The sequence below is a fragment of the Lathamus discolor genome, chromosome 6 (assembly GCF_037157495.1).
Source record: "Lathamus discolor isolate bLatDis1 chromosome 6, bLatDis1.hap1, whole genome shotgun sequence".
NCBI classification, from domain to species: domain Eukaryota; kingdom Metazoa; phylum Chordata; class Aves; order Psittaciformes; family Psittacidae; genus Lathamus; species Lathamus discolor.
In genome coordinates this window covers 62,780,566-62,924,744 of record NC_088889.1, presented here as the reverse complement: position 1 = coordinate 62,924,744, position 144,179 = coordinate 62,780,566, and the positions used below count along the sequence as shown (strand labels likewise).

Sequence of the window (144,179 nt, the reverse complement as noted above, 5' to 3'; positions counted from 1 at the left end):
ATTTAGTATTGTTAAAATGAACAATTCTAATTACAGAATATTTATTGAGGATGTGATGACTCAGCCACTGGTGCAATAAACAGAAGAACAGAAACTCTGTCCTTCCCTGCTTGGAAAATGTTCCTCCTGTGATTTTGTAGCATGAATAACTAGAGTTAGCATCATGAATACAGCTGTGGTTTTAGCTGCCCCTGATATATCAAACATCCTAGTGCATCAAAAGCTTGCATCAGCCATTTTTGAAAGCCTGTTAATATGCAGTAAAGATTAAGTAGTATTTAGCTTTATGTCTACTTTGCAAATGCCTAGTTCATCACCTGCAATGCTTGCAGTGGTGACCAGAGCATCTGTTCAGCTGCAGGACAGGCTATAGAGCAGTGTGCAATTTGCAGACATTATGTAGCCATTATTTCATTTAGTTTTGAGGTTTGGCATGACCAGTAGATGAACACCGCTCTTGACCTGGATTTTGGCTATAACAAACCTACATGGAATAGGCCTGTGGGATTTTAGAAGGGTGAAATCATTGAGTTTTACAGAAATTAAACTTTTCAAAAACCTCTGCAGCTCACTGGAGAGCATTCTGTGGATTCCTAGAGGGTCATTGAAGAGTTCTATAGAAAACAGATCATTCTTTGTTGATTTTCACAGTATCTTACTGTGAAAGAATAGCTTACAACCTCAGTTTTTTCATTGTGTCAGAGCATCTCTTTGGCAGAAGAACCGGTTTTACTGTAAGGGTGGTCAAACTCTTCTACCTTGCCCATGGAAGCCATGGAGTCTCCATCCTTGGACATGTTTAAAGCCCAGCTGGACGTGGTTCTGAGTAACATGCTCTAGTTGGCACTGCTTTAGCGGATAGTGCTGAACTCGGTGACCTCCAGAGGTGCCTGCCAGACTCATCTGTTCTGTATGACTTTCTCTCAGGTGTTACCCTTCCAGTTTCCCTACAGATACAGAACTGGAACCATAGTAAGGGAATAAAGTGTGAGGGTTTGTTCCATGCAATGCGCAGAGACCTGTGGTTACTCTCAGACCCAAACACCTTCATGATAACTCTGTGTCTATCAGGATACATGTGGTCCATGACCTTTCCCTCCCAAACAACTATCCCCTCTCAAGGGCTTCAAAGAATGAATATTAGTAGATAAATAGTAACTGAAGACAACCTATGGAGTCCTTGCATTGATTCCAGGTCTTCCCCATGCAGAACCAAGGACAGTGGCATGCTGTGTGTGTGTGTGTGTGTGACTTCAGAGGAGCCCTTCACTATGCTAATAATGAGCTTTTAACACTTCTTTTTTCAAAAGGAACTAAACCAGAAATGAGTAGTACTCTTTCCTATTTCATTCTCTTTGCCAAAGATAACAAGCCTGCACTATAACTCTGTGCTGCAACATTGCACAGAGTCTGAGGCAATTATTTACAAAACCCCTTCAGGAAGGAGAAACTTCACCATACAATCAATCAGTGATGGTCTCAGCAGCCATGAACATCCTGTGGGATACCAAGACCTCTTTTCAGACACAGTAGCCGTGGCTTCTGCTGTCCTGCTTGGAAGAAAGCAGTAGTGAAGAAATAGCTGCAAAAAGGCTTGGGAAAACAGTAGCTAGCAGAAGACGGCTGGAAAAAACAGTTAGCACATTAATAACAGAAGCTTTTGCCGAAGATGGTGTCCTCTACAGAAGGTTACATCTGCCAGGAAGAAAGAATTGAACTAAAGATTGTTCAGAAGCATATGGTCCACCTACTCCTTTCTTCTTCCCCTGCTAGGAACTAGCCCCTGTGCTACACAAGTCAATGTTCTGCCTTCTTCAACGGGTGCACCAGCAACACAGGTGCTGCTCTGCAGCAAAGCCAAGTCCAGCATTTTGTGTATACCTGAGATGGCCAAATACATTTTTCCCCCCTATAGCGTAGGGAGAGAGACTGAAGAATTTCCAGGAAGATATCAGGAAAATAAAAAAGCAAGGTTTCCACTAAATGAATGGAACAGTGGGTTCTATAGATGTGGCCAAATTTTGCAGAAGTGTTTTTTTAAGAGCATTATAAATTGCAAAATGAGTTTAGATGTCTCTGGTTTAGCTGTGAGAAATTGGGGTCCTTTGGCAGGAAAAAAAAAAACCCTGAAGCACTAAATTTTTTCAGTAAATGCTATAGACATCCTAATTAAGCAGGTCAGCTTATTCCAGACTTAAATTTATAACAACACACCTAAAAGCCTTTGCAGAATTGGAGGTCACCTGCAAAATAAAATGACACAGTAATATGAAACTTCAAGTTGCAGGATTGCTGCAAAGGCAAGAATCCCTTCACAGCAGTTTGGGAAATTACTGGCAGGATTATATATGACAGATCTGTTTATGGGTTGCTCCAGCTGTGCCAGCCGTTTTGTGGCATACCATTCTCGTGGTGACTTTTGCCAGGTGGCATGGGCAGGGACAGTAGACTGTGGCCAAATGGAGAGCATGCTTTTTCCCAAAGGTTTATTCCATTTTCATGACTCCCTGAGGCCAACTGTCTTCCTGCTCAGTGTATAAATAGGCACCTGAACATCTAGCAATTTGCCTCTTGGGCAAACTGTTTGACCACCTTGACAGTAAAAAAGGTCTTGTCTTATGTTTAAATGGAATTTCCTGTATTTCAGTTTGTGCCCACAGCCTCTTGTTGTTTGGCACCACTGGGAAGAGTCTGGCTCCCTCTTCTTCACTCTTCCATCAGGTACCACAGAAGAGAAGAATCACCTACCTCAACCTGCCAGCAGTGCACTGCCTAACACAGCCCTGGAAGCTGTTGGCTTTTTCTTCTGTTTCGTTCTGGAAAGGATAGCACTGTTTATTGTCACTAGTGTGGTTCCTGTGAGTGCTTGACCCAGTCCTGCCACCAGCACCCTTCGTCACATGTCTGGACAAAGGGAAGAGTACAGGATCTGAGCTTGAAACGCAAGGTGCCCTGATGGGTATTTTGAACGAGGAGCAGGTTGAAGGTATGCTATTGGGACTGCTCGAGTGAAACAGAGTTCTGAGGCTATATTATTACAGACTCAGCTGTTATATGTGATTAGCCCAAAGAAAGTAGCACTTTATTAGAACAATTCTAAAAATAATGAGTGCATTTAAATTCAGCCCTTCAACACTATTCCTAGTGGTTTATATCAAGTTGCCTAGCATCTTATACAGGGACATGGAGGTAAAATTTTGCCTTTTAGCATTATTTTCACCATCCATATGCGTGCCAGAATTATTCCACAGAATAATTAAGTACATTTGTAGTTCACTCTGTGGAATTATTCCCATGTGATTTGGCTAAGGCCATTAGAAATAGAGGTAGTGGAAAATAAAGGCAGCTCTGAGAAGTTGTGTTTATAAGCTCTGACAATTGAGTGGTTAAATAAGGCACAGTTTATTGTGTCAGTCATTAATATAGAAAAACCTGAACTGTTTCCTAATGATTTCAGCATGGTTCATTACATAGCGTGATCCAGTAGCACATAAAAAACTATCAGCAAAACGAGCAGAGGAAGGTAGAAGTTATTGCTGCCTTGAAGCAAAATGCTTTGCAGTAAATTGGCTCTGCACAGCTCAGGTGTTTTGTGTTGCTGCTCACAGGATTCAGCCTACAAGTGCTTCCAGGCTTGCACTCTGAAAGGTCTCCAAAGTTTTGGGCTTAAGTACAATGCGGAATTGTATTGCTAATGTGAGTGATCTTCTCAGGAGATAAAGCATCTGTGATTATTTGGTTTGAGGTTTTTGGTGTATTGCAGCTTCCCGAACCCATTATTTCCAGTGGCAGTAGCAAGTGATATCTTCCATGATTTGTCAGTGCTGCAGACTCTTATGCCTGCTGTGGTAGCTTAACTCTCTGCTGCAGAGCAGTGGTCCTATTCTTTACTGACATGGCACACTTGACTTGATTGATGGTCTACATTTTCATTGGCATTTTTTCCAGCTCCCCAGTCTTTTTCTTTCCTGCTGTTGTCCTTAGGATGTCAAGTGATATCAAGGGTTTTGCAACTTACAGGCCTCCCTGCTCCGTGAGCACTGGGGTAATCTCCCTCTGGTAACTTGCTTCTAGTTTTGTCTTTTCTCAGGAGGCAGGTGCTCTTTGACAAGATAAAATATGTGTTGCAATTCTTAAATCAATGGAAGTAGTGGGTCATTTGGAATACAGGAACAAAGTTACACAAATTATCAGAACTCCAGTAGACAACAGAGAAAACATGAGACGATACTGATCATGCACATGCAATACTGGAGCCTAATCAGGATGTCCTTCGCAAGCTGCACCAAGAATTTCTCCAGCTAGACTTATTTTGAAAGGACAACATAATACTGTGAACTCCATTAATACTTCAAATTCATCAGGGGTTTTCATGGCATACACCTGAAAGGTTCCAATTTCACACTGGAAATAAAATCCAGCTATTTGCCAGTGACAGCTGATGGGTTTATAACTGTCCAGAGCTGATTATGCTGCAGTCGGCCACAGTGCAATAATCCTGACATAGCACTGTCATTCTCCTTCTCTTGCAAACACATTTCTTTGCTGCTATGGTCTTCCTATGAATTAGACGTGACGGTATCAGTCAATCTGCTGACTGTGTACATATCCCTAGGACTCTTAAGACCATCACTGTAACTCTGCTTTCTCCCATTTTCCATCTCAGTCTGTTCATAGCTACTGTAGAAGTTCAGTTTTAGTTCGAGCTGGCTGAGTCACACCTGTCACTTGTTATTTACTTGTTTCAAAACAGCGTGTTCTTAGATTAACTGCTAGTAGCAGGAAAATTCAGCTAACATGATTGTGGGGAGAAACACTGAAACTTCTAATACGCTTAAAAAAAAAGTTCTCTGAAATGACTGATGGAACTTGTTTCACTCAACTCAAAAATTACATTTTGCTAAGAAAATTACTTTTCCACAATATTTGCTGATTGTTTAGTTGGAGTTGAGGGGCACACATTTTATAGCTTACTTAAAGCTTTAGTAATCCTTAATTGTACTCGTATGCCCTTCCCTAGTGGTGGAAAATCTTTTTTAACTAAAGCTGTATGTCAGTTGGAGTCTTCTGGGGATGAATCAGTACATAATCTCAAAACTCCTTCTCCAGGGTATGCAAGAAGAGGTAACTGATTTCCAGTTTGTTTGTTTTTGTGAAATGTTCTGTAGATCTTGCAGTCTGTTACAGTATCAGTTGCTATCAGAACATTGTAGGGGATGTAGTAGAAACTACTGGAAAATGCTTACTGACAAACAAAATCCTAGTTAGATCATTTGACATCACTCATAACATCTATTGAGAATCCTTTCCTGTTAGTATAGGTACATTTAAACTCTAATATGTCAAATGTTTTCAGATTTTGTTATAAATAGAATTAATTGCAAGAAAATCTGATGCATTTAAATGAGATATGGAACAATATGGCACATAATTTATGGCAAGGAATTCTGTGTTGCAAACGCTTTATGCAAAATTTATAAAATCCAGTGCTGGAAACGGGACAGGAAAAATGTATAAAACTTGGACCTCCACAATGAAGCTGAATTGTGTTTAGTAATCCCATTAAACCAGACTATGAGAATAGCCTGCTATAATCTTAGCATAGGCTTTTTGTTCTATTTAAATACTCATTGTATTATGGAATAGCTTAGCTGTTACATTTTTGGCCTAATTCTGTACTTCATTTTAAACATACTTGTATTTGTTTCCAGTGCCATCAAGCTCAGGGTGTTGAGTCAGTGCAAACATTGAGTGCGTCCATGCGAAGCACTTGCTGAGTCCTGAGCTTTGTCTAGGTAGGAAAAAATGTTATTGTGTCCTGTCTACTGCTTTTGGGGGGTGGGAGGGTTAGCTTTAGTAAAAATCATTTACCATCTGAAGTACTGTCTCCTAGGCTAGCTGTTCGCATACCTCATGAACTGACAGAAGCAGTGCATCTTCTGAAAGCTAACTCAGAAGTTATCTGGAAAGCACATCTGATTGTTATAGGCACAGCCCATGAAATCAGTCCTGCAAGCACTTCACAACAGGATAAGAGTAAAGACTTTGTTTGTGGGGAAACGATGAAGTAAAAAAAAATATATATTATTTGAATGTAATGGAAAGGAAGCTGAAGAGACAGGTGTAAGAGAGCTGGGTTGTAAAGAAAAACATGGAGTTGCTGATACATTTCTGTTTGGATAGTCTGACAAATTCACTGCTCCAGACAAAAAACCTTAGGTCTCCTGCCACCAACTTATGACGAGAAAGCTACATTATTATAGTGCCCGAGAAGGTGTTACCTAGGGCTTCTTCTGAATTTGTTGCGTGTAATAATCATTTTGATAATGTTGAGAGGTTAGAAAAATGAGTGTTTAGTATCAGAATGACCACTTTATTGCTCCTAACTCATGACTGCTTTCACAATTTACTTTGGTCTCACAGAGGCATTTTCTGTGGTATGACTAACACAGGTTTCTCCATCCTACTGTGGATACATGCCAGTGCACCACATACTGCAGATGTTCTGACTGAATGATGATTATGTACTAGCCTGGGGACAGAAAAGGAGCTGTAAGGCCTTTGGGAAATACTGTCAAAATGTAACCAATATCTAATCTTTTAATTGTAGAATCGCTGATGTAGCTTTAGCCATTGCCTGTTTGTTAGGCAACTTCCCACTCACCAGCTATGTATGTTGTTAATCTGTGCTCACAGGAAATTGTGAAGTGTATTAGCACACCTTTTTGTCTTTAATGTCTTTTATTGCTTTAGATGTTTTTTTCCTCCATAGAATAGATAAACACAAAATTCATCTATTACCATACATAGTATTGTTTTGTGAAGTCCTGCTATGTCTTCCAATACTAAATTATTGGGGCTTTTTTATTATTCAGAGCAATAAATACTTTTGCCTTAGTCACTGCATCAAGGGTCCAACTAAACACAGATTTCCTGATCTCTGTGCATAGCAGTTTCTATACCCTTTGGTTAAAAAACAGTGAGGTTCATTATAGGAAGACCCAATTTACAAATGTTCTGAGCAACAAATCTGAGAGAAAGGACCCAGGTTGTTAATCCCGTCATGATAGATCTTCTATAGCCACCTGCAAATTCCAGATGCTTTGGGCAGATTCTGTTTGGCTGATGGGAGCTTTGACTGTTTGCAGTGGATTTCTAGTAGCAGCTCTAAAACTGTGTGTGATATGAGTGAATTTCCTACAAGATATGTTTATTTTGTGCCTTATTTATTACTGTGAGCTGTTTTTCAGAGAACTGCATGGAAATGTTTGCTATGCTAGCCGATCATCAGGGCCATTCTGGTAAATGGAAACCCTCCACAATAACTGAACCATGATCTGTGCTTAATTAAAGACTGTAATTTGTAGAAAAAATATCAGAATTTTGATTTATGAGTCTTGGGTTTGTAGTAGCTGATACAACAACATGGCAAGGTTGTGTGTTTTCAGAAGCTATTGCAGTACCGAAGCATTATGTGGCTTGGATGCAGGTGAGTTTCTAAGGCACCCATTTAAAAAAATGCATTTCTAAGTGGAATATAATTGCAGCACATGCTTTTTTAGCTGGTTACATGGAGGTGAATATCTGCTTGCTCTGATTGTTAAAATGTAACCCAAGCTACTGCTCTGAAAATCTTTATCTTACAGCCTTGTTTTTAGAGGAAATGCTGTCTCTTCACATCCTGATTTAGCTTATATTTCTATGATCAACATTTTCATAGTTTTATATTTTTCTGCATTATGTCTATATATTTCATGAAAATACCTGCTTCCCTTTGAGACAGCCTTAAACGCACATTCTCGTCTGTCCCTCGTGCTCTACATGCAGCTCTTGTCCCTTCCAGACGGTGGCGCTGGCAGTGCAGGGGCAGGAAGCAGGCCCTGAGCCCATAGGGTATGTGAACACAGCTGATCACAGGTCAGACTGACCTAGGGTGTGAAGGAGCCCCCAGGGCAGCCATTCTGAGCCGCTGCTCCCCAGAGCAGAGCTCCTGCAGCTGGGGGCTCTCCCTGGGGTCAGGAGCTGGTCGAGGGGAGAGCCCTCCCTGTGGAGGTGAGTGATGGCACACGCTGGGTCGCTGGACATCAGCTGTGAGAGCAGCAGGGTAGTGGTGAGTCCATGTGACACCCTGAACCTGTAACTGATGTTGGTGGAGCTTTAGTTGAGCTCGAAGCATTTAAATCTGTTCCAAAGAGAAATCACAAATCCTCTGTTAAAAAGAACACTTTCCAATCAGCTGATCACAACTAGCAAAATCATTGAAATACTAAATAATTGCAGGAGAACATTATGGGTGTGCCTCCATTAAAAGTATGTACTTCCTCAAGTGCTTATGAAACAATATGAAAGTGGACAGATCTTTCCAGATCTTTCCTTGGCATGAGGTGACCGTAACATCAGCGGGTTTACTTTGATTTATAACAAATCTGACCAATTTGCCTTAGTGTAAAGGATTACTACAGCAGCACTGACTCTGTTCTTAATGCTCTTGGTTTCAGTGTGTGAATCAGAGGTAACTCTGCATTTTACTTAAAGGTACCAAACACTGCATTATAAGCAAACTTGTGTGATAAACACTTTGTAGTGTTATTTAAATCAAAGTATTGCTTGGACATGTGAAAGCATTTTGAAAACAAGGATAAATATTGTGCCTCCTGATTTAATGCTGAATGGCATAAAGAATGGAATGTGGGTATCAAGTCAGTCTCCTTTAGAAAGGCACTGATCTCTTTGTAACTAGGGGCAAGCCAGAAATACAGAAAATCAGAGGCACATCCTAACCAGTTCTGTAAATTAAAAGCATTTGTTAGGAAAATGCCATTTGTCTCATTTTCTTATGCAGAGAAATCATGTCTTAACCATGAATATTTCTGCTAAATGAGGTATTTGTTGCATTCAACAGGAACAAAGGAATATAAAAATCCCAATGATTTTGTAATGACTTGATTCAGCTATTTTTAAACCCTTGCAATCAGTAGCTGATTTTTTTCTAATTCAGCACAAATGATTGCACCTTCCCATCTAGCACCAGCTCCACTGGAAACAGTGGTAGAGCAGATTGTTCTCCACCCTGACAATTTTAAGACTTCTTTTAAAGAATGCAAACCCTAGGATTATTTGCAATAGGACCTTGATGTTTTGTAATTTACAGACCCAGTGTGAAAAGTCTTTGGTCTTGCTGTCTATACAGATCTGGATAAACTAAGTGACTTAAGATACCACCCTCTCTGTCTTTGACTTATTAAGGTTTAGTATTCGTATATGTTCTGCTTATGCTTTGGTACATACCACATATACAAAACCCCTGATGGAGATGGATGAGAAAAGATCACCTTGCAGAGACCAGCAGCTGAAAAGTGAATTCAAGATTCATATTTTTTCCATGTAATGAGCTTTGTACTTTTTCTTCTCCCCTTGTTTATGGCATTACTGTTAGTGGGATGGTCTAGAGATAAACAGGACAAGGTTAATAGGAGGAGATGAGATGTTTTACTCTGAATCACCTGCAGAGCTGGCAAAATTGCATGTTCTAGGTGAGCAAGCCTTTTTTCATCTTTCGAATCTGAAAGGAAAACAGCAGCTTTCAAAGCAAAATACAGGAATACAGGTGCTCAGAGTTAAACTTAGTGAGGTATGTGTTAAAATATCTCTGAAGATGTTACCAAAGAAGAGAAAGAGGCAGATTGCTTTGTCAGCATGTGAAAAATGTCTGACTAGGCACAAACTGGCTCCTTTTAGTTTCCTGATACCACATGCTTACAGATATGTCAATTACCATCCTATTATGTTTTTTCTGTCTATCAGAATGTATTTGCTTCCCTCAAAAGACAGTGTATAGAAGATTAAGTAATCAGTATCTGTTTTGGACTCTGATATCCCAAGTGTGATATACTCGGAAAAAATTTCTGGGATTTCAAGTTTATATCCAAAGACAGTGAGGTGTTGAGAAAGTTTGGCATTAATTTTCCTGTACCTGAATTCTGATGTGAAAACTCTCTTTCAAATTTTTTATCTGAGGGAATGGATGAGACAATTTTATTAGGGATAGTATCCTCAGTGATAAACACGAAACAAGAACTCATGAGTAAAGACTGGTGCACACAGCAAATATGGCAAATACATGGTACAAAGATGATGATTAAAACAAAAAAGTGAACAGCCTTTGCATTCTGCAAAGCTGTTGTGAAGAGGTGGTGTCTTGGGAGTCAGACCTGCTTGACCTCTGTGTTTGGTAGGAAGGGGCAACCAGCCCTTATTAACCCCACAGATCTTCAGTTTCTTTGTCCTGCTCAGAAAGTCCTTTGTGTCTTTCCTTTCTCTCTCCAACCATTAAATGGAAACATGAGACCCAGCCTCTGAGAGATTTCTGGTTTCTTCAGGGTGGAAGGAGTGGGCTGGAGTCCATGCGAAGAGCTGACGTGATCCATATGTCTCTTGTGCCTCTTTTTGAAGGGAGAGGAATAAGGGTGAATTCTAAGATTTTACCATCATAGAGATTTTATGACTCCTAGTCCTCTCCTCTCTGGATGAAGGGAAAGAGACCTGTTCTGTATGACTTACAGTTAAGGAATAGAAGGGAACACATGGTTGTCCTGCAAGCTAAATCACCATCCCATCTTGGATGTTATTTCTGAAGTTTTTATATATGGATATAACTACTAATTAAAAAGGTAAAGAAATGATACCTGAAAGAATAAAACATGGTTTTGCATATTTAGTTAATCAAGCATTAAATACACCATCTCTGTACCAAGGTTTATTTAATGCCTTGACTAAGGGCTTCAGGTTGTCTGCCTAAAATGTGGGTGATGCTACTAGTTTCAGAACTAATGACATGAGAGCATCTCTAGGTCTTTTATCTAAGCATAGAAAAGACTCAAATTTCCCATTATTTGTTTGAACTGGTAGTACAGTGAAAACTGTACCTGGCATTGTAAAAAAACTGTAAAATGCACTGGTTTAATGAATTGCACTGATGAACTGATACTAAGGGAAAAAGGCAGAAGGGATGGTCTTGTGATGCTCACAGTTCAGATTTGTGTAGCCACTTCACATCAGAGTTCTACAGATTACTTTGTCCTTAGGTTTTTGCAGATTTTAAGGTGGGGGGGTTGGGGGGGGAAGTAAAACATTGTGAACATGTATTTGTGCTTCACAGAGGAATGTGCTTAGGCTTTTGCATATGCACAACAGTCAATCAGTGTATCCAGATGAAACTACTTCCTTCTAGAAAAACTGTTTCTAAAGTATTTGCTACTTTCTTGTATTGTTTTGCCAATACAAGTGGCAGGTAATTTTTTTAATCACTTTTAATTTGCCATGGAATCATGCAGATGTATTAATGATAATGGGGAAACCAGCCTACTTCTGTATAATGAACTGGCATGCATTATGCCTGCTGAATTGAAAAGAAAGAACAAAATTTTAATAATTTGTTTAGATTTTAATTTGTCATATGCTTTACTCTTCTTCCTTTTTTTGAGGAATTTCAGGTGTTTTTCTCAGGACCTCTCAATCTGCAATTGTATGTGGATTCATAGTAATGATACATGCAAGAAATGTTGCATTATATATTCCTTTTAAGTAAGTCACAAAAAATTGTACTGTCATTTAGAAGAAAATACAGTATGCATTTAGTGTATTACTTTCCTTTTTGATCAATGAAAGCAACACCTATCTTTCATTGAGTAAACAGGGGATGGGAGGTGATAAACATAAATGTACTTGACCTTCTAAGTGCCTGGAGGTTTGAAATGCAAATTTTCTTTGTCTTGCGTCAGAGAAAAATTGGGCTTCTGACTCTTAAAGTTCCCTTTCATGTCATTTTGGTGTATTTGTTCTGTAGGACTTTGCTGTGGGATGTTCTGTGATGACATCTGTGAAATGTGACATAAATGAATTCTTTCATGCGTATTTCTATCATCCAGTTTGAAAAATAGAGTGATGGTTATTAACTAATGGGAAAAATGTGTTTTCTGTGTACCCTGGGACTTTGAATTAGAAAGAAAATGCCTCATATAGAAAATATTTTTAATAATAATCTACTAAACCTATTAATAATCTTCATCAAGGCAAGAAGGTCAGTTGCCCCCTGAGGATGATTTGTCTCCTTTTTGACCACTCCCATAATTAGCTTCCTTGTTATAAATGCTTACCACTGAGTAGCTGAAGTTAGGGCTATTATTAATCAGGAGAAGCTGGTGCTGTGCTCTGCAAATGCTTGGGTCAAGGGTACAGCAACGTTGCCTGTGGCTGTCTACTCTGAAAAGAAACTCCTTCCTGTGTAGTTACCTGGTGCCACACTCTACACTTGCCTCCAAAAGAAATAACCTTTTTTTTTTTTTTTTCCCAAGAAAGGCTGAGTTTTCCGCTAGATTGAAGACAGCAGGTTGTATAGACCAGATCTGAAATAAAGGTAAGTACTGGCATAGGTTGCTCAGAGAGGTGGTAGATGCCCCATCCCTGGAGACATTAAAGGTCAGGTTGGGTAGGGCTCTGAGCATGATGAAAATGTCCATGCTCATTGCAGAGGGGTTGGACTAGATGACCTTTAAAGGTCCCTTCCAACCCAAATGATTCTATGATTGGTTTTATTGATGTGACCTGATTCTTCTCCCTTTTTTCACTTCAGGCCTCTCCAGGCAGTTTTATGCCTGCTGGAGGTGTTGGACCCATAGATTTTGGCCAACCCGACAGCTCACTAAAGGGCTTCTGCTGGTACTTTGGGAACATATGTAGCATTTCAGGCTGGAAAAGTGTCTGTCCTAGAGGAGAAATTTGTTTTTCAGCATGAACTAGCAGGAGAAAAATGGTCATCGCAGTGTGAAGCAGATGCTGTGAGGAGGCTGGATTGCTTAGCTAGGGACCGAGGAAAAGAATACCAAACATTTCTCTACAGAGCCATGCAAATCATCTGGCAGTGACTTCAGTTATGGCTCAGTGTGGAATTTAGCGTTAATCAAAGTCTGCACTGGAGAACAGACAAATGAGAGCACACCACAGAAACCCAACACAAACTCTGTTAAACCCCAGGCAGAATTTACAGAGGTGGTTAGTAGAGGGTTGGAGTGCTGTGTAAAGGTGCATGTATTGGGTCTCTCCTGTGTTTTTCATGGGAACATTTCAAGGACTGTCCATGCAGGGAGGACTTTTGTTGCCGTATAAAGAAGATACTATTTTGTTTTTCCCTAAGGGTCTGGGTAAAATAGTTATCTTGTTAAAACAGACAAAAAATGAAGTATGTGCTGGAATAGAGAAGAAGTGATATCATCCCCCTTCCCGTGCTGCAGGGTCAGCAGGCTTTTCCATATGACTGCTGAACTCAGCACAGTCACCAAATTCAAACTAAAGAACAAGGATGCTGCAAACTTGTATGGGCTCAGCAATTTGAAAAGAAGGCCTGTCCCGTTTGTCTTCTAGTTGTAACTCTTGAGTGATATACTGAGAGGCATTTCTTCATCTGCTGGCTTTTGAAGAGTTTGGGAAAATGTGTATTTTATGCCCTGTCTTTTAATGCTGTGATATTTTAATGAGCAGCCACTGGGAATTAGTGAATACTTTGTAAAATTTTGCCCCTCTGTGTGCAGGAAAGATTGTTGTTGGTCTCATTGGAAATTCAGTGACTTTGTTCCATTACTGTCAGAAGAAAATATTTGTTTTCTTGCAGCCTAACCCGTTTCTAAGAAGGATCTGCTTTTATTCCTGGTGTACAAACACATCTGTTCTGATAGTTTGTGGGTTTTTTAATAAATTGTATCTGAAATGAGCATCCAAGTCAGAGAGATTATATATAGAAATGTGTAATTGCACTTCTGTGAGTCTATTTAGGTGTCAACAAGCTGCCTATAAACTCTGTTTATACCAGTTTGGTGATTTGCACATGGTTTGCTAGAAGCTGTCACCATAAAAGGATATTTAGTACTTTTTCCTATCACTGTTGCAAATTCACTACCATGTTTAGCATCTGGCCCTGCAGTTAAAATTTGTGTAGGACATGGTGTGGTTTCTTCTTGCTGGCTCCGTGGACTGACTTGAGACACCACTCACAAGCCCTCATCTTCCCTCGCTGTGGGAGACAAATATTCTGAAAAATCAAACCTACTTCATGAGGTGTAAGAGTGCTTTAAGGGCCAGGCTTTAGGCAAGCCCTGCATCCCCTTGGCTGAGGACAGAAGTGAGAAGTCTTCCAGAAGATGTTGCTGTGCAGGTCTGTGGACCACAAGGAAAGTGCTGGGGTCTGAGCCAAGGGCAGAATCAAGGCTTTGGTTCCAAATGCTGAGTGTTTTTAAGCTAGAACGTTCTGAAAGCATGGCTGAAGGTCTAGCTGGTGCTTCTTTTCCATATTCCTGATGCTACAGATAATTGCCTGCAGCAATGACAGCCCAATGTTCAACCTTTTCATTAAATACTAGTTACAGCAAAATATGGTTCTCCACTTGAGATGGGTTATTTTAATTGCCTTTATCTGACAATTACAGAACATTTTGTAAGACAGCTAACAGGCTAATCAGTGACTTGGAGGAATCCTGGGTTCTTCTAGTTTTACTCTGGCCAAACTAGACAAACATACTTTGCTTCAGACTAACTCAAACCAGAGATGTTGAGGAAGTTAATCAGTCCTCTCACAAGTATTTCCTATTGACAGGCAACAAAATATTTGACAAATTTTCATATTATTTACCTTCAGATTACTTAATCTGGAAGCATTTCTAAAAGAGTAATGTTTTATTTAAAAATGATAATTTATAATAGTTTATTATTAGAAATATTTCCTTGTGAGTTGCTTTTTCATGTTAAAATGCTTCAATAGATTAAATGATTCAAATCTGCATTTAATGGAACTGTATAAAATAAATTCCTCCCCATTGTCTTCAGCTGGTTTGTAATCATACCCTTATGTTTTCTGCCCTTATTTTCATTCTAGCACCATTTAGACCAACATATGCTTGGAAAGCCAGTGCATTTCTTTCTACAAACAAGTGTTATTTCACCTTTTGCAAAAATACTCGGTTATCTGCTCAAAGTAGCAATGTACTCGGGACTTTCTTTTCTTTTAGAGGGGAAAACCCCCAGCCTTGAAATGCCTAGCACAATAAGTAAATTTTGATTTTAAAAATGTATTTTTAATTTAATATTCTTGTTTTTGAAAGGGCAGATGAGGAGGGCAGGTGTCCAGACTCTGCATGACAACCTTGATCGCTGCGTGCCTGGCACCATAAATGCCAAGTACTTATTAGATGTTTATAAAATTATTTTCAGGCACTCCAGCTGATGAGTAGCTTGCAAACTGAGCCTCTTTTGAGGAATATATGATGTATATATGCAAACTGCTCTTTTTGCTCTTTCAAAATCAGTGATCCAGGTTTCAAGACGCCAAGATTGACTTAAGTGAGCTGAAGTAGTCTGAAATAATTAGCAAAGCTTTCTAGGTTGTTCTTTCTTTTGGTGGTCTTATTCTGTCAGAAGCCCTCCCAGGCAGTTTGCGTTTGCCATCAGCACATTTCTCATTGTCTTCCCGCTATTGTCTTCTCAGTCCTTTTGTGTGGCACCTGTTATTTCTTGCCTGGCCTTTAACCGTGGCGTGGTATTGTTTTCCCTGAGTTTAGCTGCACTCTCCCTCTGAAGTACCAGGGGGCGTCAGCCCCCTTGATAAGTAACTGGGATTTGCAGCTGTTTGTCTGGGCTTCGTGAAGCTGGTGGGAGAAGGAAAAACCAAAGCCCCTAGAATTATGATAAATCTCTGAGAATCTTTTATATCGTGTTAATGTATTTATGCATTTCAGAAGCTGGAGACCAAGCTACTCTATAAATCTCTAATGTTATGTACGTGCATAAAGTTTCAAATTACTGTTTACTGACTTCACTGTAAAGGGATAGTGAGAAGAAATCCCACAGGAATGCAATATTCTTAATTCTGGGTTCCTCTGTTTACGTTTTTATTTTTGTAAAAATTAAAGTGCCTGTGCTCAGCAATAAATATACTTTAGGCTAAATAGCTAAAGCACTTACACTGGGGTCTTAATTTTGGCACAGGAATTCCACATTTGGCTATCTTTGTAGATACAGCTTGTCTCTAAACTGCTGAGTATCCCTAGGCCACTGTGTAACCCACTGTGTGAATGTTACTAGGGGTAAGCAGCTCAGGAAACTAGGTTGCTGCTTTGGTGACTGAGTTTGGAATTTAGTCCACAAAGTCTGTGAGTGCTGCCATAAGTAAGTAATATTGCTGACTTGGCAGGCTTTGAGCAGTTTCAGTTTGACATGTCACACAACGCTGTCATTCCAGGTTGGTCCCTATGTGCATTGGAAGCGTAGTGGGAAGGCTGGTTGAGTAAGGAGTTCTGTAATGCTTTTGTATAACCTTTCCACAGAGGGGATAAATGTCTTCATGGAAAACGCTGCACAGATCTACGTGTCTGTGCTCAGCATGTCCTTTGTAAGCGAATGTGACTCACCTAGATGTTGCAGCGGTTGTTGTATTTCAGTTCACCTAAGCAATTACATATATAATTCATTATAAAATATGGAAAGAAACATTATCAATTATCTACTTGCAAATGAGGTGGTAGGTTTTATTTCTTTTTTTATTTTTCTAAGGGAATGGCTTGTTGAATTGTGAACTAGCTGGTAGCCAAGCAGCTGGTCACTGATCACTGAACACCTATTCCTCCTCTGCTCATTCTTCTAAGGGAACAGTATTATGTCTTCAGGATATTTGTCTAAATGGTGTGAGCAATGTTATTCTCAGCATGGGTGAGAACTTTATCCCACCATTTATTTGTCTTTGACCACATCTTCCTGAAGGAACCATAGGCCAGCAAGGACTAATTTTACTGGAGTGTGGGGAATGTTGAAGTTGAACCACCAGTGACTGTTCTTCTAAATCCCCACAGCAAACATGGTCTGAAGTGTAGATTGGCTCAGAGCTTGAATCAGTGCAAAATGCTTGAACTCATACAGAAGACTGAATATACTGATTTATTTTTAATCTTAGATCCATTCACCACACTGAGGGGACCCAGTGAATTATATTTGTTGTCTCCCAAATGCTGTTTTCACTCAGCTTGCTCTGCCGTCTCCTGAATAACTGAGATGCATACCTCTAGGCATGTTGTGTGATAGCAGGTGCAGTGTGACAGCATGACTAATGTGCATCTACAATTAAATAGTTCCTAAAGATTTCTTTTTTCATATCATAGTGCCAGGAGATTCCAAAGACTTTGATATTGCCAGTTATAGTAATTACACTATACCCATTATGTTGCTCTTGGTAAATTAGATTTCCTGAGTTGGTCTGAGCAGAGGTGCAGTCTCCCGTTTTAATCTGCTGTCTGTAACATACTCAATACTTTTTCTACATACTGCATTTACTGAATATCAAATTAAAATCTAAAATAGTATACTTTGTTACTGATTCTCAACATATCTCTTTCCATATGATGGCAGTGACTGGAGAATGAGGGTGATCAGCACAATAGCTTACAGGGGAAAAAAAAGCTACAGCCAGAAGCTTTAAATAAATAAATAATAATCAATATATTTCTCATCGGAATCCAGAGCATATAACTTGCCTGTAGTAGTATCCCTATGCTATTGTCTATTGCTTTTACACCTGGCCTGACTGGGTGTACTGCTGGCTGATTTCTCAGAGGTCTCATTCAGATTTTCCATTTCTCATTAGCCTCCAGTTGCTGGGAAAGCTGGTGACAATAATAATAATAACAATAATCAAAAAGTAATGGTAGAAAATAAAATAAGTATAAATGCTTGATGATTTCTGGGGTATTTTTATGTGGTTTAAAAAATAAACCCACAAATTTTCAAGAGCACATCCTGCCATTCGATTGCTGGATTTGAGATGCAGTGAATTGTTGAAGCATGTATAGTTGCAGTGAATCTGATACATCCTTGCCCTCCGGCTCTTGCAGCTGTTTGCAGCTCTGCAAAACAAGTCCAAAATGCTGTTTGATCAAAAGAGAATTATTTATTCTTATTTGCATCAAGGCCAATTTGAACAACTCATAGAAAGGATGGGCTTTAAAACAGGAATCAAGATATAATGCTAGCACTTTCAACCCCCTGTGACACAATGGTTTTAAGTGACTAGAGTCTAGATGAGCTTTATGCTTACTTTTAAAAAATGCAAGTGATAACAGTAGGTTCAGGGAAGTGGGGATTAGATTTTCTATGCTTACAGTAGGTTGGAATCTATGTAATTAAATAAAAAAAAGTAAGATAAAAGCAGGCCATATTTCAGTTGAAATAGTTCTCATAAACAAAGCTAAACTTTGCACTGCCAGCACACCCTCTTACTTCATAGAGATGCAGCGTTGTAGTGATAGTTACAAATGGAGATCCTGTGATTGATGCTGTTGTGATGTAATACACCATGTTCTGTTGTCAACATTTATTTTTGTTATCATCAGTGTTTTAATATGTCTAGGACAAGTTTTAAATAATTGCTTTAGTAAGAGAAGCTTTTGGATGAGAAGCATGGTGCCTGGTGCTGTGCAGCAAGGGAATGTGACTGAGGCATATTTATCACTTTGAAATGACAATTTCTGAGATGACAGAGCTTTGATTTGTGCAGAAAATTGTTATCATTTAGTTTTTAATTGGAATTCTGGATACATCCCTTATACTATTTTAAGTATTACCTGTTAATGTAAAAGCAGTAGTCAGTGAAGAATGAAATGACTTATTAGTCTTTATTTAAGATTCAAATTAGTTTTAGTAAAACCATGCAAAAGAAATTAATGTGAAAGTCAACAAGACAAACCTTTAGGCTGTGAGCAGAATTTACAATCTCATTTCTGCACTTTGCTGCAAATAAAGCATTTGTCTTCTGTTTAAGGTAATTCAAACTCACACCTGAGAGACCAGACACCAAAGTAGGGGGTCTCTCACATGTTCTTCTCTTTGTGGGGCAGAGGAGTCTCCAGCAGGTTGAGGGACTGTCTTGAGAGTAGTGTTTGCTTCATCCTGCACCTTTGCACAGGTGCAAAGGAGCATTTTGAGCACTCCTTGATGATCCATTGCTTCTGCTTGTGTCTGAACTGGTGCTGGGCATAGATAGTTGTGGAGCCAGAACTCGTCTCGAGTTTTATTTTTATTTTTAATATTCCCCAGATACTTTTCTTTGCACTTTCAAGGTAGCCTGTTTGGCATTGTGCAAAAAAGACTTTCTCCTTGGCTAACTTTTGGCCAATGAAGCTGGAATTCTGTATTAACTGTCTTCTGGCTTGCCTTTATTTTGCAGCTGGCCCAGGCTACTACATGGGACTCTTGGAGCATAGCAAAAGGGCAGGAAAGTAGACAGAGCTGCAGTAAATGTAGTGAGAGAGCCGTTGGTGAGCAGTATAGGTCCCACACCTTGTGCTAGTGCTCCTCCTGGGGCTTCCAGAGAAGGGCAGGTGCTGGAGTAGAAAGTGGCAAAGAAGCACCATGCATGAAAAGAATTTTAAAAATCCCAGGGTACATGTGTCTGAGTTAAATGGATACTTGAAAGCATATTTTACAGACTTTTTCTGCTTGTGCAAGTGTCATGAGCATCTTCTTTTCATGTGTTCAGCAGCCACTGTCTTTACTCACAATTTTAGTTCATTGACCATCCATGAAGTCACCAGTTTAACAGAAACCTGATCTATGAAAGAAGAGCAGCAGTCATTGAACGAAAATTATTTCTTATGAGTGTGACATGTCACCTCTGTGAGTGTTTGTGTGCACGCTTTCCACCTTTTCCTGGCATCCAGGCCAGTAAATCTCAACAGTGAGGAAAAGCCTGTGTTGAAAAAGTACCTGGAAGTGGCATACATCTGACTTAAGGAATTTGCTTAAGCACTGCCCTGATCTTTCAGGAAGATCTATCTAACCTGTCAGGAAGGTTATGGGAAGAAACTTTCACCTTACGCTTCTGATCTTACTTGGAGCAAAGCCTCAGATGTCAGGATTTTTTTTGGTAGCATCAGGCACTTGTATCTTAATGTTGACACTGGAAAAACTCTTAATTGCTAACAGATGAATACTGCATGATCTGCCAGTCTTAGCACATTCTTGCTTCATGCCTTTCCTCTTCACATACCTTTCCCCCAGTTACCCTATCTTATTTGAATTGCCTCATTTCAACAGCAATACCTGCATAGAGCAGGTTAATGGAAAACCTTCTTAAATGCTACACAATGCATGTGTTTAACAGTGTAGCAGCAATGCCTTTAAAATCCCGGTTAGCCTGAGAGCTTTTAAATCCAGATAGTCAGTTATAACTACATAAATGCAAAATGTTTTCATAGTGTATGTACAAAGGAAAAGCCTGTCTGAGTAAGGCATTGTCTTTCTCTCTTTGCTAAAGGTGACCACACATGTCTGTAAAGATTCACTGAGTGGTTGGAAAGAAATTAGGGTCTGGTTAGGTTGGAGGCTGGTTCGGGAAATGGCTTGCAGGAATTTTTAGAGAACAAAATTTGATGAAACTTTTGCAAAAAGAGCAGCAATCAAACGACAAGAAGTATTGTGGCAGCACTCAAAGTGGGTCAGAGAGCCAGGCTTTTTCAGGGTTTAGTTCTAAATTAAATTAGAAGTTAAAAAGACAGATTTTTGTTGGGGATCCAAGGGAGAAGCATTATCAATTGCTTTCTTACCAGAGCCATTTTTACTAATCGGTAAAGTGCAATGTGATGGAGCATGTGAGTTCCATGAACTAAAGCACAGAAGACAGCCAAGCAAACCATACTGCTATGGAACAGGAAATGTATCTTATCTTAAACTTTTCAGATGGAGGACTTTAATGATTTTCTACCACTAGCCATAAGCCTTTCTACAGGAGATTTGGATTAGAAGGTCCACCAACTTGTGCAGTGCTGTTAAGGCACCATCTGGAAACAGCAGCATCTTTTCTTTCTAATAATGCCCTCTGTTCCAGGCAGTGCATCTTTTTTTTTTTTTTTTTTTTTGAGAAACCAGCTGCTTGCTTTGGTAACTGATAACTATTTACTCATTTTATAGTTAAAATGCACTTCAACTATTACAGAAAATGACTATGCCTGTATCACTGATCCTTCTTTTTTTTTGTATGATTTATATTTTTAGGACTCCTGTCATTTCATAGGGAAAATGTTATTTCATCAGGGGCTGTGGTGGTAGGACAAGAGGTAACGGCTTCAAATGTAAACAGGGGAGGTTCAGGTTAGATATAAGGAAGAAATTCTTCTCCTGTGAGGCTGGTGAGGCACTGGCACAGGTTGCCCAGAGAAGCTGTGGCTGCCATCCCTGGCAGCTTTCAAGGACAGGTTGGATGGGGCCTTAGGCAACATGATCTAGTGGGAGGAATCCCTGCCCATGACAGGGGGTTGCAATTAGATGATCATAAAGTTCTTTCCAACCCAAACTATTCTGTAATTCTATGTTGTTGTCTAAGTACTTGACAAAAAATGCCTATACCTTTATCTTAGGGAAAAGGGTCAACTTTTGAATACCTCATCACTGGTTAGTACTAGCATTTTTCATGTTTGGGCAGCCAATGCAAGAAGAGGGCTACAGTCTGTAAGTACATCTACCTGCTTTATCCCTGTGTTTGGGTCTTTGTGAGCTTTGGGTTTGCTACATCTGTTGCTTGTACTTGTATGTTGATGCCTGTAAATTAAATACTGAGCCACTGAAAAATATATAACTGGCATCTGAATGTGAGTAGTGTAGGGTTACAGCCTGCACAGTACCGAGCTCTCTGTGCGAGGAATTGGACATCCTGAATGATGCAGAAAGGTCCACTGCTTTTGCAGACAAACCCTACAGTCTGCCAATGTTATTGTTTTTTTTTTCAGATGTCATATTTACATTTTTATAACACTTCTTCTGGATTTTAATTCATGACTGAAAAGTTGGACTTGACTGGGCAGTTATTTAACCTTTTTACTGTCAGGGACTGAGCTCTCCCTTTGTGCTTTTAGTCTTTTGTACTCTGTCAATGGGGGTGGCAGATTTTTTTATTACTGATAGTAATGGTGTCCTGTCAGACAACTATTTGCAGCAATTTCCCAGAGGTGAGGAAGTGAAATGAGGCAACATAATGCTATAAACTTGAGGTATTGCCACTTTTATGCAGCAAAGAAAAGATCCTAAAAATAAAAGCTAATGATCTGTGGAAAGCACAGTGAAAGTCATAGAAAATGGAAATAATTTTTAAACAGTTGCAAGATAGTTTCTAGCCTGAGCCAAGTCCTCATCTACTGTAGAGCAGACAAGGTGCTTAAGAATTAATTACTCAGTTGATATGCATAGTTTATTAAGACGTGATTTTTAATTGCAACGTATATTGCACTTCATGTCGAATATCCACTGTAGGTCATAGCAAAGTTGCAGGTTGGTTTGTTGTTCAGAAGAATTTAGTTACTGCTCTGTCATCCTGACTTGACCTCAGGAAGCTCTCTGACAACTCTCTGAAAGCTGACAGTTTCCTTCATAGGAAAGTGATTTCTTTCCTCCTGAGACAGACATTTGTGTAAGGTAGGACTCAAAGAGCAATATTGAATAAAAAAAAAGTCAGATTTTTTTTTAAAGGAATTGCCTTTAAATTGATAGTTTCTGAAAGGTCATTATATAAGAAATAACAAATAAAGATGATGTGTTTAAGACTTTCTTCCTAGTTTCTGCCCTTTTCTAAGTGGAGAGAGGGAGGGAAAAAAACCAAAGCCTAAAAAGCAGCTCTGCTGTCCCTTACCTTCAGTACTGTCAAGGGTGCTCAGGAAATGAGTTATCCTAATCTAAGAAAAAACCCATCTATTTTATGTGGACTCCTTCTCAGTGAGAGCTTATTTTTTTAGTCTCATTCATTAACGTAAAGAGGAGTCCCCTTCAAAGAAGGATGTGCTGCAGTTTGTTAGCTTTTCTTGTTAGTGGATCTTATAAATTCACTGATTTAACTTTTGTGCATTCTTAACATAATCTTGTGCCAAGTAATAGACACTGCTTTCCTGGATTCAGAGATTGCATTGTAGATAAACCAGGATGGATAAACACTGCTGATTTGGTCCAAGTCTCAAAAGAGAGAATAGAATTTGGACTTGATTATTGTTTCATCGTGTTTATTTTAAAGGCATGTTTTTTACTTTAGTGTATTTTGCAGACACTCCTCAGTGTGACCAGATTATTTTTCTAATCTAAAAATAGATAACATACTGCTTTTTACTTTCATACTTGGAAAGCATCATCAGTGGGACAGTACTGACTGCTGTGAAGACAGGGAAAGCAGGATGCTTCTCTGTATGACCTACATTTCTTTCCTGGTCTTCACCTCTTTATCTTTCATTACAGTCAGAGGCCACAGGCAGTGAAAAGAGCTTGAAAGCAGCAAAAAGGACTTTGTGGAAACCTCTGTTCTTGTGCTGATCCTGTATATGTGTTAACTCTGAGACCATGTCCTGAGAGCATCAACTGGTTATCTTGCTGGGATGGACCTGAAAGAGGGTCTGCCTCCATGTCCTATGAGGCAAGCATGGCAGTGCCCAGGGCAGAGCCTCCCTGTCTGCCCTACATGTCTTGGCTTGAAATAGTCACTGGAAAACACAGACAGCTGGTCCTCCCCCCACCTTGGCCCTTTCACGTGTGCTCTCTCTAGTAACTGTAATTTCAAAGCTCTGAAAACATAGAATCATAGAATAGTTAGGGTTGGAAAGGACCTGAAGATCATCTAGTTCCAACCCCCCTGCCATGGACAGGGACACCTCACACTAAACCATGTCACCCAAGGCTCTGTCCAACCTGGCCTTGAACACCACCAGGGATGGAGCATTCACAGCTTCCCTGGGCAACCCATTCCAGTGCCTCACCACCCTTACAGTAAAGAACTTCCTCCTTAAATCCAATCTGAACTTCCCCTGTTTAAGTTTTAACCCGTTACCCCTTGTCCTGTCACTACAGTCCCTAATTAAGAGTCTTTCCCAATATACTTGTAGGCCCTGTTCAGATATTGGAAGGCTGCTATGAGGTCTCCACACAGCCTTCTCTTCTCCAGGCTGAACAGCCCCAACTTTCTCAGCCTGTCTTCATACAGAAGGTGCCTCAGTCCCCTGATCATCCCTGTGGCCCTCCTCTGGACTTGTTCCAGCAGTTCCATGTCCTTTTTATGCTGAGGACACCAGAACTGCACACAGTACTCCAGGTGAGGTCTCACAAGAGCAGAGTAGAGGGGCAGGATCACCTCCTTCAACCTGCTGGTCACGCTCCTTTTGATGCGGCCCAGGATACGGTTGGCTTTCTGGGCTGTGAGTGCACACTGAATCCGGCTCATGTTCATTTTCTCATCGACCAGCACCCCCAAGTCCTTCTCCACAGGGCCGCTCTGAATCTTTTCTTTGCCCAACCTGTAGCTGTGGGTGGTATTGCTCCGACCCAGGTGTAGGACCTTGCACTTGTCGTGGTTGAACTTCATAAGGTTGGCATCAGCCCACCTCACAAGCATCTCAAGGTCCCTCTGGATGACATCTCTTCCCTCCAGCATATCAACCGGACCACACAGCTTGGTGTCATCGGCAAACTTGCTGAGAGCGCACTCAATCCCACTGTCCATGTCACCAACAAAGATGTTGAACAAGACCGGTCCCAACACCAATCCCTGAGGGACACCACTCGTTACTGGTCTCCAGCTGGACATTGAGCCATTGACCACAACTCTTTGTGTGCAGCCATCCAGCCAGTTCTTTATCCACCAAGTGGTCCATCCATCAAATTGATATCTCTCCAATTTAGAGACAAGGATGTCATGCAGGAAAAATGGATGAAATAAGTTGAAATTAAGAAGCTTTAGGGTTGCCTTGACATGGTGTCAGGCATTTGGTTTGCATGCTGCTTTACTACAGCCCCATAATATAGCCTTTCACAGATGATGCCTTTAGTACATATGCATATCAAGTAGAGTTAATGCTGTAGTGATCAGCAGTTCTTGGATTTCATTTTATTCTCTGAAACTGTTTTGGTGTATAACATAGACTCATAAAATCACAGACTGGTTTGGGTTGGGTTGCAAGGGATCTTTAAGCTCATCTAGTTCCAACCACCTGCCACAGGCAGGAACACTTTCCCCAAGACCTGGCTGCTCCAAGCCCTGTGCAACCTGGCCTTGAACACTGCCAGGGATGGGGCAGCCGCATGCAGTAATCCGAGCGCTCTCTGCTTCTGGGTTTGCCTGTCAAGTAAACAGTACTTGGAGTAACACTGAATAACAACTTGGCTAACAGGAGCAGTGGCTGAAGATGCTCCTGCCCCCAACCTGGAATTCCAGGCAGGGTGGGAGAAGCTGCTGCTGCTGCAGTACATTGAGTCCCTGTCCTAGTGCTGCAGAGCATAGTCCAGAGAGTTACAGCCTCAAATGTTATGTGCAAAAATGTTTCCTTTGAAGATGTGCTTGGTTTGGTGAGCAGAAAGCTTTTTTGGCTCAGGGGAACGTTCACAATTACACAACCAGCATGTCAAAATACATTTTATTAGGTAATCTGGTGCACCTCTCAACCTTTTGAAAGCACTAGTGTTCTTTAAAAAATACATATATTCATTTTAGCAGGGATTCTCTTCAGTCTTCTCTTGTATTTGATTTTGCATGGGGGATTTAAACTCTGAAAGCTTTATTGAAGGAGTAGCTTGTAGTGAAGAAAATACATTTTTGTTGTGCATAGTAAGAAAGCTGTACTATTGTTGACTTGTAACTGCTGAGGGAAAAACTGAGTCCACAAGTCTTGCACTTTGTTGTCTAACTCCCAAAGCAGATTAATGTTGAGACCCAACACTCTTTGCATGCTCATTCAGGATTTGGTACCACCGGTACAGTCTGTTCTGGCTCTGGAAAATAAAACTTTAAAAGGTCAGTTCTTAAGAAATGTGATTTGCTTAAAAATCGTGGGATTTAAAAAAGTTTTAGCTTTGTTTTATCCCTTGGCCACAAGAAATCAGAATTTTCATGTCCCTTTCACTTAAGGGAATTTTTGTTCTGTTTTTTTCTTTCCTGTAAAAAAGCTCCTCAAATATTGTAGTACTCAAGGGAAAAGCATGAGACCTGACAGATACTCTATTGCGTGTTCCCAGATGACCTTGAATTTTTTTTGCTACTTTTTCCATCAGATCATTTATGCTGGTGTTAGCAGTGCCTGTAGAAACTTCCCTGAATAAACAGAATTCCTTTACAAAAGCTTGTATAAATGTGTGTTTACGTGTAAACGGAGAACCAGTGTTCTAAAGCAGACTTTCAGGCTCACAAAGCATTGATCCTGAAAGTGTTGTTGAATAAAAACAAAAATTAAAATAAAAAATAACTTTATATGTGTCATTCACTAAAATTCTGTGAATAATGTGATAAACACAAGCAGAAACGGTACAGGAGCAAGGACAAGGGCTCCTGTAGCAAGTTCTGGTTTCTCTATGATGATGTGCAATCATCCTGCAGCACAGCACGGTCGTGAAATCCTCCTCTGCCATGCTCCTCTTTCCTAATGATTGGCCTGAACATCTGCTCTGGGAATACAATGTGCAGCTGGAATTGTGGGTGGCAGAATGGTTTCCTCAAGCCCAGGACTACGTTGTTTCACTGTAGCTCATATCTTGCCTCTTACTCGTCTCCTCACCTCCGTCCCTGCTTGCCGGGTGCGATTAAAGCATCCTGGCAGAGCTGCCTCATGGTGGAGGAGACACGTTTCACCTCCAGGCAAGGCTGGCACTTGGTACAAATCATCACACCAGTCTGTGGGCTCCTGAAGCAATACTGCTGACAGCCGGGAAGCATTTGCAGGCTTAGCTCAGCTCTGCTTTCCCAGATCTCTGCCAGCTCACACTGGGGCTGGGCAAGCAGTGAAGGCAGGACATGTTGGAAGCAGGAGAGACGTAAGTTTTCGTTGCAGCCTGATATTTTCATTTCGTAGCTAAAAGCTTGCCCTTGATGGAAAGCTTTGCTGCTGGTGCATTTCTCTTGGTACCAAATAGGAATTCTGTCTGTGAAAGAAGGGAAGGTGCACAAACATTCCTACAGAAGAGATTTTCTGCTTTGATTTTCACATGAGCAAAAATATGCCTGTGCAATTGCTATGACTGAGTATTGTGTCCAAACTTTGTTCTCTTATTTCTTAAAAAACCCATGCTTTTTACTGAGAACAAATCTTTGTGCAGTATGGTATCATCTCATACAGTTTTTCACACTGAATACTGTTTTGTTTAAACAGACTACTAGAAGTATGGGGACAAAGTATTGTTTGTGGTTGTCAAAAACAAATTAATAGCAGTTTTCAGATACTGTTTTCTAAAATCACTGAGAAGAGGGCATTTTTTTTTTTTTGACGGGAGATGGTGCTTGTTTATAATGACTGGTAGTTGTAGCTGTTGACTGCTACAGGTGAATAGGGGCTAGGATGTGAACAACCTCAGGTGCTGGTAAGGAGATTTGTGTTTTAACACTCCAAGGTCAGAATTTTGGTTTAGAAGGACAATATTTAATTTGGGAAAAGTTACAACTGAAGCAAATACAAGGATTGGTCTATTGAGTTATTGTAAACTTTTCCCAGAATTGGTGCAAGAAAGGTGATATTAAAGGGGTCATAGACCAGGGTTTATTTTGCAGATTTATTTACCGTTGCTCTTTTGGAAAAGTGCAATCCCAAGGAAATTTTTGTAAGAGCAAGTAGTGACAGGATAAGGGGGAATGGCTTTAAACTGAGAGAGGGGAGATTTAGATTAGACATCAGGAAGAAGTTCTTCCCTGTGAGGGTGGTGAAGGCCTGGCACAGGTTGCCCAGGAAGCTGTGGCTGCCCCATCCCTGGCAGTGTTCAAACCATTCTATGGTTCTCCAGCTGTCCACCATCTACACCTCCTGCAGTAGCTGTGGGTTGGTCACTGCCAAAAATGCATGTATTTAGCATGATGTTACTGCTAAATGGGTTTTAGGATTGTTGGAGAGGGCAGTTAGTCGATAGCCTGAAGTATGAAAGAATAACAGGTGATCCTGAGGCATGAGAATCAGCTACTGTGAAAGAAGGGAAGGTGCATATACAATGCTTGTACAAGCAACGGCCCAGCCCACAACGCATGTGAGGTAGAGTTTTCATTGTGACTTTCTTGATTTGAATTGTCTTATTTTTTCATCAGATGTGTTCACCTGTTGATAGATGCAGAAGTGAAAATATTTTCCCATGACCACTCTTTTTCCATATACAGTCTTGGTTTGCACAGTGTTTGATAAAGACCTGTTGATATCACCCTACCAGTTCTCAACCAAAGTGTATGTACTTCAGTTTAAACTCCACAGGAAGATAATTTTGCCTTTTGCATGCTGCATCCAGTTGTGTGTGCATGCTTCATACAGGATGTCGAATTTATGACAGAAGTTTGAAATAGATACTGATAGTCAGTATCTTTTCATAAGTGCGGAATCAAAGACAATTTCCTGCAGTGGAATGTCAGCATTGTATATTGCTTGCAGAACATTTTGTGTATATTTATTTATTTATTTATTTTTCTTAAAAAAAAAAAAAAAAAAAAATCTTCTGTAACTCAAGAGCTTTACTTCATTAATGGCCAAAACCAGAAAATTTCTTGTTGGTATAGAATGGAAGGCAGTAGAACAGAAGGACTAGAATTAAGCAGTGGCTCAAGGACATTTTTTTCAGTGTTTTATCTTCTTTGCATTTTTTGAGCTTTCCTTTACTTTTTGTCAAAATGCGGTAACATCAATCCAGTGTTGTTTTCACGTTTATATTGTCTCTTTGCTTGTAATCATTCTCGTTAAACCAAAGTGTGAAGAAATAGATGAGAATGGTGCAGACTGTGTGTGACTGCTGTTGACAGATTTTGCTGATTTAGAAAGCAAGAAAACATTGACTTGATTAATTCCCCTTGAGGACTTGCTTTCACTAGGTGCTAGAAGAAATCCCATGTGAAGGCTTTGCAGTAGGGCTTTTCAGTTAAGAAGTGAAACAAGGCAGTTTGAGGTGTAACAGATTGGGTAATGATGACTTCACAGAAGCTTAAACTTCAGGCTGCCTAAGGCCTGATTTTGCAAGGTACATCATCTAGTTCTTAATTTCAAGCATATGTTTGCATTCGTTCTAGTTGAGCAAAATACATGTCTTCATCTTTCCTACCTTCTGTTGAAGAGCTGCCTAACTGTAGCAGGGAAGGAAAGGCAACCAAAACATAGTCTGAATCACAGTGTGCCTCACAACATATGGCAGAATACATAGAATATCAGAAAACAGTCATTTAGGTCTCTGGTACCCCAGTGACACATCAGCAGCCATGGTGCTGCTGGTCCAAAAGCATTTTGTGCTGCAAACCTTTCCTGGTGGGTCAGGTTCCCTGGACTCTGCAGCCTCCTGCCCAGTCTGACCTTCTGGTGCAGCTTCATAAAGGCTGATCGGGATTCCCTTTAGCCTGCTTGTATCTCATTGCTGTAGGGAGCCCTGTGTCTGCCTACCTGTGCTTGTCTCCAAAATGCGAGTGTGCAAGTTAGCCTGTGTTAGGTGAAAGGTATGGGGACTTTTTGGTTGCTAGGAGGGCAGGGCTCTGTTCTTTTATCCATCCTAGAGCTGCTCCTCTAAACCAAATTGCTTCTGGATTCTATATTATTTCTTGCATTTCAGTGGAGGAAAGATAATACTGGTCATTCTTCACTGTGGTTTGATAAAGCTTTTAAAGAAAGGAAAGATCTGTGGTTTGTTTGGGGGATTTTTGGTGGGGTTTCGTTTGTTTCTTGTTTTGTTTGGTAGAGTGAAAATGCTATGCTGAACATAATTCCAGCATGATCCTGTTGAAGGCACACAGAAGCCTGAAGGAGCTGGTCTAATCATCTGCTTTGGCCTGCACATATGGATGATGGGTGGTGTGCCACAGGGGTATCACCAGAAAGAAACTTGTCTTTAAATAGGTGCAGTGCGACCCACTTTCCTCTCTTGTGCTATGTGGTGTTCTGCTGCCGGCTCCTCTTTGTGAGGGCTGGTCGCCTCTGGTGCTGTTGGCTCTGACCCTTGGGTTCATTGGTAACTGGAACTGATGTCCAGCCCATTTTATAACCATGTATCTCAAGGGTCTGCCCTTGCTTACTCTTCATTGTCATTACACTGGAGTTATTCATAAGGGCATGGAGGAGGTTGGCATCTTCTGTGCCTGATGCAGATGCACTGCAGTTGGAGGGCAGGGACCAGCTCTGGGTTGTCCCTCTGTTTAGCAATGCAAGGGGACATAGCTTGGCGTGGTAGCAAGTGCCAGGACTGATTTTTGACGGGTTATCTTGGCCAGGGGGAGAGAAAAAGAGTCCCTTAAATTTTACTCTTGAGTGAATCTTAATCTTTAAATTTGTAAGAATGTGAGATTTCCCATGCTACAATTTTAGAATAACTGTAATCACTTTAAGAAAACAAAGCCTAGGAACATTATGGTGTTGAATGTAAACTGGTGTTTGAAATGATGCGTTGTACATCTGCACACATCAAAAAAGGACTTTAATTTCCTAATTGGTTTTGGATCTTGCCCCCCTTTCCTCATGTTCATCCCTGTTTTATTTTCTTCCTTTTGTGTTTATAATTGCATGCATTATTAGAACTGGCAAGATGAGTACCTCCAGATGCATCCTACAGGAACACAGCCAATGCTGACTCTATTCCCATGGCAGACTGCATGCCAAGTCAGTGGTTGTTAAAATCTATGCTGTTTCTACACTGCTTCTAAAGCCATCTTCTCACATAATATTTTGGTACTGGGTCACTGATGATAACCTCAAGAATAGTCCAAAGCTTAAGAAGGTGTCTTTAAGTACGTTAAACCATCCCACTTATAAGTAGTATTTTGAAATAGTATGGTCTAGGAAGCTTTCCTTATTCTTCTGTCTGGTGATGTGAGCTGAGGGGTTTATAATCTGTCAAGTTGTACCTTTCATTGGGTTTTTGTGCCTTTTTTTTTTTTTTTACCTTCTTTGAATCTTTATGCCCTTTGTCGACTAGAGAAGTTCACTGATTCTACTACATATAATACATTTTGTGTTGTGATCTGTTGCTACAAAGCAACAACTCCTTTTCCTTTTGGGAAAGAATATACTTATTTTACTTATTATTTTACAGGTACCAGGCAACAGCATATCATCGTTGCTCCTTCTACAGGATCTTTTCCTAACTGGAGAGCTATACTATCACCAACACGGCCTTCCACAGAAGCTAAGGCTTCCTCGGTAGCTGATATTTCTATGGGACAGACTTTGGAGAATGCAAACTTGCTTCAGATGATAAAAACAACACTGACTGGCACACGTACCAGGACTGTGGATCAAACTTATCTGTTGCCCACCCTTTATCAAGGCAGTGGAAACAGCGCATCCCAGGAACCTGCTGAAGTTTCAGCTGAGTCACCTCTGAGGTCATCACCTCAAGATGCAGATGAAGCAGCTGATGTATCAGGTTTGCCTCAACTTGGTATGTTTGCCACTTTGTCCACTACACCATCAGAGACACATTTGAGTACCACTGTGCCATTTCAGCTAATACCATTAAAAACACCTTCCATTTCAAAAGAAAGCACAGCAGGATCAGACATGTTTGCTGCTGTTTCATCACCATCATTCTCCTCACTGGTCATTCAGTCACCTCATACCATTAACTTTTCTAAGGCAGCTGTCCTTCCCATCAAAGTGCCTTTGTCTGCAGATCCTGAAGGTTTCTTCAACACAGATTCAGCCAGATCACAGGTTAGTGAAAGCAGAACTAGTCCTCTAAGCACAGTCACTGTAGTACATTCCAGTGTGGTGAATCACAGAAAGAGTCCAGAGTTGTTTACAGGTGCCATGCCTTTCAACCTCTTTGGAGCAACAACAGTGTATTTCACAAAAATAGTGGGAAAAAGGTCTCCTTCAGAAAGGACCTCTTTTTTGTCTGTATACTCTGATATTCCAGTGTCAAAAACATATCAGTCTTCCCCGTCACTCACTTCCAGAAGCCTGTCATGGTTTCCAAATGAGAGTATATATAATGTATCTTCTATTGGAGTAAAACCAAGCAGCCAGCCATTTAAGGCAGTGTTGGCTGACAGAAATAGTGATATCAGTCCTCTGTCATCATCAGTTTTTCAGAATAAAGAGGAGGTTACTACATCAGTCTTCCATTCTGTGGGTGTTCCACATCTAACGAGTCATCCTCAGTCTTCCACAGCGCTGACTAATGGCAGGACAGGTTTTACCAGTATACCTTCCATGCCATCAGCTTCTGAGAGCCTGGCTGGGGTCTCCAGCTCAACAGAGAGCACATCTTCCCTTTCACTGCAGAAATTGCTTATCCCAGATGCAAAGCATGCTGGCAATGCAGTGCTGCCAGTGCGGTCATTTAGAAGTGAAATAGATTTTCTTTATAGAAATGCAACACATTCGTCTTCAACCAGCTCAAGGTCTCCCTTGCTAACCAAGACAAATGGCACCTTTTCTTGGACAGCACCCACAAACAGTCCTAGCTTGTCAGCAGTTGATGAGGATACTTTGCAAATCCGTCTGACTTTTCCCTCACAGCACTCAGTGGTGGCTCTGAATCAGACTCTTGCAGAAGACATGACTGATGCAGCTTATGAAGCAAATGGCCGGCGGTTGCCAACTGCTTCTGCAAATGGTCTCCCAACTTTTGATGGTTTTCCTGTGGTAAGAACAGCTCAAAGGCCTCTCACAAGACAGGTGACAGCAAAGACGTCCATGAACTTTAGCAGCTATAGTGTTCTGCTTTATGAATCTCAGATTTCCAAAGTTTCTCCAGATATCCAAACTAGTAAACTCCCTAGAGTATCAAAGATACTAGGCACTGTTTTGGAAACACCCATGACTAGTCCTAGTCTAGCTGCAGTGCTGTTAATTAATTACACTACAAGCCTTTCAAATTATGAACCTGCTATCACAAATACATCTGCTGCTAATATCTTTGTGACTGCACATCTTTCACCTGGAGATGCAGAAAGTCTGGCTCTAACTGCAAATGAAGACAGAAATATGACAGTACCCACTGTTATGACCCCGCATGCAGAATATTCACATCCAATATCTTTAAATCATTTTACCTCTGATCAGACTTCACGTTCAGTTCATAGAAAGCCACTCGCTGCTGTCGTGCCTCCAGCCTGGGATATGATGTCGTCACTGGTTTCCATGACAACAGTGATGGACAGCCACAGCTCAGGCTTTTCTGGGACTTTGAATGCAGATTCTGAAAGCAATTCAGATCTTGTCAGCTCTCCTGAAGCTGCAGCTTTAGCTTCTACATGGACCAACACAGCATTGGTATCTTCAGCTGGCATTCGTATTCCTTTGGTAAAAACTTCAGTGAAAACAGCAGTAAGACAAGTTCCTCCAAGTACTTCTCCACTGGAAAGTGAGTACCATGCACCATACTCAGCAGTTTCAAGTCTGCAAAAGAAAATTGATACAAATATGCAGTCCCTCTTCTCCACCCCTTCAGCAAACTATACATATGCAAACTCTCCACAAGATATTTCAGATTCACCCTTTGCTGGGACTAAGTCAAATAGTTTTCCAGAATTTTATGTAGATGCATTTGCACTGAAATCCTTTCCTGTTCAGTATTCAACCCTTGCTACCACTTTGACAGTGCCTGAACACCTTCAAAAAAGGCATGGAAACGCAGCTGAAAACACTGTTAATTTCTTCACTGTTGAAGATGTTCATATCAGTATACACTATGAAGCACCTCTCAATTTACACATGCCTTCTGTTAATGATACAGGGACTTTCCCTAGCTCTCTAGAGTCACAAACAACTGATGCTGGAAAAACTGCTCTACTGACAAAACCCTTAGGCACACCACCAATGTTGGCTTTTCAGCTTATCGACAACTTGACTCTTTCAGCCAGCAACAAAAGAAGTGCCATCCACAGCACACTGCCAACTGAGTCCCCATCACCTGCAACTAAGCATTCTAGCTCAGTTCTCTTGCATAGTTTTATTACAGAAGAAGATATCAGTTCTGGAAGTTTGCCAGAGTTTGCAGACAACCAATTCGAGTCCTCTGGTTATTTGGTTATGGCTGATAAAACTCCAGCTACATTTAGCGTGGAGGAATGGGACACAAGTGCTGCAAAAAATAGTTTAGTTCCCAGTAATATATCTGATAAGGCTACCGAGGGCATCCCATTGCAAACCCCTACCACCAGTGCTCTGCCGTCAGTCATCATAAGTTCTGTCCATGCATCACCAACACAACTAACTTCTTTTTTGTCAACAACCAACTCTACCCATTCTGTCATTACAGTGTTATCTGGAGTATCTTCTGGTGCAATACCTACAGTAGGAACTTCAGAAGCAAAACCACTAACAAGAAAATCATCTCCAGCTTCACCAGTGCCAACTTCTTCCTTCTTTTCTCTAGGCACTGAAAACACACCCTTGCCATCTGTGATGGCTTTAAGCACACCGATGTTGACAGTTACAAAAAATAACACTGCCACAAAATTGACATCACATCTAGGCTCAGTAGGAACACATACAGACTTTCCTTTGGCAGCAGGAAACACAACTGCCTCACCTGTGGACCTGACAGCTATGATTATAACCCCTAAAAGCAGCACGGTCATAGCTCCTACACTTGCACCCACAGCACATGTACCAAGGCAGATAGAAACAACAGTAACTGACACCCAGAAGTTCCTGAGCTCAGAAATCACCAAAACGCCAACCCCATATCCACTGACAATTACAGCAGCTTTGACATCTATTACAGCATCAGCGAAAACAACTAGGCTTCCCCCTACTCCTGTGGGAAACACCTCTGCTCCTCCTGAAAGCACAGCCCTCGCGTTTGCTAACATGACAGCAGCTCCCCCCCTCGAGTGCCGGCTCTCCTGGAATGTTATGGTGAAAACAGGTACGGAGGTCACTGAATTTCCTGGGGTTGCTCATTTGTCTATGAGGGCAACTAGTGGCAAGTGGGAAAGGCACTTAAGTGTCAAAGAGTGTGGGGATATTACCAGTTAATCTGGGATGAGGCTGCTGCACTGACAAGCCAGACCAAAAGAGCAGGGCTGCTAGATAGGAATGGCATTGGCTTTATCTTGGATTTTACAATGAACATCAAATGAAGCAGTGAGATCAGGTGCTCTGAATTTCAGTGGGTCACTGCAGAGATCTAGCAGTGTGGAGGGACAAGCCCATAGGACATGATGGTTTGGTCTCTGCTTTGCAGTAAGGAGTCTGTCTCACTGAAGAAAATAGTGAAATAACCTGCTTCAGTCTTTGGCCCTGTTCACATATGAACATGTAGTTCTGGTTTTAGATGAACACCTAATTCTATCAGTAAAGATTCATTTAAAAGTAATGTTTAACATTGAGTTGTATGCTTCAAAATAGGGGGAATTCAAGCTCTCTCTGTGAACAGTACTGTTTCTGGCTCTAGCTGTTTTTTCACTGACAGCTTTTCCTTAGCTATAAGAACTCTAAACTAAAGGGGTCTGGAGAGGTCCCTTGCCCAGTCTTCTTATGGATTTGTTATGGTAGCACAGCACAGCACCAGAAGATGCATGTCTTGGAGATTTTGGCAAAGAGCTACATAAAGGTTTAGGAGCTTGTATAGACCTGAATGATACTGGCGACAATGGAATAAGCAGCTTTTGGACGTAATGTGTGTTAAGTAGCTGCTAAATATCTACACCAGTAGCATGATGATAGCAACAACTATTCCTAAAGATAGAAGTAGCTTGTATACAGTATATGACTGAAGCTACTTAAGTACAGCTATAAAACTCTCTCTGCAAATTATAAAAGAAAAAGAAAAACCTTGTGATAATGTTAATAAATAAAGTGTACAGACACTTCCTAAATCGAAAATACTTGTAGCAGTGGAGTAACAAATCTCTTTGCTTATCTAACTGCGGCCATGAAGGTATGAAGCATGTATCCCTTATGCAGATCTGTCTGTGCAGCACCAGCTCAGTCCCCTGGGAATGCTGCAGCAGTCTGTTCGTGGGCAGTTGAGTGCCATTATACTTCACTCTGAAAGGCAGCATGGCAAACATTTACTGTTGTTTCTGAAGATACTGCATTTGTTAGACCTCACTCTGGAAACAGTGGGCTATTGCCATGGAATGAACAGGGAAGTCAGGGACACTGCCAAGACCCTGCAGTTCTTGCTGCCTTTGGAGCTGCTGCAAATCCTAGTTGCTTTGGTGATCTCTATCCAGCTAGGGCCCAACATAAAACAATTCTAAAAATCAAGCAATAGCCTGGTAATGTCTCAAGCCAACATGTGGCTTTTGTTGTTCCACAGTTCTGTTTCTGAACACAAGGAGGATGCTGATCAGCAATTCCTTCAAAGAGAGTGTGAGAAGAGGACTCAACCAAGTGCTGAGACAAGCTTTCAACCAAAATGTCAGCGCTCAGGTAAGCATGCGTGGCTTGCCTGCATGATCTCACTGAAACAGCTCTCCCTCCAAGAGTATCCCACCTAGCTGCAGCTCCAGCGGTGTCTCTGAATTCAAGAAACCTCTTAGAGGGGAGCACTGAGGTTTTTCCATGGCAAGAAGGCATAGGTGGCACCCATTCTGGGCTGTCAAAACATAAGGACTGCTCCAAAGCTTTTATCACTTTATCTGATGAAGTAGAAGGGCGAAATACAAATTTCTTTTTGGTATGCTGTGGGAAATGACTACTGACAGCAGTTTCCTCCTCCCCTTGCAGCTTGGGACTAGTGCTGCTGTGTTCGGCCTGGATCAGTTGCCAGAGCAGGCTTACTAAATGGGGTGTCACTGCTGTCAGTCCACTCCCTAGTTTGAAAACGCAGTACTTGACAAATGCAGTTCCTCAGGGATGAAAATCCTGAGCTGCGAGCAAGCACGTTTTATTGAAAACAACTGAGGAAGATACGTCCATCACTTTGCAGCTCAACTGTATGAGCCTCTGAGTTGCTGTGTGAAGGAGCATGCTCGGGTGCATTGCTGGAGCACTCTGCTCTGCAACACAGATTCTTTTGCACTTAGGCAGGGCTTTGTGCTGAGTCCAAGACTGTTATGAGTTATACTCACTGAGCCAATGGGAAAGAAAAAAAGTGATTTTGCTCAAAATAGAGGGCATCAGATTGACTGTTATCCCTATGCTCTACAGCTGCAAGTTTGAGTGATGTTGGCTTGGGAACTGTATATTCCTGACTCTCAGCAGCAGCAAAACCTGTCAGGTTTAGTCCCCCACCTTCTTAAAAACCTGAGAGAAGGTGACAGAGGAAACCAGCTAAAAATTAGTGTGGTGGACCAGCATCAGGACTTAAACTTTAGGGAAAATGCAGAATTTTGCGGTAAAATTCCTATTTTACAGCATATTCGTTCTTGTGGGTTGTCATTTCTACTTATATAGGTGATAGTGTAACCATCTGGGACAATACAGGAGAACAGTATAGAAGAAACAGTTGAGGTTGAAGAATCAAATATCAGAAATGTGTCTTTCAAAAATTTGTCTCCAGACCTGCAGTGACAGACACATGCAGAGTCAGTGAACTTCAGGTGTGAAGTAGGAGCTGGAAGTTCTTTGTTTTTTTACATTCCTAAGTACAATGTTGCCATGTCTACACATGAAAGAAGCTCCAGCCTAGATATGTGAGCTGTTCTAACCAGCTATTCTGCGCCACTTCAGAGCACATGCTACATGGGCTAGGTCTAAAGCTCTCTGAGCAGGTCTGCTGATGCCGTGCCTGATATGACACTAATTGATCCTATGGGGTTTATTGGGGATTACAGCATAAAAAACCTGCAAGGGGACTGTATTAAGGATGAGAAGTCCCATCAAATAGTGGTTGAACTGCAGAGAAGATAGAAAAAAACATCTTTCCCTGTGTGTTTTAGGTTGAAATCCTGGAGCAAGCGAATAACCTAACAGTTGGTTACTACGTTACCCAGGGGAGACTGGTTTTTATGCCAGCAGCTGTAATGGAAAGGCTTCTTGCATACGGTGTTAGCAATGCCACAGCAGACATGAAGCAGCATGTGCCACATCTGCAGTCTGTGGTGGCCCTGGCCTTGCCCTGGAAGCCTTTTCCAGCCTACCACTTCCAGCTGAAGACAGGTGAGCCAGAACCTGTGTGTCTGTTAATTGTTCAGTGCACAGAGACAATTCTCCTCCTTCCCTTTGCTGTCCTGCCTCAGCCCCTGCAGCAACACAGCAGCAGGACAAGCTCTCTTTGAGTTCACACGTTGATGTTCCCAGCACAAACGGGACGGCCTGTGTGCACATGTTCCTTTGTGGTGCTGCTGTCACCTCTTTTGACAATCTGTTGTCACCAGCTGTGAAATGGCAGGGTGTTAGGGCTGTCATACCAGCATCTTGACGAAGAGTTGGCTTCTGATTAAATGGACTTAACTGCACCACCTGTTAATTAACCTGTGTGTTTCTTTTGAGGATGATCAGATGAGAAATATGTCTCTATGATATTATATATACATATTGTTCTGGCTGAACTTGTTGAATTTGGCCAAGGTCCCAGCGGTCTGAACCACCATTGCTGTTTAACCCTTCCATGCTGTAGAGAGAGCAGTTGCCATGCAGCAGAACGGTGTAAGCTATGAGAGGGCAGTGTGCTGTAAAACAACTCATCCAGTTGTAAAAAGATTTCTTATGTGTCTGCTTGTATGCTTATATGCACATACTTATTGCAGTTACCCAGATAAGTACATTTTTTTAGCACAAACAGAATGAGAATCAATATTATGATTGATTCTGTCTTGCAAGAGTAAATGACCTGCAAGATTTAGGAGTATAACTTGTGTTTTTGAATTATTTCACTTACTGCCTTGCTCTGAGTAAATATATGTACTGTGAACTGGTTATACCATATTATATATCCCTGCAGAAACAATCTCCATTCGTTTGTGGACAGGATTAGCTCTAATATTTCAATTCTTACATTTTGTCCCAGGTAGTTTAATGCAGTGCATGAATGACATAAACTGATCTTATGTGGCATTATTTTCATCTGCTTAATTTGTAAAGTGATCATTTTGCTGTCAGGCATTGCAGGAGTTACACAACTGAGAATATTTTGGTCTCATGCTAAAATGTTGTTCCTTTTCTAGAGCTGCAGTTTGTGGGTCAAACAGACAATATACAGTCATGCAAATTTGTTCAGACCATGGAACAACGGTTACAGAGGGCATTTCAGGATGCAGAAAGAAAGGTCTTAAACACCAGCAACAACTTAACAGTTCAGGTACAGCTTTGTGTCCTTTGCCAGTGCCTGGTGCCAGACTCTCTGGGGTTGTACTTTGCTATGTGTATGCTTGTGTTTCAACATAACGCCTTTGATAACCACCATGGAAATAAGTTTATGTTTTCGTCTGAACTAAGATTGTTTTATGTATTGCAGAAAAGTATATAAATGTATGATTTATAGAAGACTGTTACTGTTATTTTCATAAACTTGAATTTTACTGTTTGCAGTTAAATAATTTAAGTGAAATTCAAATAAAAATAAATATGTATTAAAATATTCTTCAAAATTTATATTTTTACTGGTTATGTTATTCTGACACATTAGTTGCTTTCAGTGAGGCTGTCCAGGTATAAAGATAGTGACGTGTAGCTTTTTCATAGCTTTTTACAAGATCTGAACTAATATTTCTTTCTTCTTTTACTTTTGGTATGCGTTCCAGTTCCACACTTGCAAACCCAAATTCACTATGAAGGGCCTGATTTTTGCATACGTTTATATGTATAGTGGTCCAACATTCTTATGCTCTTTAATCCTGAAGTATGGCACAGAAATTATCCTTTGGGTGTTATTATGATGCATATTTGAATTATAAAAAAACTCTGTGTATGTACTTGTGCTCCCCAGAATAGTTTGCACAGAACTTACCAGAGGAAGAAAACTGGTCGTCAGAAATCTGCTTAGTTACTTTGGTACAGTTTCTTGTGAGCTTGTGTTCAAAGTGGAGGAGCTCAGAGAGGCAGAAAGGAGCATGGTAAGAGGTAATGCTCTGTAGTAGGTAAAGTGGCTATTGAGCTTTCCAATAGCTGGAGCCATGATGCTGAGTGGCACTTCATGGTTGCTGATCTACTCATGTCAGAAGTGGCAGATCTCACAAAGCACCCAGGCAGTTTTGGAAAGAGCCCTAGCAGAAGGCAGTGGTGTGGGTTTCATGAGTATTGCCAGCTTACGAAGTGATAGGGTGGTGGTGGTGTTCTCAGAAGCAAGTCCTGACTACAGTTTCTGCCTGCTGCTGTCCTCCTGTAGCTCTGCATGTGCTGAAGTAAGAATTAAAGTATCATACAAGTAAAGTTTTGCAGAGTCATGTTGAGTGAGCTGTACCTAATCCATTGTTCAAGTTAACATTTCCCCAGTTTTTTGCACTGGATTGGTTTGTTGTTTTATTTTGTGAGGGTTTGTTTTGTTTTGTTTTGTTTTGTTTTGTTTTAAGTAAGCTAAAACATGGCTACACATTATTTCTCTACCTCTGTTTCAGATTTTGAACACCTCCAATGTCTCCCAAGCTGTCACTCTGTTTTATGTAGTGCACAATCAAAGCACAACTCTAAATGGAACTATTTCTAGCGACCTTCTTAATCAGCTGTCAGCTGAGCTGGTGGGTTTCTACCTAACTTACCCACCTCTCACCATTGCAGAGTGTAAGTATGTACTTCCCAGCACATAGCTCCTTAAGATTAGGTTTTTGCTTTGCAAGCACTATAAGCTTTGTTGTCAAGCTCACAGGATGTAGGTGGTTTAGATGACTGCTTTTAAGTTATTAAAAAGAGAAAAAAAAAAACCACCCAAAAAACAAGATGGGGGGAGGATTAGGTGGTGGTGGTATCTGGGTTCAGTGTTTGCTTTGGTTGCTGGAAACACTGGCAGATAATTAAGGAACACATATATATGCTGTCATTAATTAAAAAAAAATTGTATGTGCCAGGTTCCAAAGAAAATAAAAAATTGTAGTTTTATATAAAACAAACCACAGAATGTTCCCAGTTCTCCATTTCTCCGAGACTTAGCACAGTGCATGAAGTTCATCTTCAGCATAGCCCTTTGCTTTGGTGGAATATTCAGCTTAGTCCCGGAGCTTGCTCCAGTGGTAGGACTGTGTACCACACTCGGGATGTCTTTGGGTAGTGAGTGAGCTCCATCTTAGCTCAGTTTAAAAAGATGTTGGTGTATTTGCTGAACTTTGTCCTCAGTTTTAAATGTGGTCTAAGCACTTTAGCATCAGTAATTTACTTGCATTTCAAATGTTATGGAGAATCGGAGGTACAGAGAGCTAGAGAAAATTGTGCATCTGTACAGCCTGTATGGCATAGGCTCTGCATGCTAATCCTCTAAGATAAATAAAGAGACAACATATTTGATTATAAAGATTTCTGTATAATTTGGTCATTACCTTAGTGTGTGAAATGAAGCTTACTGCAGAGATATATTATCTCTTCACCAGAGGACATCAACATTCACTGGATGTGAGAGGAGACAGGGACATGCAGGGTACATCAATGCATGGTAATGGACTCTGGCTAAGGAAGTATGGATTTCAGCTGATCTCACTGTGTGTAAACCTGTCCAGGGTGCTTGTGAAATTTGAAATACTGTGTTCAAATACCAGTAAAGATCTGGTTAAGATTCTGGTAGCTACCAGACTCACTGATAAGGTTAAACTGGTGATGGAATAGTTTGTAATTTTTCATTTCACAAGTATTGAAATAATTGGAAACATAAGGGTAGAGCCAAGTATGTCTTTATGGTCAGAAGACTGAACTGAGCAGATTCATAGCTTTAGGTGAAATTATTAAGGTGTTTGCTTATTTTCTGATTCTAAGAAAAAGCAGAACCAGGCTGCTGGAAAGTGAGCTCTGGGGAAAACACAAGTTACCCTTTTTGTCAGTCCATTTTATTTGCAAACAGCCCCAAAGCAGTGCAATTCTTCATCAGTTACTTTCACAATGAGCTGTCTGTGGGGTAAGGGCTCACTGTGTGGTGAAATCACAGCTAACTCTGGTGATTGTGCAAATCCTTGGAAAAGAGTGAGTGTATATTATTCTTGAAGCATTGCTCATCTAAATCAGATATATGCAAACAGTTGGTAAAACTGCCCAGTGCTGAATTCTTGCACTGCATTGGTGCACTTTGGAATCAGACTTTCCAGGCTAAGTAAGTGTTTTCATCAAGTCTTTCCAAGAGCAAGGAGAGGCTGTTGCAAAGGATGTGCCTGGGGACCTTGGAAGGGATGTAGACCATTCATCATCAGACAGGCTTTTTCCTTTTTGTGGCTAGTGGATGAACCTGTCTGAAGATTACCTTGTGTGCAGGACTGTCTTTATGGGGCATCCAGGAGCACAAGGAGAAACCCTAAGGATTTTTTGATGATGACTGCTCTCAATTCAAGTGTTTGCCTTTCAAAAGAGGCCTGTTGCATAGGAAAAGGGTTATGGTGCTTCTCACAAAGGCACTGCAGGCGAATGGCTTGGTAGTCAGGAGCTGTGAAAGCCATTTGTTACACTGCAAGGGTCCCATGTGGCATTGCAGTTCTCTGTTGATGCCTGTCCTGGGTTCAGCAGTAGCAGTCATTTTTCTCCTTCTTAGTAGCTGGTGCAGTGCTGTTTTAGCTTTAGTCTGAGAACAGTGCTGATAACACACCAATGTTTTTAGTTGCTGCTAAGTAATGTTTATTCCAGTCAAGGACTTTTTCAGTCTCATGCTTTGCCAGTGAGGAGGGGCACAAGAAGCCGGGAGGAAGCAAAGACAGGACACCTGACCCAAACTAACCAAAGTGGTATTCCATACCACAGCGCATCATGCCCACTATGTAAACTGGGGGCAGTTACCCGGAAGGGCTAGATCGCTGCTTGGGTTGGGCTGGGTATCAATCGGTGAGTGGTGAGCGGTTGTATCCTCTTCACTTGTTACTTCCCTTATCATTATTGTTATTGCTGGCAGCAGTAGTGGTTTTTTGTTATACCTTAGTTACTAGACTATTCATATCTCAGCCTGTGGGAGCTACATTCTTTTGATTCTCCTCCCCATCCCTCCAGGAGCCGGGGAGAAGGAGGGGCGCGAATGAGTGGCTGTGTGGTTCTGAGTTACTGGCTGGGCTTAAACCATGACATCCCTGCACATGATGAAATGACCTGATAAAGTGATCAGCTCCTTTAACAACTCGTAGATTATATTTCATTTTGGAGTTCTTGGTTTTATTGCCAGTGCAGCAAATACTGCAAACTCATGGACTTAATGCCACATAGTGTTTATGGCTTCAGACTGATAGCATGTCTTGTGAAAATGTTTTACTTTGAAAAGTGTTTGATGCTCATTCATGTTGCAGTGTAGTTGTTTCAGTTTATCAAACAAATACTGTGTCTGCTCTCAAAGCGTGTTATTTGCCAGCAGACTCCGTCGGCTCCTCCAGAGCCTTCGCAGTCTGTCATGGAAATGCACAGCTTGGGACATGCCATGAAATCCCTCCTCAAAAGCACTCGCTGTGCATAATCAGACCCTCGAGAATGGTTACAATTGCAAGCCACTTTGGAGTTTAAAAATCAAGGTAACTCAATAACAGTGTCTCAACCTGAAAGCAGGGATATTTTCTGTATTAAGTTCCAAGTGTTCATGCTTTCTGCATTGCATAAATCTAATGGAAAATTGCTGAGCTGTATAATGAATTAGGAGCATGTTGAACTTTTCAGCCTAGTGTACTTGGGAAATTGGAAAACTAACAAAAGGCATCAAAACAACAAGCATCAGTTTCTGGCAGACACAAACATGTATGGTATTAGTACTTTCAGTGGTGCAGAGTGAGGGTAAGACTATCACACTTCAAGGAGTGTTCATATTAGTCTCACAGCATTCCTGTGGAACTGTACTCTGTGATTGGTGGAATGTGATGCTGCTTTATTTTAATGCTATTTTAGGTTAAAATTGTGGTCTGGGTTAGGTAAGGATTGAATCACTGAATCATCATAGGTTCTCATCTTGTTTGCCCCAGGGGATTACTCATAGAAAGAAAGCAGCAGAACTGTGTATAACTTAAGCACATGCATATTACCTGTTATTTTTAGTAATGGGCAGTCCTGTGCTTTGCCCCAGACAATGTACAAGCCAATAATTTGGCAGCATAAGATGTTCTACTTAGTACTCCAGTGTTTGCTTACATTTTATGTCCTTTTCAGACAAGAGAAATTGTAACCCTGAAAATTATGCATCTATATCTCCTTCTGGGCCATAGTTCAATTTTATTTATCACTGTCTGGTTAACCACTTTTGGGACATATAATGTGTAGGATGTTGGAATATTGTAACATAATTTCAACTTTTACTTTTAAAGCTTTGGAGTATCCAAACCTTGATGTCTCAGAGTCAACTAGAGACTACTGGGTGATAACAGGTAATTTTTAATTTCCTTCCCTCCTCCACGCACTTCAGATAACAATAATTTTTAGTGCTCATTTATATGAACACATTGGTGCAGTAATTTTACACAGAACTAAGTGGCTGCCTGCTGAACCTACGTGCTGCATTCAACTGGGCAAAGGCATTTGCAATTACCCTGGGGCATTAGAACATCTTGAACAGAGACTTCTGTGTCCAACACCCATCTCAGAATTTATGCCACTTTGGTTTAAGCACTTCTGAGAGCAGCATTATTTTCTCAGAGTTTTCAAACACGGATAGGTTTTCTGTTTGTTTGGGGTTTTTTGTTTTTCCTGGACCCTCGATTTAAATCTGAAATCAAGAGGCTTGTAGCCATAACCCAGCGAGAAAGGTGATCTGTTAAACTGAGGAAATGCGTTTCAATTTGCTGACTGTCTGGGTCCAGGAATTTTTGCATCTTTCACTGAAGCATTAAGCACATAATTTTTTGTTGATGGAAAAGGTGCAGAGAATGCTATTAGGATTCACGATACTTGTTTCATCACAGTCATTTCACTAGTATCATATTCTTACAACTGTTTTGACTTTAGAAGTGAGAAGTGGGCAAGAAAGAGACCCTTTCCTCTAGGCATCTGTGAGTGCATAGATACCAAAGTCTTTCTAATTGGTGTGTCTGTACCTGGAATTGTTTAGTGCTCAGGAGAGCAAGAATAAGGATCCTGACATAAACCAGATTAAATTCTACACTGTGGTTCCAAAAGCTGGTGTAATTTGGTAGCAGTTATATCTATTCATAATTTTGAGATATAAAATAAGTTCATTCAGAGATGATGATCCTCTGAAGCTCCCTTCAGATGTGATGGCTTTATTTGGTACGGCTATTTTATTTGGTATGGTATTTTTAATGGTATGGCTCCTCCTGATTTGGACCCCATGAACCCAATACTCCATTTCTTGGGTGCTTACTACAATGGACTATTATTGATATTATAATGGAAACACTGCTTTAAAAAAAATCATGGTGGTCCCAGCAGATTTTTTAAGTAATATTAAAAAAGTCATAAATACGTATGAATTAAATTCGCATGTCTTGTCACTTTTTTGAACTTGGTGTAAATTTTCCATTTGTTTGTACTTAGGAGATGTTTATTTGGCTTTCAGGGCTCTCAAATATACATTTTGTTTCTAACTGAGCTGCACAAAATCGTAGTGTCAGTCTTCAAAAATGCTGGATGAAAAACTGTGTTCAGTTAACAGGAGAATCTAGCAATAAGTGTAAAACCAGGCAGCTCTCAAACAGGTTTTAACTACTTTTTGCATTGAAGATCATAGATCAGGTGCTTCCTGGAGCCATTTTGGTAAACTGAAGGCTGAAGACAGTCTTTGGAGGATTTTATTCTCTGAAATCATTGACGTTATCTGAGAAGAACAGTGCAGGGGTTGAAACAGAAGCACATTATATCCCCATCAGGAATTACTGAGGGGCTGTAACAGTGTCCAGCTATTTTTCTTCTAGTTAGTATATCCCTGTCTCAAACTATCCTGCAGACCACGTTATTTCATTGGTCCATGAAAGATGTGCTGACGTGATTTTCCTCTGTTCCCGCAGTTATTCAAGGGGTTGATATGGCACTGCTGGGACTGAACAATCAGAGCTTTGCACGACTGATGGAGCAGCGTTTGGCTCCTCTGTTTATGATGTCCCATCAGCAAGGAAGACGTTTCAGACGTGCCACTACTGTGGGCAGTTACACCGTGCAGGTGGGCAATACAGCATTGGTGGCTCCTAGATGTGTGCGGAAAAAAGGGCTGAAGGTCTTTGCGTGTGTCCTGCATCGATCTGTAGGGGAAAAATTAGATTTAACTGGATTGAGATTTCTTGTCTTTTCTCATGAATATCAAAGCAGAGAGTGCAAAATTCTTGGCATTACTGTTGGGTTTCTTCTTCTGCAGTCACCCATGTTTGCATGCTTCCCATCTTGTAGAGATTATTATTAGCTAATCAGTGTTAATACATATTTTCTTTGTGCTTGCTCTGAGGATTGGTACAAAGTAAATATTTTAGCATAAAGTCTCGTATTCAGCATAATGAAGAGCTCCAGGCTTTTGTTCATAAACAAGTTTCCAGGTCTACCTTTCCTGGAAAAGGGAGCTAATAAATCTAGAACTTCTTCTTCGTTTTTGTTGAAAAAAAAAAAAAAAAGTATGAAGGAGTCTTTTTGCGGGGTTAGTCATCAACTCATGTGGCCACAGATCACATTATGAAGACTCCAGTCCTAATTTATTAATTATCTTTCTCTTAGTTAGCATAATTTCCCATTCACTATTTTTAAATGATTCATACTTCTTTTCACACTGATTTAGTGACTGATGCTAGTTGTGGGGGATTCAAGGAGGATCTGTCTTCAAAACATGCATAACAAGTTATTGCCTTTGGGTTTTTTTAATTACATGATGTTTTTCAAGAATTGTTGGTTGTGAGATAAAAGCCCAAATTACTACTTTTCTAGTTTACACACAACTGTGTGCTTTCCCACTGAAACAATTTGAAGAAGAGACATGTTTTTACTTGCCAAAAGTGTGAACCTTTGTAAAATTTTCCATGAAAACATGGCTTATTTTAGTCTGTCACATAGTGGAGAGGAATCACAAAACTCCTTTTTCCCCTCATAATTAAAGGTGTTTGATACTTCCTCTACTCTCAGGACAGATAGAGGTACAATGTAAAAGTCCTGCAGAATAAAATGAAAAAAAGCATAGTTCTCTTTAGTGTCAGCCTGGCATGAAAAATAACAAGTATAGAAATAGAATGTGAGGGAATTTTTCAACTGCAATATGCCAGTGAATTGTAATTTTCAATATTAGGACAGGTTTTAAGAATTCCCTCTTCACATAGGACTGTAATGTCCAAACATTTGATCCTTTCCTTCTTTTTGCTGCAGGCCTTTCTTAGTGCAGGGTTTTACTTTAGGTTTGTGTTTAAAAATGTTGAAGGTGGCAAGTTGGACCTCATTAATCTTAATACTCGGGCTACGAAGGGGAGAAGCTTTGATCCTGTGAGAATATTTGCGTGTATTTTAGGCTTACATGGGGTCTTGAAGGAGTTCCCTGTGTGCACTGCCTTCAAGTAGCTCCTGACAGGTTTTGCAGTGGTAGAGTACACACACAGTCTATTTCTATTTCCTTATCATTTCTTTTTCTTCTTTTTTTTTTTTTTTTTTTTTTCCTGACAGATGGTAAAAATCCAACGTATTCCAGGGCCCAAGGAGCCAGCTGAGCTGACATACTATACTTTATACAATGGGAAACCTTTGCTGGGGACCGCAGCTGCCAAAATCCTGAGTACTGTTGACTCCCAACGCATGGCCTTGACACTGGGTTATGTTATTCAAGTTCAAGCTGATCGTAAGAATTCTTTTAACAATTCTCTGGTTTGGTCCTTTATTTCTTCTTTTTATTTATTTTTTAATTCATAAGAGCACCAGGGTATGTGTAGGGAGCCTCCACTGATCACACAGAGAAATTTCATCTGCACCTTTCTGAGCAGCTGCTCTTCCTGTGCAAGACTAATCTTCTATCTTAGCAAATCAAAGCTATATACCAACTGTTGTTTAGCTGATGATTGTAAACTCTACCGTACAACTCATGCACACATACAGTCCTGTGAACTGAACAACTTTATGGAACTGTAAAGTCAGAACTAATTCTGATACTAACAAAACCATGACAGTACAGGCTAATGACTGCTGGGGCTAAAAGCACCTTTCAAATAACTTGGCCCAAAGTAAAATGTGGGGGCTATCAATATGTCCTTTATTTCTGACTTGTTCAAAATGATGTAGATTATTTCTGTCTCAGAGGGATTTGGTTTTTTTTTCAAGTGATAATTTTCACCAAGAACTTTGATAAGTGCACCATCTGGTTGTTACAGATCTTCTCAAGACACAAATCAGGAAAGTGAGCTGAACAGAGCTACTCATGTATAGACAGGTTTCAAATTCAGGATACGGTAGTATCATTCAGAATAATGTGGCCAATAAAGTAATCTGCTCCTGAAAAGTTAAGTGTTTTCGAATTTCTCTCTTAAGACTTGCATCAGCTACTGAGTGGTTGCACGCACAAGTGTTACGGCTTCTATAAAATTTTTTTTGAATAATTTAAACCTTGAAGGGCTTCAACCTGGCTTTTTGGACAGTGTTTAACTGTGTGATTACTGTTACACTGTGTACAAGATGTGTACCTTGTGGTGCTATTCCTTATCACCCAACAAACTACATTGGCTTTGCAGAAAGTTGTAGATGTACAAAGAAAATAGGCTCAAGCTTCAGACAAACTTTCAGCTGGCTTTCATAGCTGCTACTGAGCAAGATGTTATGCAGTTGAAGTCAGATCCTAAAAGCAGCTGAGTGCCTCTGGCAGCTAATAAGCTTAATGACATTTGAAAGCACTAGTCCCCTGGAAAATGGGAAATGCTGCTTTACGTTGGTATTCTCACAATTGCCTATCCACACGAGCAACTAGTGGCTTAGTAAATTAAATAGAGATAGCATGGTGAAGCCCACTAAATATTTCACTAAAACAAATTTCAGTATCATATGGTTATCTGGTGTTTTTCCAGAAAGAAATTAAATGAGAGTACCAGGGATTTGTCACAGGAGGATCTCTTCTGTGTTTACAAGTTAAAGGTTCATAGCAAGAGACTTTATTCTGATAAAATGGATTCTAAAATATTTTAGCATCACTACATTTCTGGAATGTACCCTTTTCCTGGTACCATTATTAATATATCTGTAAATGAACCATATCTAATGTGGAATCTAACTTGACTTGGGAGTTGATGGTGGCTTTTGCATATAACTAGCATATAACTAAATAAGAGAATAGAGTCCAGGGATTTGGGAATTACATAGTGCTGCTGATTAATTCTGGTTTGTTGTTTTTTTTTTTGCCTCAAGGAATAAAAAGGCATAGTTAGATTACTAACAATCTTTCTATACTGATTATTATATGGAGACCGTTGAAGTCTGTGTTAAAAGCAATTTAAACCTTGTGTTTGTGCAGTGGAAGTTACCAATGTTGGTTTGCAATTTTCCATAGCTGTGGTGAAGAATCCCCCAAACAACTTGTGGATCATTGCAGCAGTGCTGGCTCCCATTGCTGTGGTTACAGTTATCATCATCATCATCACAGCAGTTCTGTGCAGAAAGAACAAGAATGACTTTAAACCAGACACCATGATGAACCTGCCTCAGAGAGCAAAAGTGAGTGATGGGTCTTTAGATCCAAGATGTCAATTTGCTTCCTGAGGTTTTAACTGTGTTTCTCTGATAGCTGAAGGAGGTTTGGAACTGAAAAGGTTGTTATTTGCAACATTGGATCTTTGCATTTCTCTGTCCTTGATACCACTGGTCACAGCAATTATCCTTCTAGTTTCCTCAGGGCTCGTCAACTTCCATCACAGCTTGTCCCTTGTTGGTAGCAGTGACAGAGTAACCGTTACACAGCGATGTAAGGCGCTGAGCCATTAGGACTGAGTAGGCTTTTATTTGAGGTACTTGCTTCTTTCATAAAATAGCCTAGGACTCGTCAGCAGCACATCTCCCATGGGACCTCATTCTCTAGCCCATCTCCTGAGCAGATCCTACCTGCTGCAGGTGGCAATGGCTGGAGCTCTGGACTTTGGCAGCAGTTCAGACCTGATTCTAACCAAAAGCTCTCCACCCAACTGCTAATCCAAAGGACGTACTTTGCATTTGTTTTTCAGAAAATTTCTGCCACTGTCATTTTTCTTTTAGATGTTTTGAACTTTCTAATTTATTTGTGGATGTTGCTGGTTGGGTACAAACAATTACATTTAAAGTTACTAACCCATATTGATTACAGGGGGGTTTTTTGGAGGGTTTTTTGTTTCTTGCTTGCTTGTTTGCTTGTTTTTGGACCACATCAAATGTGTTTCTAGTTTGATTCTCTATCTTTTAATAGAAAAATGTCACAGAATACTGATTTGTCTCTGTAGTGGAAAAAAGTCTGCCTTCTCCATGCTGCTATTTAAATGGCTTTTAAACACAGGCACCCAAAGTGAGGAGTTTTTAGCCTACAGAACCTGTGTGTAGGTCATATGGTTCCTTCACCCTTTTAGCTGCCTTTGTTCTTCTCCACTGACATGGGATTGAAATGATAATTTTTGTCTTTGGTTTCTGAATGCTACAGACAGCAGGATTCAACAATTTAATCTCTGTTGCTTCTGCTGAAAAATGTAGATTGGAGGGAGAGCTGAAAGAAGGCATGATGCATATGACAGCTCTTCTCTCCTCATCTTAGGTTAGTTGCAGATAGGCGCAGCTGGTGCCAGTTTGAAAAAGACATTTGTACAAAAAATGAGGCGAAAAAGATGTTTCCGTTTTGGTTCCAGTATGTTCATTGTAGTGTTATCAAACTAGTGTTAAGGACTAGATCTGCAGAAGTGAAGCAAACAATATCACAAAAATTAATAACACTTCAGTATTATCATGTAACGTCCCATTGAAACGCTAAAATGCATATCAGGCTTTATTAGGGGCCATTGCAAATACTATGCACCACTTGATTCTTCTCATATGTAATTTTAGTCCTAGCTAAAAGAACAAAATGGGATGGAATTCATACATTGTTTTGAGCTGGCCATCATTATGGGATGCTTTACAGCTGAAGCAAGTTGCTAAATAAAAAAACCCAAACACTGCTAGTTGAAGCTACCACACAGAAAAAACTTGAAAATATTTTAATATTTAACCCAAAGCTGCCATTCCAAAAAGAAAGAAAAGGTTGAATTTTAACTCTTCCTGAAAAATCAGATTTAATCAGGCTGTAAAATACGTGGTCAGGTTAAAACCTATTCAGTCAGGTTACATTTGCGTCCTCAGTCAACGTTATCAGACGGGAGTTAGATCTGCAGAACAAATCAGTTGGTGCTGAGTCCCCAGCAGCCACAATGTGCTCCTTCCAGGAGGTTTTTTCTGCAGACTTGCTCACAGTTGCAGCTGGAGTGCAGGAGGTCCACTCCCAGAGTGCAGTTCCCCTTCTTGGTATATTTTGAGACTCCGTGAAATTTAATTTAAGTCATTTATATGAAAAGTGATGCATTTCAAAGTGAAAGCTGAATGGCTTTCTATTTAATTTCGCAATGATGACTCCATCAAAAAGGTTCAGCCAGGTCTAGTTCAGAGTGTATGCTGCTATACGGACTGCAGAAAGTAAATTCTGCAGTGGGACAGGGAGTGGACTGGCTTTCTCATTCCTGATTTCAGCATCTTTACTTAAGGCTAAAACATATATCTAGAGAACATAATGAAATAAGGTAATTTTGAAAATAACAATTTTGATTTTATTTTTGATCCCAGCTTTAGGGATATCAGGAATAGTGGTGAATACTTGAACTGTAATTGCTACATTTCATGCAGTTTGGCAATACAAATAGCTGATGAGCACATATGTACATCACATTTAAAATGAATATATTTATTTCATGGCTTAGAAAAGTACCTGAGACTGCTTGATTAATATTAAATCTGTTCTGTAAGTGGAGTCACAGTAGAGTGATTTTTAGTTTAAGCAGCAGCTTTAATGTTTTGTTTTGGTATGTCTGAGATTTGCTGTTGAATCACTGGAGCAATTTTTTGATGCCTTTTGAATATCCAGCAAACTTTATAGAGAGGGAAAGAGAATATTACAGGGTACTCACAGCCTTGGATTTCAGCTGGTTTTGTTTTCAGCTGTGCCATTTTAGGTGTTCAGCTTCCAGAAGTTCTGTCCCAAGGGGACTGGCGGAGCAGAGCTGCTTGTTCATCACTGCAGGTCCTCACAGAGCAGACCTGCCTGCCACATCCCTCCAGGAACACAGCATGGAGGGGTGATGAAGCACTGAATGCTACATATCCTTCTATAGCTCTGGGGTGATGTAACGTAACAGCAGGATTACTGCCTGGCCTGGTAATTAAGGAATGACTTCTTTAATTGTAGCAGACTGAAGGCTATGTAAGTGAAGTTTAAAAAATGACCTCTCATATACAGTGTAGTTTATAGTATCTTTCTTAGGAATTGTGCTGCTGTTCTGCATTGCCTTAGCAGTCAGAAATATCTGTACTAAGTTGCAGGGAAAAAGGACTGTTACCATCTTTTTCAGTTGGCTCTCCAGTTGTAAAATGAAAAGAAGTGTAAATTCAAATCGGTGAAATTCTGATGGGAGTTTATTTTAATGTTCTTTCAATGCTGTTTTTATTTTAAGCAACTATTTTTACTTTGAGTTTTTGGATAGGTGCTAGCTTTTACCTCCCTTGCTTTCTAATTCACAGCATGACTTTTTTAAGGGCTGTAATCTGATTTATCACCTTTCCTTTCTTTTAGAGCATGAAGGAATAAGCTTGCAGATAAACAGAGATACGATCTGCAGTCTAAGACCTGCAAGCCAAAGCAAATGCTGCAGGCCTTGAGAAAACAATCACTATCAATTTGATAAAGGGCATGCAAAAAAAAGATGAAACTGTCTGTGTACATGGGTATACATGTAGAAAGGAAGTCTTTTACTTCTTTTTTTTTTTACTTTCTTTTTTCCTTTTTTTTTTTTTTTTAAATAACAGTGTCTTTTCTCATCATCATTACAAGGAAAAAAGTCCCAGAAACAACAACTTCCTATATTCAGTCTGCCCTTTGCCAGGCAATGTAATTTAATGGTCTCATAATTCATTTGTTATTTCAAAAGCAATATTCAAATCCCAGTCCTTGGGTCTTTGTGAGTACTTCAGCTGTATTGGACATCTACTTTTGCAGTGCTTCAAGATTTAGTCTTGCCAGCTCCCTTCATGGGTGGTAAAGCCATCTGCTCCTGTGGGCTTTTACAAAGCAGGGATCCAAGATCGAATTTCATTTAATGCAATATGTCTGCTGATGAGGATGGCTTTTTCCCCTTTTCCTTTATGGCAATTTATTACTAGATGTGGTGGTAAGTAGAACTCAGATTAAACTAATCCTTCATTTTCTTCCTTTGGCATATCTGCGCTGGGACTCTGTAGAGTTCTGTAGTAATTCTCATGTTCTGGTGCTTCTGGTTTGTTTCTGTTTGAGGGGGTTGTTTGGTTTTCTATTCCTTTGTTTTGTTTTTTGTTTTTAAGATACTAAGTATAAGTTAAAACTTCTCTTTCAAAGGAGGGAAAAAGTCTGATTTGATCAGCTTTTCTCTTTTGTTACGTTTTTTGCAGAATATCTAGGAGGGACTTGACTAAGACTTGAGATACTAAGGTTGAAAAATATTATCTTTTTTTGATTTAATTTTGATTAAAATATCACGACCTAGGATGTTGTGCAGTAGCTCTTCCTAGCTGTCCTTCACATAGCTTCTGCTTCCCCTTTCTTCATTTCCTTCCATTTCTTCATTTTGTCCCTTGGTAGGTAATTTGGTGGCTGCTTGTGTGGTACCCTACTTTCAGAGGAGGGCAAGCAAAAGGCTCTGTCTGGGGTGAGATTATTATGACTTGCCATGGGTTGGTGATGTTGAATTGGCATTTCTCTGATATGTTGCCAGTTCCATTGTTGTAATGTGGGGAGATGTCTGTTCTCCCAAATCAGCATTACCTCAGCTAGCATCTACTTAATACGCCAGAGATACTTACCAGAGGAATACTGAAGTATGTGAGCACATTAGAAACTGTCAGCCTCAGTTCAAACAGGAGACTAGAAAAGTGATGAAGATGCCCATAAACAAAAAGTATGTTTTGTTTTGTTTTAAAAAATAGAAGACAGCCCTATTATTTTCAGACTGAGATCACCTATGAAATGTATCTGTATTTATAGTTAGAGTCCAGATTTAGTAGGGGATAGAACAAAAGAAGATGAGTTTTCTTCAAAGTTCATTCTTTTTCTGTTCTATCAGCAAATTTCTTTACCCACCTGATTTTCTTTCAGAACTAAAATATTCAATGACAACATGACAGAAACCTGAGAGAGACAATTCAGTTACTGACTATTCAATTCTGGTGCATTTCCCAAAGTATGCTTGAGGGTTAAAATCACCATTGCTCACTTCTGAAGTGTTTTGTGGTGCTTTTTAAGCATTCTGTCAATACTTTTGTACTTCAGGAAGAGCAGCCTTCTAGGTTATGGTAAATTAGTTCAATTTAGTGTAGCAAAAACATTTTTGTGTTACATATTTTATCCAGAGATGGTCAGGAATTAGAGTAATTTATCTTTCATGCTGGTTTTCCTTCTCTTTTTTTCCAATAGAAAATGCAGATTGGTGGGTGGTGGTTGTTTTTTTTGTGCAGTTCTGCTTTTTCCTTGCAAAGGCAGCAGGAAAAGCCCGGCCAGGCTTCAGAGGAGAGGCAAGGCTTTTGCAAATGCCACTTCCCAAGAGAAACACGTGAAGTCAGTAACAACCTTCCCAGCAGGCAACTGGCAGCCAGGGGAAAGAGAATTTCACTGATCTGAAAAAAAGATCCTTTTCTGGAAAATGTTGCCCATGAAACTTTGATGTGTGCCTTTTTTACTCTGTCTTGATCTGGAATAAACTACTCCCACCCTCTTTGAAACCACAAGGTTTTTGTCAGAGAAAGTTTTCTGGTTTTGGTATGGTCTTATTTGTCTTGCCTCTAGTTTTTTCTTCCATGTGCTCAATCTGCCATTGTCTTCTGGAGGTGTTACAGCAGGGTGCGAAAGGCTAGCCAAGATCAATTTTATACTCGCTAATCATGTTTAAAATATGTGGAATGGAGATCTCATCAGAAAATTACTTTGTTGTTGGGCACTCCTATGTCAATCTACATGTTTATACCTTATGTAATTAAAGAAGTTGAAGAGTAGTGGAAAATTTCATACTGAAGTGGAAATTTTATATTAACATATGACACATGCTGCAAATTTCTTTTTTTTCTCCCACTTTTTTTGCAGCCTGTCCAAGGCTTTGACTATGCCAAGCAACACTTAGGTCAGCAAGGAGCTGAAGATGAGGTTTTACCTGTAACTCAGGAGACTGTTGTACTCCCACTTCCAGTTAGAGATGCTCCTGCCTCCCAAGAGAGAGAAATTACTCAGGATGGGAGTACTATCAAAACTGCCAAATCCAATGAAACAAGGAAAAGGTACGGACTGGCATGTTTCCTCAGAGGGGTGGGGTAGGGTACATGCTGCTTGTTGCTTAAGAAAAACCTGGAAGGTTTGGCTCCCAGGCTCTGTGCATGGCAGATGGTTCCTCCATCATAAATTCTTGGCATAACACTGGTCTGCGCTGGATGTGTAAGTTTGCTGCAAAGTGCAGGATAAAATAAAGTGAAGTCTTCAGAGACTGTACATGCACAGAGTAGGTAAACGGGAAGTGGCGCTTGTATGAATGCTTGTGTTGTGTAAGAGATGAATCCAAAGAAAACGTGGGATATGGAGCATGAGCACTGATTGTTTCTCAGATGAACCAAAAGACAGGACCTTAGCCAGTGTAAGTTGCTGTGGCTCTACTAACAGACTCTTGTCACTCCAGAATTGCACCTGATGTCTTAATTAGCAGAAAGGAAAACCCCAAACAACCACTAGATTGTGAGACCTCTAGATCCAAAGCATCTACAGCCATACAAAACTTTTGACAGTGTAAGAACAGACCAGACAACTTCAGTGTATAGGGTAAAGTGTCCCAGCCTTGCAGTTTATTCATACTAAGTCTACAGGGTTGTAGATTCACAGCTTCAAGGTCCCCAGGAAGCTGTCTGGCTCTTCCTCTTCTTCCCTGAGGGGTCAAATACACTCCTAACTCAAGTTTATCGACCTTTTTTTAAACTGGTGGGATGACCACAGCTTCCTCAAGCAATCTGTTCCTCACTACCTTTCCCGTTAAGAGGTTTTACCTCTTGTCTAGCCTCAGTCATCATCAGAATAGCTGAAGGTCATTGTTTCTTATCTCCATGATCTCAGACAAGGAAAGCAGGTTATCCCTTTATCCTAGCTGGTTTGCATGGTTCAAGTCAACTTCTTCCTTGACCTGCTCTCCTTGAAAGTAAGTGGAGGATCATCAAGTTCTTATTGCTGAAGAATGATACTGAGGGGAAGAGAGAAAAATCAAACTGTTAGGTAAACAGCCTGAATAGAGGTAACAGTCATTGTTTAGTTCACTGGCATTGGTCATAAGCTGAGGTTTTCCTGAAGAAAAAGGGAAACAGAGGGATCCTGAGCTGGTGTCTGGTTTGGCATGCTTCTGTGGTTGCATAGTAAATCACCTAGAACATGGAGATTGCTGACTGCAGGGAGGACCAATAGAGGAGATAGCAGAGAACTCCCCTGATTCCTGTGAGTGCTTCACTGGGTTTGGTTGCTAACTGTTAGTCTGCACTTTAATATCAGTGATGTGTTGTTCACACCATAAATACTTGAACTGTGAGAGTCAGGTCACATAGGATGTGTACACCAAGCAGCTCTTGTCCCTTTTGCAGTTTTTTGTCCTCTGATGAAATTACAAATGTGAGATAACCTGACACTGTCTGTGGTTGCTGATGCTGGACCACCACAGATTAAGCCTTTGCAGGAACTGGAACTGTTCTTTAATGTGTTTTGAAGTGCCTCCAAAGTCATGTGGAAGCATACACAAAAAATGTAAACCAGCCCTATTAATTAATCCTCTGACATAAGTGATTAAACACTCAGTCCTTTGAATGTGCACAGAAATTCCTGTCTACTTAATCTGCAGTTTTAAACAAACATCCATAAGCAAACTTGATCTGGGAATTCAAAGGAAAGTTACTCTCATTCTAAGATGTGTTGAACCTTGGTGCCTTTCTAAGCAAATAACTAAGTAAGTCTTGCCTCCTTCAGAGTGATAACTTGACTAAGTGAGAACATGCAGAATTCGAGCCTTTTTTCATTCCCAGGAGAGGTTTCTGGAGATGGAATTTAATGCTTTCTGAAGATGAAGAAATTTTTCTTGGCCTTTATGTATTTGCTCTTTCATCCAGGCTATTTTGCAGCCAGGAAAGGTCAATCTAAATCAGACTGCTGTAGAGTGGCTGGTAACCGATCAGAGTATCTTCTCTGTTATTACCACTGAAGGAAACTTCACAGTTAATAATACCGTGGCCACTTAAAAAGCATGAATATTTAGATTTGTGGCAGCAGAAATCATTCTGTAAGCTATCCATGGTCACTGCTTTTCCTTGTTCCCCAGTGGAGAAGATTTTCTTCAGGTGTTGGTCTGTCCTGGATGAACTGTTTTACAGGCTGGGATTGTTCATTAGCAGTGGCAGACAGGTTTCAAAGGGAGAAATGTTACTTTTCAGGAGTATTTATCCTCCATAGAATTTCACAAGAAGATCGTCAGGCTGGGCTGGACTGAGCTGGGTTGCATACTGAGCTCTCCTAAAGCCCTGTAGCTGGGAAGAGCCTGTCTCAAATTATATATATATTTCCACCTAGGCTATCTTCAAAAGAGAGTCCCGAAATATTATTTTTCTCATGCTTGTCTTTTTCTGTTCTGACCACAGTAAAAGCTCTCTACCTACACCAGACAGGGCAGTCAGAACCTGAGGTAAATGAATGTTTCAAGCTGGCAATGTAATCTTGGCAATAATTTATAGGATGGTTTTTACAGTTGTTTTGCTTTAATAGTATATTCTGGATATAAAGCCATTGTGACAGCAATAGAACTTGATTGGATTTTTTTCCTCTGTAAATGAAAGTCCTTGTGCCTAAGTCCATTCTTTTTCTCTGATACAACCTATTTGCATTATCCTGTCATTAGCCATGACAATGCTAGATTGTAGATGGGTGCATGAGTACAGGTCCTGTAGATAGTTTTCGTTCCCGCTGTGGCAAGTTTTACATGTAGAAACTATGTGATGCTGTGTCCAGATGTTGAGTGGCACCAAATCTAACATTTTCTACTTTGGCCTACTTTTCCCAACTTGTGCATTAGGATTTGAATAATTTGCTCCCACAGAAAGAAGAGAACTTCTGAGAGGTTGCTCCTGGTGCAGTTCAGTTACACTGTTAATTTCTGTTCTTGCTCTTGGCTGGGACTAAACACTTGCAGCAGTTCTGCTCTGTCCTCCCTGCTCACCCTGTGCAGGGACCAGTTTTAAGGCAAGACTATGCAATGGCTAAGCAAAACAAGCATTTTCTCAGAACTTCCAGCAAGTAATTGTGCTGGTTAAACCAGGATGTGTGCAAAACAGAAAAATAAAAGGAGAATTTTCTTATCATACTGTGTGTGTGTATGTGTGACTGAATTTTACATTGTGACTGGCAAAACAAGTTCAGTGTAAATGCAGGTTAAATAATGAAAGGGTTAGTTTAGCTGTATATACATAAACAAAGGTCTGCTTTATTTTAGCTGTATAAATGGCACTGAATTGATAACAGGATTTTTTTGTCCTCTGCAGTGCCACTTCTGTCATTGTGGAGGTTGTGCATGAGATGTGGCTGCATTTTATGCCACTAAGATACTCATCAACCCTGAACTAATTGAGAAGTCCTGTTCTCTGTTCCTGCCTTTACTGTGTTTCTGTGTGCAGTTTATATTCTATCTCCTTTTGGTACAAAATCAGGCTTGAAAACTCAGTGATGCAAACTGTGTGCAAATGCAATAACCTTGAGATGAGGTTTATAAGGAAGAACTCACATCCTCCCTTGTTGCTATGGTTACTTGCAGCCAGTCCCCGAGTCAGAATGGCTCCATCACCAGCAACGTGTCGGGGAAGCCCAGCTCTGAGAGGAGCTCCCTCCAGAAAGTAATGGCACCGCAGAAAGTGGCAAAAGAGGAAGGAAGGAAAAGAAATGGTGAGAAGTGCTCCTGATGAAAGCTGCTTGTAGTTGCCCCTGGAGCCGTGCCCATGCAGGCAGTGGCTGTGCTGAAATCATCTCACTATACCTTCATCATTACTTGGGCATTTTCTGTGTGTAGCTGTTGTTTTGTTTGGTTGGTTGGTGTTTTTTCTTCCGCCTTACTGTTCTAACTGTTTCTTAAATTCACATCAACACTATGGTGCCTACTCTTTGTGTGGGCCTTTGCAAGATCTCTTTCTTGGTTTTTTTTTCTTCTTTAAATGCCAGTAAACTAATGAAGATGTGATGTTGCTTAGTAGGCGGACAGGGTTTAAAGCTTTTTCTTCTGTGTAGAGCCTTAAGATAATAATTTCCATTACTGCTGTTGCTAAGCTGGCCCAGATCTGATGAAGATGAATTAATTAGGTAAAAATTAATTTGAGAAAGCGTAAGACAGCCAGTGCTTTAACTTTCCATCTCTTATCCTTCTTGTCATAACTTTTTTGTTATTAAGACTTACTGTCAGCTTTTCCTGATGCACCTAGGATATCACACCGGATGTTTTTCACAATTCCTTGATTGATAATGGTAACCTTATAACTTGAGATGTATCAGGAACATCTGATGAGAGATGAATTTAATCCCCTTTCTTCCTTGCTTTTCTTTTGTCTGTCTGTCTGCTTATTTCTACTGAGTTACAGCTTTGCTTTCATATTTGCCTCATGAATGGGAAACACTTTGGCTGAACCAATTGATCTCTTCTCTCTAAAGGGAGGGAATTAAATTTGATGGGGTCTCATCAGCTTCTGTCATGACCACAAGTTCATAATTAAATTGTTAAAATATAAATGCGGACAGAAAGACTTGGTTAAAATGTTAGTGTAGCTCTCTTCTCCTTTCCCCAAAAAATCACCTGAGCATTCTGATGGCAACCCTGGTGTCACACTATGTCATCTCTTGATGATCAGTATGCCACACAGAGGCTTTGCTGCTTTAGCAGGAGTACAGTGCGATACAGAGACAGATACAGAGCACCAGAGGTGGCCTCTCTTCTGAACAGCAAAATCGCACTGCATTTTTAGGTGTCCTCTTTTTTCCATTCACGAACCATAGAGCACTGCATCTTGCGGGGACCATATAACTGATGTAACTGTAGCACTCTGTTTTGCAAATTCACACAGGGAAGCGAAGTTGTTAATTTTCTTTTGTTATGTGTTTGTCACCCGTACTGCTTTCTTCTGACATACCTGTCACTTTACTGATTACTCCAGGCCTGCAATAATAGGTATTCTGACTGGTCTTTCTCAAAGAGGTCTTTTTCTTTCATAGACAGCATAACAATATTTCATGGTTCAAAGTTTCAAGGGTCATAATTATTTTTTCACTTTTTCAAATGCAGCTTAATTTATGAGTCAGCAGCATTTATAATTTACACAATTAAAAGCTATAATTTATGCTGTGTTTTTTTTTCTTCCCTACTCAGGAAAGCCAATATTCAAAGCCAGCGTCAGCCAATGTTTATACATGTAAGCAAAATAATTAAGTGAAAGCATTTTTTTCTTTTTAATTTTATTAGGTTTTAGATCTTCGAAGAAAATTGATAAGAACTTCCCACGTCTTTGGTAAAGAATTGACTAACATCTAACATCTGATCTGGACTGTAGTGTGTTTCTAGAACATACACATGCTATTTAAAGAAACCATTCAATGTAGCATGAGGGAAAACTGACCCCTCATTTTATATCTTAAATTTATTATAATTTTAGCTTCAACTACACAAAGTGTGTAACTACACACTTTTCAAATTGTGCTGGAAAATTAACAACTGTTTTACTTACAAGTTTATTTTACCTCCTCTTTTCTGTCTTCTCAAAAAAAGCCTGAAGTATAGTTCTTGTGCATTACTGAAAATATCTGCAGTGTATACTCCATTCATACTGTGGATTCGTATAATGTGTTCCCACTGCATGTTGGCACCAAGACCTTGACCTTCTGTGGCAGAAAGAAAGAGCAGTGTTTGCCCACTGTAGTAGTAGTACATACTACTATATTCATATATAAAAAATGTGAAACAGATAGATAGGCTGTTTCTTTCTGACTAGTCTGGCTTTAAAGCAGCCTGTGCATAAACCAGCTTGTCTGCAAAGCCCTTCTGTAGAGATGTCAGCTCCTTCTAGAGGAACTTCCTTCACTTGACTGCCACGACCCTACAAATGGTCACCTGGTAGCTTCCAGGCGCAGAAATGAAGGAGAAGAAATACACTGTTCCCTGGTAAAGAGATGTAACCTGGTAAAGGACATTTTAGCTGCAGGCATATCTCTTAAGATATGTTTAGGAGAGTTTCCTGATGCAAACTTTTCAAAACAGCTTGTGATAAGGAATATGTGGTTATGGGAGATGAAAGGGCCTCCCCCTTACCAGGATTATGGAGCTGGCCCCATGTTTATTCTTATCTGCATGTGCAGATGTGTTTTCGATTTATGAGTCCTGTGATCCTAAATGCCTGTTGAAGTTGAAATTAAAAAACCTAAAAATTTAGACACCCATTCCTTGACATTATGGAGCTGACACTTTGTTCCCTACTGCTGTGATTAAAACCACTGTTGTCATCTCTGATATTTTGTTCTTTTATCTTTATCCATTAGATTAGCTGGACTATCCATTTTCCATCCTCTAATTAGCTGGAGCAATAGATTCAATAGAATGTGTTGGCTGTTTTAAGAAGGGAGCTGCTTCTCTCCCAGTTGTTTGCCTGAGTTTACTCCAGCTCTCTAGCCTGATTGTAGGCTGATTCCTCTAATGCGTATGTCAGCAAAAGCAGCAGCATATTTTCTTCCCTGAAAAGCAGCATCTTAAAACTGGGATGAATCCCTTGGTGGTCACATGTTTGATTTGGGGACTCCAAGTTAGAATGGCTCATTAGTTGCCACAGTTACAAACCAATTTTAGATTCTATTTCTTGCTGACATTTAGTTACATGGAAAAATGACAGCACTGGATATTACCTCAGTACATAAACTATATAGAATGTATCAAAATAGACTTCAGAGTGTGTCAGGGCTGAGAGTGAACAATGTGAAACCAGCATAGACTCATAGGCTCGGCTTAAGGACCTGATGTTTTGGAGGATCAGCAGTACTCCTCAACTAAGCCTTATTTCTATGGAAAACATGAATAAAATAGCTATTTGTATTAAACAGTGATGAACTTTGGTAGGATAATTGCATTTGTTTCTTTTTGTTTTTCTTGCAAAACACTTACTAGTATTTTAATAGAATGTTTCTAAAAGTTGATGAGTTACTTTGGGCACTTAGAAACAAAAATTCGAACCTTTTTTTACAAGTGTCCAATTGCGCATGTTGGAGGACTGTGAGATGCATGAAGCAGCCCACGGAGGTACTGGCAATTTCCGAGAAGGGTTTGTAAGAGAACAACAGGATATTAACACTTTCACCTATCATTTTATCGGGCCGAACATCATTCAGGAAGAAGCAAATGGCTGAACCCACTTGTATTTAAAGAACTACAGCAGCCTACAGTAAAACATTTCCTTTCACCGGCTTCTCACAAAATGAAGCCAGTGAAAAACATATTTGTTGTTTTCCCAATACTGAAATGTTTGTTTTTGCAGCTTTCCCATTAGCATCTTTGGGAAGGCATGATTACTTGTTTGTTTTGAGAAAAATGAAAGCTTTAGTTTGGTAGCAGTTCTCAATGAAGCAAATGACTCCATACCTTTTGAACTGCAAACTCACATAGTTGCACCCAGCTTAGTACTTGAACCTCATCATCAGGAAAGAACACACACACGTCACAGGTGGAGATGCACAAGCAGCATCTTGTTAAACTTCCTTGTGTAAAAAACCTTCCTTTTCTTCCCTTAGGAGTCCCAGCTGGACTACTCCTCTTCCAAGCATGTGGTCTTTGTCTTTAAAAACAGATGTAACTTTTCAGAAGTTGTTCAGTTAAGGGCCTCACTCCTTTATAAAACATCAGTCTCTAAGGCTATAATTTTCTTTGTCCAGGCAGAAGCTGTTATTTAATTTTTAAATTCTCTTTTTCTTCTGTTCTTTGTAGGGATATATGAAAATCAGATGTCTGCAGGAACAAGGTGCTAAGGAGGAAAAGTTGGCTGTATTATTGGCTTAGCAAAAATCAAAGGGATTTTGGGATCTAAGTCTGCTAAGCCATGATACACTGCCTCCTTTATTCTACGGAAGTGCGGGCCACCAGTTTTCATGCTGGCTGGTGTGGCAGCTCAGCCTTGAAGCCAGTTTTTCTGAATTTCTGAGTAGCTGTCTGTAGTGACTCACATTGAAACAAAATATGGCAACAGCAATTGAATCTAGGAGCAGTGATGTAGCAGTCTGCTTTGACACAGGGTTAGCTGAGAGATCTGGTGTATCCCAGCAAACACCCAGAGCCCTTCATCTGCCTTCTCTGTGCGGGGTGGGTGAAATGCAAGTTAGAGTGGAGAGGGCTTTATCTTGCCAAATTTTGGTCCTTTAAAATTGACTTCCTAATCTAACCTAACCAAGTAGGCTTTCTAGTGATTCCAGAGGGTCACAGCTAATTGGGACAGGATCTCTCTGCTCTGGAGGTACTCACCTTTCACTCCAGTAAGGAAGAAAACTGCACTGGAGCATATGTGCAGGTTTGAAGTGAGATGATTCCCTTTCATGATGCCTGTGCCTCTGAAAGACTGAGAAATCAGTGCTAGGAAGAATTTATGGCATAGGCAGGAGTCTGTTCTTTTCGTCATTCATTCGCTCATTCTGAAGTATTAGCTTCATTTGCCCCAGGAAATGTTAGTGGGGATCTTGATCTAACTCTTCATCCCCTCACGGTAAACTCCTAGGCGTTTCTGGAGTAATTTCCTGACATTAAAAAAAAAAAAAAAAAAAAAGAGAGAAAAAAAAAGAAGAGAAAAATATGAACAAAATCCACTTGTTCGGCTGCAATCCCTTGTATTGGCACAGTTACTGTTCTCCTTGAGCTTTACACATTGATTCTTTATTTTTAAAAAAAAATTTCAGCTTGTGTGACATAGCCTGATATTTCTCCATACTCTTTCCATTTCTTCCACTGTCTATTTCTCGTGTGCTTGTGTTAGATATAGAGAGCACAGTCACCCCACTAGCATTGTGCTGCTGACAGTGGACTCTTTGTTCTTTCACACGTAGCCAGTTACATTTTCTGCTGCTTTTTCCACTTTGTTTCTGTTTGTGAGAGGCAGCCAAGTGTTGGAATCTGTTCTGTGAACTTCTGAGCCTCTTCACACTCCTACCAAAGCAAAAAGTGCCAGTGCACCACTACCTCTTTCACCAGAGACTGGGAGCAACCCAGCACTTCCATGGGGCCACTCTGGCGCTGTATTCACAGGCATGGTGGAACTTGCATAGAATAAGTGAGAAATACTTTCCGTTTGGACTTTTTTAGGTCAGCATGGCTAACCCAGCTTGCTTTCTATTTTTTTTTTAAGCCACTCTTTAATTGCATTTCTCATGGCAAGAAAATACTTTATTCTGTGTTGCTAAGGTGCCTATTGCAGCAGACCTCTGAAGGAACTGGGATCTGCAGGTTGCACAACTGTTTGTTAATTCAGGTCTGCCTTCCACTTCAGAGGAGCTCTGATCTGCCACTGAGTATGACAGCAGTTTTCATCCAAGCAACAGCATGAAGGGTGTGTGTAGATGTTCATGCCATCAGATCCAGTGGTAGTCTGGATGGCTGTGATATTTCACTAATATGTCAGCATTGAAGAAGACAAATGTATGGGTTTATTGTACAAATAGGAATCTATTTCTGCAAAGCTTTTTAAAACTCATAAAGAGCTACTTTTACTACTTAAAGAAGTGGCTTCTGTTGTAGGTTCGCATGAACTCCCTGTCTTCTTTGTGTCATCATCCTTGTGAGTTAAATAATTTTTTAAAGGTATAGAACATGACTAGGATGGCATTACAGGAGTGTCAATCCAGAAAAGAGGTTGATGGATTCTCTACAAAGATTATAAAGTACAGTGTCTCTTTGGATTGCTTTGATATTTTAATAGATGAGGTAGATGTGGTTGAAAGAGAAGACATAACCACAGAAAGATAAATCCTTGCTTCTGCTTATAGGCACAAGAAGCCTTCATAGCAAGTGAATGAAGCAAGCAGCTAATAGAAGAATAGACATCCCATGTATACAGTTTCATTAAAAACCTGCAAATACTGGTTTAGAGATCTCGGATGACCTTGTTGGGTAATCCCTGTTTCAAAATCCCAGGCAAACCCAGGACTGCAGCACCTCAGGGCACGTGGCCTGGCTTTTAGCAAACTTTGCATAGGAGAAAATAATATCCAGGAGGAATCATGAACAGCTTCCTGTAATCAGGAGCTACGTCTCTAAGCTATCTGTTTCACTGAAAATATGATATTTGTGCTGTCCATGAAAGACAAGCACAGTGTCTCATGGTTGGGTATGTTTGGAAAGGGGGGCAGGTACATGTGTATACAAGTGTTTTCTGATACACTGCAGCATCCTGTAGAGAGGTATTTCAGACACAGACATCAGACACTGATGTTAGGACACTTGTATTTTACTTACAGTCTTACAAACACTGTCAGAAACATTCATTTCTTTATTGCTAAGTGCTCTTGCTCATACCTTTCTGGAGACAGCTAACAAAGGGCATGCTTCAGATAATGTAGAAAATTTTTTTTTCAATATAGTTTTTCTCTAAAATGAAAATTATTTCCACATTATTATACACTCAGGAGTCAGGATTTCTGTTTGAAATACTGATACTCAGGCTCTTTCCTAAGGAGCTATGCTTTTAGATCTGTGACAGTTTGCTGTACGTATCCACTGTATGTATGGTTACAGTAGTTGCATTCCCTTTATACAAAATAATTCTTTGAAAATTTTTAATGCTGCTCATTTAATGACCTAAGAAAAGCCAAAGCACATTTACCTGCTTGAGAGTGTTCCCCAGATCTTGGCTTTCTGTGTTTTTCTCTATTGATAGAGTCATGAAATGGATAGGGTTGGAAAGGACCTTAAGATCATCTGAGGTCATCAGAGATGTCATTCTTTTTCTGAAGACTTCCAAAGTTGGTCTGATTGTTGCTTCCGAGCAGGACAGCACATATCTTTGTTTCAGGTATTTACTGTAAGGTTACCTGATCCACGGGTGATTCAAATTTCCTTACTGGTTTTTGTACAGGTAAGTATTTCAGTTCAGTTTTTCTCCCAACATATTTTGATTTGGGAGAAGGGGATGAAGGACAAGGTGGAGGGAAAGAGAGAAGAGACAAAATCCTGGGTGGCCTTCATATTGAAATCTTAGGCTGAAAAAAGTACATTTATTTTTAATATAAATTAATAACTAGATAAAAAAAATATATATTCCATCTGTCTAACTGGTCCTTAACAGCTCAGAGACACAACTCTGCAACTCCTTTCCAGCTGGTTGGAGGACCAGTGGCACCACCTGCTGGCATCCCTTGCTGGCAGTAACGCAGAGCTGCACCCGAATCTGGTAGCACCCCTGAAGTATCTTTACCAAATCTTGTATACCGGCTGCCGCAGTGATGTGGAGATAAAGTGATGGTCCTGCTCTTCAAAAACCCAGTGTCACATTGATCTTCACTACAATTAGTGATCAACCTGAATAAATGACTACTTTGGATAGATCTTCATATACTTCAGTCACAGGAAGATTAGGAACTGTAATTCACTCTCGGTGGATCATGTGGCATGATATATCTAGCACAAGATGTTTCAAACATGGGAAATTACTGTTAAGTAGGTGATTAAGGCTTTTTTTTTTCCTTTTGTGCTGCTGAACTTCTTGCTTCTTGTGTGCATGTAGACAATGCAAGCAAGAGTAGAACAGTGAATCCATAATAATGATGGTATGTATTCATTTAAAGACAGAAATTAAAAGCATTGTGTCTGTGCCTGTGGCAGGTGGAGTGGACCTAAATGATCTTAAGGTGCTTTCAATCCTAACCTGTGATTCTATGAAATCTATGTTGCTACGTGCTTATTGTGAATGACTGTAAAGAATACCTACACAGTTTTCTGAAGCTTCCTGTGCCTGCCAGCTGCTTGCCCACTGAGGGGTTTGGCTGGAGGACAGGCCTGGAGCAGGGAGAAGCAGCAGAAATAAACACTTGAGGGCTTCCACTTTTCACTGGGCTCCCTTTGGTTTCCAAATTGCTGTGGTTCAATTATGTTACAAATGCTTGCTGAAAATTATCATGGAAAGAGATTTAAGAAATATTAAAATTCCCATCCTACTTGCTTATGGTTCACTTGCCAGTAACTGAAGATCACAGACTCTGCAAAAAAGGGCAGTGGAAAAAAAACCACCCTTCTTTTATATTATACTTGCCAATTAGTGAACAAATGCTAAGTTAAGGTGGAATATACTTGCGATTTCTAGGTTCATTTGGCCATTATTTTCATGCCAATAGCACTGCAGTAGATATAGGAGACAACTGAGGGGGCTGATACTGAGGGTGCCCTTTGGTGTTAACATACCACCCTTTGGTGTTAGCATATCAGAAGTAGCTGTCATCTCTGATTCCTGATTCTTTTTACTCTTAGTTTTCTTTAATGAGTCTTTGAACCAGAGGAATCCTATTTAATTAAGCAAAAAATGGTTTCTGATCCTGAAATGAGGCCTGAGGAGACAATCCACACTTCTGTAGCTACTCATTCTCTCTGTGGGTACCTGGAGATCACTGCTGAGGTCAAGTGCAGTCCTGGAACACTGCAGAGGAAACACATTGGTGCTTCTTGGTTCATTCTGCTTGAAATAGGGTACACAGAGAATGCTGGGAAAGAATCATGTTTTGGAAGTTGATGCTTAGCCAGGGATTTTGGGTATGCCTGGCTCGGGCAAATGCAGAGACAGGCATCCAAGGAGAAGAGATTCCACAACTTCTTGGTACTTGGATCACTGATGAGATACTATCCAGGCTCACCTAAGCTGTAATTATTATGAGACACAATCTTCGTTGGTGAAGAACACAATTTAAACAAACTTTTTCTCTCTTAGAGATGGTTGTGTCACAGCAGAGGTACCTTGTTAAGGTAGCATGGAAGTTTCAGCGGCAAATTACGGACAAGACCCATCTTTCAGAACTGCATTTGGTGACTTACATGAGACCTGAAATGATTCAAAATGCCTCCAGGGAGGAATGTCCATGCTTCACGTTTATACTCGTAGTGTAAAAGCCTTCCTGTTCACATGTGGTCTGTGACAGGCAGGCATCTCTTCATTTGACTGCTTTTGCTGATCTTTGGCAGCATGGTCATCAGGGGGAGTCCAGCAGTTAATTTCACTGAGCCAGGTTTGCGAGCCTATACAAATTCAGTGTTTGAATAGCCCCAGGAGGCACAAAGGGATTTCAGACCCACTAAAGACTCTGTCGTATTTGGATAGTTCCATGGAGCCAGAGGGACAATATGTAATGCCGCATCTGGAATATTGCGTCCAGTTCTGGGCCCCTCTGTTCAAGAAGGACAGGGAATTGCTTGAAGGAGTCCAGCGCAGAGCCACAAAGATGATTAAGGGAGTGGAACATCTCCCTTATGAGGAGAGGCTGAGGGAGCTGGGTCTCTTTAGCTTGGAGAAGAGGAGACTGAGGGGTGACCTCATCAATGTTTACAAATATGTAAAGGGTAGGTGTCAGGATGATGGAGCTAGGCTTTTTTCAGTGATATCCAGTGATAGGACAAGGGGCAATGGGTGTAAACTGGAACATAGGAAGTTCCACGTTAACATCAGGAAGAACTTCTTTACTGTAAGAGTGACAGAGCACTGGAACAGGTTGCCCAGGGGGGTTGTGGAGTCTCCTACACTGGAGATATTCAAGGCCCGCCTGGACAAGTTCCTGTATGATGTACTGTAGGTTACCCTGCTCTTGCAGGGGGGTTGGACTAGATGATCTTTTGAGGTCCCTTCCAACCCTTGGGATTCTGTGATTCTGTGATTCTGTGATTTAACCCATGTATTTCTCAAGCATTCAAGTGGTGTCAACTCCAGCCCATACTGAGTATAGGCATTTCATTATAGGAAGATAACGAGCTTACTCAGGGGCTTCATATTTTGTGTTGCACACTATCAAATAGTTTCTTACCAACATAATTGGCTGTCTAAACTGCTGAGTTTATACAAGTCCATTATAATTTGTGCACTGATTAAATATTAAACTGGAGTGTCTTTTCAGAGGAAATAAATTTAGAGCAGACCACTTTGTTCTTTAGCAAAGGATCTCTGCTCCTGTCAGTTAGGAGATGGAGCAAAAATTCTTCCTTCTAATATCATAATAATTCAAAAATATGTGCAAAGATTTCTTTGTAGAATATGTGCTTGTGCTTTAGAGTCATTCTTCTATTTCAAAATGAGGATAAAAATGTTTAAGATTCAACAGCTGACAAGGCGATGCAGGCTTACAAACAAAACATGGAGGAGAAAGGGCCCAGTTGTGTGTGTGTTACCCATTTAGGTAGAAATGTAAAACTGAAGATGCTTTGCCATGCCATTTAATTTTCAAGATTTTTTCAGAAGCCTTCTCCTGTCTCTTAATAAATTTTAATGGTTTAACTTTATAGCCACCTGAGGTACTGCTTTGCAAAGCAGTAAGCCAAAATAAACTTCTACACCTTCAGTTTCTTAAGCATGTTTTAACACACATCAGTGATGCTTTCATTTTAACAGATATCACTTTTAGCATTTATGACTTTTACTAAAATTAGTAGGTTTATTTTTCAGAGTTTGAGAATGACCACGCTCTTGCAATATAAGACAAGAAAAGCTGCACTCTTGTGTTAGATCAGGTGTAACTACTGATGCCTTGGCATGGGGAGACTTGTGTGTGTATGTTTCCACGTGAAACTTAGGAAAAGATGTACTTTGACTTTCATTGTCATTTTCATACATTTTTCTGTGTCATTCTTTTCCTCCTTTTCTTCTATCTTAATAGTGCAAATTGGAAATCAACCTTTTTGAGGGTAGTGACAGGTAATACTTTGAATACATAATGTTGTCAGTAATTTAATGGGAGTTTTTTCGGTGTAAAGGTCTCCCAGGTCTGCCCCTCAAGTGTACTGAGCACATAATTAATCTAAAGCATGTACTTGCTGAATTTTACTATGAACATGCAGTAAAAATATCTGTGTCTTTATGCTGAATAAGTTTGATGTGCTTTAGTGCCCATAAGTGATGAAGAGGAAGGAGGCATTCTCTTTGATAACGTTGCCAAATCTGCCATTGACCCCTTTGACACCTCTTCGGGATCAGTGCAGCTGATAGCGATCAAACCTGTGGCTCTACCTGCGGTTCATGCTGCATCAGAGAGGAGCCAGGAATCTGCCGTCATTAATGGAGAGGTAAAGGCTGTCAGATAATGTCTCCAGCTGTTTCCTTGGCTACATCCATGAGTGAAACAATCTGAAGCCTGTTAGACTTGAGGACCGATAAAAGCTTTTCACCCTGATTCTATATAAAGTCCCATTAACATTGCAGGCTCAGAGATCTGTGTATTTAAGATTTGCTCTTTCACAATGCACCTATGAATGCATGTGACCTTGGAAGAGTCAATTATCTATATTTCTACCTTCCCAATATCCTTCTCTGCTATCATATTCTTTTTAACAAAATGAGTAATGAAGGCCAAGAGCAGAATAAGATCTTTGTCTTCATGAATTCTGTGGATGAGCATGGAAATGTATATAGATCATCTGGGGACCAAGCTGATCTATGTATACTGAGCAATGCATCCCATTCAGAGAAGAAGGGGATGCAGCAGCACCATGGCTTTGCTCAGTCTGCACTCCAGCCTGTGCACAGAGGGATACAGTTGTTTCCTGGGAACAAAATGGGATGGCACAAGTGTCTGATCCAGGTGTTGGCCAAAAACTATGCTTTGGATCCAATACTTGTTGGAGTTTGATTATTCATGTTTTTATGTAGATTTAAGCAAGACTGGTTCATTTACAGAGGTCTGAGGCTTTGTTATAGTTGTTGAACATAGTGGGGACAAGCCAGAGTGGTGTCTTGTTTGTAAGACACTTGTTTGTAAGACACTGCAATGGTCATTTAAAGATCAGCCAGAAACTGTCTGATGCTGTTTAAAAGCAACAAGGAGGGCTGCTGCCAAAGACAGAGTAAAAGACAATGTCATCAGGCTTCCCATGTGGGCCTGGATTAGAGCAGTCTGTTGTGCTCTATTTCCTACTTGTATTTTAAGCCCTGACATGCCCCATGGTTTCCAAACTCGGAGAAAGGTTTGTTTAGGTTTCAGCATCTATTTCTGTAAGTCAGCAGGATGGCACATTTGGTGCTGTATGCTCTCTTGTACATACATTTGAAATTTGTGAGAAGACTCTGGAAACACAGAGCCCAAGTAAACAGCTCATTTCCATGTAACTGGCAATTTGAAGCAGGGAGGAAATTTTCTCAGTACTTAGAAGCATCATGGGACCTGACCTGTACTGGGTCAGACCAAACATCAGTTTATTTAAGGATCTTGTCCTTAAATAAGGGACCCATAACAGATTTGTAAGGAAGCATATAAATAAAAGGAACACATGATGATATTTCACAGGAATTCTTCCCCTGCCATCAGTGATGACTTACTTAAGGTTTTGTGTAGTCAAGGGCGCTATCTTTCTCTACGTACAGGACCTTGGAAGAGTTCTCATCAGTGAGTCCTCCCTGTGATGCCCAAAAGCATGCACTGTGTTGGGTCACAACAATTGGCTAACATCATCAGTGTTTTTCTTCAGTGGGTGTATCTGAGTCACTGTTATAATGGTACATATTTTTTAGGCTAAAATTATTTAACCATCTGCCAAGGCACAAAAATGCAGCAACTCTGTTCACTTGCAGCTCCTCACTGCTTGCAGATGGCACGGTGTGGTGCAAAATGCGCTCTGTAAAATGACACATGCAGTGCATCAAACATGCTCCGATAGCACTGTTTGGAAGTAGCCAGCCCAGCACCATCCTTTCAACATCTTTCTGTCTTTTAGGTGAACAAGGCTTTGAAGCAGAAGTCCGATATAGAACATTACCGCAACAAACTGCGCTTGAAAGCCAAGAGGAAGGGGTACTATGATTTCCCACAGGTTGATAATAACAAGGGGCTGACAGACAGAAAAAGGATGTATGAAAAAAACCAGAAAGAACTTGACCACATTTTGGGTCCAGATGCAGATGTCTCGTCCCCGTTTGCTGAGCCAAAGAACAGGTGAGTCTATATACAGTTCTTTCTTTGCCTGGGAGAAAAGTTGATGTCCAGAGGTTGTAGGGAATCAAAGGGTTTGTTCTTGATGAGCCAACTGTTTGTTGTGTGCTCAGCTGGCCCCTCCCTCTTTATGAAGAGAATTCATATAACCCGTGATTATTTATGATAATATGTCATCTGGTAAAGCTGCAATATGTTTAAAAAGAAAGAAAAGGAAAGACAAAAAAAAAATATATGGGAAGGGGCTGTAGCAAGTTCTTGGGAGTAATTTTCCAAGTCAAGTAAAAAGAAAAAGTGGTAGGCATGTTCTTGGTAATACTGCGAGTGAACTAAAGCCAGGATGTTAGCATCTGAATTTGCTCTTTCCCAAAGTTCAGTGGTGGTGTTATTTTGTCATTATTTTCATCTGAATATATTGCAGTAGGCATACAAGAGCACAATCAGTATGTCGTCCCTGTATTTCAGTATGTCCTGCAGGGATGGTGTCTGTGTTTATACCTGTATATAAGGTTGTGTTTATACCTGTAGCTGGTGATCTTCCTGTGCCTTTTACAGAGAAATTCATAATTTGCTTATCTGTGATGTGAAACTAACATATTGTATAACAGTACTAACGTCTGATTAACACTTCACTGTCTTTTGAGGATGGCACATCAGTAGCATTCATCTCTCAATTTTAGAAATGAGGGGGGAGTGCGCATCCTGGTTCTGCCTGAGCTTGTGGGTGGACCTGCTCTGTTGCTTGTGCTTTCTGAAACACAAGCTGGCACGCTGAAAAGAGGGGATCATACCAGTCCTACCCCAGGAGTGACACAGTGTGCAGATTCCTCATACTTAGGGAGGTGTGAAGGATTATAGGAGAGTGCCATTGAACCTTGCACTATGAGGGCTCTGGTTCTTGTCGAAGCAGTAGCAACTGATCCATTGTCCTGGGTTCAGCAGTAGCAGTCATTTTTCTCCTTAGTAGCTGGTGCAGTGCTGTGCTTTTGACTTTTGGCCTGGGTACAGTGCTGATAACACTGATGTTTTTAGTTGTTGCTCAGTCATGTTTACTCTGATCAAAGACTTTGTGAGTCTCATGCTCTGCTGGGGAGGAGGTGAATCCGGGAGGAAGCAGAGACAGGACACCTGATCCAAACTGACCAAAGAGGTATTCCATACCACAGCACGTCATGCCCAGGATGTAAACTGGGAGTTACCCGGAAGGGCAATTTCACTGCTCGGTTGGGCTGGGTATTACCAGTCAGTGGGTGTTGAGGTGTTGTATTCTCTTCCCTTGTTATTTCCCTTATCATTATTATTATTGGTGGTAGCAGCAGTGATTTGTGTTATACCTTAGTTACTGGACTGTTCTTATCTCAACCCATGGGAGTTACACTCTTCTGATTCTCCTCCCCATCCCTCCAGGAGCTGGGGGGAGGGAAGAAGCTGGGGGAGTGAGTGAGCGAGACTGCATGGGTGACAGAGTTTAAATCACAACATTCATGAGAGAAAAAGGGATGCTGAATTACATTTCCTCTGGAAATGACCCTCTTGCCTGGAGGCACATTCTTGCATCTCATCTCCTGGGAAGTTCAGGCCAAGTTTTTCCTATGAGCACAACACATGACTGCAGCCAAAGCATTGGTGGTGACACAGTCTCTGCACACAGTGCAACTTCAGCAGTTACCCTTGGGGCACAGAGATGAAAAAGACTGTAATGCAAAATATAAAAGCAGTTTTGGCTCAGAATACGGGCAAAAGTTGTGACCAGATGAACTTCAACAGGTCTAAGAGTTAAATGACTGCAGGATACTGACCTTGATGGGCCATTTCCCAGGGTTTTGCTGGTCAATGCAGAAAAAGATGCTGGCTTAACTGTATGTTATGTCCTTCCTGGAGAGTCTGGGCCATCATTTCGTTGTGCAGTTTTCCAGTGTGGGAGGAATAAACTGCTCCAAATGCACTGAAAAGTAAAATACTGATCCCTCAGAGCACAAAAGTCATGCTCTGTCTGCATGGTCTGTCCAGAAGGTAAAGATGGAACAGTAGAAACATCGGTATGATCGCATGCTGCACACATAGTGGAGGACTGTGTTACTTTGGATGTTTATTACACATCTCATATCATGTAGGAAACATGACACATGAAGCTTTAATGCTAGCCATCTGCTTTTTGTTCAGTATACTGATGTTTGCTTGTTCATGTGCCAATGTACTGGAAGGTCCTGGAATATGTTTTTTCTGCATGCTTTCCAATGTGTTGTGTAAACCTGTCACAGACTATTTGAGATAGTGATCACTGGCCGGATATAAACTGCTTGAAGGCAGGTATACTGCTATACAGGAATGATTTCATTGTGTAGCTGAACCATAAAAGACTGACTGCCAGATTTACTTGTTAAATATACAGTCTCTGTCCCTACATAGGAAGAGCAAAGAATAATTTCTGATGCTCTGTCTGTAAAGACACAAAGCATTTAATGAACTTCACAGATGTTGCAGATGTTTGCAAACAAATCAGTTCCAAAGTCTAACTAAAATTTCTGTACTAAGACTTGGAACTGAACTTGATATGGTGTAACACATATAACAGCATTATTGTCTTCATTTTTCTAACTAAAAATAAGGTGGCTAAACCAGCACACTGCTGGAGGAAAACCTTGAATAATACTACAAGGCAATGTGGGTTTATGAATCAATACCATTGTATTTTTGTAACAAAATAAAATTGCTTTTAAAACAATCTGTGCTAGCATAAAATTGAAAAGATTTGATCTCTGACTTTTTCTGCTTTCAATCATTGTTTATACATTACAGTTACAGCAATTAAAACCTGAAAAAAAGTCATAGTTTCTAGAGAGAAGGTCTATTATACTCTTTTCTGTTTTGTATATATTCCACTAAGTTAAATCACATTACTACAGCATTTCCAAAACACATCAGAAAATGAAGGTGCCTTTGATTACATTACTCAAGATCACCTTTACATTTTGGATTTGTTTTAAATTATATTTAAAATTTAAAAAAGACATTGCTACTAAATAATTTGATTGATTCAAGAACAAACAGCTTTGTGCTCTTAGTACATTGGGAGTCTCCTGTACCATAAAATTTCTGTTTTGAAATGTTCTGGTTGTTCCCAGAAGGCACTTACTAACCCTTTTTGAATGCCATTTGTTAGCGTTCATACTCCTTTCTCATTAATAAAACTCTCTTAAATGAGCTAATTGGTAATCTCAAGGCAATTTTTAAGAGCATTCTGATGATATGAACTATTCTGGGATTTTCTTTAATAGTTTTAAATCAGGTCAAATACCTGCATATATTAGAGAGCTGTATACTTGAATCCCTTAGAAAATATATCACAACTGCATCAACTGTTTATGGATCTATTGTAAAACATGCATGAAATTCTAGAGACCTTTAATGTAGGTTGTCAGATCTGATCAGCCTTAGCATAACGTAGCTCCCCGTGTTTTTTGGTAATACTGACCACATAGTCTTGGAAGAAACAAGGCACTTTACACAATAATATTTTTATAGGGGAAATTTATTCCAAAACCTCTGCTTTCCTTCTGCTTTGGCAGTGCATTTGGGACTTTCAAACATGTGCGTAAAGATTTGGGTGACTTTTAAGCCGCACAGAAGTTTTTGAAAGTTGCATTAAAATTAAGTATGTGTCTGAACACTTAGTTTAATCAGAAGTGTAAAACTGGTATCTTTTTTGTCCTGTGTTTTATCCTGTCTGGTCATGTAGATGTCTGTCTGTCTGCATTTCTGCAAACCAGTTTCTGCTGCTCTAATCTGTCAAGGCATAAAGTTCTGTTAAGCATATCTGTAATATCTGAAGAATTGTTTCTTATCAGTGAATTAATTTAGACTCTGTTGTCTTTACATTTGACTGAGTTCTTAAGATGTTAAACCATGAAGTCTTAGTAACTGTTCAATGGAACAGTCTACTTAATGTGGTTTCCTCTTACGTCACTTACAGAATTTTTCCAATGGCTGAAATATTGTGGTAGATCTCTTTCTTTGTAATTATTCAGACAGTCCCAAACATTTCACTCCAGAGACCTTATTTTTACACCACTTATTAACTCAAATAGGACTCTCAACCACAGGCTCACCTAACTTTAATGCAAGCATTTTTTGCCCTTCAATGAAATCTTAGCATGAGATTATATTTTCTTTCAAGTTACCTGGCAAGCATAAGAGAATGTTGGAAAACTCACCCAAGCCTTCTACCTTCAATAGCCCCTTTTGAATCTTCTGTGATTCCCACAAATTTATCAGTCATGGCTGAGACACTGCTATGCTGTGCCTTTGAAAACCTCCGCTGCTGTAGTGTCAAAATCATGCCACCACTGTGTTGAACCCACTAGCACAGCAGCAATCTTTTGCTAAGATTTGATTGAAAGGCAAAAATATTTGTAATTTTTTAACTTTTCTAATGTAGAAATGTACTTGCATGAATGTGATGCACTAAGAATGTTTTCACTTCTCCTGAGTAACTGACTAAAGTAATGTTGACACACAATGTTACTACAGCACCACTACTTGGGTAGTACCAGCTACTCAAAGACAACCTTGAGAAAATACGGAATAAGTGTATGTTTCCAGTCAGTCTGTGAGGGTTAGTTGTCTTGCTGTCTTCAAGAGACAGAGGAAGAGACAATATATCCCAGCATATATCTACTTTTAATATTTTGAAGGGAATAACTGCACAAACCAGAAAAATAGCATGACTAGGCAAAGATAACTTTATATAACAACAACATGATTACTGTGTTAATAAATGAAGCTGGCATGCCATTATTTGATCTGTTATTGATCTACAAGCGGAGGAGGAGCGCTTCTCTGGGGTATGCAGGAAAGGGAGTAATGACCAGATACACTACAAGAGCAACATTTCTTAAAATTTTCTGGTTTAGATGTAGCCTTCTTAAAAGATGCAGCTTGATGAAACATCAAGTTCCCATATCACAATTTGGCAACTGCTCCTGAAGCGTTTATGCTGGGATATATGTCTTATAGAGGAATGTTATATTTGGGTTTGTATAACCAACAGGAGAAGAAATGGTTGCACTGGAAAGATTACAGGCTATTTTGGGTATTGAGCTATAGGCTGTTTTTCTATTACATTTGCTTCCCCTTGCTTCTGAGCACACAGTGGTGAAGGCTCAACACCTAGGGATACCCTTGCCAGTGCTTCCCAGCTGGAAGCAGTTTAATCCCAGGGAGTACAGCTCTCTGATAAAGTTGTGGCCAGTTACCAAACTGGCTATTTAAAACAGCATCTTGCAAGCAGTTCCCTCCCACTCCTGTCTCTTCCTTTCACTTTGCTGGGTGTTTGCTTCAGTGGAGCGTTATTCTACTCCTTGCTTGTTCCTCAGGATCAGCAACCAAAATCCCTGCTCTTCAGCTGAGTATGTGAAAGGCCCTATTATTTTTTTATAATAGCACCTATTTATTTTTTATGAATTTGAATCATATCACCTGAGGTCAAAAGTGTTCTCATATCTTCCTGGGACATATTTAATCTGAAAAGCTTCTACATATGATGTTCATGTCTTTTATGTGGCTTTAGTTTTTTTAAGAGTAAACAAAATTAATGATCTCTTGAAAAATCTTACTGATTTCTATCACTTACATGTACATAGATAGAATATCCTATTATTGAGTGGCATTTTTATAAACCCCATCATTTTAGAATAAAGGTAAGTATTGAAAACTGCTGCCTATCTCTTTTTTGTTTTCATTTTACTGTTTCCTTGTTTCACATTTCCTAGGCAACCACTGAAGAACTCTGTATACAGAAGCAGGCAGTCTTTGAACAGCCCTAGCCCAGGAGAAACTGAGATGGATCTTCTTGTGACTCGAGAAAGACCTAGGCGGGGAATCCGTAACAGTGGATATGACGTGAGTTTATCAGATACATGTAGTGAAATTTTCTCAGCAAGGTCTTAACTTACTCCTAAAACCAGGTAACTATTGGTAAGCTACAAGCCAGAGTGGTATTGGGAGCTTAACATTACAGTACTTTGTGTGCACTCAACATCCTGAAAAAAGCTCAGGATACTCAAAGCACAGGCTCTTTCATAAACTTTATGGCTGTACATCATTTTGCAGTCTGAAATGCAAACAAAACGTTTGCCCTGAAACTCATTGTTTGCCAAAGTGCTGAATTTTGAATTTAGATAGTTAAGAACTAATCCACTGACATAATACTGTGCCTTTTTTTTTGCATTGCAATTAAAATCTCCTGTTTGTTCTGTAGCCCTGGTGCTGCTCTCTTGAGTCAGAAGAAAAAAATAGCCCTCACACTGGGCTAATGTAGAATTTTTTAGTCCTTTGACATGTATACAAAAAGTTATAGCTTAGCAATCCCTGAAGATCAGTCCCTAAAAAAGGTCTAAACCAGTCTGTAAAATAAGGAAGTCCGTCCTCTAAACAAGCATTTTGTCAACTCTTTCTCTGCTGTCAGGGATGCATTTTTAGCGAGGTGAAGGAATGTGCCAAGTTCAGGGGATGTGCCAAGGGAAGTTTAAATCCCTTACAGAATTCTTCACGGCATGTTGTTGGTGTCATATTCCTTAAATTATTTCCTGCATGTGGATGCTTCCCATCAGATTGCATGAGTCCTGTTGTGTCATGTGAGTGAGATAACTGGTGCACTGCTTTGAGGCAGAGGAATACATCACTGTAGCCTGGAAAAAGAAAGTACAACCTGTCGAAATAGGCTTTACATTTTGCAAAAAGATTTCCTTCCAATATTTCCTTTATTTTTCAAGCTTTCTTAGATAAAAACATCATCAAGCCAGCCTTCTTCCCTCAGTATCCTGAAAATCATATTTCAAGAAAGCAAGGGAATTTTTTAATATGCTAATAAAAGCTGTTTCTTCACAGGTGATATTTTTCTGAAGTTAAAGTTGAAAACATTCTAGGAGCAGGCATGGCCTCACATTATTAGTTCAAAATTAATATGCCATAAATAGCAGAAGGTTTTTTAAATGCAATTAAATATATTATATATACTCTCTATAAAGTACATTTGAAGGAAAATTTGTTTAAATCCTTGAAAGTAGATTAATGAGCTGGTGCAGATTCTGAAATACTCTAAAAGTCATGATAAACTCTGAGCTCTGTGCACACCACACACAAGTTTGCTTTCACTTGTTTCTGTTGTTGCAGTTGGGCGAGCTGTCCGTTGCACTGTGTTTTTACTGGTCACCTACCTAAAATTCCATTTGCCTGATGTGCCGCAGATTCACTGCAGTGCACCTCTTCTAATTCTGAATATATTTCTCATCTGAAAGTAGAAAAATGCATGGGGGAAATGGGAGAGGATGTTGAAATTTAGTTCCCAAGCCTCCACTTGCAGCGTGGGCTGGTTTCCCTCAGTCCTGTCTGAGGCTCCTCAAGCTGTGCTTAGTGTCTGACAGGCTTAGTCTCCCTGGATACCCACAGGCAAGCTCCTATCCATATTTATGCACGGAATTCATATGGATCTCACCAACGGTGTAACTAAACACCTCTGGAAATCGGACCTCTGAAAATAGATGGGAAAGGACTCTGAAAAAGTGCTGGATTTTATGCTGAATCCTCTGTCCTTTCCTTTTCATCTAGTAACATCTGGTACTGTTTTTTTGACATCCACTTTATCATTCTAAAGGTTCCAGATCGCTCAGACTCTTGCTAACCTTTTCCTCCCAGTATTTTACTTAGCAGCAAGTCCTGCCAAAGAATAGCAACACTTGTTTTAGAAGCAGTTCCAAATAATTAACTTAATGAATCAAGTAATGAGATATTTTTACAGATTAACAAATTGTTGCATTTTTCATTTGCTTGTTGTTTCATTGTTGGTGAGTTTGGGGTTTTTTTGTTTGTTATTTTTTCTGGTGGGGGAGAGAGTTGTAGCCAGCATGCCCAGGTTATGTGTTGAGGTTTGTCTTCCCAGCAATGAAAAATGGTTTATTTTATTTTAAGGAGACTAAGAAACCCCAGATCCTTTAAGAAAACTCCTGAAGAACTGCTAGACTCGTGTGCACACCCAAATCACGAGAGTCTATGATCTGCATGATTTTGCTTTGCTCTTTAAATAGGAGAGGGGAGTAAGAGCTCAGAAATCTGCCATTCCACACTATGTTTTTTTTTATTTATGTATTTTTGGTTCCCTTTACATAAAAAATTTCTAGTACTTCAATTATGGCTTTCTAATATTTCATTCCCTATAATGATTTTTGTGCTATTTCTCTGAATCATAGTTCTGTTTCTAGAGCTAAAAAACAGACAGGTCAATAGTTACATGCTGTTTGTTCTGACTCTGATTATATTATTTGCCTTTAAAGCACCTTTATAAATAGATTATTATTGAACAGTGCCTATCTCTCCATTTTAAATAATGCTAACAGGGTTTACTATCATCATCTTCACCAAGAAAGCAGACTAAGGAGGCTTTATCAGCATGTTCATTACTTCCAACACATTCACAGACAATTGCGAGTAGAGCAAGTGCTATAAAGAAAAAGTCTAGAACGTCTAGACTGCTAATGAGCTTTGTACTATGGCAGAAAATATTTAGGCTGGTTTTGGTGTCAAAGGAAAAAAATAGCCTTACAATATGTATCTCAGATCAATCTGCAAAAGAATTTACTGGCATAATTTTATTGACATAGCTAAATTAATGCAACTCAAAAACTTCAATGGATTAATGTCCACATGAAGAATTTTACTGATATAGTTGCTGCCGTAGAGTTATGCCAGAAGTGTACGAAGTCTATCTCTGTACAGGATTTTTTCTTCCTTCTTCATGTAATTCCATTTCCTTGTTTTATACAATAACTGTGTATGAACAATATCTGAATTTTTATAATGGTAATGTTAATGTACAATGGCATCTGTTTATGATACTTGCATGTTTCAATTGCTGGGAAAGCAAAAGACATACATCAGAAAGTGACCGGATGAATTGAAATAAATTTTAAGACTTGAGGAAAAGTAACGATCACCAGTCTCCTCCAAAGTCTTTTTGACAACTTTTATATGGATAAATCAAAGTTGACTTAATGTTGACTGCTTATATGCATTCTTTATTCATAAGAGATATTTTAGACACTATAGAAGCCTAATGGCTTCACCAAAGGGTTGTAGTAAAGAACCTGATTAATTTCAGCATTGGATACTAGCTGGTCTCTTGTGGGATTCCATTCACTGACATTTTTGTAGGTATGATGGAATAGAAGAACCATGGTTATTAATAACCTAGTTGGGACAGTATGATTTCAGAGACTCTTGGTTGCACACATAGAAACTACTATTGCATTTTATAGTCAGGCTTCTAAAATTTATGTTATTTTTATTTACTGTAACACCACAAATAAGATGGAATCAAAACTCAGGAAGAAAATGAAGGGAAACTATTTAGCTGAAGATTTCCTACAAAGTTTTTCAGTTTGAGACAACTTGTTGCAGTCATATTGCTCCTCCCAGAGTCTTATTGTGTACTGCTTAGGAAGCCTGGAACTGAGTTGTGGTTTTGAAGTTGTATAATATACTATGTAACTATAATCATATAAATGACAGTTGAATTCTAATATGCAGATGATTAATTATTGTAATAGTTTTCCTTATTGCTATATTTTCATTAAGTACAAAATATATGCTTGTAACAGCTAAGCTATTTTATTTAAATTATCGGGTTTTAGGCTAACAGGTAACTCTTTGAATGGCTGATAACAGAAGAAGAAAGTCAATTTGATATTTTCCACTGCAAATGAAGAAATATCTACTATGACTGTCCTATAGTGCATAAAACCATACATAACTTGTAGAAGGTTAGGGACACAGTTGCTTATCTAGTCAGGTGTAGAAAAGCGCTGTTACATGGGGAAAAAAAAAGTACGCCACACTAAGATCTACAGAGCAGTCAGATACATTATTAGGATAGTGCTGGAATTTTTAATAAGGGTATCCTGTTGTATTCATTTATTTGTGGCTATTTAAAATGCTAGCACAATTCTAACCACATGCTATATAGGAGGTATGTAACCTGTTCTTGATGCCAGTTATCCTAGCATCTTAAATGCATTTTACTGATATTTAAAGAGTTATAAAGAATTGGTTCCCTTTTTCAGGTTGCCTGTTTAAAATGTGTTTTTTAAAACTAGAGGCTGTAAAACCAGTCTTACAGAATATAGATTAAGTTAGGGATTTACTATCAAGTCCTTACTATATGATGTTTGCTTCTGTCTTGGAATTACACCAAAAAAATCCAGGGGGTGATTTCTGTTTGGATTTATCTGTACAAAAGGAATTACCCTAAAAGTAATCATTCAAGTTAAGCTGCCCAAGTGCTACCTGGACGCTTCATTCACATGTTCCTACATTAGATTTAGATAGATTTTTGTTCAGTTACTCTTTGATGGCTAGGTAAGATGACCAAGCTGGGTCAGAATTCTGCAGGGGAGAGGACCTAGTTTGTGGCATCATTGTTAACAGTCCTCACTCAGTTATAAAGTTCAGGAAAACACCAAAACTTTAATTCTCTTGAAATCTTAACATGTGAGAATGGAAACAGCGTTTCAGTCTCTGTAGCTGTAGCAAGTGGTCCCTTATAAGGGGTCCTTTGTAGTGGTGATACTACATAGAGAGCCATGCTCCTCCTGGCACAGTTGTGCTCCCATTGATACTATCAACTAAGAAAAGAATGTAAACATTAATTCTAATTGCTTTTAAGATGCGAATCATTGGCAATTTAGTCTGCTACAAAGTGTCCCTGATAGTTTTTGCAGCAAACAATGCAGGATATAAAAGGCTATTATACTTGCCCGCAGCGTGTAACTCCTTTGCAATACTTGTCATGTGTCTACATTGTCACAGCTTCTGACTTTGTATACATTACATCTGTGCTTGAGATTGTTTTGTGTGGAGCAGCACAATTACTGTCTTGTAAAGCTTTTTAAGTGTATGTGCTTTTATTCCATCCAACAGACTGAGCCTGAAATTATAGAAGAAACTAATGTCGACTGTGTCAATGAGCCTCGGGGCTACGCCAGGTCCCGTCAGGCCAAGGGCCACTCAGAGACCTCAACTTTAAGTTCTCAGCCCTCCATCGATGAGGTTCGGCAGCAGATGCACATGCTCCTGGAAGAGGCTTTCAGCCTGGCCTCTGCGGGCCATGGAGGACAGAGCAGGCAGGAGGCTTACAGCTCCGCACCGCACTTGCCCTACTCCGAGGTTGTGACCAGTGCACCTGGTACCATGACCCGGCCTAGAGCAGGGGTGCAGTGGGTACCCACATACAGACCAGAAGTGTATCAGTACAGTTTACCAAGACCAGTAAGTGAAACTTCTCTTTAGTATACTGTAATATGCTGCTCTGAGACACATTTTTAAAAGAAGTAGCCCTGTTTCCATGCTTAAAACCAGATGTAAAGCCATGCTTATGTTAAATAAGTATGGGTACAGGGATGTATGCATGTATTTTTACCCATACCTGTCTCTTGCAGGAATACTCGGTATCTATTTTAGTAGCAAGGTTATCTTGTATAAGTTGTGCTTGAAAGAACAGCCTGCACTAAGCTCCAGGCTGTTCAGCAGATCTGCCTGCATGTCTCCTCTTCTTCAATGAATGTATATTAGGAAGCAGTCTGGTTTTGTAGAAAAACTGTGTAGGCACACAACACCCAATGCTTCTGGACAAGGTCCATCACTGAAGAGCAAGAGAGTGGACCAAGAGCAGTGAGTGCAGTGGACCAAGAGCAGAGGAGTGACCTGAAATGTGGGCTGTTACTGTGAATCTTGCATTATAGCTATTGACTTGGGACTCTAGATGGTTTAATTCCACAGGTGTCTTGGTTAACCTTATGTAAGTCACTCTTTACCCTTCATTTTCTAGCCTCCAGTTGTGGCTAACATGTCCTTACCTCACAGAATTAATAAAGGAATTAAGAACTTAAATCCATGGGTGCAAATTATTAATGGAATTTTGTAGGTATAAAGACAGCAGTTGCAGTAGCATTACGCACACCCTTGGCATGGGAAACTACCTCTAAATTCCCACATACAGTATTGTGAAACTCAGCAACATATTTTCCTTCTTACGTGTCAGGTACAAATCTGAACAAGAGATGATTGCTTTCAGATGAGAAATAGCCCATATTTCAAAATCAGTGTGAAAAGCTGCTCATTTTAAGGCATTTTTTTGTCAGAAATGAATATATTTTTAAAGAATGCATTTCAGACTGGGTCCCTTACTAATGCAGAATAATGTCCTCAGTTCAAAATAACTATTAATATTGACTTCTTTACAAGACAATAAGAAACCCCACCAACATTAAAGGATGCTCTTTCTCTTCTATTCTGAACATATTTGAAAGCTAATGGCACTGCCTGCAAAGATTCAGGCTGGCGCTATTTAAAGCTTGCTAAAGGTTGTTTCTGGCACTTTGAAACTGATCCCATGAACTTCATAGAGCATATAATCATATTTTATGGTTAGAATTCGATTACAAACTTAAGAGACAGCTAATGGCTAGTCAAATTACTTTGACACTTCAGAGAATCTTTCTAAAATGAAATAAAATTTATTATATGGCACAATGTTGTTTTTTTTTCTTTTAATGTAATAGCCATACTTTTTTGGTGAATGCATCACCGTTTGCTTTCTAAGACTTCAGATACAAATGATTACTCTTCTAAATCACCTTTGTGTTTAGCACCTTTAAGCATTTCCTTATCTTTCTGGTGTTTTGAAGATAGTGTTAAAAAATTCCCTTCAGATAGTCAATGGCCACAGACGTGGATAGGCATGGGCTGCTGGACTTTGGATAAAGGCTGTTGATTTATAGCATGCTGTGTATCAGTTTCACAAATGCGAGCTGTACTTTAACCACACTGTGTACTGGCTTGCTCCCAGATGGGGACAGAGGGTTGGAATTGAAAATACCCAGCTGAGATGTGTGTGGGAAGTGACCTGTAGGTAGGAAAAACATGGAAGAATTGTCATTCTTTGCACTTAAGCAGCCATTTGCCTAGCTGGAACACCTCCGCTGAGCAACCGTGGGGAAGGTGCTGCCACAGGCAGTGCTGGAGGTGAGGTGGCTGGCACATAGGAAAGGTGTCTGCTTGGTGAGCTGTGACATGAGCAGCAGTCTCCAGCACCTTTGGGAATGAGAGATACTTGAGCACTGGCATGTTGTTATGTGGGGTAGGATGTTACCTGTCCAAACCAAGAATTATTTATTTTTGCCCTTCCTTAAAAGTCAGTTCCAGCCTGGAGTCTGGTACCTGTGTAGTCTGTCCTGAATCTCATATGTGATTACTTCTGCCTGTGATTGTTACATCCTTTGTTATTATATAAGTCCTTATTTTCCAACAAAATAGAGTTTGGAATCAATGCAGGATGCTTCTCTTTTTCATTTTTGTTTGGCCAGTTTTATTTTTTATTTGGTCTTGTTGTTGTTGGTTTGTTGTGTTTTGTTGTTTTTGTGAAAAACAAGTGATGAACTTTTTTTAAAGGATAAACTCATTTGGAAGAATAAAATTAGGCAAATTTCCTGCGAAATCAGCTGGGTTTTGTTTTGTTTTATTGTTTTGGTTTTTTAGTTTTCTTTTTTGCTGGTTGGAGTTACAAGTGTACAAATTTCAGTGAAATGACTATTTTTATAATCACAGCAGTTAGCCTAGAAATTAATTGCTCATCCAAACCTGTAATAGGCATCTGTAGTAAATCTTTGGATTAATTTAGCCTCTGAACACTTTTTTTCACTAATGTGTTGCATTCAGGAGAAAACCAATGCCCCAATTCTTGGAGAAATTCTCGCAATGTTGTTGGAGATCCTCTCGTATCCGTTTTGGTGTCTGTGGAAGGTCAGCACAAAGACGGCTGGCTGCTGTCCCCCTGGATGCACTGTTCCTTGGCATGGTGTAGCAGATCTCCTAACAGGAATTTTCCCCTTAACAGGATTCCATCTGCCCATGCATAGGCTTATGCATGCTCATGCAGCCATGAGCAGAATATTGCCTGTCACTCAAAATTGTTCATCTCCTATGTATACAGTAAAATAAGTGATTTGATTTTCTTTTTCCCCCCCAGGTATTCAGTGCAAGCCACAGCATGTTTCTGCTCTCTGTGAACTGTTCTCTGTGATCCTTTAAAATGTCTCTTTTGATACCCATTTGCCAAGGCATATCCACTAACACACAAGAGAACCCCCAAGTCTACCTCTGTGTCTTTATCCACCATCTTATACTTAGTCACCAACCACTCTGAAACATTAGCTCGTGTACTGCTCCTTTCAAACAGCAGTGGGGGGGGGGGGGAATTAATTTCATACTTACTTTCATATTCTCAAATGCATGCTGAGGGCAAGATGTGGGATGAAAGGCTTCTGGAGCCAGAGGAAGTGTTTGCTTCAGCCTGCAAGAGCCTGCTAGCTTTGCAGATGCAGAAGAGTCACTGTCCAGCACTATTAGGAGAAATCTAATTGAGGTTTTCTTTGATGCAAAATCAGTATTTCTTTTTTCTATACAATTCTTTCATTAAAAATCAGTATTTCCAACCCTTGGCTAGGGAATGTACCATTGCCTTATTTATTTTTTTTCCACTTAAATGTAGAAATTCTTTGAATACCATTGTAATGCGCTGGAAGTAAACATTAGGAGACATTGTGGCATGAAAGGAAAAATTACATGCCTTCATAGACACTCCTTTGAGCAACTCTGCCCTGCTATAATAGGGGTTCAGTGAGAGGCAGGAGAAAGACGCTTGATGTGTATTGCTTTTCCCTTAGAGATACTGACATCAGAAAGTTAGTATTTGGTTAAGTTACTCTTCCTGTGTGTTAACCCAGTTTTGCATGAATTTGAGGAGGAAGTTATTGGAACTCTGTCTAAATATGTAAGATTTAAGATAAGTACTGAAAGATAGTGTTTTTTGATATTTAGTGTGGGACTTATATTGCCAAATTCAAACCTAAATGTAGGTGTTAAGTCTGAGCTAATCATGTAAATGGTGTAGGCTCTTTCTACAGGCAGGAGATAGTGACTCATGGCATGGTAACATGTTTCTAGCTGTCTCTGCTCTTTGTGGAGGGAGCTTCACTGACTAAACCACATACATACCTCTTTACAGATCTAAAGAACCACCATTAGACTTTGGACTCTAGTTTTTGTCTTGATGTCTTGATACTGGGCAGCCTACCCACCATTTGTTATTTGCTATTGCTCTGATCTTATTTTTAATCCTGTGCATTGCTTGGAAGCGTCATCAGTAAAAACAACAAAGCTGCAAAACAGCCCAAAACTGCAATGTGTTGAAGGAATGTGTCAACGAAGTGCTAGAGAAATGTCATCCCTCTGTCTTTGAGTATTTTTATCAAAGTTATAACCTGTAATCTATAGCAGTACAAAGAATTTAGAAAGTAAAATTTTGTCCTCCATCTCATTTCTCGGATGCCGTATTATTTCTTGCACATGATTACTCGTCCTTTACATGTATTAGTGATGAAATCCAGAATTACCATGGGCAAGATGCTTAATGTTGTGGCTTAGTGGGTTGGCCCTGTGTTCTTCTGAATTGCTCTACTTTTTCAGAACTGTTTGAGACCTTTGTTATTGCTTTAGAATGTTACCAAAGTTGGTTGTTTTTTGGTTTTTTGTTTTTTTTTTTTTTTTTTTTGTGAAGGATTTTCTTTTCATCTCTGCAAGCCTGAAATGAAGAGGTTGTAATATGCATTGCTCACAGGCAGCTTTACTTCACTTGATGCTGCTCTGAGGATGCTTTCTGAATCTTTAAAAACTTTGTTTCTGGAGGAAGTGAAAATGCTCACATAATCATAACAGGTCTGTTTTGCCAGCAAGGTTACAAATGTCACAGAGACAGTGTTTAATATGCTTTATTTTAATTAGACTTCATCTGGGCTCTGAACTCATTTGTTCACATTTACTCCCACATCTGAAAATCACCCAAGCACTGTAATTTCTAAAATAAAATGTAATTACTATTGATGCCACAAAAAGTTAACTTCCTGTTGGCCAGCATGTGAAGCAGGTACTTAATTTCTGACTTGCTTTTGGTTTTTAATTTGACTGAGATCCATTGGTGTTTCAGAAAATATTTATTTCTCTCCTGTACAGGCTTACAGATTTTCTCAGCTTCCTGAGATGGTAATGGGCTCTCCTCCACCGCCTGTCCCTCCCAGAACAGGTCCTGTGGCTGTTGCATCTCTCAGGAGGTATTTATCTGTTGTTTCATTATAGGTATGAGCTCTAAATCCCACTGTTTGTAATACAAACTGGGGCAAACCCTGAAGGGGCATTTACAAGCCACTTAAAGAAACACATTAATGAAAATTCATAGAACCATAGAATAGTTAGGGTTGGAAAGGACCTTAAGATCATGTAGTTCCAACCCCCCTGCCATGGACAGGGACACCTCGCATTAAACCATGTCACCCAAGGCTCTGTCCAACCTGGCCTTGAACACCGCCAGGGATGGAGCATTCACAACTTCCCTGGGCAACCCATTCCAGTGCCTCACCACCCTTACAGTAAAGAACTTCTTCCTTATATCCAATCTAAACTTTCCCTGTTTAAGTTTTAACCCATTACCTCTTGTCCTATCCCTACAGTCCTTAATGAAGGGTCCCTTCCCAGCATCCTTATAGACCCCCTTCAGATACTGGAAGGCTGCTATGAGGTCTCCACGCAGCCTTCTCTTCTCCAGGCTGAACAGCCCCAACTTTCTCAGCCTATCTTCATATGGGAGGTGCTCCAGTCCCCTGATCATCCTCGTGGCCCTCCTCTGGATTTGTTCCAACAGTTCCATGTCCTTTTTATGTTGAGGACACCAGAACTGCACACAATACTCCAAGTGAGGTCTCACAAGAGCAGAATAGAGGGGCAGAATCACCTCCTTCGACCTGCTGGTCGCACTCCTTTTGATCCAGCCTAGGGTACGGTTGGTTTTGTTTCATTTCAATACGAAGAGGAAGGGAATAACAATGAATTTTGTCTTCTGTTAGCTAATCAGTTTCAATAAAATTAGGAAATCCAGGCTTCAGTTTCTTTTAAAATATGCTTTGCCTCAACTGACATAATGGTGCAGTATATTGCAGCCGTAAGAGAGATAACTAGCACTGTCATTTTCCCTGCTTATCTCAATTGTAAGGACTTGCAACAGGATATAGAGGAATTTCAAGATGTTTCTCAGTACCCTGGATCCAGGATTTCTGCCTAGCTTTCAGATATTTCAAACCTGTGTTTCTGAAGCCACACCTTTACCAAAAGCCTGATTGCCTTAGCTCAATTCATACATTTTGCTTCTTCCTCACACCAAGGCACTCTATAAAATGCTTTTTCAGGAATTTTCCCATTTCTGTGGTGGATTAGCTCATGTAGCTTCCAGTGCTGTGCTGTTAGGTGCTGCCTGGTGCCAGCTGCAGTTGAAGGCACAGCAGGCCTGCTGAGCATCACTGTGGAGCACCAAGGCCAGAGGAAACTTTCCTGACTGGCTGCTAATGACACCAGAACTGCATGCAAATATTCAGGACATAGACACTGTCTGCTGACATTCTTGTTCATCCATTAGATTTTAGTTCTGAAGCAACTGGGACACACCATTTCAAATGACGTTAGTACTTTCCAAGTCCAGTTAACATTACTTGTCGTAGTAGTCTCCTACCATATGATACCATGTCATATATACTTCTAGTAATATGGTAGTGTCTGCAGTCTGGTGTTGATAGTTTTGGGTGAAGTTTTGGGTTTTGTGTTGCATGTCACAGGCATTTGAAGCAGCAAGCAAAGTCTCTGTGAGATGGCAGTAACATGCTTTGGCCAAGTAGCGACCAAGCTAAAGAAGTCGCTCTCAGACTTCTCCAGACGTACTGTTCTCCAGTTGCTCTTCAAACTTCTGTCACGCCAAAGCAAAACCAGATAGGTCATTCCTAGCTGGCTTGTCATCAGCTGTAGCTGGTAGGCATACATGTGGCCATGAATCTCATCTGTCAGTCACAATGACAGAAGTTTCTATTTTTTTTCTTTCTTAATGCGCAGGTCTACATCAGATATTGGCAGCAAAGTGAGAATACCTGAGTCCAGTGGGGCAGATCAGGCCCAGCATCACGATCAGGCATCTTTTGCACCAGGTTCAAGAACTCCGTTGTCTGTTGGTCCACTTGATCAGTCAGCTTTTCACTCAGGTGAAAAAATGATGAAGACTTACGACTTGCAGCTTTGAGAGCCTTATAATTTATTTTGCATATAAATGAATGTATGGGATATAGCAAACATAGATGATTATTTGGAGAAAAACTGTATTAGGTGGTTTAATATTATAAGTTTAAGCTACTACGCTCTTTTGATGGTATCTGGATGACAATTATCTGAGAAAATACTTGATATAGCTTTTCATTGGTGGAATATGCTTTCTCAAAGAGCTATAGATAAGAGCTTGTAAGATTAAAAAAAACTGATTGTGTTGGTTCAAAGTCTTTACATTAGCAGGTTTATTTGACATGGCTCTTTTAATCTGCCAGAAAAAAAAAATCTTTCTTAGCTTTCTCAGAAGTAATAATTACCTGCATTGTATTCAACATCTTCTACTGAGAATACTAATGTGGATATGCAAATCTGTTGTCAATTAATTAAATATAGCAGGTTTGAAGGATCCGTCCTGCTTTCAGTTATTGTCATACCTTCTGCAAATGGTGCATGTGAATCTGAAAAGAGTAGATGCTCAGCCTTTCGTTTTAAAGCATTCCTAGCTACAAAATATGACATCTACCAAAGCTTGCTCTTCATGTCTCAAGTAATGTACTCTGTGATACATTTTTTTATCATTTCCAGCAACGTGGACATTTTATTGCTGTATGTTAAAAACAGGTGTGCTGTGCTGCCACTGCAGAGCGGCTGCATTTCAGAAGAGACAAAGTGACCTTAGTGTACATTGTGAAGTTTGCCAGAATAATTCTGCGGGTAGTTTGAGGAAAAATTCATATATAATAGATGCTATGTGCTGCAAAAAGCTGCAGTATACGGAAAGACAAGGAGAGTTGTGAGGAAACTGTAACACATGTGTTTCTAATGTTCTGGTAGGAAAATAAATTTGTATTGCCTCAATACATGAAGCAACATTGCTGCAGGTGCTGATTTGGCATGAAACAGCCTCGTGTCACTCTCATGCAGCCCATCAATATCAGCTCTACAATAACACAATAAGAATTTGCAATATGGTGTTACATCAGCTAATTGTTCATTTTGAATAGTGGCTTATTTTGCTGTGGTGAAGTTAAAAAAGTGTTTTGGTGTAAAAGCCATGTGCCATCTACAGAAGCAGCACTTTCTTCTCTGTACGTGTCTGAAGAATACTTATTTCTAGCCTTGCTAACTCATTTAAATTAGCAACCCTTCTGCTGTTTATGAGCTGGGAAGAACAAGGATTGCCCACACCTCTTCTCTTAGTCCACCTCCTTCCAAGCCAAATGGCCGGAGGAAATTGGTCTAGAGGTCCTGTGAGATACCCATGGCTACCTGCCATGCAGGCATACATCATGAATCCCACCTCTCCATAGCAACTGGATGGTGACTACTTCACTGAGGGCTCAGTGACTCCAGCATTCTTCTGACACAGGAGAAAAGGCACTACAACCCAGTGTCAGAATGAAAGCTAGGACTTAGTCCCTGGCAGCAGAAAACACTGTGTAAATGTAAAGTATAGCATACAAGTTTTTAGTCTGTATTTTGGATGAAAATATCCCTCAAGGTTTCTTCCTTTTTTTTTTTTTTTTGGTTGTTGTTGTTGGGTTTTTTTCTTTTTTTTTTTTTTTTTTGAGGCCGTGTTAAAATGGGTGATATGGTTCTGCTCTGGAGGCAATTGTTCGGTGATAAATCTGAACTGGTGTCAACAAGTTTCCTTAAAAATAGTTAAGTCAAATCATAGCTGCGTCATTTATTGCAGTTGTAGACTGCTTGTAGGAAAGGAATTGAGCAGGTGCAGCCTCCGTATTTTTTATGGAAGCATGGAAGTTTTATGAGGGGGTTGTTGAGATTACAACCCTTTAAATGTATCACTCATTTTTACAGGTTTTGTGTCTAGAGATATTAAGACAGTTTAATTCTGACAGTTTAATTCTGCCTAGACACATGAAGACAGACTATGTAAACCGTGAAGAGAAAGGTGCATTACTCTGAAACCATGGGGACAACAGCTAAAAGTTGAATACAAAGAAGCAAATATAAGCGGGACCGTCCCCTCCCTTTTACCTAATGGTTCAAAGTTTTGATGAAGATCAGCTGTTATAAGGATCATGGACTAAATCCTCCTTTCTTTATCTGAAGGCTGTGTATTGTTTACAGACAACTGCAAATCTTGCCTTTTCCAGTATTTCCCAGCATGATAGAGGTGTTCTAGACAAATGGTGAGAGCCTTAAATCCAGCCTATGGTGGTCACATTCTCACAATCACCCATGAGTTACTTCATAGGCACTATCTTCTAATTTAAAACTGAAAATGGCAGCTATTAATTATATCTACTCTCTTTTTTAATAGGAAATACCGTACCAGCAGTGTTTGCCATACCAGCAGGAAACCGACCTGGCTTCACAGGCTATTTTATCCCAACGCCACCCACCGCATACAGGAACCAAGCCTGGGTGCCCTATGCTGGAGAGAATGAATTACCAGGGCAGTGGGCAGACTCAGTAAGCATCCTTGCTTGTCTTACTACATATGTTTCCTGTGATTTGCACAGGAGGGGATTTAAGCAATGCTAAGTGATCAGCAAAGAATCTGAAATGGATAAGTCTTCCTTGAATGGGAATAATCCCTAGTAATGGAAAGCTGTGAGAGAGGGCATAGATACTTTAGCTGTCCATCCCATGAACTGAAAGCAGGGTCTTTAGAGAGTTAAAACATTCACTAGGTTAGGGACTGACACACATTTAAAGTTGGTGAGTTAGGTACCATTTTTCTTTCCTAAAACAGAAGTTAAACAATTGGATAGGCACATGGCAGGATTAAATGATGCTGCCTCTCAAGGTGGCTTTGTGCTGTTTGGAAGCAGGGGAGCATCTTTCCCTTCTGGAGGCTTCTCTCAAGACAGCCCGGCTCCTGAATCCTAGCTCCCAGTACTGCTGCAGCTCTCCATGCTGCAGAGTGCTTCAAGTCCTCCTGCAGGCTGGAGTGACTGATCATAAAATAAATCATTAGTTGCACAATCCTAGTCTAAGAAGGATGTAATTTTTAGCCCAGACTATACCTACATTTCAAAGAAATAAAGTTGAAACATCCTAAAATGATTTGCAATAGTTTATCATGTTTGAAACAATTTCTAAAATGTAAGGCTTTTTTTCCACTAGGGAAAAGGAAAAAAGATCAGTTCTGCTGCTTAGGCTCACATCTGGTATTTATGCAGAACCAATTCAGCTAAACAAACTGGGAGATAGATTCTATTTCCTTGTGCATATAATCAACAGAATATTCTAGTCATGGCAGTTACAGTCTAAGTTGGCTTTGAGCAGCTAAACGAGAGATGTAAATGTTTTTGGGGGCGGCTATTTGTTGGCAAATCTTTATTACTGCTCCTAATGCCTGTGAGGAAAAGAATTTGGTTTAGTTGTCAGATGCAAGCCTGAGTCTGTATGCTGAACTGTTGGGAAAAAGAGGCTCATCTGTAAGCTGAGTGCATCTACTGCTGTGCCCCTGACACTGGGAGGCTTGTGATGCTGTGGTACCAATTCCCTTCCCAGAGCTGCCCTTTAAAGGCAGTGAAACCACCTTATTTTTGTTGTTGTTGTTGTTTTGGGGTTGTTTTGTTGTTTTTTTTGGTGTTTTTTTTTTTTTTCCTTATTGACATTTTAAATCCAGGAGGTCTGTTGTATCTGAGAAATCATTCAAACTTTAATAACCACCTAACCCCTCCATCCCCCAAACAAATCAGGAAAAGTGTTTTACTTATCTTCAGTTCTTTTCCCTTTTGTACCTCTACTCCTTGGCTGCAGTCCCATGAAAAAAGTCAGGTATCATGTGTCAAAAGTGGAGGCTGAAACTGGAAAGCAAGTGTCCAGACAGAGTTCCTTCCTCTGGAAAGAGAAGGGTGTAACCCTGTTGTAGGTTTCCTTGTTTCCAGGGAAAGAGATGGGAATAGCAGTTAGTGTCAGTGGACCATACATGGAAGAATGAAGAAGGATGCAAGAAGCTGCCTGAAAAATAACTGTGGCAAGACAGAATTCAAAGGAAACAAATGTTCCTTTTAACTGCATTTGCCTATTACAGAGCTTTAACAACTTGGTGCTCAGATTTTCATCCCTCCTGTGACTTTGCAGGAAAAAAAGTAAACCAAAACACTGCAGTTTCCACGATGAATCTGCACTTTCCAATGATTGCAAATCTGTCAGAAATTGTCTTTATTTGAAAATCATTACTAGAGGAACAACATAATACAATCAGAAGCCTGAATAAAACTGCAAAAAGTAAAGATCTAAAGTAATATTGCGGTTTTAAGTTTCTGGATGATTTCTGGTTTCTGACTCTAGAGTATAGCTTGATCATGCTTGCAAGATTTTCTTGACTGTTCGTAAGAACAGTGGCTTAATATCCATAAGGTGAAAACTGAAATTCTTTACTTTGCATGCATTTCCACTAGCTGGGCTGTAAACACGTAACACAGGAAACAGAGATTTCACAACAAAGAATTATCCTATAAGCTCAATTTACTGTAGTGTATGATTTTCTCAGTTAAATGGTAAGTACTGAAGCACCATGTCTTGTGGGAGAGGGCAACTGTATCCAACAATGCAGTTATTTTCCAAATTGCTAGATGCTGCTTAGTGAAAGTAGTAACCTGGTGGCCTCTAGTGGCCTGTTCACATGTTGTACTACTTAAATGTCTTGAATAATCTATTGTAAACTGAAGAGGCAACTGCATTTAATGATCACTTTTGTATCATGCCTGCTTCCTGTATTTGTCTTATCACACTATTCTGAATGTGTTTGACATTCTCTTCATCACTTGAAGACTATTGGAGGTCATAAGGAGCATGAGTGAATGTTAGTGGTTAGGCTTTAACAGGTTCTTAGACACCTGAAGTGGCAATTTTCAAAAGCATCCAAGGAGTTGTTAAACTCTCGTGGGGCCAGAGCCAATATGGGACTTAAGCAGAATTCCAAAGCTGTCATTCTGCAGTCCATACTGCAGTCCTGTGTTCCCCAGAAGGTATGTACAATTGGCAGATGTTCCCCACCTTGACATTTCAGCCAGCTTCTGCAGAATTCCAGCACAGCCTTAGCCCTGGTGGGTGATGCACCTTACACCTCAACCTGACTGGCACACAGAAATTAGCTGAGATACTGGTCTGGCTGCCTGTATTATATGCTTATGCCAGACTTTAATGCATTTGGAAAGTCGAATACGTTAAGGCAAATTTAAAGCAAAAAGAATTACAAAGTTAATTTTTTAGTCATTAAACATTGCGAAACCTTATCTATTAACTCACAAGTTAATGAACAGTCTCTAAACTGGAGAGACGTAAATTTGACCAGTGGACCACTGGGTGGATAAAGAATTGGCTGAATGGCTGCACACAGAGTTGTGGTCAACATCTCAATGTCTAACTTGAGATGGGTAACGAGTGGTGCCCCTCAGGTGTTGGTGTTGGGACCAATCCTGTTCAAAATCTTTGTTGGCGACATGGACAGTGGGATTGACTGTGCCCTCAGCAAGTTTGCTGACAGCACTAAGTTATGTGCTTCTGTTGATATGTTGGGGGGAAGGGATGCCTTCCAGAGGGACCTCAGCATGCTTGTCAGGTGAGACACTGCCAACCTCATGAAATTCAACCAAGCTAAGCGCAAGGTCCTAGACCTGGGTCAGGGCAATCCCAGGCACAGGTTGGGAGAAGCAATTCAGAGCAGCCCTGTGGAGAAGGACTTGGGGGTGTTGGTTGATGAGAAATTGCACAGGAGCCTGCTTCAGTGTGCACTCACAGCCCAGAAAGCCAACCGTGTACTGGGCTGCATCAAAAGAAGTGTGACCAGCAGGTCAAAGGAGTGATCCTGCCCCTCTTGTGAGACTCTGCTCTCTTGAGATCCCACCTGGAGTACTGTGTACAGTTCTGGTGTCCTCAGCATAAGAAGGACATGGAACTGTTGGAACAAGTCCAGAGGAGGGCCATGAGGGTGATCAGGGGACTGGAGCACCTCCTGTATGAAGATAGGCTGAGAAAGTTGGGGCTGTTCAGCCTGGAGAAGAGAAGGCTGCGTGGAGACCTCATAGCAGCCTTCCAGTATCTGAAGGGGGCCTACAAGGATGCTGGAGAGGGACTCTTTGTCGGGGACTGTAGGGACAGGACAAGGGGTAATGGGTTTAAACTAAAACAGGAGAAGTTCAGGTCAGACATAAGGAAGAAGTTCTTTACTGTGAGGGTGATGAGGCATATTCTGAGTATAGTGTAGGTAAGTGTAGTTTTCTGAGTGACTCAGTTCACAGAAGAGCATCACCCAACTTTCCTTACTTCTTGTTGGCAAGGACTAGAGTGATTAGCTGGCAAGCTTCTTCTCAAGGAGAAATTATCTTGTCCTAGTAACAGGTTATAGGTTGCTTTCTGTAACAACATAAAGCCTTCCTCAAAATGGAGGGCTGTAGATTCCTGCTTTATAGACCTTTGCAAAACATAAATACTATTTTTATTTGATGCATTAAAAACTTCTGAGGACAGTAAAGACTGGTATCATGCTTCATGGATTTGTGAAGAAAATTTAATATCTCACAGTAACTAAAGAGCCTAAGTTATTCTTTTAATTTTAGCCAGTGTAACATTGGGCTGAATTCAGTGAAGTCACAACAGAGTAAAACAGTGAATCCCCCATGGAATGTGGCCAGAGATCCTGATACTTCTGAGATTTCAAACCTCTTTTTCCATGTTGAGTTTCCAGGTTGGCGTACCTAAGTTTATGTAGTGAGTTTTTGTTAGCAGTAAGTCTGGAGACTTGGCTAACTTAGATTAGGTGGTGGCTGCAAATCAGTGAACTCTACTTTTCTGCTCTAGGCTTTTTGATGTCCTGCAATGTAGCGTTGCTGCCTGTTTCAAATTGAACTGTTTGGGCGGAATAGTAAGCAGAGACCATACTTTTGGAGAAGTCTTCTCCCTTTGACTTTTTGCAGTGATGGTATATTAGGACACACAGTGTTTTCCTTGCTAGGTGTTTTTGCTGCCACAGTCTGGAGAGCCGAGTGCCCAGTACATTGACATGTGCGCATGAATGGCACATACCAAGACAGACGGTTGTAATGTATGCTTAAGATTATGGGGTTTATGTTCTCTTCATATGGTCCTATCTGTTCCGCCTTATTCTGCCCCAGGGAGGGTTGTGTTACCTGGCAGGTGGCACTATGGATCAATTGGTCTGTATAATTTTGTGTCATTAAATACTCTACAGGTTCCACTTCCTGGATACATTGAGGCTTATCCGAGGCCCCGCTACCAACATAACTCTCCTTCCCGACTGTCTCGGCAGTACAGCCAGCAAGCAAGCATGCATCCCAGCCTGGAGCAAGCTCCTTTGCCGTCCACTGCAGCTTCCCAGCAGAGCCTGACGGAAAATGACCCATCTGACGCTCCTCTTACCAACATTTCTACAGCTGCCCTTGTAAAGGCAATAAGAGAAGAAGTTGCTAAACTGGCCAAGAAGCAAACAGACATGTTTGAGTTCCAGGTCTAATATCTTTTGTGCACAGTATTTGTATCATGCAACCTGGAGTAGCCAAAAAAGCAACTCTTAATATTCAGTTACAAATTTGCTGTGAGTTGTGCCAAGGTGATGGCATTTTTCTCTGTCTAAAATGTCAATACTATGAAATTACTTAAAATACAGAAACAAGACTCTGAAGACATATAATTCTGCTTGCCAGCTAAGGAAATGCTGCCAGGTATAACTGTTCAATATGGATAAGAGTGATCATATGCAGTTGTTTGTCACTTAGCTCCTGTATTATGACCCATCATCATTAGAGATGCTGCTGAACATGTCTGTGCCACGCAGTGTTTCATTTGCAGGCCCAAGGTAGATCTGCCGAAAATAACTTCTGCATGTCAAAACTTTGATTCAAGAAGAGAATACAGTAGAGCACGGTTAGCTAAAGGCCACAGTAGGTGCAGAAGTGGGCATGTTAGTTGTTTGCTGCAGGACATTGTATAAGGGATGCTGATTTCAGCAATGCAGTCATTCAGCATTTTCATTCTAGAGACTGTATTCAAACCAAAAGAATTTGAGATTAGTAAATAATACAAATAAATATCGTGTAAATAGCCCCTGTTCTCCTCATTCTATTAACAGTACAAAGAGGTGAAAGGAGAGAAGACTGTGAAGAAGGTGAATGATAATTTGATAATCGGTGGCTACCTTGTCCTTAGATGCTACTGATGAGTTATGGAGGAGACTTTTCTCATTGTGAAAGAATACAATGCATGAAGAGCCAACAAAGGATATTGGTGCTAGAAGCTTCCAGATAAATGGAGAAGGGTTATTCACGTTTGCTCTATATTCAGGCTTTTCACTTTGAATGCATGTGAAGCTGGTAAACCTGAGACCTTTGCACAAGTCTTTTCAACCTGGAATAATGAGTACACCTTCCTGGACAAGAAAACCTCTGTTTAACACAGTGCTTTTTTCTCTTTCTTAAACAATGTTATCTACTAAAGTGATGACAGAAAGTGCTACCTGAAGCTGCAGTTGAGTTTTTTTGATTACACTGGAACAGTGAATGCACATCTAGAAAGTTCTGAATGTAGAGGACCTAATTATTATATTAATGTGTAAATAAGTAAGCAGTTACATGGATTAACAAAAATAGCAGTGTTCTGTGTAAAAGCAAGCATCTCCAGAAATTATGCTGACTTTATATTGTGCAAGATAAAGGTCACTGATTGTTAAACTGCATTGTTGTATGAATACAATCCCAAAAGAAAATCAAAACTAGCTGAATGGGATAGTAGTTGATCTTTTGCAGTTGTACAAACTTATTGGAGATCACAGTTGTTTTCTGTTCCTTCAGCAATTAGATTCAGGTACTGAAGATGTTGCAATATTTGTTGCGTTAGGCATGTATGATGTCAGCTGGAGTTAAAGGTAATGTCCTTCATTTCAGTAAGTTATTTAGTTCTCCTCAATTGCTTATGCTATGTTGTCTGATCATTTCATTTCCCTGAGTTTCTTTGGTCTTTACTGAAGTGAGAAAGGGAACTTGGTTTAACTTTTCAACCATCAGTAAAATTAGAGAGGACTAGAATAGGGGACAGAAGATGAAGTTGATGAAGCACAAACTTTTAAAGCAGAACTATTTTTTCCCCAAAATAATTATATTATAAACCCTAACTGAGATTGTGATACATAGTTATCCTAGAATATACAGATATCTTCTGCTCCAATACCTTAAATATTGCAGAAGCTTTTGGAATGCTAGCTAATCTTTCAACAAATGTGAAAATTCATTTTTATTATTTAAAAATCAGATATAAATAAAATGTATTTTTGTAATTTCTATGTATATATGTGCTGTATATTTATATGACTAATCTGTAATAGTCAGAAAATTTCCATAAACCAAGTGAAAAAAAAAAAAAAAAGAAAAAAGAAAAAAACCCTATTAATATTAATGATCAGTATAAACATGCTATGTCTGGAGTACACAAATAGACATTTGTATGACTTGGATACAAAGCAACCAAAGAAACTCAATCTTTCATATAAATATGGTCTAGTAGAGGCAGACTGCTGTCTCAGTTACCTGTCAGCTAAATAATACTGATCTTATCAGTGTAATATAATATATCCAAATTGTGTTGAATTAATAGCTGCCTAAGAGTATCACACTTTAAAATAACAAGTTAAAAATACTGGACTAAACTCAGTGTGCCATAAAAAGACTAACTCTGTTTGGCTGCAGTGGCAACTCAATTCACTGAGAACAAGGCTGAGTTTCTCTGTCAGGGTTCATCCATACGTACAAGTTTCACTAGAATCCCTTTAACAATATTCTGTTTATCTTGCAGTCATTAAAATCACTGTAACGTAAGTGCAGTAAGCACTTACTCTGACTGCATAAGTGAAGAGTGGCTCACTCTTATTTAGCCTAAGCTGGTTCATAACTTTATTAACCTAATTTAGTGAGATCTACACTAAATTATGCCAGCCACATTTTGCATCTGCTTTATTATCTCAGTTTTTCAATCATTCTTCTATTCAGCCCAGTGAAATTTTGCAAGTAGATACGCCCTTCTATGCAATAGGAAGAAAATGGGCTGTGAAATAAATATCTGTATCTTGGACTCTAGTTTTACAGAGTTATCCTAAAGCTGCAAATATGGAAGCAGCAGCAATCACATGGATGGGAGTGCTGAAACCATATAGCTGGGAAGGATGGTGTTACGACTTATTTCCAAAAGAGTCACAGGAGGTAGGACATAAGAGATTATACAGCATTTTTGGGACACTTAGCTCTGTTTGTAAATCTGTAGCCATTCTAAAATTTAAGCAATTTAGTAGTCCTATCAAAAAATATGTGAGTATGTCTTAAATAATGAAGCATGCATCTTGCCAGACTGGAAATTAAAATTTGGATATTACATAGATGTACAGGCTTTGAATGCCTGCATATGAACAAAGTGAACACATACAAAAATAAAAAAACCCCAAACAAATATTTAAGTAGCCTTCTAGAAAGAAAACCATTTCAGTAAAGTTAAACAAAGTACTCTTCATACTACCGAAGAAGACTTGTTTGCCTTTCAGAATTAATTTTGTTTGGTATTGTTATTGATGATGTGCAGTCCACTGAATATTCCCTGAACCATCACTCTGAAACCATTGTGGTGCACTTTATTCACAAAGACATCTTACATTCCTCATGGCTTTTTATTCTGTTTGTAATATGTTTCTGTATTTTTATTTTGTTTTTTTTAGTACAAAGTAAGATTATATCAAGACAGTAAGGACATTCCTGGGAAAGAAAAATCATGCTGTAATATTTATACTGTTTGAGCACAAAGCAATGATAAAGTGAAAATATAGTGTATAAATAATTTGTAATATAATAAACATTTTGTATGGCTACAATTACAGTATAGTTTTTCAATACTGATTTTAAAGAAGGAAGTATCCTTGGTTAAAGTTACAACCTCATGGACATATGTTTATGCCATTTTTACTGATAAAAACTATTAAGGTTTTTCTACTAAATACCCCAGTGTTCTTTAAAATTTATGTTAAATGTTTAGGTGAAATTGCTGTTGTCTGTCTACAGAAATTTTGATGTTCTGACCACTATTTATCTTCAGATCTGTAAATCATCAGTAGAAACATCTGCAAATGAAACGCATGTAAAACTACTTCTTGATATGTGTGTAATGACCACTGTCAGTACATATATTATGTGTGACATTTATGAACATCAGTAACTTTATAGAGGATAAGAGGCTACTCTTGAACACTCTTTTTTTTTGAGAAACACATGTTATCTGGATTTGAGGGAAGCTCTAGCAGTTGGTCTAGAAATATGAATATTTGTATCTGAAAATATTACAGATAGAACTTGATAAAAGTGCATGTAAATCTCGTATACTGAAAAGTGGAATTTATAGTAAGTAATGATCATTTCTTTTTCAGGCTAACTTTGAAAAGGTGAGAGGTAAGAAATATAAGATAAAGATGTGAAACAAGTAGAAAAAGCAACACTGGATTTATTACAGACTGTCCTGTTTAAGGGGTGATACACACAAACCTAACTATATATTTTAAGATGTCTTGACTGTTAAAGAATTAATTACCTTTTAATGTAGTTTTTTAGCCCTGCATTGCAAATGTAAGAGCTAACTGCCAGCTTCTAAAAGTCTGAAAGAGCTTAAAAGCAGTAAATTTTCTGAGTTAGTAGTCGTCACTTCATTTTTCTGACCTTGTTCATCCTGTACATGTCTGAGCAGCTCCGAGTACTGGGTCCAAGGAAACTGTGTATCAGTCACGGTCCTGACCTTGCATTTCCAATACATAACTAAATCTCTGTGGCTTCCCACACCTGACTGGTATGAAATAGGAAAAGAACAAGTGCGAGATAATAGGAAGAATATTAAGGGGTCAAGAATACCTTGCTAGTCTGGAAGCCATGGATCACCCAAACCATTCTATGATTCTGTGATCTTCTATGGCATGTTAACTCAAGCCTATTAGAAAATGGTTGTGTTTGGCAGCTCTTTGTGGCACGATACATTCCTCTCATTGTCAGTGACTGATATGTGTAAATTAAGAGTCAGTTCTATCGCAAGAGAGTGTATCCACTCATGCTTCCACTCCTTTGTGTAAGCCATGTGCATTCTCTGTGCAGCTCCACATAAGTGTGGCATAATCAACATGAGTAGTTTCCAGTTACTCAAAATAATCTCTTGTAATAAAACAAGTTGTATGGCATCTAATATATATTTTATTATATCATTAGGAGGGCAGAAAAAGGCATGATCAAACAGTATGTTAGTATATGAACACCACTAGCCTTTTTTTTTTTTTTCCCAGGCTTTGTGAAAAAAGGAAAGGTCAGTCTGCTAAGATCAGGACTGCTTACTGGTGAGAGCACAGCGGCCCCTTGTGCTCAGTATGCTGGTGTGGCTGATGGAGCAGATCTTTCTACTTTCCACTTACCTCCATAAAAGGCTACAAGCACATCGCTGTTTTGAGTAAGACAGACATAATTTTGAAAATAGGTGTATACTGGGTAGAATACAAGTAGAGAAATAGATACTTCCACCTCATTTTCTGTCCATCGCACCTAATACGTTGCTCCAGATGCATTAGTGGTCTGCTAAGCAATTTTTACATAGAAGTATGTGTTCAAAGAGAAATTAATTACCTCCAGCCTATAATGTTATTTACGTATAGCACTGTGGGCTTTGTACCAGTGCTATATGTCAAGTGGTAACTTATATTTTCTGTGCTAGACTTTCTCTTCACAGGTTAATTTTTTGGACATAACTCCAGGACTGAGTTGTGTTGTTTTTTTTCTTCTTATCAAAATACCTAAAAGTGCTTTTTTCCATTTAAAAGGGTAGTCATGCAAAATGAGGATAAGAGGACTCATTTAGAATGTTTTTTTAACTCTTGCCCTTCTCTTGTAAATAAATAATGTGAAACTCAACTGTGGAAATGAGATTCTATAGGTCAGTAAATGAATTGCATACTGTTCTTCCACAGGAAGTTTCCAGATGGCCAGGTATAAAGGCAAACCTGGTTAATAGCACAGGATATATTGAGAATAACTGCATTGATAAAAAATGCTTTACTGTGCCCAGTGTCTGAAAAGCCATCCAAAAAACGGCATCTGGTGGTTCCTGTTATTCATGAAAATTTTCGCTTGGGCTGTTTACCAGACATGGAAGATGAGATGGGGATTTCAGTGTGGTGCTGAGGTGGGCAGACTGCTCTATGTAACACATCTGCCCTTTGGGTGGCCTTTAGTGCCAAGAGACTATAAAAACTATAGCCACCAAAGTGATGTGGCAGAAAGGTGGTTTAGGTCCTGATCTTTAAAACTGCTGAGATGCCCCAAAATCAAGTAGCATTTAATCTTTTTCAAATCATCTTGAGACCATGCTCCTGTTGAAAATCCATAGGATTTTTAATAGAATATGGTATCATATTTATGTATATATATGTCCAAAAATATTTTTTTGAAACTTGTTCTTTGGTCCCTTTATTTGTCTTCATCCATTTCAGGTTCCTTAAGAAGTACAGAGGCAAACAAAGAGTTAGTTCTCAAAGCTTTTTTCTGTATGAGGCTTGTGAAAGATGAGAAATGGGTTTTAAATAGTTTGGTGGCCACATGTATAGCAAACGTCTTGAAAATAATTACAAATACCATGAATACATGTTTCAATAATTTGTTTTTAATTTTTTCATTTGTTAAATATAATTCTTGTGTTAAGAAGTGCCTGGCTTCTCATGAATTACCATGCTCAATTCATTTCCAAGGAGTAGCTTGAATCTATATTACATTCTGTAAGTAATTTTTAACTTTATAAATACACATTTACATATGATAATGGGTCAAAAGGATTGTAAATCATACAGATTCCACTGAATACAGTATTTAGAGAAGAGGTGATTTTTTATTCCAAAGTGTGTCACCCATCACTTCAGATAAAGGTGTTCCTATGCTCTGTAAACCAGTGCCTAAACAGTGTAACACAACTGGCATCAGTTAAAATCTTGGATAGCTGGCAAGGAGCACTGACTTTTGCAGCCTCCAGTGGGACCTTTTAAAGAGTGCCTATGTAAATTAATAGTTTTTTCAAATATTAAACCAGAAATATGTGGGTCCTTAACTCTGGCTTTTTATGAGGAATCAGTGGCTTTTAGGTCCTGCATCACCAGCAAAGTTAACAAATAGATACCTTCAGATGTGATGCCAGAATACAGCAGCCTCTGCCAGGGATTCACCAGGATCTAAAGAGCAAGTGACTGTAGTAGAAAAATAGGTGATAAATCTTCTATTTCAGCAGTGGATGGACACTAATTACGAAATTACTACTGTTGCAGGTTAAAAAGTCTTGAAGTTAATTGCTTAGAATCAGTTTTATGTATTTGGTTAGCTTTTGCTTTCTTCATTTGTTAAAACAGTGCAAAAATAGCAACAACAACAGCGTATTCTATTTCAGAGTTCTAAACATGGAAGATCTGGATATAAGTAAACTTAAGGTTTATTCTTTGTCCTTGCCTTTACTACTTTCCACACTGCAAATGGAGGGGACGGGACAGGATGGGACGGGATGGAGGGGGGGGGGAAATGAGCATTTTACCCTCCACCAAATTAATTTTAATATTTCTTTTGATGACAGAGGGACTGGGAAGGCTTTTTTCATTTCACGTTGGTGTTGGGTTCTTCAAAGTGTATTCAAGGTCATAGTCAATAGAGAAAAAATGACAGTAAAGCCAAAAATTTTGGAAAATAAGCTAGAACCAGTCTTACTGTAGCTTGCACTTTGTTTTAGGATTTAGCAACCCAGAAGAAACAGCTGACACACAACAAAGGGTCTGTTCTGGGCAGTCCTTTGCATCTCTTAAGAAGGAACATGTGTACAGCACAGATATTCTTATGTTGACTTTTTATTTTAATTTAGTGTCATTCTTGCTATTGCTGAGCATTCTGAGTATGACTTTTACATTGGTGTACACAAAGTGGTGCACTCTTTGGCGTGCTGATATAATGCTGATGCAATAGAAGTAGTAACCAACATATGTGATGGGAATTAGCTATGGCAACATGTGTCTTTGGCCAGTGTTCTGCTTTGTGATACTTACAGATGTCATATTAGTATTAAGGCAAAACATGACTACAGATAATGTCTTCCACTCAAGCTGTTGGCAAAACACCTGCTCGCTTCAAGTAGAGCAGGACCAATACAGTATTCCCTCAGTGCATTAGCTATTACAGGGGCAAAGATAGGAAGGATGCTATCTGGTTATGGGTACCTGGAAAGTGGGAGATCAGTTAATCCTTCTCAGAATTTCGGAGTGGTCCTAGGCAAGGTGCTTAATCTGAGTATGCCGAAGTGTCCCTGTTCCTAAAGGAAGGTGAAGGGACTGCCCTTCCTCACACCCTTGGTGAGAGGCTAAACTAACTGATGACATTAGAAACACTGAAACCCTGGAGTGCAAGTGGATACATTAGTATGAAGCACTGTTTATTATTTCATGGAGCTTGGTAATTGTTCAAGACTATAAATTACCTGTTTCTCTGGTAGCATTTAAATATATGTGAATTTACAAGAAAAAAAATCACCTCCTGATACTATTTCAGTATGTTGTAGGAAGCCTTTCCATTAACAGCTTCTACACTTTTTTATGGAGATGTTATATCAATAAATTGTCTCACTTCCCATGCAACAGATGTGACTTTCTGATGGAATGAACTTTTCTTGTCTTTGAATTATGGAAGGGACTAGCTCTGCATGATTACAAATATCCATGTTATCTTTGTTGTTCACAGCTTGATTCAACTAAACTGTAAAGGCTGTGTCTGTGAAAATTGCTCAAAATTTATAAGTGTTTCAGCTTTAAATGGGAAAATCAGCTTTCTGAAGACAGAGCTGCAAGACTGAGAATGATTTGTAAAGCCAAGTCTAGAGAGTAAACTGAAAGAGGAAGAAAATAATTCATTAAAATTTTATACTATGCAATCAGAAGGGAAATCTCCAAGAACTGGTTCCTTTGGCAATTACAAATGTAAAATCATACCAATGGTAGAATTTTATATGTCACTGCAAAGGATGCATTTAGAATGTGCTGGGTCATTATCAAATGCCTGGTTTTACTCTGAACCATAGGGTGATTCTTGAAATGAAGCTTACAAATTCATAGAATAGTTTTTCATGTTAGTGGCTATAGCTTAGTTGAACTTATAAATGTTTTTTCTTGGCAATTTTGCACACTAAATAAAATATGTCTTAAAATTTATGTTGCTACTTATTGGTTGTTCCTGCTGTGTCCCTTTCTTTAGATGAGATGCTTTATAGCATGAGCATGCTTTTCCCTTGCAGCTGCCAGGCTCGTGGGCTGTGTAGGGGTCCTGCTGCTCATGCCCTAGAGGCAGAACCTGACAGAGAACAGGAAAGAAGTTTTAAAAAGTCCACAAGTTAAAACCATGTATTTCAGTGGTGGTATTCCCTCTGAAGAAAGGTGTTTGCCTACCTTACAGAGATAAGCAGGACAGCAAGCCTGTAGGTTTTGAGGACATCTTGTGATCCTGTGTTTCTTTTGTGACATTCTATTCTCACCTTAATGTCCTCTATTCCTTCCCCTAATATTCAGTCACTGTGAGTTTTATCAGTATTTACCCAGGCCTAAGTTTTCTCCTGTCAGTCAGAAGTGAAATGAAAATTAAAAATAAAACACAGGTATGTGCTTTTGACAGTACTGTTTTTGTGTCATTTGTGATGCAAGAAACTTGGAATAAGAAGTTCATTTTACTACAAGGAACACATCTAACCCTTCCTCTCTTTGTAGTTTCAGAGGAAAAAAAAGAGGCAGGAACGTATCTTTTCAAAATAAAGGATAAATGGACTCCCTAGTGTACATATCACTACTAAGGTTCTAGACAGTATTACTTAAGATACAGGTTTATATATATATATATATATATATACTTAAATTGTCAGTGAGTGCTTAAAGTGCCTCATGGGGTTGTTCTAGCTTTTCTCAAGATTTATCAAAATCTCAGCCTATTTTGCAAAATATATGTTTTCAGCTTGTAACATTGCACAACTGACTAGTGTTATTACTAATTATACATTTCCTTAGAAAGGCCAAATGCACCACTTATTGACTGCTTCCTGGTTAGCACCTCTTTGATTCAGTATCTAGATGTTGGCGATCTTAAGAAACACCACCTCCCAAACAAACAAAAGTGGACAAATTTCCTAGAGTTGAGTGGTGCTCCTGATTTCCCTACTTTATGTTGAGATACTAGCTCTGAATTTTCAGGACAGGTGGATCTATCATGCAGCATTCACTGCTGAAAACAGAAAAATCATTTTATGATAGCCTAGTGTTTTGGGGTTTCCTCTGTAAAAGGTCACTGAGCTAATTAAGGCAGCTTTACTTGAAGATTAATTTACATTCAAATAATCCATTGTAATAAGGCTGAGTATCAATTTGAAAGTTTTAATGAGGCAAACTCTAAAATAAAACAGTCTGCAATTTGATGGAGCCACATGTTTGGTATAAAATACTTAAAAGCTTAAATGCATTAGTGTTTTAAAATGGCTTTGTATCTAATTTTTCCCATCATAAAGCAGCCAAGACCCCTTCACGTTTCAGAAGTGAAAGACCTGTTGGCACTCCTTGGGGAGCACAAATATCACTGTAGGTGTAGACATGGCTCTTTCATTAAGACAGCTCATTCTCAGCCCTCAGGTTGGCTGAGATGTGGCACTCCGTTTTTTGAGAAGGCTTCTTTGTTAAGAATTGGAAATGGGAGCAACCTACCAATGTTTTGAGATCTCTGCCCAAGAATCAAAGTCATAGCATAATGTTTCTTTCTTTAATGCAATATGGGTAGATTTGTTGAGTCACAAGGCAGCTATATGAAAGAGATCTGAGCTATGCCAGCATCTAAATGTCAGGTTTAGCTCTGCTAACCAGTCTAAAAGAACAGAAAAAAGTAAAAAAAAAAAAAAAAAAAAAAAGCAGTAATGCTCATTCTATTTTGTTTAATATATGTTTAATTTTTACAAAGGACGCAAATAGATCAGTTTTGAGATTAACCCTACAGAGATGAGAACAACCTACTGGATGTAACAAGACCAGGTGGAAACAGACGAGAAAATTAAAGGTAAATAAAATGTTTATAGACAATTAGAATTGACATATGTACTATTAACTGGTTGTATGTCCAAACTATTAATATAAGCTTATTACTCTCTAGCCAAATTCATGTGTTAGTATTTTCCATTGAAATATTTAGTATTTTCCAATTGAAAGGACAAACAGTAATTTTTTTCCAGGTGTTATTCCTTACAGTATCACCCAGTAATTAAACATGAAGTGTTGCTTTAAGATAAAGGCCATATGACAAACTGAAGAACAGATGGAAAATAACCCTTAAACTGTATGTTGGGAAAAGTAGCTCTGCTTAAGCCAAGACACCCGCAGTGAATAATGGCTAATGAGAGAGCTGGAGGTGTGGCATTTCACAACAAGGACTCAAGTTGATGCAGAGACTCAAATCCTTGGTTATAATCACCAAGCCCTTTTTATCCCCTTGTTCGGTACTTTCCCAACCTGCACATGCGTACAACATTCAATCTCGTTGGCCACTGTAAAACTCTCCAGGCAAACAGTCCAATCACAATGTTGCAGACCCTCTCACAGCCCCCACATCCTCTGGCCTTCAAGGCCCCAGCTCATTGCCCCAGGGTTTGTCAACGCCCCAAGCCTCAGAGCTCATTCCTGAACTCTTTCATGCAAATCTTATCGCCTTCACTCCCCACATGAATGCAAAGAGAAAGAGTGGATAAAAGGTGAGGTAAGTAACAGGCAGAAAGCAGTGATCATATGTAATGGGAATCCTTGTAGGCCTTTGCAATGACCATGTAAAATCTGGAGTGGTTTAGGAGTGAAATTATTCTGGAGATTTAGGAAAAATGAAGAGCTCCCCTGTTATCTAGCTTGGTCTGAAAGCTCTTCTGTGTGAGGCCTTTAAAGGCTGCTGTATATTGGCCATTTTATTTCATGTCTGAGTTTGTCTTGTGTATTTAGGTACTACTACAGATCCCATTTTCATAGTAATTAACCGTTTCAGTATCGGTTCCACAGGTTTAGCCTCAAAACTCTTTGAGCAACTTCTCTTCATTCTGCAGAGGGAGCTGTAAACCACAGAGGGCCAAATTTCCGAGTTATTTGGGTAATAATTTGATTCTTTCATCAGCTAGATTTACCTTTCGTGTATTTCCTGCTTCAGTCTCCACATTATGTTTGAAAAGAGAGAGAGAAATCATCAGTGATTATGTGAGCATTTGATGACCAGGTGTAAAAATACTTCATTTAAGAAGCCCACTTCAGGAGCTGGCACACTTGTACTGTGCCATCTGTAGTAAAATAGCTTAAAGGGTGCCAACTACTGAAAACTGAACTCTTGAGCCAGAAGCACAATATCATTAATTAGGCTTTAAAGAACTAAGCAGCAATTAAATGGTGCCAATGTGGGCTTGAGGAGCAGATTTAAGCAAGCTGAAGAGGGGGAGGGGGTGTTTATATTGTAGCATATGATGGATTTGGAGTGCAAAAGGGGAAGCTCACTGTTGACCTGCGTACATTTAACCAGCAGGCAGCTGACAGGGCCCTGGGCCAGCTGAAGCAGTCTGTATCACATGGACTGCCTGCCCCACAGGCCCAGGAGACACATCTCACCTCAGGCCCCAGCTCCTACCCAGGCCTGGGCTGCGCTTCAGGAGTGCCTGTGAGAGGCCTTCCAGGTTTGAGGGCTGCCTTGGTGACACCCTCCATGGGCCTGTTGTACAGGTGTTCCTGCCTCTTCCTGCATGGTCCCCCACCTCACCCTACCTGAGGCACACCAGGATGTGGACAAAACTTGCCCTTATCACACTGCCCCAGCCCTGCTCAGGCTCTGCATCATTAAGAGCATATTGACTAGCAGGTGAAACCGAGACTCGCCATATTGGCAGAGACACCCACCTGACAGGGCCAATTGCAGATGGTAAGATTCTGTTTAAGATCTCCTAGCAGCTCGGATAAAAGGTGATTATTATAGTTAGCTGATTGACAATAGGCTAGATATTTTTTAAATATAAACTCTGTGTAGGGTAGATCAAAATCTGGCTGGAAAGACTAACATAGCAAAAGAGTGAATGCTGTAATAATCAGTAACACAAAATAAAATTTTGATATCATATTGTTAAAATGCTTCACAGCCAAGCAACTTGAATGCAGGTTCGTTTTTTTGCTTTTGTTTTTGTTTTTGGTTTGTTTTTTTTTTTTAGAAAAAAAAAAAAAAGCCCTGCTTGACAAAATATGCCAACTTCAGGGTTGGTAACTGTTATTTCATGCTGCCACCTACCGCTCTTGAAATAGAACAGGCAAAAGTAATTGTTTTTTGCAGGTTTTCTATCAGTCTGATGAGCCTGTTTACTACTTCGTTAGGTTGTTCTTGATGCCATATATATGGCATTATTCTTTTTTTAATGGCAGCTGTTCTCCAGATCTTCAGTCTGTTATTGCAGTACCTGTCCATATTTTCTCAGGAAAGGATGTGTCTTCCAAACATAAGGATGTTGTCACTTTAAAAACAGACACAGGCTTTAGCCTGAGCACTACTTGTTCTAAAATAACTGCAAACTGTTAGTTGAAAGTCAGTGGTACACAACTATTCTGTTAAAAACTAACTAAAGCCATAACTTCTATAATTTTGTGGTATGCTGTTATGATAACATCAAAGTAGTTTTCTAAAGCTTGCTTAGAGGCATAGGAGTTTTAACCATACATATTTATTCTCAGTTGCACTTATTTAATGTACGGTCATGGTTTAATCCCAACCAGCAACTAAGCACTGAATCTCCTGTGCAGGTCCCTTGACCCTACTCTGTTTTATGGCAAAACCGGCCCTCAGAAGGATTTGGATTATTTTCTTCCCTTTCTCAAAAGCTTCTTCTTCTGTATCGTCCCACACCATGATGTCATCAACGTATTGCAGGTGTTGCAGAGCTTCACCCTATTCCAGTGCAGTCTGGATAAGTCCATGGCAGATGGTAGGGCTGCGTTTCCACCCCTGGAGCAGTTGATTCCAAGTGAACGCCTCTGGAAGTGAAAGCGAAATGTGGCCTGCACTCTGCTGCCAAAGGTACTTAGAAAAGTGCATTAGCAATATCAATTGTGGCATATCGCTTGGCTGCCTTTGACTCCAGTTTGTACTGAAGTTCTAGCATGTTTGGTACAGCAGCACCCAGTGGTGGTGTGACCTTATTCAGGCCATCATAGTCTACTGTTAGTCTCCACTCTTCACCTGACTTTTGCACTGGCTATATGAGGTCATTAAAGGGTGAGTGGGTCCTGCTGATCACTCCTTGCCTCTCTGGTTGATGAATCAGCTTCTGTATGGGAATCAGGGAGTCTCAGTCTGTGTGATATTGCCAAAGCTCAGTCAGGGACAGGGATCAAGTGGATACCTCTTTTTCTGGTTCTGCCTCTTCCTTCTGTTCTTGTAATGGCCTTGCTTCATCCTCCTTCACCAAACAAGATGTCTTGCTTGTCCGTTTCTTCTTGTATATAGGGGTGGCTAATGCTGGTATGGGTTGGTTTTCTGGTTCAGCTATGGTGCCTGTCACTGGGCTTCAAGTGTTGCTTTGCCATCAGATCCAGATACCTTCTTTTTGAGGGCACTGCATAGCTTTGAGCAGGGCTCAGTAGGCATGAGCCAGGTCCCAGCATGTTGCAGTGACTTGTGCCTCTCCGGAATTGCCAGGGTGACAGGATACTGCTTCCAAATATTTTACTAGTTTTTCCAGATTCTGCAGTTGTCAGGGGCAGAATTCCAAAGCACTGGAAGTGCCCACTGCCCTAAACACTTGCCCATATCACCCCTGAAACCCTGCCATTCATAACTATCCAGCCTTGGGGCAGATCTCTGCATGGTACTCTTAAATAGCTGTTTAACATTTGTGCCTTACATTGGGCTCCAAAAAGGACTGTCATGGTTTAACCCCAGCCAGCAATTAAATACCATGCAGCTGCTGACTCCTCAAACCCCTAGAGGGATGGGGAGGAGAATCAGAAAACCTGTGGGTTGAGATAAGAACAGTTGAGCTATTGAAATAAATAATAACAGTAATAATAATAGATGAAACTAGGATATGTACTTAGAATTAAAACACTACCAACCTGTATTTTGTATGGGAATTACTGTGTTTCCCTGTTACATTTATCTTGCATATCATCAATGCACTGCTACAAATCGTGACATCACAAGTGTTAATTTCTGAGTGTTTTTGAAGAAAATATTATCCATCCTATTTGCCTATAGTAACTGGAGAAAAAATGTTGAGATATATAGTAATGTTGTCAGTAACTAGTACCAGACAAATAATACACAAAAAAGCTCAGTAGGAAAATATACTGTATTTTTTAATTTTGTAGGAGAACAGCATATAACAAGTAGAAAAATAATATTGAAGATCCAGTAAAATACTCTGTGGCGATACAGTGCTAGAATACCCAGCAGAAATAATCTTCATTGTGGTGAAATCTATTTCTTCAGCTTCTGCTTTACTTTTATGCGTTCTACCTTTTCTTCTCTCTGTGCCTTCAGAAGGTTATCTAAACAGGAACAAACCATAATTTGTCATTAATTCTGTCATTAATACTTTACTTTTCAGAAAATCAAATAATGTGTTAAGCAAACTAGTAGTATTCCTTACAATTTCTTGGCTAGCAAATATCTGAAAACTGAAGTTTCTCACATGTATTGAAAATAATAGGTATTAAAATGGGGGGGGGGGAGGGGGAAGGTATGTATTGCTATATAACAAAGGAAAATATTGATTTCCTGTTCTGAAAAGTAAATATATACAAACTATCAGAATTCCTTTGAGATCTTTCTTTGAATGTAAATATCTGACGGACATTTCTTGTGTGTTCTTGTAACCTTTGCGCTCCCAAAAGCTTTCTGGCTTGCAGCCTTGAAGGAAATTATGAGCACCATATCTTTTACAGCTCCCTATTGGAAACCCTCAGTAATCAGAACCTGCCAAACTGTGTTATTTCCTGTATTTCCTTCAACAAAAACTATCTGTGCTTATCAGTGGCCTTTACATCAATGTTGAATTACAACCACAGCATCTCATTAGTGCATGTATATACTCCCTCTGATTTGAGTGACATCTGCATTGTTTTTTTGTTAACACTTAACGACTTATGGGTTTTTTTTTATGACACTAGGGGGTTTGTCCATTTGTGCATAAGTAACCACATCTGCAGTTCTTGTCCCTCCTTTAATTTGTGCCCTCAGTCAGTTGTCCATGACCAGTGACCACAGTAGATGACACCAGTTTTGCTCCCTGCACCCAACGTGCTACCTCAGACTCCTGTGGCCGGGACCCAGGTAGGTGCAGGGCCCCCAAATCTGGATCTCCTCACCCCTAACCCTGCAGGCACTCCGCTGTGGGTGCAGAGGCATCTGGGACTGCCCCTGCTCATCGACTACTGTTGAAGAACCTGCAGCCTGTGCGGCCGGGCTGTGTTCTACCCGTTGGAGCCCTGCTGTAAAGAAGCAAGGGGAGCCATGGCCCGGAGACACGCACACTGCTGGGCGTCGAAGCCCTCGCCGACGAGGGCCAGCAGATCCAGCTCCTTGAGGCGGATGCCCAGCTCGGTGATCTCGTCCTCCAGCCGCTCCTGCTCTCCGGGCCGCCGCATCGCGGACTCGCCCCTGCCCTCCTCCGCAGCCGGCGCCGGGCAGAAGAACCGCAGCGGCTCGTAGGCGATGGGCGCCAGTGCCGCGGCCCAGCGGGGCGTCCCAGTTGCGGCCGGCGGGGGCTGTCGCTGCCCGCCCGTGGCCGCGAAAAAAGTGTGCATTCCGCCGCCTTCGGCTGGCGGCCGGATGGGCTCGGTGCGGTCGTGGAACTGCGGGAAATACAGTGGGCCCGGCGGCCGCTGGTCGGTCATGGCGCCGGCCGCCAGTCTCCGGCATCCAACGGCGGTTGTCCTGGAGACCCGCCGGCCGCGAGTCGGCGGTTTTGGGCGCGGGCCCCTCCGTGACTGAGGGTACCCGTTCCTTGTTGCGGCTCTTCGATCTCGCCCGGCGGCTGCACAGTTTCCCCAGCTGGTAACCTCAAATCTTACAGAGACTAGCTAAAACAGGTTCTTGTCAGACATTCATCTTCTTGAGGGAAAAGGGTCCCTGACCTCTTCTATTCTGAGTTACAGTTTAACTGACAAGAACAAGAACATAGCTGTTCCCTATTGTAAGTTAAGACAATGCGTAGTTTGAAGAAAACTTTTAACTCTTTCCTTAATCCGCTACTATTCCTTGCATCAGCAGGGGCTGTGGAGGTAAAATCACTTAAAAGAAGGTGAGTAGCCCACTCCACCACTAATGCAGGCATGAGCAGTCTTCAACAAAACACAACCCCTAGGGGACTGCTGTGTGGTCTGGATTAAATTCAATTTTTAAGGCTTTCCCTTGAATATAATGAGACTTTTGGTATTACCTTTTTCTAGAAGTGGACTTTGTGGACCTTAGATATGGTGTGCTGTGTTGTGAGCCAATACTAATATGAATGTTTTGAAATTTAGCAGGTCTACAGACACTAGCAGTCGCGAGAGTGACAGTCCATGCCCCGCAATAGTGGTAGGAGCAGAAAGGAAGTGGCAGGAGTCATTTGGTATTTTATTTTCATGTGCACCATTTAGGGTGTGCTTTGAGTCGAAACCAGCTGTGTTTTATGCTGAGTGCTTACATTATTGAAATTCCAGTACCAGTATGGTACAGGTTGCGTATTTTGTGAATGGAGCAGATATATTTCAAATAAGGAGTGGTCAGATGGGAACTCTGCTAATAACATTTATTATTTCCCCCCCAGTTTATATTACATTAGACCAGAACCATGTAGAATCCACTACAGTTGATTCTACATGACAGTGAGAGGAGAGAATCCAAGCATTAGGTGGACACAGCACCTGCAAGTGTGGTGTTCTTTTGTTTCCATGGTAATTTGGGAATGTATAGTACAAGTCAATAACCCTTCCTTAACTAGGTCTTTGTGGCTCACTTTTAAAAGCAAAACACTGCTCATGCAAAATTTGCAGGGAGCTTTACTTTTGAAACCAGCAGAACACCAAGTCCTTCTACTTATCTTTACTAAAATATGTTTCTGTTTATCTGTGAACATACAAACCAAACAGACATGTTGCGGTTTTATTTGAATCTGATTCAATCAGTCTTCTGTAGAATCATGGAATGGTTTGGACTGGGAGAGACCTTAAAGTTCATCCAGTTCCAATCCTCTGCCGTGGGCAGCGACACCTTCCACTAGACAAGGTTGCTCCAAGCACCATCCAACATGACCTTGAACACTGCCAGGGATGTATTCATTTTTATGTTCTAAGTTAGCTTCCCTTTTATTGTATGTTTCACTTTGCCATTTGGGTAATATTGGCATACTTTTAAATTAACAATATTTTGAATAACTGAATTTGGACTTTTTTTCTCTTCATCTTTTCTGTCACCACAGTGGAGTAAGTGCTATCTTGCTGCTGTCAAGCACACCCTTGCTTGCTCACCTCTTAACTATTAAAGAAGATTAGGTAAAGTATTATTATTTAGTATTTAGTAGAGAAAAAACAAAATGTAAATATATCAAGGTGTGTGTGGAAGAGAAGAGGTATTAGAAAACCAGTAAGGTTCTCCTAACTTTAAAGCCCAATCTGAAATTTATATAGTATATTCCTCATGTAGAGAGTGATAAGGAAAAGCACCTGCTTTCAAAAGAACTGAGAAAAAAGAATTAAAAATAGTTATTTCAAAGGAACTGATAAATAGAAAGAGATTAGATCTTTAGTAAAAGTGTTTGGTTTATGAAGTAGCACTTAAGACTGATATATATATTTTTAGTGAAGTAGCATCAACAGTCTTAGCTGTTATTTGTTTTTTGGTGGTGGCATGCTTCATACTGTCCTAAAGTGGCCTACAGATAACTCACAATAATGTTTTGGTACATGGTGGTTTGATGCACAAGGATTTCTATAACTTACAAGTTTAAGGATGTTTGCATGGAAAAGAATGATAGCCTACTGATAAGCGTTTTGATGAGGCTATTAATGCCATTTTTCAGAGCTAAAGCCAGTATAGGTACTTTCATTGGGAGAGACGAAATGTGGGTATTCATTAGCACATGTATGTATATTGTAAAGTTTTGGTCATGCACGACAACCAGCAGGGATAGGATGCCGAGAGACAGCAAGTTTGGTCTTGGCCCTGATCCACTGTAGCAGTTCTCAGTTTCTAGAGATCAGTCTTAGTGAAAAGAGAAAGATAACTTGTTCTGAAGAGAGAGAATTGAGGTTTTCAGCTGAAAAAGGCTAAATGGGGAAAAAAAAAAAAAAAATAAGTGCTGAGGTGTAAGAGGAAGGTACCTGCATTCCCCAGAGAGGAAAATTTTTGAAGGAGAGAGCATAATATAAGTGTTGTCATTTTACAGGTACTTATAACATTTTTCTAGCATTTTTCTTTCATCATTTGTTATCAGTCAAATATACAGTTTATAAACATTTCTATGTGGACTAGTGAATCACAGCAATGCATGGGTTTATATGCTAGGTGATAAAATAATGAACCTGAAGGTTCCTTTTAGAACCAAAAAAAAGTTCAGGATGCACTTTTGAATGCAGAATGCAATTTTTAATGTAAATAGTAATGCAGAATGTAAATTTTTAATGCAGAAATAGCCGGTCATGTTGTCTTTAGGTGCCATCTAGTGGAATTTGTGCATCATGTTCAAAGTGCTGCCTTGTCTCTGCTTTCATTCGTCATGCAGGTACATATGCACTGAGCACAGAAAAGGCTGCTGCAAGAATCACAGGTTAGAGATACAGAGATTATGTAAAGATGACTGACACTGCAAAGAGGCTGCAGCAACAGAATTGGTCAGATTATAATGTAGGTCTTTATAGTACAGGTTTCAGAGATTTTAAATTCTCAGAACTCTGAAAATTTTCTACTTTACTTAATGTATAATTAGTGATAGCCTCTTTAATGTAAAGCAGATAATGCTCTTGGTAGTGGTATTTTTAAATTAAGTTTATGACATTCTGGAGCTACAGTCTAACCTTTCTTGAGGGGAGTGTGGTCAAACTATTTTAGGGCTTATTTTTTTTAATTGTATGGGCATCTCGAGATGATGAGTTACTATTAAAATAACCCCAAAGATCATATTAAGTAGCAAAAGGTTTTGTGTAGATTTTGTAGTAGAATAGTACCTACGTTCTTGTTGTTAGACATCTTCAAGACTTAAGAGTTGGTTATATTAGTTACAGTAGGACTTGTCTTGTGGGAGGAAGTACTGTCGTTTTGCTTGACCAAAGATCTTACAAGTATATTATTTTCTACTTTGGCCCTAGGAATAAGGTCCTTTTCACATGTCTATGCAGGTCCTACTTAAAGCACAAGCTAGTACATGATAAAGCAGAATTGCTTTTTGATGCTGCCTCCTGCGGGCAGGTTAGACATCTGGGAAGAGACAGAGAAGGGAAAGAAAATAATTCTGTCTGCCAGGTAGGAAGGCTAGTTGGGCAAGTTGGAGAAAAGATGCCATGCTGTGAGACATGAGAAAAACTCTGCTTCTAAGAAAGACGTTCATTTGCCGTATCTATACAGTGATATACACTGGTCAGACATGCGCCTTCATCTTTGACATTCAAAATTTATTTCCAAAGTTGGGATCCTTTAGTCCTGGGTTATGCAAATGAATACATCGTGTAGACAGAAATTTTGTGTAGCTGAACTGACCATAAAATCAGAGATCTGGGACAAAAAACGTTCATATTACGCTTTGTAGGCCAGCAATTGCAGGTTTGATCCAATAGAGGGAGTAATATACATGCAATTGGTAGGGTGCTGTAACTTGGTACATTTAGCACATTCATCTATGTGCGTATAAGTGTTGAGACTTGAAGTGCTTATGAAAATGTTAATTTTGGAGAAGTAAGTCTTCCAACAAAGACTGGAGTTGCAGTATTCCAGCCACCACTCCTCTACAGTATTTAAAATCTTTTGGAAAGTCTTTTCTGCTGTGGGAAGCTATCGATAGTCAGAAGTTGTGAAATCTGAGGGCAGCTAACACATCCTCATGTGAGTGCCAGCAGGCAATGCAGTCTGCAGTGTCAGTGTCAGTATTAACATTTCAAATGGCGTGAATGGTGAACTATGCTGCTGAATGCTTCTGTTACCATCTAACCTATATAGACTTGTATCTTGCACTTTGCATGCACATTCATCCATACTTATATTCAAAGATACGTAGGAGAGGGTCTTCCATCGGCTTGATATTCACAGTTTGAAAAGTTACAGCTGCTGGCAATGCACGTGGTTTAAATACTGGTACTCACGAGTGTTAGTGTGCATGTGTGTGAATTCTTGTTTTCACATAGAATATTTAAGAATCTGTAAAAGCCAGCAAAGATGTAGCTCTTCCACTCCTACAATGAATTTTGTATGGCATTTAAAAGAGAAGAAAACCCAAGCAAACAGATTTTCATCCCTGAGACACCCTGAAAAATTATTTCAGAAAGTTGGGTTTACCATGTAATTTCAAATCTGATACTAATAAATCACATTTTGTGCATTCAGTTGAGATTTGTGTTGGTTTTCCAGAATGGATATTCTGCCATCTCTTTTTAGTTTAGTAGTCTTTTTCATGCCCTTTCTATGATTTCATTATCTCGGTGTTCCTGACTGGTCCAATAATGTATCAGCTTCCCACTTTCAGTATCCAGTAGCCTTTATTGCCCATCGCTTAGATTATCCAGGAAAAATTTTCGTATGTCTAGGGGAAAAGCTTCTAAAAATCTATACAGGAGCTGCCAGGCTGTACTTCAGATGCATGGCTTTGCAGGCAGTGAGCTGTGACACTTCTGTTCCTCTTGTTTGCTTCTGCTCCTTACACATGTTGTTTCTCACATTTGTGCTGTTTATTGTGCTGTTTCTTAATGGTAAGTAGAAGAGTTATGAGTTCATAATATATTTGTGAACTATTTTCTGTACCTAATTTGTCACTTCTGTTTCTTTATGTTTGGAGTCCCTTCAATAAGGTCTCTTTTCTCTTATTTGAAAGGATATTGGCGGTGTTCAACCCAATCCTGATTTGGATGTGTGGCTACTACCACAGTGTATTGCTATAAACTGTAATAATTTGAATAAATGTATTGGGTTTGCATAGCAAGGTTTTGGTAGCAGGGGAGCTACAGTGGCTTCTGGGAGAAACTGCTAGAAGCTTCCCCTGTGTCTGATAGAGCCAATGCAAGATGACTCCAAGTTGGACCGACTGCTAGACAAGGCTGAGCCTAACAGTGGCACTGACAGTGGCATTGCCTACGCCATGGTAACGTATTTAAGAAAGGGTAAAAACTACAGCTCAACAGCATCTGGGATTAAAGGAATGAGAATATGCAAGAGAAACAACTCTGCAGACCCCAAGGTCAGTGAAGGAGGTGCTCCAGGCAGCAGAGCGCAGATTCCCCTGCAGCCCATGGTGCAGATGGTATGAGGCAGGCTCTGCCCCTGTGCCCTGTGGAAGTCCACAGTGGAGCAGATCTCTGCCTGCAGCCCATGGAGGTCCACAGTGGAGTGGATCTCCACCTGCAGCTTGGGGAGGTCCATGGTGGAAGAGAGGGTGGAGGCTCTAACACCCCCAAGAAGCTTGTGATGAGCAGCCTCCTGGCAGGACCCGTGGAAAGAGGAGCCCATCCTGGAGCAGGTTTGCTGGCAGTACTTCTGACCCTGCAGGGGACCCACGCTGGAGCAGTCTGTTCCTGAAGGACTGCACCCCATGGAAGGAACCCATGTTAGAGCAGTTCATGAAGAACCACAGCCTGCAGGAAGGATCCATGCTGGAGAGGTCTGTGGAGGACTGTCTGCTGTTGGTGTTACCCCATGCTGGAACAGGGGAAGAGTGTGAGGGGGAAGGATTGGCAGAGACAATGTGTGATGAACTGACCACAACCTCTGTTCCTCCCACTGTGCCCCTCTGGGAGGAGGAGGTAAAGAAACTGTGAGTGAAGAAGAGCCAGGGAAGAAGGGAAGGTTGGGGGTAAATGTTTCAAGAGTTGGTTTTGTTTCTTGTTATCCTACTCTGACTTAGATTGGCAATAAACTAAATTCTTTTTCTCAAGTCAAGGCTGTTTTGGCCCTCATGGTAATTGGCAAGTGATCTCTTCACGTCTTATCTCAGCCCATAAGCCTTTTGTCATATTTTTTCTCCCCTGTCCAGCTGAGGATGGGGAGTGATAGAGCAGCTTGGTGGGCACCAGGCAGTCAGCCAAGGTCGACCCACCACTATAAATTAATCTATTTTATTTGCTATTAATATAGTTCTTTTTTACGGAGTTCATACTAGTTTCAGTTTATAATCTGTAGGATTTATTAATGAAATTGATTTCAGACATATTCCACTCCCTTCCCTGATGCGTATGTCTGGTCTGCTAGATTTGTCACTTCACAACAATACAAACCAGTATGCAGAAAGCTATTTATAAAGTCTCAAAGCACTATGCCAGTAAACTTGAAATTAGCACTGAGCAACTAATTACCAATTATATAACTTGAAAGAAGTGCTAATTAAAAAGTTTGGAAGAGATGAGTTACAACTGAAATACAAAATTAGCCAGAGACTTAGTGCCTGAAATAGAAATTGGGACTGATTAGCAGAAATTCAAGAAGCACTAGCTGTGTAAGAAATGAACTTTAAATTTTCTTTTTGGGTAAGTCTCTGCCAGTCTTTAGGATCAGAAGAAGATACACTGTTTTGCTGTAAAATATAGTCAAACTATTTTTCAGTATGGGTGTTTGTTTCCCACATATTTACAGTGTGTTCAATCACAGAAGTTTTAGGTTTTGACAGAGAGACCATCGCTGTCTGCATCTCTGATGATTTCTGTGCTAATAAGTTCAAAACACCAGCCTTATTCTAAGAACACAAAAAGAGGTAAGAAACAAGAAGATAGAAGTTGTCTCAAAGACTTGGTTAAAGGTTGCTTGGTTAAAGGTGTTCAAGTCTGGTAACTGAGGGAGCCTTGTATATTTTGAGGGTTTTCTCCTCTTTGCCATTTTGTTCTGTTCTTCTATGGAGTGTCAGGAATGGGGATCCAGTGGCTTCAGAAGTGGTTTAGATGCTACGTTTTGACAAGACAAGTTGGTGAAGGGTGCATAAATGTAATAAAACCATCATGAAACTGCAGGGTCTCTGAAAGGGTCCTTCAAAGTTGCCTGGTTTTATGCATTGTATCTTGTGTATGAGTATGTGTATAGTGATGGAGAAGGAATGAGATAATTTTAAGAGAGCAGAGTAATGTCTGCATGTCAATTCAGCTTTGATTAGCTGTGTTTGTGTCTGAGATAATGATGGGTGCTTTTTCTTTAAACATGAATCTTTGTCAAACCCTACTTCTTGATACCAAGTATATATCTAGGATGACCTCATTTTTAAAATGTTTGTAATATATAGATAGTCTGGCTCTTTTCTGGAAATCATATTGTTTTAGGATTGTACTTGTCAATGTAAAAGAAGTAATGAGACCTCCTGTGGAGTGGGAAAGATGAATTCTACTGAGCATTAGATAAGAGATATGGGTTTGGTGCTACCTCACACGTACATAAAATAGTCATCACAGCAGATAAGGTTACACAGAAAAGGCACAGTTCACCACATAAAAAATTAAAGAGAGCCTGATCCATGCCAGCTGTAAAATACTAGAACTCGTGACTAGTCCTGAAGGTAGTCTTGTACCTTGTTCCTGGCTGTTCATTTGCCATACTCCAAACACTTCTAAAATTCCTATTGCAGAACCATTTCATCTCAGCTCAATAAACTCTAATAGGTTTGACAATAATAAGATTCATTTAATAGTACTGGAATGGGTTGCATATTTCATTTTTTTTTCCTGTTGTGAAATGCAAAAATTTGGAAGAAAATCTACATGTTACTCAGATGTTTTTCTTTGTATGTTGGGAGTCAACACTGTCATAAATCTCTGCATTTTCAGATGATGATGATGTCTACAGATCTCAAAATTTATTTGGGAGATTTTATGCAAAGCCTTTAAAATTCAGATGGATTTTACTGTGAATATGCATATGCTCCTAACTTAATTCAAACAGGTATTAACAGAGAAAGCCTTTTTATGTATCTGTAAGATTTGTTCTTTATTAGTATATACTACACTTAGGTCCTAAGCACTGTGCTGAAAGCCTGTTATGTCTTTAAGGATTACCATTGTGTGAGATTATTTTTTCAGAACTGTGTAAATATTATTGGCATGTAAAGTGAGTTTTCATTCATACTTGCCGATAGTTACTGTAAAAGATAAGCTCCAGTTATCCTCAGAATTAGAATTGCAGTAGTTGGGAGATGTAGATGGTTTCTAATTCCAGCAGTGCAATGTGAGTTGTCTCCAACTTGCTAATAATATTCTTCAGAGCTGCAGCCCATCCTATCAAGAAACGTGAAATCATATCAGTGAATACAATCTGCACTACTTACATTAACTACTTAGAATAATGGAGACTGGCTCATGCCAAACATAAAAGTACTATTGCAGTGAAACTGTACTATAATGGTACATTGAGTTTCATTAAGAGGCATTTTCATCATACAGCATAGCTGATTCAGAGCAAAGATGTCATTCAAGTATTTCAGCCCAATATGCCTTTGTTTCCGATGACTAGCGCCATACAATTGTGATCCAGGGAGTCTTTTCTTTGAAGCTACTTAAGGCTGATTTTTTTTTCAGTGTGAATACAAGAAATCTGTTTCATAAACAGAATAGCAGCTGGTTTATGTTGACTGATTATTTAACTTTCCTCTTTTGTTTCAAACAGATTAAATCTTAAACACACGGTTAGGGCATTACTTTTCTCAGGAAAAATCGTGACCGTATGGTTTAGCTGTGTCTTAGGCTTTCGGGATGACCATGGTCTGTTGTTGAACTTCTTTGTTTTTGGTTTTCTTTTCTTTGCAAGATCCATCAGTTTAAGTATCTCGAAGACTTATGGACTATACTGATAATATCTCACGGTTTAAATGGATTCTGTGCGGTTCCATCTTCAGCTGCTGTGACCTCATTCCTTCTGCTGGAAGATAACTTTATGGCTAGCTTGTTGCTGCAGCAGTGCTTTTGGCAGTTCCTTCTGTGTAATTCTTTCTATAGTTCATGCTGAAAAAAACAAATTATTCAGCAAAGAGGGTAACCCTGCGTATCATGAATCTGGAGGAGAAAGCAGAGTATGCTAAATCAATAACAAAGTAAGTTGGTTTGGTTTTGTTTGTAAAGGAGTGCCCATCCGTCATCGTCTCAAGGCAATTCTGATTAATAAGCATGAGAATTTGAAAAGATCACCAAGTACCACTGTCCACAAGAGCAGATGCAAGATGACCTTAATCATTAGCTCCCTGAGAACCACCTTCATGTTTGATTGAAGCTTCAGTCCCTCAGTAGTGGGCAGATTGTAAACCACGTTTGAAGTTAGGGTGTTTCAGACAATACCTGTGCCTCTGGGCATTGACATACTCAAAAATACAAATTATGTGAAGTGACAAGCATTTGTCTCAGAAATACTAATTCTGGTGGTTAGCCTGTTGTCATGTAAAATCGTCACTTTCAACAAACAACTTTTATATAAGCCTGGTTCCTGTAGCTATGATGATGATGTGGATCATGATGGATGGAAAGAACTAGAGTAAAGCTATGGAAATTAAATGTGGAGCTAATTAGGAGTTAAAGCTTCTCCTCACCTGGGAGAGAGATGACAAGAAGTAGAACTGTTCTGTTTAGGATAAGAAGAATGAATTAGAAAGCGAGCCTAGAGGGAATCCTGCCGTTATCTTGCAGTTATATACATAGAAGTATTTTTTTCATTATGTAGCTGAAATTGCTAAAACAATTTGAAAACAGTTTAAATCTCCTAAAGGGAAATGGTCAGGGATTTCCCTCCCTTTTCCCCTCCCCGTTTTTTCCCCTTATTTTAAGTTCGGTTAAAATATATTTTCCCTGAAGCATTAGTATTCTTTCTAGGACTTACTGTTTAGGCAGGTCTGTTACTGTCCATTTTCCCTGCCTCCTGGAAAATTGTTTTCCCGTATCTTCAATTGACTTATTGGAACAATAGGTCAATGCCCTAATGCAATGAAAGACGAGCTTGAAATTAAACCTGGGGCACTGCTGCTGTTTTCTTACTTTAAGATCTAAATTTTAGCAAGAATGCAGAAAAAGACATGTTTGAGGGTAGTGGGAAGGCAAATACGGTGAAGACAGTCATAGAAATAACAAAGGAGGCAATTGTTTGTGAAAATGACCAAGATGAAGAAATACAAGGGGAAAGGGCACAAGGAGGAGGACCACGTGAATAGGTGTAGTGTTAGGAGCATACATACCCCTCCTGAGTGTGGTGATTTTGTTTTTCTTAATAAGGTATTTATATGCAATTTGGTGTATTCCAAAAGAAAATGGAAAGTCTGGTCACAAGTGTCTTCTTAAGACCAAGGATAAATTCTGGAGAGGGAACAGCATGGCTGATGCTTACAGATACGTTTTCCCATCATGATGCGGAGTGGTGAAACAATGGGCTGCTTCCTGAGCAGAGTTGAAAGAAATAGTTTCATAGGTGGGAAGAGAAGGCTGGAAAATGTAAAAAGGAGGTGGAACAAAATACGAGGCAGCTGCATCAGCAGTACTGCATTAGCAATGGCTAGCTCTGCACCTCGCTTTTCCTTCGAAATATCCTCTGCTGGATGGTCATAAATGTTTTGACACCTGTGGTACATTTTCCTCCTTGGCTCTTGACAAAGTTCAGAATGTGAATGCTGAAACACAGGCTAAGCCAAACTAAGGCTGTGGCTAAGTGTCATTTTAAGACATTGGCTCAGGAGGATTTTTCCTTTATAGCCCACATGAAGGTTGTCTGAAAATAACCTGTGGCCCAATGAGAGTGAGCTAGCTTCAGCTCTGGAAGGTGGGCTGGAGTCCCACCAGTGCTGTGCTGATGGTTGTACTCCTCTGGTTTCAGTGTCATTGCTGGGGATGACATTAGTTAAGCTTGACCATTAATGGATACATATTAATTAGTTCCTGACATCCTGTCATTGATTTGTTAAGATAACAGGACTCCTAACTATAAAATACCTTGCACTCAGAGTACATATTCAAACTTTACACCAGCTGTACAATTCTTTTAGTAAATTAATACCTCTTGTATTAAGCTGCATCGATGGTAGGATGTTAGTGGAGCAGTGTAATGTAGCAAATCATATCCAACATAAACAGATAAAATGGATCATAAATGAAACAGGGTCCATCTGGAAAATGGTGTAATGAAAGTATATATATGATTTCAGCAGATTGGGTATTTCTAATTAGCCCTGAATAGTTAATTTTCATGGATAAGTATATATCTGCATAATTAAATGTGTAGTGCTTTCATGCAGTTCATGATGGGTGCTCTTTTCTTTTATTGCCAGCAGATGTCTCTCTTGAATATTACAACAGTGACAGTCAATAATCCTAGCTCTGATTTAAGGTTCCTGCGTAGGTCGTGCAGTTGTTAAGTACTTCATTCTAGCTGGTTCCCAATTAACTGAAATTCTCTTCTGCTCTGTGCAGCAACGTGGCTTTGCACACAGGCATCCAGAAATACATTGAGTTAATGGTATCCAAGAATTAATATACACAAATGTCATCCACGTGTGCTTTACTTCCATAAAAAAATAATAATGGAATAATAATGATGCACTGCAGGAAATACAATTGAGAAATATCTTGCTTGATTTTGCTGATGAAGAATATTACCAAAAAAGTGAGGGATCAGACAAGGCATGAATAATATAGCAGAAAAAACCCCTCTGACCTAAAGCTTAGAGAAAACATCTTTGATATAATAATGAAATTACTCAAATGCCATTTTAGATCCTATTTCCCAATTTATATTTGAGCTGAAATAAGAAAGTATTCTAAGTAGGGGTTGCAGATAGGTAAAATAACGTTTCATATTTTACTGTTACTAATATCAAAGTAAGATTTTGAATGAGAAGGTGGAATTTGAAGAGAAGCTTGAGCAAGGTGGAATTTGAGTGAGTTCAGTGTACAGTATGGGAAAGCCTTACAGGGGGCAACTGCTGCTGTAAAGACCAAGCTGGTGGAAATTTGGGGGCAGGAAACTAAATGTTGATGAGATGTTGAAAAGGTGAAAGTGAAGCTTATGTTGTCTTGCTGTCAGTAGCAGAACAGGTTAAAGTTGCAATGTGTCTGAAAATCCAGCTGCTGTGTTGGGTGACAGAAATTTTGGCGTCCTGAAAAGGAGTGGGTGCATAATAAAGAAGTCCACAGAGACAGAGAGAGAAGTCCCAGTGGAGGTTCACTCTTTAATGGAATGGAGATTGGGAAGTAAATGTGGAAATTAATTAATTAGTATAAGTTGCAGAAGAAGTCATCTGAAAATAAGGATTAAACCAGACATGGATTCACTAGAAACTCGCTCTTTATTAGCATAGCCTGGCACTTCAGCCTGCTTCTTAGATAAAGGTTCACAAGATGGGTAAGAAACTTCAGAAATGGGAGTTACTGAGTACTGAGAATGGGATAATGGAAAGGTTCCAATTTTAACATGCTGAAGGTAAATGGAGGTGGTGTGTCCAGGCAAGCATGTGCAGCATCCGCATGCACTTAAAAATGCATGTCACTGAAATGCAAATCCATTTTACACACAGCTAACTCAATAATGATCGAGATGGCGGGGCTGTGAGGGCAGAGATTAATTTGTCTAACAGTTGAGCCAAGTGAACAGTTTTCCCCAGTGAATACTTTTCAGGTGTAACAGGAGTTCTAGAGTTGAGGATCTTGTCTGCTACCTGACATTAATGTTTAGTGAATCAGGATTTTTTCTATTAAAATATACACTTCTGGCAAATCAGTTAAAAATGAAATCTGATAAAATCCCTAAAGTAATCTGCTGTGTATTTTTAAAGTGTTTTTTAACATAAACATTTTAGGAAACTGAGACACATCTCCAAAAGGATAGATACTTTAAAAATGCACAGCTAGAATAAATTCTTTTATTGTGTTTTGCATTACTCTTCATGTCCTTTTAGTTTCTTTTATGAAAAGCTATTTCTCTTTCAGTGTGAGAATGTATCTGAGGGAAATATGTATCTGATATCAACAGATTCCACGTGGGGTTGTTTCAGGAATATGTGTATTTTCTGAGGGCACAACTTCCATTATAAGGAAAATGAAAGTTCTCCCTTTTTAATGAACCACACAATGTGAGAACAAAGAGGCCCTTGATAACTTTCCAACAAAGAAGAAGGGAGAGTTTTATTTCCAAGCCTGTAAGCAGCAAATTTATGAGTGCAAAATGTGCAGAAGGAAGAAAAATACCTGGATGGCAAATCACCTTTAAGATAAATGCAAAATGGGTTTCCATTTTCCTAGCTGGCTTTGCAAATATCAGCCTTTTAACCTTTAAGATAGGCTGCTTAGGGCTGCTGTCCTACTGCATTCTGCAGCTGCTCTGCATGCTCCAGGAAATAATGGAACATCTCTGTCTAGATGAACTTGAATTAATTTGTTGGAAACTGTATTTCTGCACAACTAGCCATACCTAACTCCACTTGTGTGTGTATATATATATATGCTGAATATTGCACAAAATATTGACTGTGGGTTTTGCTAATAGGAGAGAACAGGTAATTGCTGATAAGAAATTTGGTTAAATTGATGATCATGACATTAACACTGATGTACTGAATTACCATGCTTTACTGGGAAAGGATAGGAAAGCGCTGCAGGGAGAAACTTCTTGCTTTCAACAGTTACTGTGGAAATCCAAGTAATTTGACCTTAAGTAGTAATCTGTCTCTGGAATTAGGGCAAGAGAATAATGACACTTCAGTCGTAACACCCCTGTTGTGTCAACCTTGCCCTAGTCTCATATTGTTTTTCTCTTTCTGAATAGAAGTAATACAGATCAAGACATGTTCATTGCTGCTGTGGAGTGTGGGAAGGGATGTCTGGGCTTCAGAAGATTAGTTCATGGCTGTTACCATCACTGCAGTTTGTAAGGATGGAGAAAGCGTTAATCAAATAACGCTCAGAATCTCTTCTGGATGTGTCTAATTGGCAAAAAGAATTTTTTTGCTTTCATATAGTGCTACACAACAGGTAGGGCACATAAATCTTTTGTTTCGTCTTCTGTATTAAGTATTGGATGGAGGAAAGGTTTGATCTGATCCGTACACTCATTCGTCTGTGCACCCTGCTTTGAGCAGGCAGTTGGACTAGATAGCCACTGGTGGTCTCTTCCCACTCAGTTCTGTGAGTACATTCTGTGATAAGAAACAACTTTATGATTTCTAGTGATGACAGCTATGCAAACAAGTTAGGCAATATTGGTGGTCCTTTGCCACTTTGTTTGTTAACGAATAAAATTGAAAAACAACTTAGATAGTCAATCCAAATGTTCTGTTAATGGATCTTTTGAAGGAGAATATGTTTATTGGCAGTAATTAGGGTTAGGTCAGACTTTTTACACATAAATTTTCACTTACTGTAAACATGGTAAAATTTTCTGAATCATTATGTATTTGGACTCTTTAAAAAGAAATACTTTTTTAGAATAGCTTTTTTCTAGGTGGAAAAAATGCTAGAAAATGCTATAAAACTCACATTTTATGTGAAATGTCTAATAAAATCAGTTTTAAAAGCTGCTTAACTTATTTTAAGTTATTAGTAATGATTGATATTAGAAGTCAGTGTGTCTTTCACCATATGACATTTGTTTTCATTTTATATTTCATTGATGAAGGTAGATATGCAGCTGGGGATAGATACTTCCTTTTTTATTATTTTTAAGACAATATATTTTTTGGTTTTAGCATTGCAGAAAAATATACCTCATTTAAAAAACCTTGTAATATTATTTATATAAATGGTGTCATTAGAAAGAAATATTTTTTGTGATGTTTTATCAGATCTCTTAAGTAGCATCTAAAATTTACCTTTGAATTATTTGATAGTATGATTCCTAAGTGATACTGGAAGCATGATACAAAACAGGAGGCAAGAAATTCCAAACAAAGGGTGTCATTATTCAAAGGTTCATTCATATTAAGATGAATCAAAGTGAACATTATTTTTTTGACCTTCATTGTTCTGTGTTCTGTGGCTTATACATTATTTTAATGTATTTTTGGCAGTATGTATGAACTTCGTGTGATACTGTATTTCAGTAAGTATTGCCTTAATACTTCTGCAAAATTTAGTAAATATATAGTGCAGTCACAATTTATCCTGGTTCATAATTATTCATCTGAACTTTCTGTGTCATTTTAGGCTAAAATAGCCAAAGCTTCTTGTTAAAGTGATTATGACAATTGATTTGGTAATTGAAAAATGATTGAAATAAACACAATTGCTTATGGTACTTGAATATATGATTCATGCAATACTTAGAATTTACAGCTATTATGGAGATCAAAGCAAACAAGCTGGTTATTTTTGTAGTTATAATTAGATATTCTACAGGGAAAGGTATTTTAAGCTTGTTGCTTCTCCTATGACAGAGTTTAGCAGTTGTAATGAAGTTTCCCAGGAAAAAAAGAAATTATGTAGTTAATGTTGTGTTTTCCTTTCTGGAAATATACAGTCCACAGGAAGTCACATACATGTTTGAAAACATTAAAGGAAAGCTGAAGAAGCAGTAAGAGCTTTGTGTTTTGAAGGTATGTGGATGGGGAGACGGCCCTGTCCATTTCCTTGATCTGTTTCTTCAGGCAGAGGCTTAATGAGAAATCGCTGCCCAGGATAAGTAAGAAGTAATCTTGAGTTTTCAAAACAGCAGTGAAGTATGATAGGAATTGCCTTGCAATATGGGAATTTTGATTCAGGTAGGGAGTTTATTGTTCTGCTTTATTGTAAGATGCTCCTGAACATTTAGAGGTGAGTAGGGACTGTATTTTCTCATACACACTCTTGAGATGTTTTGGGCTTCTTGGACCAGTTTTACTGCAGTTATGTTTGTTAGTTTTTTTCACAGCAAAACTTTACTTCTGTTGTGCTTGGGAATACTATGCTTAGAGATGACTGTAAATCTTCAGTTATAGCCAATTCAAGTTTCTGTCTCTTTGTTGCTTCATATGCATTGCAGTCAGTTTATAGGGCTTGTGCCAACTCCCAGGTTGTTCCTAGATGAAATTTAAGCAGTTACCTTTTTTTGAGTGTTATTCATGTGAGGAGCCATTTGTCTGGTTTTTACTGTAATTAGGATCAAATGAGGCAATTGAATTCAGCAGCACAAAGTATGGAGGAAACCTGATACTGCTCTGGTTTGATGTGACATAAGCATATTTCATTGAAAATCAATTGTCAAAATGTGTTACATGTTCAAGAACAGAGCCAAGACCCATCCCTCTCACCATGAGGTTATCTTGGCTGCTTGCCTGGCTACAGCTGGAATCTGTAGTCATTTCACAGTACATCAAGTTACTAAATCAGAATTTAACCTAATAGGAACTTAAAGGAATCAAAAACAAAGGATGGGATGACATCAACTACTGCTTCCTGTCTGAAAAACACTTGTCTGTGAATCTGCAGAAAAAGATGAAAAAATCTGAGACTAAATTCCTGCCCTCTGCTGCATATTCTCCTTTTTACTCAACTGCTGCCTTTGCACACACTGTTGTTCCAGCTGAATGGAAATCATGTGCGTCAAAATGCAGAATACAGCCATTGTCATCGAAGATCCTCCTTTCCTTCAAGCAGGCCTCATTTCCTCCTGTGGAGAACTGAGCTCCAATTGACATCCTGAAGAGTATTATATCCACTGTGCTATGGACCACAGATGCCTTTTGTGTGCTTTCCTAGTCTGTGACCTCCAGGGTTACAGAGTTCCTGCACGTCTGGTAGTGGGTCCATCTGTAACAATGGGGGCTGAACTGCTGACCAAGGGTTGGGAATGATCTGCAACCTTTCTTAGCCCGACTGGCTTCCCAAACAGCATTTCTACAGACTCACTGGCATCTGAGGCCACTCCATTTGCATTTTGTGAAGATCTCCTTGGATTTAAGGGGGATGCATGCTTTTATTTACCAGCTCATTTTCAGGAGGGGGCCGCTAGTCTGTTGTTGTGATGGGGGACCCATTTTCCTATTTCAGCCTGCTTTACAGTATGATTCACCCCTTGCACAGGGAGTGTCTGTGATTCATGGTGGAAGACTTTGGTAAGCACGGAGCTTAACCCCAGCGCATCTCCCTGCAGTTTTTGTTTCTGTCCAGCAGTACAGTCCTGGTCTCTTTGCCAAAGTTTATCTTTCCCTGGAGAGCTTTCGGGTGCCAAGGAAGCTCCTAAAAAACCCGACTCTGTCTCAGCACAGTAAGGTTTATGAGCTGTGCTGGAATGCATGAGGTTACACACCTACCTAATTTTCCGTTCCAGTTTTCCATGTATGATGTACGATAATAACGTCAGAATGGTGCGTCACTGGTGTGGGGTTTGGAACAAGTAACTCTGCACAGCTCAGTAGACAAACTGGCTCTCAGCTGGGAGGTCCAGTGTCCCTGTCATGGCCCAGTTTGCAGTGTAGATGCATCCAAGGTGGTGGAATTGCTTCTCTTCCCAACTGATGAGACATAGCCAGAAAACTTAATCCTATGATTTATTCAATGCAATTGGATGAAATTTTACAACAAAGGCTTGAAAAAAAAAAAAGAATTTGGAAGATCTGATTTTTTAAACACTAATGAAGACACTTCAGTGAAAGATTTGCAAGCCAGCTTGATTATCTTCTGTCCAGGCTTGAGCCTGTAACTAGATTTTGCATGATTACAGTCTTTTTAACCAACATTTCTTGTTCTGATGTTTAACTTATTCTCTGCGTGTGACAACTTACTGGGGTTTTTCCCTGGTCTTTTTTAATCAGGGTTTCCATAAATTATTTCTAGATTATACTCTTACACTGTAAGAGGTGGCCTCAAGTTTATGTATTAATTTATAAGATACCTCCCACTGTGAGTGTTTCTTGCCGGATTAGAGCTCTTCTTTTAATATAGGAGAGACTGAAAACTTCAAATGAAGCTCTGATGAAAGGAAAGCTATAAAATTGAGGTTATTTTTTTTAACAGATAAATTGTTTCCCTGTCTTTTGCTATCAAAATTCTCAATGCCTGATTTCTATAACAAAGAGTTTGCAATCTCTAGTACTTCATGACAACTGCAGGTCCCAAGAGATCAATAATAAACAAACACTTTTAGTCAATGCTGACAGTTTCATTTTTAGAAGGAACTCTTTTGAGTGTTTAATATTTATTGTCTGACTGCTTATCTCTCTTTGCTTTGGTGATACTAAGAACAGTGAGTTTTACTGGTGTTCTTGTTTTTCTCTGCTTTTTGATGCTTTTAAAATTCTAAAATATGGAAGGTGGATGCTGAGCTGTGTTAGAGATGTGTTGGTTGCTGCTGTCAAGTTTATTTTCATTAGACTAAGCATGAGTGATATAGGGTGAAGAAGGGCACATACCCTCAGAAATGTTTTGTTCTAGGTAGTGGAAATGCTAATAAATGGTAAGTGCGATCCCTTCTTGGTGGAGGTTTACCAAGCGTGCACTTTTTCATACAGTGTTCACAGTAGCTGCTATAAGAGATAATTACTGCATGAAAGTGCTTGCAATTTTAGGGCATAGAACTACTAATGTAGTTTGTATTTGCCTGATGAACTACTGCTGGCATACAGTTTAATTGCATTGTGGTGGTAAACATCTAACGTGCAATGGTGCCTGGTGATCTTTAACAGGCTCAAGTCTGCTTCAGGCTTTGTTAATGTTATGGAAGACATTTACTTCTCCATTTGCTAATTTGTCTGTTCACATTGGCAGTTCTTGTGGTCTGTGTGTTTGTGCAGAGCCTAGCACGCCTTAACTTTGATGTCAGAGTAGGACCACAGTGTTGTTATTGTTAACTATAATACCATGTTCAAGAATATAATGTATAAGAATCAAATAAATTTTTAACTTGTATTTAAAGATCCTGCTTTATTTCCTCTCAGATATGCAAACATTTCAAGGCATTTAATATTATGTGTTACTAAAATTCCAGAGCACAGAATTACTGTCATCCACTTAATGACTCTAGATCTATCTAAAAATAAGTGAATTCTTAAAAAAAAAAAAAAAAGAAATAGATATTTGTTGAAAAATAAATTTAGTAGAGTGGCCTGTTGCAATACCGATGATGTACCATTTATATGGGTTGTTTCTTTTAAATAGAGATATTAAATTATTAATTCTGAAGCAAGTATCTGCTGAATTAAAAGATGAAACAATTTTATTTGGTGCCAAAATTAGTTATTTAAGCCAATTATTTTCATGTTTCCATGATATTAGCTGTTCGAAGTCATTGCTATTAACGTGCTCTTCATTTTAAAGACCCTAGTGATTAATGGTTTTTCTGAGCATATACTGTTCTCCTACTTATTAAAAGCTATATTTGAATATGGAAATTGGAGCCCATATTGTTTGCATACCCTAAAGGGTGTAAGATGAATATCCTGTGTATAAATGACCCAGGGGATTAATGGTTGTCTAGGAAGAATTTCAGTTTTATAATCTAATGTTTTCACTGATACTATGGTGAATAATACTTTAGAAATGCTAAAAGTAGAGTCAAGAGCTGAACTACATTTTCTTTTCTGTTGTCTCTATGAAATGAATTGAGAGTTATTCTTGCTGTCATGCAATCATAGACACTTAGGCCCCTATAATCAGTAATTATTATACCTGTTCTAGCAGGTGCCATGTAGAAAACCAAAGGATCAGAGGATTTATACTGTTTTATTACTTGGATTTCTCACTTATTTCAGAAGTACAGTGGTGGGTGGAGCTATACCAGAAAGTAGGATGAAATGCCTCGTTCTGTCATTTACTTTACCGGAGGCAGGACAGGCTGAGAAAGTTGGGGCTGTTCAGCATGGAGATGAGAAGGCTGCATGGAGACTTCAAAGCAGAGGGACTCTTCATTAAGGACTGTAGTGATAGGACAAGGGGTAACAGGTTCAAACTTAAATAGGTGAAGTTTAGATTAGACATAGGGAAGAAATTCTTTACTGTGGGGGTGGTGAGTCACTGGAATGGGTTGCCCAAGGAAGTTGTGAATGCTCCATCCCTGGTGATGTTCAAAGCCAGGTTGGACAGAGCCTTGAGTGACATGGTTTAGTGTGAGGTGTCCCTGCCCATGGCAGGGAGGGTGGAACTAGATGATCTTCAGGTCCTTTCCAACCCTAACTATTCTGTGATTCTATGATTCTGTGATTTGAACCTTGGATTTTGTGAAAGGTATTAAATATTATTTATAAAACTGTATTTTTTTTTCTTCAGCTCATGCCACCAATTTTTCTTTGTACTACTTCATTTGTAATTCATATTTGTGTGTTATAATACTAAAAATAGAATGTAATAACAGGTGTTTCAAAAGGAAAGAGCAGAGAACAATCAACCAATTAACAAGCAGTGGCAGAAGCAATGCAGAAAGTGGAATAAGTGCCCCTGGTGACTTGGAAAAGATCAGTGCATTCTCTCACCTTTTGAGGGTGATATTTATAGACTTTGCCTTTGACTTAGTACACATGAAACTGTGGGCTTTTTCAGTTAATCTGAAAATCTTTCTTTCCAGGAGGGTTCAAACCTCAAGTAAAACATGACTTTGTACTTGACCCTTTCAGTACAGGGTTTTAACAGGTTTGGTGGATTCCTAGTATTCTCTCTGGAAGTGAGCCAGGTTCCATGTGTCTGGTTTTTGAGTTTGAATCTGCTGGACAAAAAGGTCAGTCTGTGAAATTTTAGAAATGACAGAATGGCTGAGACCAGGGTAATACCTTCAAAACCTTTCATTGTCTTAGTCACATTGATACTTGTGTTTACAGTTAGTTTGTGATAGGGAGAGTATAAAAGTGGTTTGAACAGTGTGCCAAATCCAGAAATGCCTTGCATTGAAAACCAATGTTGTATTGAATATTGATTCAGGGATTTTCATTCTGATTACTCAGTTATTAAATTTTTCAGTATGATGGCCAGAAAGGAGGAAGAGGTGTAGGTGTAGCAAACCTTCTCCCCTACTGAATTAACTTTTTCCCCTATTTTTCACCACTTTTTCTCTGTATTGAAGACAAGATCTCTGTATGTCTCAAAGTTTGTATTACTGTCTTCTTTCTTTAATTTTTTTAAAATTTATTTGTACCATAATAGTACATAGCTGTCCTGATTGTGGATAGTGCCAAGTACTGTACAAACATACATGGAAAAGCCAGTCCAAAAAACTTTGTCCTGCTGGTTATCACTTGTGTGACAATTATTACTTTATTACATATACTCTTCCATGAGTTGTTTTTTAATGTTGTCTTACAGCTCACTGCTCTGCACCAGTATAATTTTGTATATTCCACACAATTTATTCATACCGTAGAACATTATTAGTATTTATCATAATCTGCATTACAGTAATGCCAAGAATTATCAGTCGTAGGCCAGAAAGCTGTTGTGCTCAGTGCCGTTAAAACACATCATGAAAGTGGGCCAAGGCAAGGCGAGGTTTTCATGTAAAATCCTTATGGTTGAATGGGTAATTGGTGGACCTGGGAGCCAGTAATTCTTGCGTTTTAATTCTGCTTTTACCACTGATTCACTGGGTGGTTGGTGCCAGTGAACCAGACTCAAGTTTGCAGATGTCTGTATGTTTTTCTTGACGTAAAATGGGATTAATTCCCTGCCACATTTGGATGGTGAAGGGCAAATAATACATGATGCGTATAAGATGGCTTTGCTGTGAGCTTGCTGGAAGGCAGAATGATACAGAAATTAATCCTGAGGTTCAGTGACCCATCCATCGGGACTCCAAGGTTATTTTCTGCAGAGCTGCTGCCCAGCTAGTCAGTAGAGATTCACAGGGTTGGTCCATTCCACATTCAGGGCTTTACATCTGTCTTTTGGGGATTTCATTAACTTTTTGATGGTCTTGCTTTCAGCTTGTTGAGTTCCCTCTGAAGGGTAGCCCTGCCCTCCAACTCCCCTCACTTTGGTGTCATTCACAGGCTTGTAGAGAGCATAGTCCATCCATCAACCACATGTTGGTGTGAAAGCCCATCTCCACTCTCAGCATAGGTAAGGTTCTTTTCCAGGAGTAGTGTAAACATGTTACCCCAAACACTTACAGGTTATGAAAATGAATAAAACCCCTATACACATTTGTACAGATTCCATACTTGCATTGTTTTCATTCTAGCACTTTAGAATCATCAGGTCTAATTCAAAGATGGGAGACAGCCCAAGCCCACAGGTTCAGGTTGGAACTGGGCTGCAGCATTTGTATGTGGGCATCTAGTCTATTTAAAGCTGACCATTCTCTGAGCGAGCTGAACTGATCAAGTAAAACCTGTCATCAGCAGGTGACAAGAGCCTGGGGGGTATGAAATACCCTCCCAGGGAGTATTTCATGTAAGAAATGCTGCTACCAGCCATCCCAGTGATTTGCACTTGCCACAGGCTGGTGCAATTTGTTCTTGTAAGAGCGGAAGGGTGATTTTAGCCAGGGAGAGCAGCTTTCTTCACCTTGCTGACAGCCTGGCTACGGCAGTCCAAAGGTGATTTACCCATGGTTACAAAGTGAAAAGCATCAGAGCTCTCAGTGGTAGCCCTTTGCTCTAACCATTAATCATGCTAAAAAAAGTAAAGGCTTGATTTAAAGCAACAAAAGCAAAGGAAATGCACAATTATACATAGCATGCCTGATCCTCCTTCCCTCCTGCTCAAATGTGGATTTCTTAAAAACATGTTTGGGAGGCAGAAAGGGAAGAGGGGCATTGTGAGGTCTGCTGTCTGCACATGATGGGGAGAATTATAAATCAGGTTGCTGCCTTAACTCTGCCAGTTTAAGCCAAAACCACAGAAACATTAGTTTTGACACTGCACAGTGGATTATAATTTCAGCTCCCATTACCTCTAATGGGATCTTTGCTTGCAATCTGCCACTGCAACAGCAATGAAAACCTGTCCCTTAATGCTATTTTACTATTGCTAGGGTTTGTGTTTAATTATATTAGATAATAATTTGTTGCAGCTCCTACTCAGTTCCTTTAGGAATGCTCTTGAAATGCATATGAATTTTTATCAGCACAGGCTGTTTATCACTTTAAATCTTCCTTTGTTTTTGTAAACTAATCTGCCTTAATACAGCATTATTTTTCCTCCCTTGCTGGGTGAGCACCATCCTTTACAACGTGGCCATTTTGAAAAGCACAAGGGTACCAACACTGAGGAGCCTAAACCTCTTGCGATTGCATTGGTGACTTGTGAGAAAACACTCCAGGGTTACAGCCTGCTTTCACTAGAGTCAAATACAATCCCCGCTCCCCCAGACACTAGTAGGTAGAACGTTTATCTTTAATGGTGAAATGCATTATTACTGTTATCAAATTATTAACATGAGAAAATAGATATATTGGCACATTTATGTTTTTCATGGATGTGTGTTCAATCTTTTTTGTGACTTGGGTTATGTTTTGCTGCTTTTTTCTCAGACATACAAGTACAGTTAACTGATCTGCAAGATGCTGAAGCTGTGAGTTATATCTAAAATTTACTGGGACTGAATTATTCACCATGCTCTGTCCTCATGCAGGCTGTCATCAGCTCTACAGCCCTACAAAGCTGATTTTTCAGAAAGATGAGAAATGAACATGATGTCAGTTGCTATGTTTTCCTCCTCTAACTTAATTTTCTTATTTTCTGTCTCTCCCTACATGTGCATATATACATATATATATATATATATGCATGCACGCAGGTGTAGAGAGAGATTTGCATGTCTGGAGAAAAGCAAGATTTATTATGCTCCTTTTAATTTGTTTTGGAGGCACTGCTGACTGGGGACTCTGTTCACTATGTACTGAACAGAGCATACTAATTAAGTACCAGAAGGCAGAACAACCCATTTACTTGAGACTTAGCCACAGATGCATTAATTGTTTACAGATGACTTCTCTTTTTTTCTCCCCCTCTTTCCTATTTGAATCATTTACACCATATATATACTGCCTGCCAGCAAGCTGATCACTACTCTCCCACCTTGTCAAAGACAGGAAATGTTCCTACTTCTCTCCAAGGAATTATTTTTCCTGCTACTTGTCTTTTTGGCAGTGACTATAGCACTGGGCTGATGGTTTGCACTAGGTGTCAGTTGTGCTATGGGTACACTATGTGTTCAAGTTGCTGTATGAATGGGAGTGAGCAATAAGTTTTCTCCATGCTACTGTTCAGGAAAAAAAATTCTAATTTGAGCACTGTTTTAACAAGGTCTCATCCCAATGTGTAATTTTACTCAGGGAAGAAGCTAGTCATGGGAATCTTCCTCCGGAGGTGTATCCTGTAAGGTGGGCGACTGCAGTAAGCTAATATGCATGTGAGATAAGGGATGCTGGAATTTCTCAATAGCTGTATGTGGAATAATGTTATGACTATTTGCTGAAACTGGTGGCTGTGTGCAAAACTCTCATCCTCTGCCTCCCACTGGTGATGCCAGCTAGTGCCTTCTGAAGAAGGCATAACTGTTTTAGCCAGCCTTGGGTAAAATGTGCAGAGTGGTACATATAATAATGTGGAAATAACGGTCCAGTGTATATGGTCTGTGACAAACCAAGTTGATGAGGTTTTGTATGATCTGAATTGCATGTTTAACTCCCTCAGCTCAGTATTTATCTTTGTGCTTTAAAGAACTATTGAAATGACAGAAAAATGGTCTCCTAAAAGCAATGACTGTGGCAAGCAGAGAAGAGCAAATATCTCACAAAACAATCCAATTTTTGTATGATTTCTATTCCAGTTTAGCAGGACGCAGAGATTTGGAGAGGATGGCTACATCTGATTTCACTTAGTCCATCCTTATGCCTCTGCAGTTGCATTGTTTTAACTAGAAGCATTTCTAATTAGCAATGGAGCACTAACTCAACAGAGCACTACCTAAAGTGAACTGGGACTGTGACTGTTAGAGTGTTCTCAAAATAGGTTGAGGGCCTAACTGTGTTATCTGGTGCCAAGGAATGAATTTCTTCCAGAGAAAGAAACAAAACAATAAACTAACATACTGTGTGAGCAAGTGGGGTATGATTTGTTCCTGAATTTTAAAATTTGATAGATTTTTATTTTCTTATATTGCCCTTCAAAGAGGAAGTGAATTGCATTTACATAACTGAGGTAGAGATGGTCACAGCAGGTTTTGGGGAAATTCAAGAAAGAACATGCTGCTTTACTTACTTAGAACATCATAAAAAACCCTGTATTTTTCTGTGGTCTATTTTATGTATTTGAGTATGACAAAACCCATTGTGTGTCCACATTTAAACATCCATTTAAAAATTCTGTAAAATATTATGTTAACACGTAATGACAGCTGATTTCAACTAGGGGAAAAGTCTCCTCTAAAATGCTCATAATTAAAGTGCATTTACACAGTTTCTATATATTATTTAAAGGTAATATACCACTGTTGCACAGGCAGATGTTTGCTCTACATCAACACTCCTTTATCTCTGCTTTGCTTTGAAAGTTCTTTTTCTCCTTTTCCAGAAACCCACATTTCTGTGTATTATTTACATATCTAACTTTGAAGATTTGTTTTAGAATTGTTGTAAGTTACATTAATAAATCTCTGTCTTCAGGGGGTTGATACTTTTCTTAGTAGCACTCCTTTTCAATTGTTTCTCTTTGGATGTTAACTTTAAATTGCAAATTAAACATTAAAGATATTTCAGAAATTGGCAAGAATTCCGAATCATGATTTATTGGGTGTGACAGGATTTGACTTGATCACAGGCCCTGATATTTTTTGTGTTCTCAGGAATACATAAATTATTGAAAGAAAACAAAATGTAAGGAAAAGCTACCCAGTCAAACTCAGAAAGGTGGGCAGCTCAAGTAAAGCATTTTTAATTCCCTTACGGATGACTGAAGAACTGATTTTCTGGTCTTAGTTGCTTTGGCTGCAGCAATCATTCGGTCTAAGATGAACTATAGAAGACATTTATTAAAATGATAATTTGTAATTTGGCTCTGGATTTACCGAAGCTTCTGGGCACTAAAAGGCAAGGTTTTTGCAAAGTAAATCCAACCATTTCTAATTCCACCATTCTCAAGAATAAAAGTAGTTCTGTTTAGGCACTAGAGAATAAAAATAAGTTTAATTTAAGCACCAGAGAAAAATACAATTAATAATTTAAATGGTTGTTGCTTAAAAGTGAAAAATTAGAAGTAAGCATTTTTCTAGCAGAATGCAGTTTCTGGCCTGCAGGAGGTGAACTGTAGACCCCAGATCTTGGTGTGCCTCTTCAGCACTACAAAACCCCACATTTGAAGGTCTCCAAGAAGATGGTTTTTTCATGAAAGCGCGCAGTATAAGAAGGAGCATTATTGAGAAAAATAAAGCAACAGGTATATTTTAATGCAACTAAATGTTTCTTAACAATTAAGGAATTGGAGGTTATACTAGCTAGGCTAGAAGTTCTTTTTTCCCATTCAAATGTCCCTGACACTGTAGTTCCACTGTGACTAATTTGTTAGAACAAAATAAAAAATGAATTCATCTGAATTTGACTTTTAGTCTTTAAGATGGTTTCTTTTCTGCCTATTTTCTCCAATTAAGACATTTAAAGGAACAAAAAGAAACACAATGCTAGGAATGACCAATTTAATTTAAGGGAACTTGGAATAATAATTAATTTAAAATCAGTGCAAAGGACTTCATGATTCAGTCTATTATCTGTGTGCTTACTAGACCTGTACCCTGCATCATAATGCATTCTAGGTTGATAACAATGCATGGTAATTACTTATTAATCATAGAGAAATAATTTTGTGTAAGGGCTTTTCAGATGAAATTCAATCTTTCAACCAAATTAAAGACCTCTGTACTGAGCAACTCTTTTCTATGGTTAATTTTTTTTATTTTCCTGTTTGGCTATTGTCAACAATCCTTGAGACTGTTGGGAATCAAAAAGGCTGAGATGGATTTAATATTTGCAAATTTTCCTTGTGCAAATTTTCTTCAAATTTTGTAGTATGCAGTTATTTACCAACCACTTCCTAGGTCTTTAAATTGTGAGAATATGATACATGGAGTTAAAATAGAAGGGTGCAATTTTCAGTATATAGATGGGAGACGCAGGTCATGTCTCCTTTGGGATTTGAGTCCCTGGTGTACTTTCAATTATGCAGACAACAGATGTAACAGTAATTGTCATTAGCGGCAATTGCAGGAGACTGACAAAGGTTGTCTGGATTTATTCTATCCTGTTTAGGTGATCTAAGTGATACCTGAATGATGGGATTTGCTAACTGTGCTTTGGAGCACAGCTAGGAAGGTGTAATGAATGAGACATACTGAGAACACCTCACTGCCATGTTATAGAATCATGGAATCATAGAATAGTTAGGGTTGGACCTTAAGATCATTCAGTTCCAACCCCCCTGCCGTGGCCAGGGACACCTCACACTAAACCATGTCACCCAAGGCTTCGTTCAACCTGGCCTTGAGCGCCGCCAGGGTTGGAGCATTCACAACTTCCTTGGGCAACCTATTCCAGTGTCTCACCACACTCACAGTAAAGAACTTCTTTCTTATATTCAGTCTAAACTTCCCCTGTTTAAGTTTTAACCTGTTACCCCTTTTCCTGTCACTACAGTTCCTAATGAAGAGTCCCTCCCCAGCATCCTTATAGGCCCCCTAAGTTGAAGAAAGATTCTTTGGACTCATTCTGTTAACTGCTTTTTAGGGTTTTGGGTTGTATGGGTACCTGAGTTTGTTTCTGCCTGTGGCTGCTTGGGATAACTGGTGCACAGGACTATGCAGCATGGCCTGTACCATCTCCTCTCCTCCAGGTCTCTGGTGCCTACTTGGTTGTAGTGGGTCACCTTGGGAGCATGCCAATCTGTAGCAAGTTGTCCTGCTGCAGCAAGGAATAGCTGGAGCGAGCATAGCCCTGGGTCCTGTAACTGTTCTTCAGAAATTTTTTCAGAAGTGTTGAGCAAAACATGATTTGAGAGGCATACACTTTATGTGATTGATAGAGTAACATTTCTGCTAGGAGCTGTTTAAATTGCTAGTTCTGAGAAGAGTAATCAATGTTTTATTCCTAGCGCTGAAAATGTGATTTAAACATTTATTGTCTAGATAAGAAAACATCTTTAATTGTGAATAAACCCAAAATACGCAAGATACCCACTTCTGATTTTTGTGTGCTAATGACATCTTTGAATAATGGCTCCTGTGAAGACTGCTGAAAATCTTTTCCTTAACAGTGTTTGTTCACATTGTGTGCCCAGGCCTAATTGATATTTCTCCTCTCTTCCAAGATTTGCTAGGTGTGTCCTTGTGTTTGGTGGCACAAAATAAGAATTTGGTGACTATGTATTTTTTCGTTATTTATTCCAATTCAAAATTTGGACAGCACTAAATGAAAAAGATTTCATTTCTTTAATGGGCAGAAATACAGATATAAGCCAGAGTCTGAAAGTCAATTCATGTTTTATGCAGGGAATAACGTCACTAATAATAGAGATTTGATAGGTCAGATTCTGCCCTGATGTACACATCTGTTCAATTCAATTATCCTCAGATTTCATGTGATGGCAGCTACAGGTAAGTGGGTAGGGTTTTGGTCCTGTAATCGGAACTCAGTTAACAAACCCAGTTCATGCAATAGAGAGCTCCTCCACTGTTTCCGAGAGCTGTTTTGTGACTGTACAGAGCTGAGGACAATAAAATTTGTGAAAAATGTTTTCATTACTGGGAACCTGCTGGGACAGTGGATGAGGAGTAGCTTACAGATTGAAGAATTTTCCTCCTTTTGTTGGCAGGAGATGGTCTGACTGGCCCTGAGCTCCTGAGAAGCTAAGTATCTGCCTAAAACTTCTGATTGTCAAGGATGCTCTGGCCCATCTCCTGCAAATGTATTGTAGGCATTGTGTCTTTGTACTGTAGGACTGTGCTATGTTGTACGGCATCTACATATTGCCTGTAGTAGGGATCCTGTTGGCATCAAACTGGGAGAATCCAGAAGGTACAGAACTTGTTTTCCTTTTTTTTTTCTTTTGATCTTAAACATGTTTCAAGGCTCCGGATTCATCCCTCTGAGTGTTACAATACTATCTATGCCTGGTAAGTCTTCAACAAAATTTAGAAGCACCACACTGAAATGTTCTGGCACCTTGTTAGGCAAAATGGTTTTGGTGGTAAATTCTAACATTTCAACATTTAACATTTGGTATTGTTTATGAACATGTACATAAGCAAATGTTGGCTTTTAAAGAAGCAGTGAAGTGATTAGTTTTCAAAAGTAGAGAGGACTGGGAATTTCACTGCTGGCTTACACTGTAAGTTGCCAGAATAAAACCACGTTTTATAAAAGGGTAAGATATGGCGTTTTATTAACTGTAATTTCTTGAAGTGAAAATATCTAGCACCAGAGCATACCACTAAATTTGCTGAAGCTACAGAAAAGAAGTTCAA

At 39.6% G+C, this 144,179-nt stretch overlaps 2 protein-coding genes across 2 annotated transcripts; one reads left to right on the top strand and one right to left on the bottom strand.

Annotated features, from left to right (window-relative positions):
• Positions 1-26,532: 26,532 nt before the first annotated feature.
• KIAA1549L (KIAA1549 like) lies at positions 26,533-98,047 on the top strand. The gene is made up of 22 exons (XM_065685812.1): positions 26,533-26,683; positions 31,081-31,428; positions 34,255-34,866; positions 36,265-36,377; positions 37,829-38,048; positions 39,056-39,189; positions 40,445-40,607; positions 44,288-44,347; positions 45,944-46,095; positions 47,568-47,739; positions 49,432-49,595; positions 55,252-55,442; positions 58,988-59,115; positions 60,677-60,715; positions 70,308-70,486; positions 72,131-72,348; positions 78,117-78,246; positions 83,317-83,664; positions 88,465-88,562; positions 90,385-90,530; positions 92,879-93,030; positions 97,766-98,047. The coding sequence occupies exons 1-22, from the start codon at positions 26,533-26,535 to the stop codon at positions 98,045-98,047; spliced, it is 4,200 nt and encodes a 1,399-aa protein (XP_065541884.1).
• A 15,076-nt stretch (positions 98,048-113,123) lies between these two features.
• Positions 113,124-114,541, bottom strand: C6H11orf91 (chromosome 6 C11orf91 homolog). Its single transcript, XM_065682799.1, has 2 exons — positions 114,178-114,541; positions 113,124-113,194 (listed from the first exon to the last, which is right to left on the bottom strand). Exons 1-2 carry the CDS (start codon positions 114,539-114,541, stop codon positions 113,124-113,126), a joined length of 435 nt encoding a protein of 144 aa, XP_065538871.1.
• Between the last annotated feature and the right edge of the window lie 29,638 nt (positions 114,542-144,179).

Coding starts and splice junctions, on each gene's coding strand:
- C6H11orf91 (XM_065682799.1), bottom strand. CDS start 114,541: ATGACCGACCAGCGGCCGCCGGGCCCACTGTATTTCCCGCAGTTCCAC. Junction 113,195..114,177: donor GGGCTTCGACGCCCAGCAGT/GTGCGTGTCTCC, acceptor GTTCCTGTTTAG/ATAACCTTCTGAAGGCACAG.
- KIAA1549L (XM_065685812.1), top strand. CDS start 26,533: ATGGTTTCCTCAAGCCCAGGACTACGTTGTTTCACTGTAGCTCATATC. Junction 36,378..37,828: donor ACCAAAATGTCAGCGCTCAG/GTAAGCATGCGT, acceptor TGTGTGTTTTAG/GTTGAAATCCTGGAGCAAGC. Junction 70,487..72,130: donor CTGCCGTCATTAATGGAGAG/GTAAAGGCTGTC, acceptor TCTGTCTTTTAG/GTGAACAAGGCTTTGAAGCA.